Consider the following 121,896-nt stretch of genomic DNA (forward strand, 5'->3'; position numbering starts at 1 on the left):
TCCGCGGACGATCGTGGCGAGGTTACGTGTACCTTTGTCGAAGCCGCCTCCTCGGACGTATCCCTTATATTATTAGGACGTATAGCATCGAGAGAAAAACCAGTTCAGCGATGACCGGTGAAATATGACCGATTGTCAATTTACCACATTTTTCATGTAGATGGATAAATAGTATCAAATTACACACTCGATAGCAATATGGCTTAAACAGAATTAAGTAAAAAATGAAGAGATGTTAATTGCTCTTTCTTACAATTTTCTGGTCCAGAATTACACAAAATGCTGCGTTGTCATAACAGTTAACATACGATAACATTAGAACAATGGAATTGGCACAAAGCTCCGCGGATGCGTAGTCCACCAGCAGAATCCTGGTTTAGGCAGGAATACAAAATAATTAAGACGTATTGCGTAGAGAGAGAAATCCAAGGCAGCGATGACAGTTTGATGACTGGTAATTGGTCACATGTAACAATTGAAACACGGCCTCTTGTCAGTTTACCTCAGTCAGGGTATGATTCTGTTCATGTACATGCATAAATAGTAGCAAATTACAAGGCCTCTAGCACCTTGGCTTAAGCACAATTAGGGGAAAATGTAGAGACGTTAATTGCAATTTATTTTAACGTACAATAACATTAAAACAAGGCAAAGGGACTGGGTTTTGGCCTTGAGAGGTCCGAAGTTTAGAGTGAGTGAGAGCCTGGGGTTTACCGAAGTATACAGATAGGAGAAAAATATATATGAGAGCTAATAAGAAGATAGTTCTTTCAGCGCTTGAAAATTTGGCAAATAAATGGTCTAAGCGGGAAAAGGTGGAACCTTCAGTCTTTGACACTTGTCTTGAGCTAGTTAAGAAAAAGGTTGTGTATGCCGACTAATAATACTAATATACTCATGTCACAACCAAACAAGTTCTGAAGGTACTTGATTATCTTCAGAGAAAATACGTTATTGTATAATATTATATTTGTGTGCAAGAATTATTACTATCAGGTTCTTGTGGAGGAGCTTAATATCACAACAACTCCCGCAATATCAACGTCTTCCATTAAGACCTATACTTTGGAGGAACTAGATAAAAAAAACATCAGTCCTATCTCAACCAGAGGAGTATATCACTATCTTCCCATCGCATCGATTACTGGATTTCAAAAATGCATGAATCCGCATACAAAGCTCGCCTTAATGTAGGGTCAAAAAGCTGTACCACAAAACCTATATCCACTCTCTTCACGAAACCACTACAAGAAGTACAGTCATTTTGGAACAAGTACCGTTGTGCAATTCAAAAACATTCAGCCTTCAACTGTATGTAGATACTTAAAAACTGTAAACATCTCACTGGAGATCTAGACGCTCTAATATACGTACCGTATGACATATCTACCTGGTATTTCGCCACTCTCTACACTACTATTCGTCACACGGATTTAACAGATAGAATTTCATCACTAATTGTTTTGACGTTTAATAAAACCGATTACGGCTATATCAAAGTCAGAGGCAACACAGCCTTCTTCAGTTCCACTACATACACGCTACAAGGACTTTCCCTGTCAAGAATGGCAAGGTCAATTCCCAAGACAGTGCTATTCTAAAACGACTGTGGGCAACACCTGAATGTATCATATGATGGTTTGAGCGTTCCGTACGCCAGCGGGGATAGCAGTTACGCACGCGAAAAAAGTAAAGAACAGGCTTGCTGCTTAGAAAAAAGAATTAGACAGAAGAAAGGCTATTGGTAAAAATTGCCGAATTTCACTCCAGCGTTTGATGGAAATACCACCAAATGAAATCCAATACGCTATTTGTTCTCTTTTCAGTTTTCTGTTAAGTTCTGATTGCAATGTGTATAATTTCTGCTTAAATGGAGAAAAAGTTTCATTTTCGACGAACAGCTGTTTAATTTCTGTAATGAAGCTTCCATGGTTAGCGTGCTAACCCAGAACGAGCCTGAAGCCCCTCCCACATATGGTCGCTGTGAACCTACCTCATACTCGCTGGGGTTTTTTCTCAGAGATTGTTGTAGTCCCTTTGGTTGGTTTTGTACTGTTAAACTAAATGGAGAAGATCTATCCGCCGGTATTAGGTAAAGGTTGGTCATGTATAACGTACTTTGGGGAAGATTATGGAGTGTTGACGGACAAATGCATAAAATAGGCTTCCTTAACTGTCCACTTCGAGTACTATTTGTTTCGGACTTTGTGCCTTTTATGAAATTATATTGTCTCAGTGTGGCTATATACGCATGGCTATATAATTAGATATAAAGAATAGGGGAAAGTGGGGCAAAACGGACCTGGGGACAAAACGGACTTGTGTCTCTCAGCAAGTGCTACCGGTGCTGCCCTCTATGTTTTCGGTTTTTTTAGGGGAAGTCAGCATACCAAGATTCAAGCGATTTCACCAAATTTGCTTGGAGCACTCATGGATGCATATAATTTGATGCAATTTGATCTAAGGTAGACAATCTTTGTGTTATCCATCAAGTCGGAGAAGTGCGCAGCTTGCAGTTGCCGATATACGCAATATACAGGCTGTACTATCAAGTTGTCTGCTCAGATTAGACGAACTACATGTGGCCTACTTTTACTAGCAAAGCGCTCCAGTGAAAAATAAGCCTTCGGGGCAAAACGGACTGTGTAGGTGTGGGGCAAAATGGACCATTGGTCCGTTTTACCCCATCGGTATTCATCACGTCATGTAAAATAATTGCAAAATGCATGAATTATTGTGGATACAAGTTATGTGCACAGACATACGCCCCCACACACCGTTTTAATACGTAGAGATATTGAAATTTGAATACGTAACATAATGGAGTGAAGCACCGACAAATAGGCCCATTAATAGTTTTGGACAAATTGTCATATCAATAGAATGATATATTCTGGTTTCAGATTATTTGGAGACGGTATGAAAATATTCCAGGAAAACAGATCGACAGAAATGGGAGGAATCTGGGGTTTAATAAGGCCAGCATACAGTATTGAGTTCCCAAAAACAACGCTAATCAGACGGTCAAAGAACCAGAATCAGTATGCTTCTGGATCTTCAAAAGTGCTTGGAAGATGGAAGGTAAATAGGTCTGTTTTTTCTTTGTACCAAATATAATTAAAAACGTTATTCTTTTTTGCTTTAATCAGGAACAATAATGTGTCCTGTTTATAAACATTCTCAGACCCTTAATCTCATGGGTTATAGCAATATTGTACTATCACTAAATGCTGTATAAGATACCATATCACAGGGTTTATATAAACGGAAAATGGCATTTAAGTAGCATTCCATCGGGTTTAAAACTTTCTGAAGTATCAATTTTTTCTTCTTACATGTTAAAAGTGATAAATAGATAGATGAAATAAGTAAATAGGTAAATAAATAAATAAATTGAATTTTTGAATCTCTTAATATCAACAGGCCACATTTCCCGCATAGCTGGAAAAAGAACTGGTGGAGTACATCACACGTATGGAAGAGAGGATGTTTGGGCTTACTACTGCCAGTGTGAGAAGCTTAGCTTATCAGACAGCGGTCAGAAACAACCTTTCAGATCCTTTCAATCAGGAAACACAAAAAGCTGGCCGGGACTGGCTATATAACTTCATGAGACGCCAGCCTGAATTATCTCTTTGTCAGCCAGAAGCCACTTCTGCAGCACGAGCCAGATCTTTCAACAAGGTCAACGTTGGGATGTTCTTTGACTTGCTTGAAAAATTATTCGACAAATACTGGTACTTGCCCAACAATATCTACAACGTTGACGAAACGGGGACAATAACAGTACAGGGTAAACCATCAAGGATCGAGGCAAAGAATGGGAGGCGGCAGGTAGGAAGTGTGGTATCCGCTGAACGAGGACAATTGGTTACTGTCAAGATCTGTACGAGCGTGACAGGCTCTTTCATTCCCCCACTCTTTGTGAGTTGATGGCCGGGGCTTGACCTGCATCCATTGCTGCCTGCCACAAAAGTGGTTGGATGCCGCTTGATATCTTCACCACCTGGTTTCGCCATTTTATCAAAGCTTCTGGTGCATCTGAGCAATACCCTGTCTTACTCATCCTTGACGGTCACGCGACGCACACAAGAAACGTAGAGATGATTGATCTGGCAAGAGAGTTTACCGCCACATTGTTCGCACAAGCTTCAACCACTGGACGTAAGTTTTATGAACAGTTGGCCAACTTACGATGACCAGGAGCTTGAGAAACGGCTGCGTAACCACCCAGGCCGTGTGGTGTCGATCTTCCAGGTCGCAGAGCTATTTGGCAAGGCATACATGACGGCTGCTGATGCTGAAACTGCTGCTCAGGTTTCAGGAGAGCCGGAATATTTCCAATCAACAGGGATATATTCGAAGAACACGAATATGCACCAGTGGAGCCAACAGATCTTCCAAACCAGGACTCGGATGTACCAGTTGACATGCCTGACACACCGTCCCTTAATCCATCCAGGGAAGTCGTATTCACTAAGCCATCAGAAAACAGCAACACAGAACCTCGCCCTCCAACGTCAAACCAACAAGTCGGTCAACTGAATCCTTCGGCAGCAGTAACTCAGTATGCAGGCTATATGTCACCCTTTGATATCTCGCCTCACCCCAAAGCTTCCGACAGACCAAAGAGAAAGAGGAACACTTGTCGCGGAAAAACTGTCATGTTAACGAGCAGTCCAAATAAGGAAGAGTTACAGCTGAGAACCGAAACTCCAAAGCTACCTAAAGGAAAGCAGAACCAGAGCGGAAAATCTACTCTTTCTGAGAAAAAGAGTGCCACTGGGGCTGACTCAGACGACACCGCGTGTATTTACTATGCTGAATTATGGAGTGCCACAACAAGTGACACTGTGCTGGGATCGATGACAGCCTGAATAAATTTGTTTGTGGCCTATCTAATTAGTCATTACCATCAGACTGATATACATGTGTATGGCCCCAACACAAATCTATTTCATGAAGTGTGAATAAAATCAATTTTTCTTGTCGAGTCACAACGATATGCTTTTCTGTGTTTCTATGTCATTTCTCTTTTATTCGTTTGCAAATATTGATGTATACTTACGAGCCAGCGGGCAGTACCGCAGTGGTTAAGGTCGTGGACTCGGGAGCGAGGGTTCACGGGTACGCGCGCCGCCATGGACACGCTCAGAATTTCAGATTCCACCCCAGGCAGTTGAAGTGGTGATTTTCTCGGGGCCTTGGGGGCCTTAGTGGCGAGGTGGACGTAGTTTTGTAAAAACGGTATATTGAACTCCCCCCCCCCCCCCCCCCCACCCAATGAGTGTTCATGTAGGGAAGTTGTCAGTGACTTACCAATGGTCGGTGTTATACCTCGGTTTCCTAATGGGGTTTCCTCCACCTGGGTTGACCCACAACTACTGACCCGCTGTCATATAAGTGAAATACTCTTAAGTACGGCGTAAAACACCAATTCAACCAATCAATACTTACGCGAACTCAAATATATGTATTAATTCCAGATGAGGAATTTGGTGTATTGCTCTATGCGCCATATATTGCTGATGGGGTAAAACGGCACAGTTCATCCAGTTCAAGGTTAGGCGATTGTATGTGTCGTGTGAAATCAAACATGGTGACAGCAATGGTGAAATCTGAAATACCATTAAATAGATGGATTCCTAGCATATTTGCCAGGAAAAAGGGCACTATCACTTATCTGATAGTAAGTTGAAAAAATAGGTGTTTTTGTGCAAAATATACTCTTCAAAAAAAGAAACTTGACGCTGGCATTAAAAGTTTCATAAGTCTTACAAACGTGAAACAAGGCTATAGGACCATGACACTGAAGGTAGGGGCTTAAACAAGACATGTCCTAAACAGCACCGCCCTGAACTCACTGGAAGTGATCATTCGGATCCTGTATCATATGAATGAAATATTCCCTTTTGTCATGTGTTGATAAACTGATAACATGCTCTTTAAATATGTCAAGTTTCTTTTTCTCTTTTTAGAATATATAATAAGACGTCAGCATGAAGACTAAAATCAGAGCAGCGACGACAGTATGATAGCTGGTAAATGATCACACCTAACCGGGGAAGTACGGCCTCTTGTTTAATTTACCTCATTCTGAGTCCCAGTCTTATCGCTCAGGTAAATTCCGAACAAGAGGCAACTTACAAGTGGTTAGAACCACGACTTCGGTTAAACTGTGTAAAGAAATGTAGCGGTCTAATTAAAGTATGCAAGATGTCAGGGGTCTAGAATTACTCAAGATGGAAAATGTTATAATTGAATGAGTATGGCTAAACGCATACTGTGGAGAGAATACGTTTATTTCAGAAAGCAGTTTTTACTTTCCATGCGATAATGGAAACATCTAATATCAGAGTATTAGTATGATTTTATATCAACAGTAAATTTCTGCGGATATTCAATTTCGAACAGCCGGGCAGCGAGAATGGGAACAAAAAAACATCGAGATTACTTAAAATTCTTGCGAGATTCCCGAGAGGCACAATTCAGGAAAGCAAACTAATGCTGTTGGTTTCTGCTGCAAAGGAGGAAGACGCATCTTTATACACGTCAGTTTTTTTATATTTTTGTAGAACGTGATTTGTGCAGGACAATAATTAAGTTTTGACACAAAGGGGCACCCCGATAATTGAGATGGGAAACATGGGAATAGACTAATTTACCTAACACCGTAAGCCTCCTCTAATAATGAGAGGTCTATTCCGGTCTTAGAATGATTTGCCTGCATCTATGTCCGTTGAGTTACGAAACAACAGAAAAACGTATTTTCACGAGTCGATTACCATTTTTTCTTTTCCCCCGACGGACTGAGGCTGTTGAATCCAGGCTTCAAAACAAGCTCGTACCTGCACACCAGCCATCAACAACAACGGAAGTCAAAACTCGCCAAACCAATTTCCAAAGCCAAGTTAAACACAGACCACAAAAAGAGTTAATAAAATACATTAGAGTTATTCAAGACCAATGTTCAAGACCGTTGATGTCGGGCATTGGCTCGGCCATAATACACTGTTTTAATGTAATTGTAGGCCTATGTTAAATATAACACAACATTTTTGTTCTATACTAGCGACGCCTAATAAATTACATTAGCGTCTCTTCATTTTGTGCGTAATTCTGCTTGTCATGGTGCTTGAGAGCGTTTCATTTGCCGCTATTTAAGCATTTACATGAACAGTTTTTAAAAAACCCAACTTGGGTAAACACATAAGAGAATGTACATTCACCTGGTTATTTGTTGCCATAACACTGTCGTCGCTTTTCTGGTTTTACTCTCTGTGCTGTAAGTCTTTCATTATATTTACATGTAACTTATTTCTACAATAGGCATATACGTGTTCAAATACAAACGGCTATTTGACCATTGCAGTGGACATGTCATACGTTTTCTAAAAAAACATCAATGTTTTGAAGAAAAAGATGAAATTATTAACTAAAAACGTCAGTGTTATAAAAAGGAAGCCAGCCTGTTTTATTAAAAACATGCGTGTACAGTCCCATCATGTACATTTAACGCCTTTATGGATAAGACATCTGTGTTCAAACGAAAACAGCAAAGGCGTTTGCACATTAATGCTGGTGTTTTTTTATAGATACATGTCATGCGTCGATAGTATTTGCAGAGTATATTTCTTGCGTATAAGCTAATCAAACAGCACCTAGAGTATTAAGCATTTTATTCTCTTTGTACATCCACCTGAATTTTAGCCTGGCTAATTTTTAGCTGGAAAACTATTCCGCCTGGTTGGGATGGTTTGCCTTTGCCCTGTAGTTCTTAAATTCCCACCTGGCATGTAAGACATCGCGGTACTGTTGCAGACCGATATCTTTCAGATTTGAAGACGTCGACACCGTTTTTCCTCAACGTGTTCGTTGACTCTTAACTGGAAACTTTCAAGTCATACAGCTAGTACTAGGACTTGTTCGACTTACGAACAGTCTGAAAGAATTTCGCATACAAACGATATAACTCCGAGGGGCCGATTTCTTGTCACAGATTCGCATCTCGCCTGACCAGGAATAGTGCAAACAGTTTCAAGTCCGAGATGTGTGTACCACTTTTACACCTGTGCTGCCGTTACTGAAGTGTCATGTCGAAGACATCACACCCCAGCGAGAAAAATTATACTGACACCGGACCAACTGTCATGTTTGATAGTGGGAAAGTCTGTCAGGAACCTGCGGATGGTCATGGGTTTCCGCCAAGTACGTATAAATAGTAAATCAAGCTGATAATAGAAGACAGAAACAGTCAGGTCTGTAATTCTCGGGTCAAATAAAAATATAGGTATCACAGACCTATATTTTGGACAGATGCTATTAAGGCGCAACTGAGATTTGTGCCTTAATAGCATCTGTCCAAAAATGTATGTAGATGCAAAATTAGATAGTTATGGACTGCGCTTTCCGGATTTTTGATGATTTGTATTTGTTACGGAAGTGTCCGTTGTCAAGTGGGCAAGCACGCTAGGCGTTACGCAATTACCCAGGGGCCTCTCACCAATGTGGACGATGTGTGTTCAGGTCCAGCTCATGCTCGCTAAATCTCTGGCGATACGTGGGAAGGTCTGACAGCAACCTGCGGATGGTCGTAGGTTTCCCCCAGGCTGTGCCTTCTTTCCTCCCACCATAATGCTGGTTGCCGTCGTATAACTGAAATATTCGTACGGCGTAAAACTCCAATCAAATAAATAAATGTATTTGTCAACAAAGGTGTTCTTGACATGCTCAATGTAATAAGTTTTACAAAAGTCATAATGCTGAAGTTTTTCAAATTAATGGTACAACGTTTATATGTACTCTGAATGCTCCCCTATGTTTCGAATGTGACAGCCACCCCTAGAGGGTTAAAACACCAATCCATGGAATTTGCTTCAGAATCCTCTAACGCGGGAAAAACTCTGGTAGCAATGTGCCGGACTGTTTAAATGTGCATATCCCGCAAGCATTTAACTTCAGCAAGTGAGACTCGAATCACCGGTAAAATCGGCATATTCCAATATAATTAAGACGTACAGCTCAGAGAGAAAAACCAGAGCAGCGACGATTGCTGGTAAATGGTCACACGTAACATACATGATAGTGCAACTACTGGTTGACCCGTATCGGTATAATGGCTCGGGCGGAGCGGCTTGCTTGCCTTCGGTAAGTCGTCTCAGTATAATATTTCAGTCATATGACGACGAAGGAATCCTTAGAGTGCATGCAATGTGCCTCCTTGTTGCCCGATGGATTTCCACCGCTCTTTTATCTAGTGCTGCTTCACTGAGACGACTTAACGAAGGAAAGTAAGCCGCGCACCCGAGCCATTATGCTGACACGGTCAACACTGTCCCTTGACGCTGAACTCCAAGCAAGGAAGTTACAACTTCCTCTTTTAAAGTCTTAGGTGTGACTCGACCCTAGATTGGCCCTGGATATACCGCTCCAGAAGCGGACGCTCTGCCCATTGTGCTATCGGGGTCGGTTTGAAAGCGTGATAGACATACAGTATAGAGAGTAAAATCAAAGCAGTGACAACAGCGCGATAAACGTACAGCACAGAGAGTAACACCACAGCAGCGATGACAGTGTGATAGGTGGCAAATGGTCTCACGTAACCTGTGAAATACCACCTCTTGTTATTTTACCTCAGTTAGAATTTTATTCTCACTGTTCATGTAACAACATGTAGGCAACAAATTACCTACAAAAAGCACCCCCTTTATCAACGACTTAGTAGCTAAGATATCAATCACACCAAGCTATTCTCGATGTATGTAGAAGTTAACACTAGAACAGGAAAGTTAACCACTTTATATACTCAATAGGCCATGCACCCTCTCATTTTCGACCAGCTGTATAAAGACTCGACCTTCAAGATGCACAAAAAGCTTACAACATTTCTATAGCTCCATGCTATGTACATTTTTTCAAAAGATGTCTCGTGTCCCCGGAAATTTGCAGGGCTCTGATGATAGGTCAAAAATCAAAGGATTTGTAAGATATTTCGGGATTTTTCCATCGTATCTTTTCATCTGTGAAAATATGACAGAGCCAAATACAAACGGAAGCAATAGCTTTGGGTTTGGTGCACATTACGTTGTAGTACATGTAAACTAGAAAACAATGTTTATTTTTACAAGCAACTTAAAGGCAAAGACCATTTCTATATCAGATGAAAGACTATTCCAAACTGCCCGGGAAAATAGTGGGGTTTATTGTTTTTGGAATTTTTTAAAGAAAATTTGGAAATATATTTATTTTCAAGCTGTAAGAGCTGACAAAACATCAGGTACAAACTTTCGAGTAGAGCTAATGTCAAGTGCAGAGGCTTGTATCCTGTCCTGAACTCTCCCTGTTTGACAAAATGTTTGATTTTGAGGAAGAAGGATAACTACTGATTCCATATAACGACGGGTGAATGGACAATAGGCTATTTCTTTCAGCCAGTCACCTATATATTCAGCTGTCTGCAAGTAAAACCAGCCATTCTCACTAAGAAAATTGCCTTTCATTAGTGACACGTAACAACACATGCTCTACACAACATATATTGCACGTCTATATTGTTGCAAGAGAAATGCAGTCCACATAATTTATCTAATTTTTAATGTCAAACTGCATAATATCTCGACATATTTGAGGCATTTGTTTGATTGATTTATTCATTTGATTACTGGTTTACGCCGTACTCAAGAATATGTCACCTCTATGGCGGCCGCCAGCATTATGGTGGAAGGAAACCGGGAACAACTGGGTAGGGGAGGGGCATCTACGACCATAGGTTGCTGTCAGGCCTTTCCACGTACGTCCGGAGAGGAACCCAGAATGAGCATGACTTGAATTCAGTCACCGCCTTGGGGAGAGGCTCCTGGGTTCAGACATTTGTCACATTTCACTTTTCAGTATATGAGATCACAGGAACGTTCCAATTTTTCATGCCAGAACCACAACAAGACCTAGACAGTCAAGGCCATTGTGATTTTCAAAAGAATTGGGGCGAGGGTATAATTTTACCTGCGGATGGCCGTGGGTTTCCCCGGGCTCTGCCCGGTTTCCACCCACCATAATGCTGGCCGCCGTAGTATAAGTGAAATAACACCAATTATTAAGTGAAATAAGTGAAATAACACCAATCAAATAAATAAATAAATAAATCTTGTTGTGACAGGGCGAGTCCATTCCAACAAATCAGTGCTGAGCGCCAAGCCAGAGAGTAACGAATGAATGAATGATTATGGCTTAACGGCACATCGGCAATATTTCAGCCATATCGCGGCGAGAACAGGGTGAAAACACGAGACGGTTAAGGTTTTCGATATGATAGTGAGAAAATCCAAAATGAAACTAAAAAGTTCAGTCATGGTTAAAATCAGATAAAAGAAAAACAACAGTTATAACTCAAAACCAGAATGTTTTTAAAATAGTATATCTAGAAATCTATATAATTTTTAGTAGTGTACAGAGTGGGGGTTCTGGGCGAGCATCTCGTTCACGTACTTATCGGTTCACGTTCCGTGCGCGCAAGCTCTGAAGCTAAAACGGCTCCTAGCGCCAGGGGGAAATGTACAAGCGCCTCCATGGCGGGCCCCTCTCTCCAACCATGTTCAGTCTTCACGGCAAGTGCGTGCATAAACTTGGGGCAATATACGCCGGAGCGTGTCTACCTACGTTAACTCCATTAATGGAAAAATTTTTATCTATGCCACCCCCCGGCCTTCCATAGACTAGGACTTCTCTTGATATATCCGCCCCCCACATGAGGTCCTTCACGTAGATAGATAATCGGCTGAGACAGGCCTCCTTAGGCCGTCCAGATTATAACTGAGCTGGGTTATCTCACATGCCTGCTCACGTATTTCCTCTCTGGGTCGGGCTATTTCATATGTTTGCTCTTCTGCAGCGCTTACGGCGCAGGACAGCCTGTACATCATATACATAAATGCACCCCACTTGAATGCAATCGAGGCCACAACGAGCATCCGGGCATATCCAACCTCTGAGGTGAGTTGTCTAATTGACGGCCATTTTTTTTTCATGAAGGACGCTCGCGCTTCGTCCCGCCCCAGTTGAAGTAACTCTTCTTTCGTTTTTGGATCTAACGAAAGCGGGTGAGTTGCTGTACCTGTCCGAATCTGTTGCTTCATTTCTCGGTACTTCTCGACTTCGCCAAAGATCAGCTGAAACTCGGTGTCCGAAATGTTACCGTCAGTCAGCGCTGTAAAAACGTGGTCTGTTATGGTATTAAGCTTACTTTCAGCCAGTAAGCGGATCTGATTCAGTTTCTTGCCTTTGGTGGCCAGGCGCCGGCTGACAAACTTACCCACCCCACTGAATAGGCAACAACCCAAGGCCGCATCTTCCGTACCTATAGCTATGGGTGCGGCGATTATTGTGGACAACACCCCGACTTCCGCCACACCTAGGCCCATACTGGCCGCGAGTAGTGTGGTATCAATGCCATCAACCGCGTTGATTGCCCGGCGGTATTTCTTGTACAAACCGTCTCTGCCATCCCTGTCACTTTCTGTCTCCTTTTTCAGAGCTCTTATATGATGTAATCTATACTGGGGCAGAACGTCAGTCGGAGAGGGGGGGGGGGGGGGGGGGGGCAGTGTTGGATAAAGCTTCGCCATCTCCATGTGGACGCAAGAGCCGTGTTTAATTTTAGTTCTGACATGGGGCTAGTTCTTATTCTTACCCGTTTCAGCTGAATGCCATGCTCTAGACTTCTTCAGTTCATCTGCACCGGTTGTGCCACAGCGGCCTGGACATTGTCTACCGTCGTCTCAACTTGAATAGGTCCTCCCTTAAGCAGTTTTGCGACGACGGTCACGTCCTTACCGACATGCTCTTCCGATCATTCAATCATCAAGCTAGGAAGGACATGGAAGGGATCATGAACTGCGTTCGGGCCCAGTACAATACCCAGGCTGATTACGGGCCGCGCGGGTAACTGGGGAGGTGATGGAAATGATGAGTTGAGAATTAACCATGATTTTGAGTCAGGATCTCCTCCGCGCGATTATGTTTTTCAGGTGTTCAGTTAAGTCACATCTGCCTTTGTCATGTTCAAACAAGCTGAAGACATCTCTGTGCGTGTGGATCAGAGTCTCCAAGGTTCTACGCTGTGACTCTTCCAAGTGTGCGCCAATATTTATTCTCTACAGGAAATCGCTGGTCAACTTGGTCACCTCAGACATCCGTCCATCCAATCGCATTTCCACTTCATTGACACCAACCTGAACAAATTCTACACGCGGCTCCACATCTGTCACGCTCAGAAATTTGACAGGTGTTCTGGGACAGAAGTATGCGTCCCTATCAGAGAAGTTTGCTACCTGCACTAACACTTTACCAGTCTTGTCGTAGGTGACACAGGTTGGTCCGAATCCAACTCGCTGAGGTAAAACTAGATTTCTATTTTCTTCGATCAAAACTGGACGTGGACTTCCCGTGTTGACCTTCACATTGCATTCCACACTACCGACAGAGTTAGCAGGTATCAACACTGGATATCGCCCTGCAACCCTCACTGTATGTCGGAAATCTTTCTCTTGTCCGTGTTTCCTAATACAAAGACAACAATTGTTTCATTTCACCAGTCAGATTCTCAGCATCCTCAGCCCTACTAATGTCCCTAATTATGTTAGAGCCATTGACACTTGGAACGTCGACTTTCCTTCGACGCACCCCCGCATCACATGGGTCCTTTACAGCCAGAAAAGCCATGTCTTTGGAAATTTGTCCGCCCACCTCAAGGTCTAGTTGGATGTAGCCTACCACGGGTATGTCTTGTCCATAAGCTGCTAAAATCCGGACAAGAGGCCCGGTGTCGACCAGATCACATTTTTCACACAAGTGTTCTTTGTAGAAAGACACCACAAGTGTAGATACCTGGGCTCTTTGTCAAGTAAACACCTTACTCCTTGACCCGCCAACTTCACAAGGGTTTCAGGGCAATCCCCCAACAGATTTGTGTAACAGCGAGCCATTCTCTTTACTTAGACCCGCCATGTGGCCCTTCACAGCAGGTCTTAGTTGTTTAAAGATTGCTGTGATGTGGACTTGCCATTGCGCGGCTCTGGGCAATCACGCCTGAAGTGCTTCGGCGATTTACAATTCCAGCACCTCTTGATGGGTTTCTCCATGGACTCCGACAGACTCTTTGTGGTTTTCAGCAACTCATTGATCTGCAATTGCTGCTGTTTAATGGCCTCCTCCTGCCTTTTGACGATGGATTCCTGTTCGGCTGAAGTCTCGTTTATTCATGCAGACTTCACCACTGACGTCTTCCTTGAACGACCAATGGACAACCAACTGACGGCACGGTCTGGCAACTCAAAGAAGCTCAATCCAGGCATCTCGATATTGAGTCTGGAGTTCCCTTTGCAGACTCTCATCCTTCACACTTTCAGGTGCTATCATACAGTTGGACAAGGTTCAAAGAGCACGGAAGCACACCCTCACGCTGCTTGTACGAGTAGAACCTCTGCTGAAGGTTGTGGAGCTCATCGCCATCACCAAACACTCGCTGAATGATTTCTAACATCTGTTCAAAGTCTTCTTTCACCTCATATTCTCGACCCTGGATTTCCAACCGAGCCTGACCTGCTAGGTAACTTTAGCTAATTGTTCATCAGACATCATTAAAGTTACACACGGAATATAACTGAAAAGTACACAATGCACTATAGTGTTTTAAACATTCCGTTAAAAACTAATCTCATTGTGTAATTTATCCTCAGTCCATCTTCATACTCATCTGACTATCATGCCACACACGGGTAATCATCACCAGGGGGTATAATGTTGTCACCATTCCACCGCTGCCACCATGTAATCGAGGAAAGCACACTCTAAGGTTATGGGCTGAGGAAAGAACACAACTCATGCACTGAGCTTCCATGGGATCTTTATATGGTGAAATAATTTTTCAGATTTCGAACAATAAATGAATTACATATAAGAACATCTTTCCGTAGTTATTTCGTTTTTACCACTTGGATACTAGCAGGTAAATATATTACAACTGCTATACAAGCTACACATTCAATTATCTCTGGTGATGTGACATGAATGCACTAGAGGTAACATAGGGAAATGTCGCACCCTTTTTCAACTATAATCTTAGTTACATTTACATAACACCAACGTGTTAAATACCCTGGCTACGGGGTAACCCAATTTGCTCTTTCATTCTACAATGGAACTATGTAACTCCATGATAATTGAACAATTTTAAAATGCTTAATTTGAATAGCAACACAGCCAAATGAACAGGTGATTGAATACAAACGACAAATGAGTTGCATGAACGTACCCCCTGGTACTGCCGGGGTCGGTACTTTACCACACCAACTAAGGTTCACAGGGCTCACAGTGCGTCAAAGAATAGACCAAAACGTCGAAGGTCACTGTGTACATCAGTGATTCATGTCTACAACCTCATGAAATTACCCTAATACAACAATGTGACGCAGAAAGCACATTATATACTACTAATTATGAAAACAATGAAAATAGTGCTGACTTTAACATACCTGCAAAATACTGTTTTATCTAGTATCCTGCTACATGGAAATCATAATATCATATGATATGAAAGACGTTTTCATGCCACTAACTTTAACTTCACGCTTACGGGTAATTATGACATCAGACCCTGAGACAACAGTATTGGCCGGACAAAAAAAAAAACAGTGTATCGTGACTAGTGCGAACTCTCACCTAAATATCAGCTGGTGTTGCCAACTAAATATACTCTTCGTGCAACAAGGTGATCTCGTTATGAATCCGCAAAGAAAAAAAAAATAACCGTGCCGGTAACAACAATTTCTGTAGGCCAATTACAACAACAACTTTTAAATTATCGTCAAAATTTACTGTTGCAGGGCTAGTGTGCATCTAAATGCCACCATTTTACACAACGAGACATTCACAAAGATTTGTACATATGAAGACAAACTTCTTACTTACATGAAAAATCTGTAAACTTGACAAACAAAATTAGTTCGATCGCCGGTGACCTGACTGTCAGACACTGATTTCGCCGAGCACCACACTTCGGATAAATCCGGTTAACTTCGGGAATAACAACCTTGGGTACTGTTAAACTGTTCACACTACCACCATCCACAGGACCAACGGCTACAGATGTGGTACATGTATGTCTAAGCTTATGCGACTAACGCCGTTACAAGTAACTCTGTACGGCCAGACTGAGAACAAAAATTCAGTTCCATTATGAGTATGACGTAATTTAATTTGTGACGCTAGTTTAAACTAAAATGACGTGTGTAATGTGTTTATGGCTGTTGCTTTTCAAGGTTGTGAGGTTGCAGATCCAAGGTCTGAGATCATTTATTCAAGTCCACGACGCATTGAACCGACTGGGGCCATAGCTCAGGAGATTTGTCAGTTACCTGACGACCCTCTGCTTTTCCTCCTGGGCTCTTTTTGACTTCCATCATACATGTGCAAGTGAAATCTTCCTGAGGTTGTGTGAATTACTTGTATAACATACATACCTATGCGCTAACAGATGCTCTGTAGAGTAATATTTGTACAACACACTAATGTTAAGCCATCGTGTTGGATAATTGTTTTAGATAATTGTGTTGTTTTTCAGGACTTGTTCTAGGAATCTCTGGCAATAACAAGAGTTCGACAATGTCTTTATCCTGGCTTCTGGTTGCAGTTTTTACTCCCAGTGTCTTCCGCCATGTAGCCTTGATTTGGTTGTGTTTTAACGCAGTACATTGGCTAAGCAGAATGTGAGTGTTTGGCGAATAAAATTCATCTTTGATTACGACACCATTCTATCCTTTAAAAAAACATGTAGAAAAAATGAAGACATAAATCATAAGTATAATCAGATTGGTGTGATTACATACGGTATAGTTGGATGCCATAGACGGTATCTTCTGCGCGAGTATTTCCAAAATAATTAGACCTGTGTAAACAGCATAGAAAGTAAAATCAGATCAGCGAGAACAGTGTGATAGTGAATGATCACGCGCAACCGGTGAAATACGGCCGCTTGTCAATTTAGCGCAATTCGAGTTTAAGTCTAACTGTGAAATACCAGCTAAACGCAAGATACGTTAAGGCTACATAAAGCAACCCCTCACTAGAATAAAAATGATGTGTCTGATAACTAGGCTGACATGACTAATAAAAACATTGCGCGACTACTTGTAAGGGGTAGGTTACGTAATAGGAATACAGAGACCAAATTTTAATATACACAAAAAAAGCACCCTCTGTAATTTTCACAGTGACTTGCCCTATAAGGTTTGTTGTTGAAGCCATGTTAATATAACATCGAAAAAACAAATGTGGTTTGCACGAATACATCTCTGACAATAGGAAAACATAATAAGTTTATCCAGTTTTTAAGATTTTAGCCTTGAACACATTATGCGATGGTGTATTAGAGTTCCAAGAAGAGTCACAATATGGAAATGCAGTCAAAAAAACAATTCAGCATTATGACTGACGATGGAAAAAGCCATTTTGAGTCCAAAGATGAGATTCTTGACATAAGCCATCTACAACCGTACAACTACTGAATGGGCAACTGCTGCAATTCTCAATGAAAGGCTGCCTCCAACTGTGCCAAAGTCTGTGTAGGCATGTCCAGAGCCTGCGCTCGACGCTCCAAGATATCCCAAACATGCTCTAGCGGGACAAGAGGCCGATGACTGGTCAGTCATCGCAGACCAGGGTTAGGTCGTCACACTATCATTTTGAAGAAAAGATGTTACTGCTCGGGCGCGATGTTACTGCTCTTAGCGTTGTCATGCATGTACACAGGTCTGGTGGCGAGTGCATGGTTATCGCAGTGCGGCACAACTCTTTGCAGGACGTAAGCAATGTACTGATCACCAGTGAGGTGTCTTATATAATGACAAGATCAAGGCTGTAGTCATGTGACAGGCCCCCCCAAACCATTTCTCAGCCTCCACCATGGCGTCGTGGGTTTGATGTTCCTATATGTGTGCGCCGCATTTTATGCCTCCAATCTCTCCATCTGACATCTGTGACATGCAGGAAACGGCTTCCATGGAAATCTTTTCCCAGCTCCTTATATTCCAATTTCTCCGGGCCAAATACCACGCTAAACGGAATCCCCGATGATGATCAGCAAGAAAGGGACGGCTGATTACCGTTCTGGTCTGCAGTCCCGCCGATTTCCTACTGTTCTGGTTGACATCCGTTTATTGGGTAACCAATCACTCTTTAGAACCCAAGACCTTGCTAAGGGGACGACATATGAGCCGAAGCAGGGCTCTGTCCTCGCACCGTGACGTCATCCTTTACATCTTTGGAATGCACATGTTTTCGTACCAGTCTGCTGATTACGGTGTAATGGAACCATAGTTGACGCCCTGTACGCTACAAATCAGGCCTGTCGAATGCATACCAATAAAACGCCATATTTCTGCCACTGATAACCGTCGAGGTGCCAAAGTCAGCGACTAAACTTCAACAATGCAAGACAGACGTCAAATGACTGAAACTGCTTTGTAATGATGCCTCGTTTTGAGAAATGCGTGGGTGGCATGTTGCACGTGCATACATTGTTTTATCACTCCTGTGGACCACCAGTCTTGATATATTCATCGCGAAATTTGCGGTTTGTCTGAGTGAGGATATTTCACTACTAATTATATTCAGGGTTTCTTAGCTTTTTCCTTTCAGTATATGTACAAACTTACATCCATCTTATTATTGCTGAGTTTTAATGTGGTGTTTCTTTGTCATTTTAGTCCCAGAGTTCCCTCCCCTTCATTGTTTCCCAGTACGGGTAATGGAGATTCTCATCTTGCATTCACAAAACAGTCTCATCTTGCATTCACATAACAGTCTCATCTTGCATTCACAAAACAGTCTCATCTTGCATTCACAAAACAGTCTGAAACGGACCGGTTGCAGTTTCTGAGGTCCAAGGAGCTGAAGACAGATAAGTACTCACGTCTGCCACGTGGCGTCTGTCACCAGAGGCACAAGGGGTTTAATTTTTAGCTGTTCAAAAACTGAGTAGGCCTAACTGATATATTTCCTACTAGTACCATGGTCATGTTTTTCTACACAAAACATTTTCAGTTGTTACGGAATCCATTCAGACACCTTCCTGTGAGCCGATATTAACAGGCAACAGTTACAATATGACTGTAACGTATTTTCTCTCAATTTGGAGTCCCAGCTTGCACAAGCGCAGAACTTGGCACAGTGCCAGCACGCATATAGCGCCATATTATATGGTGCCTACTTGTCATATACTTTCTAGGCTAAAGAATAAAAATTTATTTGTTTCTTTGATTTCTGTTTTTCGACGTACTTACAAATATTCTTATTATGCCACGGCGGCCAGCATTGTGTTGGGAAAAAACTGACAGAACCCTGGGAAATCTACGACCCTACATCAAAGAATCAAAGGTGTGCCAGGATTGACACAGGATTGATTTTAACTTGCTGTTTGTTTGTTGTTTTAACCTTAACTGTCATCAATCTCATGACGGATATCCCTTTAACAGATCTGATTCCGTGCGTCGAAACAGATATTCGTACACCAGCCGTTAACCACTAAGGACTTTCCTGGTCAATACTGGCAAGGCCATTTCCCAAACAAGACGTATTACACAAATCACAAAGGAACTAAGAAAGTATATAAAGCACGAAAATAGGACGGAATCGTGCAAAGAGAGGCAGTGTGCAGTTTTCTAGTTGGGAGCTAGTGTTAAACGTTGTTTTGGAAATGGATCTTGCGATTATCGACTTGAAACGCCCTTTACGGACTACGAGTGGTATACGAGTGTCGGACTTGACGCTTATATTCAATGGTGTTTGAAACACGCAAGGTATATTCTAGGTTACTGAATGAAATCACTATTGAAGTCGTGTACCATGCTCGCATATCAGTTGTCCGTAAAAAAAATATGTAGCTCAGTGGCGCTTTTATTGCAGCTGTCCATATATCCAACGTGGCGATCTAATTCAACTCGATGGATATACGAATTAGAAATAATCATTAATCCGAGGGTCAGAGGTTCTGCACGCTCTGTCCATATTTATTTAGAAGAGAATTATACTCATTGTTAAACTCAAGAGACTTGGGATGAAAGCGCTTGATGGAATAACCTTGACACATCGGTTTATGCAGTAATAACTTGTAACGTTGATTGAAATCGTCACACAACATGATCCAACAAATGCTACAAGGCGAGATATGTACACACCATATGCAGAGCCCCTTGGGTATAATGCTGTCCAAGTAAGGATAATTTATGATGTCAAATCTAAAAGAACTTTTTAGAAGTTCCTCTACCAGACTCTTCGTTTGACGCAAGACAAAAGTGTACGCCAGTATTTCAGTCTGATCGTGAAGAGAACGCGTCTGAACCAGAAGGCAGTGAATACATGTTTGGAACCGAAAATATTCAAAATCAAACAACACAAACTGTCAAGTTCAAAAACAATTAAAGAAGAACGAAACCTACAACCCTCAATTAAAAGTCAAAAAGGAAAAATTGCAAAATTATTTATTCTGGAAAATTGTGTGCATGTGTATTTTTTTATGTAGAGGGACTACACTTAGTGATATGGGCACGAGTACGTGGGAAGGTCTGGCAGCAACTTGCGAATGATTGTGGGCTTCCTTCCATCAAAATTTTGGCCACCATAGTGAAATATTGAGCACGGCCGTAAAACACCAATCAATTAAATAAATAAAATAACGAATGACAGCATCGCTAGAAACGCTGTCGAACAAATCAAACAGAGAGTAGATCCTTTGCCGAAGTTACAAGAGACGACACCAGATGTACATTTTTCGACTGTTTAGGAGGCTATTTAATAGTCACTGGTCCGACGAGTTCCCCTGATGATGATCGTGTGGAACGGCCCAGCGCTGACGAGTATTGTACAGTAGCATGGAAATTTTTGTTTGAAGATGGATATATAAACAAGGTAAGTAACTTAAACTCATCAGCAGAATACTTGCTTCATGCTGACACACCGATGGTTTGTCAGATGGTGAGAACCTGTATTTGTCTGGTGAGTGGGATGAAGACGAAGGTTTTACATGGTGGCCTCCATGTCAGTTCTTTTAGAGAAACGCTGATTATGTAATTTAGATATTTAAGTCCGTTGGACTGAATGGAATATCCCACTGCGTAATTTTAACATAGCAATGTTCCTATCTAGCCGATCAAGCTCCTGAGGTTGTTGAATCGAATCAAATTCTAGCTAGTTTGGCTAAAAACAGAAAATCGTATGCAATAATGGACGTACCTGGCCAAGTATCACAAGTCCAATTTCAAAAACAACGTTAAACCTAAATCACCGAAGAGTAAAGTTAGACATTCGTGCACCGAAAAGTGGTTTCAACTCAACTATCATGCAAGTTGCTATGTTGTCGTTAATTAAAATATTAATTCCGTGTAGAAGAAATCGAACACACATAGGGTTCAAAGAAAAAGTCAGTACCGAATATGATGTGGTCTTTGATAAAAAGTGATACCGCCCCAAAACATCACGCCATCCCATTAATCAGTTTCACAACACAATCACCGTGATAACGTTCACCACACCGACACAAGACACGTGTCGAGGTAAAATCTGGAAATGTCAGAGTAGAGAATGCCCTTCCAGCGTCAAATTCTCAAAACGACGTGGAACACAAACCACTGAACTATTAGGATTGTAAATAAAGCAAGCAATTACGACGGGATCATGCAAAATGGTGCAGTGAACAGTTTTCAGTGATGTTGGAAAGATGCCAGCGATGTTCTTGGCGAATCGTACGTTATCGAAAATCACTTCAGTATTAAACTGTGTCTACTAGTCCAACTGATGATAGGTTTCACTGATTTTAGATCGGTCATTTATTATTCGACCATTGGCTCGATCGCCTACAGAATTTTCATTTCCGCCTGGGCAGAGTTTGTTTTCTTTAGGACCCGAGCCAATATACGGTTTAAATACTGCCGACAATAATATAGAAGACTACAGCACAGAGGGTAAAAGCAGAACGTGCTAGAGAACAAATGGTCATACATAACCAGTGTAATAATCATAACTGTGAAAGCCATAATCGTTCATTTCGTTTTGGTTGAGTTTGAAGACACACGCCTGCCTATCTATTTCCGGTCCCACGGAGAATTAGCGAAGCCTTTTAATGACAAAGATTCACCTGTAACAAGAGGTGGTCTTGTTTTGGTGACCATAGAGACAGAGTATATTGTCAGTTCATACCGAGTGAGAATGGAGAAGCTGAAGAGGAGCAATGGATTTAGTAAGTAGGTTAACAAAAACAGTTCAGGCAATATGAAAACATAAGCCCATTTGTCGAATGACGACAACCTGTTAACAAATATAACCATGCCTTCCTACATGGTATTACTTGCCTTAGGTAAGTCGTCTGCGTTAAGCAGCACTAGCTAAAAGAGCGGTAGAAATCCGGGTAAGTCGCCTGCGTTAAGCAGCTCTAGCTAAAAGAGAGGTAGAAATCCGTTCCTGTAACAAGGAGGCACATTACACGTACATCATCACTAAGGATTCGTTCGTCGTCATGTAACTGAAAAATTGTTTAATACGACGTTAAACGCCAATCATTCACTCCATTTCTTGAACAGAAGCGATATTTAGTAAAAAGGTACTTCTGGTAATCAAGAATTACTTTTGATGTGAATAACATGTCCTTGGCTGAGTGATATAAAATTTGTTGTTTTTAAAAAATTCAAATGGCTGCTCTAAATGAACACAGAGGTGTGCTACTTACTATAATTTCTATATACAGTGTATCGCAGATACAAATTTGCATGTTTGTTAAGGACGACGTAAATCAAATCAATAAAAAAATTTATTTCATTTTATTTTTAAAAAGTTTTAAAAAGTAAAAAAGTTTGTTTACAGTTTTAGCGTGTGGACTGGATTGAAATCATTACATACATGTATGAGAAAATCTGTAAATCTGTTGCCGAATAATAATCTTTTCAGTGTTAAATACTTAATCTTGCCCATTTCATCACCATGTTCTCCTTTCCAAGCCAATATGCACAAATATCGTACACCGAAGAACGGTAGACAGAGTAAAACGGCCTAATGACTTCTCCAATCTCTTTTATTCGAGGAAATGTAGTATGCCCCATTCGCCAGGTACATAAACGCACATATGACCTTCGGGTCACATTTCGCAAAACTTTTAGAGGTTATTAACTGATCTGCGAGTTAAACGGCAATGGAATATTACGGGTCTAAGCCTTAGTATAATAAAAGACTAACAGCATAGAGAGTTATTCATATGCCAATGAAAATCCACGGAGAGGCGTCACAAGTCGATATTCGTCCCATTTCCAAAACAGCCTAAAACACCAGTTCACGGAGGAATATACAGAAATCACGCACAGATATGCTCTGTAAGAACAGGTATTCTAACTCTGTAGGGACAGGTATTTTACATGGGACAAACATTTTATTTCTCCTGTAATGTAATTGTCAGAGAATTTCGGTCATGGCAGGAGAACTCACTTTATGAAGGATTGGAAGACCGCAGATCTGAGGCAGAGAAAAACAAGAAATTCTCAACCTGTTCTATGACCGATTAAATGAAGTGTTCGAAAAGGCTCCTGATAAACACTGCCCTAACCTGCTACAAATCTGTCTGGTTGCCAGGAAAGAAGGGGAAAATGCAATAGACCGTGATCACCGTGAGCGCAACGCTGCAACCCCAGTTCCCTATAATACCACGCCAAATAGCAAAAAGTGGTTCTGGTACATAATCCAAACATTTGCCAAATATTTATAGTTACTCAAATTCGCGAAGATTAGACGCAAGCCTCTTCACATCATTTCTGTGGCCTTGATACAATTGCATAAAAAATGGTTTCGTCAGTGTTTGAACAGTGTCGTTGTATCTTCATCGCCAGCACTTCACCCAGATATAAACTACCTCTGAGAGACTTGCATTAAAATAAATACATGAATCAACTAAATAGATGAAATTTGGGGGACACATTTATTTCTGTACAAACATTATGAAAAAGCAATAAATTAGGAATGACCCGGATGTGGTAAACAAATGAAATCTGAGAGAGACCTGAATATGTATTACTAGGGAATAGCGGTTTAAGTTTTTAAAAAAATGTTGTCAACTTGAATTTTAGGACCGAGTAATGTAGCCGTTCAATTACTGTATTTGTCTTATGTGCTTTCGTTTCTTATGATGTCTTCTCCTCAAGTATACAGGTACCTATGAGTGCGACACCATTCACTCATTTTAATCCTGTTCGATATTTATCGTGCGGACTGAAGCTTGTTAAATGAATAAACTAATCTGGATTCTCTCCCTTGAACTTGGAAACGTCGCTACTATTTGGATTCGATTTCATGACATTTCCTGACGATGAAGAAACCAGCATTTGACACAAGAACCAAACGGTTGAGTGTCGTATGGGACAGAGTCCAAATTAAACAGAACACATGGCACGGAAAGTCTCATGGGATTCTTGTCTGAGATTATGGTACCAAATTCCAGTTGATATATTCTGGCATATAGCCTCTGTTTTACATCTCAGATAATTTCCACTTGCATGAGGCTGTAGTTGGATTCTCGGGTTTTACAAGTCCCGGAATTTTGGGACTGGGAAAGATTCCCAGATTTTTTACACTGTATTCCCGGCTTCGTGCGATTGGTTCCCACCAAGTGTCAACCGTCTCTGAGTTGTTAAACTGGATCACAAATCACTATTTCAGACACTGGAATTGTTTTCCACTTCACCGTACAAGAATTTTCCCACTCTTAATAAAATATCTACTTACTTAGGATGCTTACCAGCAGCTTGCTGTTTACTTCTGGCAGATTCCAAGGCCATATACAGGCGCTGAAAAATCAGTCTATTTATAGATTTCCACATGGTCTGGGCGGAGCAGTGAACCAAAATAGAGACTCTGATTGGTCAGAAGGGCAATTTTTGACAGTTTGTAAGCACAGATGGCATGATGACGTCATCACGATCGCAACCAAGAACTCCAGAATAATGTCTTTCCTTTGAAGCCACAATCTAAATGCCAGTGCCTGAAAAGTCCATATTTTTATCCATATAATTCAAAAAAATTATAACCAATTTCCTCACATTAAATGATAAATTCCTTTTCAAACCGTTGTGGGAAAATCCTGGTCCGATTTCTAAAAGCCTATGTGCGGGTTCTACAGACACCCGAGTAACCAAATTATTACTAAATATACAAAAATGGGGGCAACACAAACTTCTGATTTCGAGGTTGAACTGAGGACAAGAAATGTCATTTTATTGTGTGAAACAAGAACGAAAATAGAAGGTAAAGGTTTTCCAGATAAGACAGTGACATAGAATTTCGTAATTTTACATTATTATCAGTACATTGCTGAAAAATACTGATAACTATCTCATATATGTAGGAACGCCGATACAACAACAACAGCATCTCTCGTCCATGGCAAAGATAAACGTAAGTTTAAAACTTCCTATGAGAAGAAATAAACACTATACTAGCAAATACTGACTTCATTATGGCCTCAGATGACGGTCTTTAATGAAACTTCATTAAAACATGAATATCTGAAAACGTTCCTATGTTAAATTTATTTCTCAAATCCTGCTTTCTTAAATCCCGCTACAGTAGGAAGTCATGTCACAGCCTTCTACAGATCCATTCTTATCCTCTGCCATTTTCAGAAGTTTGGCCACGTTGTTGAATTTTCTAAGCCGATTGTGCGAGTTGTCCACATGCTGGTAAAGAGATTATGTTTCCCTTTTGTAGGGTCTGGACATTTGTTTTTAGCCTCAACAGTTTTGCTCACAGTTAATTGGATGCGATAACATACGCAATGCCCCGAGACACAAACGGGATTGTCTCTGTCCAGGAGGTCTACAGTCCCATTCTGATCACTCCGCATGACGCTGGAATCAAGAGGTCTACAGTCCTATTCTGATCACTCCGCATAACGCTGGAATCAAGAGGTCTACAGTCCCATTCTGATCACTCCGCATAACGTTGGAATCAAGAGGTCTACAGTCCCATTCTGATCACTCCGCATAACGCTGGAATCAAGAGGTCTACAGTCCCATTCTGATCACTCCGCATAACGCTGGAATCAAGAGGTCTACAGTCCCATTCTGATCACTCCGCATAACGCTGGAATCAAGAGGTCTACAGTCCCATTCTGATCACTCCGCATAACGCTGGAATCAAGAGGTCTACAGTCCCATTCTGATCACTCCGCATAACGCTGGAATCAAGAGGTCTACAGTCCCATTCTGATCACTCCGCATAACGCTGGAATCAAGAGGTCTACAGTCCCATTCTGATCACTCCGCATAACGCTGGAATCAAGAGGTCTACCGTCCCATTCTGATCACTCCGCATAACGCTGGAATCAAGAGGTCTACAGTCCCATTCTGATCACTCCGCATAACGCTGGAATCAAGAGGTCTACAGTCCCATTCTGATCACTCCGCATAACGCTGGAATCAAGAGGTCTACAGTCCCATTCTGATCACTCCGCATAACGCTGGAATCAAGAGGTGTACAGTCCCATTCTGATCACTCCGCATAACGCTGGCACCATTCATCCCATCCTTGGACCTACAAAAGGAAAAAAAAAACATGTGTAAGCCCTTAATCAGTTGATAATTTTAGTGAAATATGGTTTACTATATAGTGTTCACATACCGTTCTTTTTGATCTACGATTGATCAGATTAAATGCTGACGACCATCCGGCCATCACTTTTATTATTGTGGCGTGTTTTGTCATCGTACTCTGGACGTATGATTTTGATTTGACTTGTCGGTACGTTCATCAAGGCCAATGCCAATCACAGGGTTTTTCTTGATGTCTGTTAAGTTGTCTTTTCTAATGACGAAAGCTAATTTCAACCAAGGCATTCCAACAAGATAATAATGAGTTAAATGAGTGGTAAAATTTTCGTTACCAGTCATGTAACTTGACAAGACTGTTCTTTGTCTTTATTAGAGTTCAAGCCCAGGTCGTACTGGCTTCCTCTCCGGTCGTACGTGGTAAGGTCTGGACACAACCTGCGGATGGTCGTGGTTTACACCTGGGTTCTGCCCGATTTTCCCCCACTACAATACTGGTTGCCGTCGTATAAGTGAAATATCCTTGAGTACAGCTGAAAAGCACCAATCGAATAAGTAAATATTACTATTACATATTAATAGTGATTTCTGATCCTTTCAGCTAGGTTAACAACTATTATAACGATGTCTGAAGAAGACGACATAAAATGAAGTATTTTTATGCAAATGTTGACCAACAGCATCATCCAGTGTTGCCAAGAGATCATGAAACGTTTCATAGAGGTATTGTCACCACATCTTAGCTTACCAACACGAGTTAGACCTTGCTCTCGCTGAAGGCTTAGAAATGGTGCGTATTTCCGATTAACAATACTCTCTGTCAGTCAGACAATTTATATTGTACGTCTTTCGTATACCAGTCGTCAAGCAAAATAAGGTTCTGGGTCAATAATTGCAAGGCCAATTCCCAAAACGACGTTTAACACAAATTACCAAAGAACTAAGAGTGAGTGAGTGCTTGGGGTTTAACGTCGTACTCAACAATTTTTCAGTCATATGACGACGAAGGAATCATTAGGGTGCATGTACGTGTAATGTGCCTCCTTGTTGCAGGACGGATTTCCACCGCTCTTTTATTTAGTGCTGCTTCACTGAGACTACTTGCCGAAGGCAAGAAAGCCGCCCCGCCCGAGCCATTATACTGATACGGGTCAACCAGTCGTTGCACTATCCCCTTCTTGCTGAACGCCAAGCGAGGAAGTTACAACTTCCTCTTTTAAAGTCTTAGGTGTGACTCGATCAAGGATTGATCCTGGATCTACCGGTCCCGAAGCGGACGCTCTACCAACTGTGCAAAGAACTAAGAAAGTATATAAAGTATGAAAGTAGAACGGCATCATACAAAGAGAAGCGGTCAACAGTTTTCACTGATGTAGGAAAAACGGAGCGTATGTTCTAGGCGACTGAGTGAAATCAGAACTCAAATCGTGTACCATGCTACAATATGTCGACTGCAAAATATGTATCTAATTCAACACAATGAATATCCTGCCCTAGGCCCGGGTCAAGCGGAATTAGACAAGAGGCAGGGCGCCAAAGATTATGCACGCCCTGTCCATATTTACTTACAAGAGATTATACTCACTGTAAACTCAAGAAACTTGGCGTAATAACATGACCTTGATTGAAATCGTCACACGACACGCAGGATGAAGCAAATGCTACAAGGCGAGATATGTACACGCCATATGCAGGACCCTTTACTATATTGCTGTCCAAGTAAGGATAATTTACAATGTCAAAATTGAAACTATCCCTCTTGTCGTAAAGTCATCGAGAGAGGAAACCGTTTTGGTCTTTAAACAAATGTAGGTTCGGACATGATATACCATCTGGAGAGTCTGTGGTTTCATTTAAATCCAAGAAAGGTGGATAAATGTCTTTCACAGCCTTTGCTATATATGCATTGTTTAAAGCCAACAGGTCATCATTATATCGTTTAGTGAATGCGAAAGACGGAGCTTAGTGAGTATTACCCCTTAATAGTTAGGGGCCTCCGTGGCTCAGTTAGTTAGCGCGCTAGCGCAGCGTAATGACCCTGGAGGCTCTCACCAATGAGGTTGCTGTGAGTTCAGGTCCAGCTCATGCTGGCTTCCTCGCCGGCCGAAAGTGGGAAGGTCCCCCAGCAACCTGCGGATCGTCGTGGGTTTTCCTCGGGCTCTGCCCAGTTTCCTCCGACTATAATGCTGGCCGCCGTCGTATAAGTGGAATATTTTTGAGTACGGCGTAAAACACCAATCAAATCAATAAATAAATCCTTAATAGTTTCTTCACATGAGAACAGGCATAGTTCGGTCAAAATGGGCGCACAATTTGTATCCATCAGAATACCCATACACTGTTAATATATAATTTCACATGGAATTAATTAATGAGAAATTCAACTCGGCGAACATGGAAATATACCACCTGATTGGGTCATGTCAAAGACTTCAAATATGGCACCTGCCAATGCCTCGCTCAGCGCTCAGCACTGAGAGGTTACTTCATTCTAACCATCCCATGAAGTCTTGTAGTGTGTATGTAGTGGAAGTGAAGAAGGCTGTGTTGCCTGTGACGTTGATAAAGCGGTGATCGGTTTTATTAAACATCAAAAGAATTAGTGATGAATCTGTTTAATCCGTGTGACGAATAGTAGTGTAGAGAGCGTGACACCCCCTTAAATCTCTGTCCAAGATGAACTTTACAGTCTTTGATACCTCTGTTGTACGTCGGTGCAAAAGAATTCATCGGAAATAGCTGTTCAACCTGCAGTGTAAAAAGGAGTTTTAGGGTGGGAATAAATCGGTATGGCCAGGCACTTTTATTTTTTAGCTGCCCGCGCCCGCCTGACTTGCCCTGACACTAGGTGGTCGGATCAAGCCCATTCGACCTTTTGGGGACTCACATGATTAGTAACTACGGATTTTGGAGATGCCCAAAATACGTCCTTGACAGGAGAACACACTTCATGGAGGGTTGGAAGACCACAGATCTAGGACAGAAGATGGAAATACTTTACTTGTTCTAAGAGAGATTAAGTGAGGAATCCAGCAAAGGAATGTTTTGACTTAACAAATAAATCATTAACAAACTACGCATGGTGTGCAAGACAAAGTTTATACTGGTCAGCCCTGCATCGGAATATGTTAAAAAGTTTCGTTTAAATTGACACTCCGGGGCGGGTGAAAATGAAGTTTTATTACATAATGTAACAGATAGATGAAAGGCACTTTCTAATATTATCAACGACAACCTCTGACCGACCTGCATCCAAGCTGAATGGCTTTGCTTTGAGACAGGACACAACAGGGAATAATCCTGTTGTCTTCAAAACAAGTCAAGGTCATCCCGGTCTTCGTGTCTCCTCGATCTGGCGTTCAGCCATAATCATTCATTTGTTTCTCTAGACAACTCATTTAACAGATCTCATGGTGTTATTCCGGACCGGAATATACTTATCTCTTAAGGTTTTACAGAAACATATTGCGTCCATCTATTCTCACTGGCCCTTACAGTGTCCGAGTGGACCTGTACATCCCAAACGTCAGTAAGTGTTTCACCTACCAAAAGTTTGGACATGGTGCGAAGCAAAGCAAATATCAATTGGTTTGCTTTAATTGCTCTAAGAAAGCTCGCCAGGGCTTCGGTTGTGCAAACACAATTAAGTGCTCGAATTGCAACGGAGACCAAATGGCTATATCGATAGTTGGTGAACTTAATATTAAGGAGAAGCAGGTTCTCACGCCTAAAGTTAAATATAACATCGCCTACAAGGAGGTCCGTAAATTGTTTTCTTCTCCTGTTATACCTTTGCAGTCCACCTACGCCAGTTTGTCCAATGAGGTCCCCGTGTCTACTACTGTGACCATTAACGTGAACAAATCAACATCATTACCTTTTTCCTCTGCTTTCAAGTCAGATGGCGTCCGTGGCCTAGACAGGTAACACGCCAGCGTGGTGCAATGACGCAGGGGTCTCTCGCCAATGCGGTGGCTGTGAGTTCCAATCCACCTCATGTTGGCTTCCTCTCCGTCTCTGAGGCAAGGTCTTGCAGCAACCAGCAGATGGTCGTGTGTTTCTCCCCGGTTCTGCCCTGTCTCCTCCTACCGTAATGCTGATCGCCGTCGTATAATGGAAATATGGCATATTAAAGGTCATTAATCACTATTTTTGTCTCAATTTTCAACTGATCGTCATTTCACATCTACGGGTGGGCTCCGCTCATTCTAACTCGTATGAACAGGAAATGGGTGTAGCTAGTACAGAATTCTTCGCGTATTTTGTTCAGCATAAAAATATATAGCTTCGCTAAAACCGTTACTTCTGTTACAAAGGGTTCTTTATTGTTAATGTTTTCCTTACATGCTACAAATATGAATAACATCGAAATACCGTTGCAGCTTTGTCTCAATAAGATCGAGAAATGGGCCACTAAAAACGGTGTAGATTCTTAAGCGTCGCTATGCATTTTTGTCATCAACGGAAATTTCATCCTGACACTGAGCTTTAACTTTATGTTGAACAGATTAAAATTGTTGGAGAAAATATTTTTTTAGGAATGATGTGATGAAAATGTATGAAAACAGGATGAAAGCATGCAAAGAGAAACAGTCTACAGTTTCCAATGAGTGAAATCAGCGTTCAAATCATGTACTTAGCTAGAATATAAATTGTATCTCAGTTGTGCTTTAGTGGACTCCATCAGTGTATGTTACACTTTAGTCTGACGTTGCCTTGACGTTATGTTTGGCAAAAATTTTCGTCGGTGAAGGATGGTCTCAATCAAACGTCTGTGGCGTAGCTTCCACGACAACGTATGACGAAGAGATAGGTTGCCATGCTTAATGCGTTTGACGCAACGTTGCGACAGCTTTGTAGAACGGGATCCAGCTCGCACAAAACATGATGTAGTTGTCACGGCGTTTTAGACAAAAGTTACCCATCAAATCCGTCTCGATGGCCTGAATGTTTCTTATCTTTTCATTTGTCGATGATCCGACTTATCTGTCTTGTCACAACATGCATTTATGAAACCTGAGAAAACTTATATTAACGAACATTGTTGCAAAGTTTAAGTGTGACTAAATTCGTAATTTGGCATATAAACGTTTTCGACTGTAAGTTCTTCAGTGGATTATGTTGAATGCTGGGTTGAAAATTGGTCTGTAACTATTCAATCTGAACGTTAATTATGCTTGACGATTTGTAGACGGATGCCTACAGGCAGTAGACCGCAACATAAGGAATCGAAAATCGTCTAAAAAACGCATGTCCCGCTATGTGAAAGGCCAGAACTTCCACAGCCTGGGCCGCTCTTGAATCCTGTTTCGTTTCCTTAAGGCCTCAAAATTATGTGACCTGCCCCCGAAAGACCTGTTTAAAACTCTTTTTAATTAACAAGAAATGCGGGGGAAATGGCAGTTGTATATAAAGTACTTGGCATAAAGTAAACACAAATCAAGTATTTTAATGTACCTTTCAGAAAAATCCTTCTTAAGGTAACCATACAAGATCTCAGTGGGAAACCGGTTTAGTCTTCTATCTCCCCCCCCCCCCTCCCCCACCACCCCCACCCGGAGTCTCGGGGTAAAAAGAATAGAGCCTCAGTCCTCTAGGCAAGCTTGTCGTAGAAGGCGACTAACATAGAGCTCTGTCGTATGGGCCCAACAATCAAAAAGTTTATTAGCTTTAAACAAAATAACTGATATTCCTGTTTTTGCATCCCTTCAGAATTCCCAAACAGCTGTCAGGGAATATTACGTGACAGGGATCAAGATATCATTGACTGAATGCATGCAGATTTAATTATTGTCCTACTGAGAATAATTTAAACCAGGTTCGTAATTTTAGAGCCTTGGTTCGGCGATTACTCAAATCCAAGAGACGATCTTGTTGGCGGATCTTTGTTTCGAGCATTGCGTCAAAAACACCTATCCGTAAGGCCTGAAACATGGTTCAGAAACTTAAGGGCAAAAATAATAAAGCGTAAGTCCAGCATTTGAAAGGAGGAGATAAAGTAATTAACTTCTTCATCCGATATAGCTAATAAATTAGCAGAGACAATTTCTAAGAAATCTTCTGAGTATTATACTTCAGAAATTCATCATATTAAAAGCCAGAGGGAGAGAGTCTAACTGCCCTTTCCTTCTAAAAATTGAGAACATTATAATCGTACTTTTAATATTGATGAGCTTAATACTGCATCAAAAAAAGGCAAACGAGACTGCTTGTGTTCCTGAGGACGTATATTATAAGTTTCTGAACCATTTACCACCTGAGCCACTTTCAAGGACTCTCTTTGACTTACTTAATGATATATGAAGAACTGGTAAATTTTCACCGTCATGGAGGGAGGCGAGTATTATCCCAGTTCCCAAACCGGGCAAGGATCATGCTGATCCGTCTAATTACCGTTCCATAACTCTTTCCAGTTGTGTCTGTAAGACTATGGAACGGATGATTAATGACAGACTGCTTTGGTTTCTTGAATCCAACAAGCTGCTTTGTAGTATACGATGTGGTTTTCGTCCAGGTAAATATACTATCGATTCGACCTCTTGGTGATGGTTTCATCAATAATAGGCATGTGGTGTCGATATTTTTCAACCTTGAAAAGGCCTACGACAAGGCCTACGACACCACATGAAAATATGGTATTTTAAAAAACCTCACGTATATGGGTCTTAAAGACCGATTACCAATATTTATATCATAATTTTTCTAATCGTCAGTTTAAGATACGGATGAGGTCCACTCTTTCTGACGGTCATGAGCAGGAAATGGATGTATCCAGGGCAGCATTCTCTCACCTACTTTGTGCAGCACAAAAAAATACTTTGGCTAAATCCGTAACATCTTGTACAGAGGGTTCTTTATTGGTTGCTGATTTCCTGATATGCTACCTTGCTAAAATATGAATAACATTGAAAACTAGTTGCAGCTTTGTCTCAGTAAGATCGAGAAATCGGCAACTGAAAACGGTTTTAGATTTTCAACGCCTAAGACGTTTTTACGGTGAACAGATTAAAATTGCTGGAGAAGCAAACTTTTTAGGTATAGGCCTAATATTTGATAGTAAGCTATCTTTTATATCTTCTTAAAGCGAAATGTACAAAGGTTTTAGATGTTATTAAGGTCTTGTTTAACACGGATTGGGAGCTGACTGATCAGTTTTGCTCAATCTTCATCGTTCTAAGGTGAGGTCTAAATTGGACTATGGGTCCATCATTTACGCTTCCACAGGGAAGTCGTATATTTAAATATTGGATCCTGTCCATCACAAAGGTTGGAGACTCAGCCTTGGTGCTTTTAGAACCTCACCAGCAGTGAGTTTATGCGTGGAGGCTAATGAGCCTTCTTTATATAACCGACGTATTAAACTCAGCCTTCAATATGCTACAAAGCTTAAAACTAATCCGACAAATCCTGCCTACGACTGTGTTTTCAATCCATCATATACAAATAACTCTAATAAATGTCCTAACAAGATCCCTCCGTTTGGTCTTCGTATACGGGACCATATTGTGGTAGCTAACACCAAGCTGGAGGATATAGCTCGGGTGTCTTTTCCAGGGGCCCATGTGTGCCTTTTTCCACAACCTAAACTAATATTTGATTTATGTAAACATAATAAATCCAATTCAAAGCCTCTTATAATTCAGCAAGGTTTTGCTGAAGTTAAGGGTAACGATGCGGATTATGAATTTATATATACTGATGGGTCAAAGGATAGAGAAAGGGTTGCGTCTGCGACTGTTTTAGAACAGCGGGTCTCTCCGTATTCCATCTTCTTCAGTCTTCTCTGCTGAGGCCAGGGCTATACTGCTGGCCTTGTGATATGTTTCTTCTAGGCGTGCTCAGAAGGCAATGAGACGTGACTCGCTCTCCTCCCTTTTGGCAATACGACATAATAAGTTTAAACCGGCCCCGATAGCACAGTTGGTAGACCGTCCGCTTCGGGAGGCGGTAGACTCAGGGTCAACTCTGGGTCGAGTCACACCTACGGCTTGAAAAGAGAAAGTTGTAACTTCCTCCCGGTGGAAATCCGTCCTTCAACAAGGAGGCACATTACATGCACTCTAAGGATTCCTTCGTCGTCATATGACAGATAAATTGTTAATTACGACGTTAAACTCTAAGCACTCACTCACTCACTCAATTTCCCGTCTTATATAATCACTGGGTAGGAGGCCATGGTTTGACAGGTGATCCCAGAAAATCCCGGCACGGATTATGACATCAGAATCTTTAGGGTTAGTAGCAAATCCATGTTAAAACCCACAGCGTAACACCTGTTTTTCTTTATCTGTGATTATTACATCAGTTAAGCTTAGGAGGATCGCATTAGGGTTGTCTTGGAGGCCCAGAGATATGGAAAGTTCTTTCAGAGGGTGTTCAAACTTACATTCGTGTCGTTCAACGTGGGCAGGATTGTTTGTACACTGTTTTTCTGGCTATGTGTTTGATTGTAGTGGCTTTCATCCAAGTAGTGCCGTTCATCAACTCTGCCTCCAAGGGAGCGGCTTTCTGTTTAGGTCGTCACACGGTGATGGCTTTTTCGTGGATGGCTTCCTTCAGCAGTCGCCGATGAAGCTTCTTATGCAGCTTGGGAGTCTTGGAGTCAAGCTTTGGCCATCCAATGAACTTTGGCCTTAGGGTGTTGTAACGGCAATCGTTCATATATTTAAGGTCGGAGTCAGCCATTGTGAAACTTCTGTAACTTTTCTGGAATCCTATCGTGTGATGATAAAGAATGGAGTCGGTGGCTCGGAGGCTTGATTCACCAATAAGCTTAGCAAAATGCAAAAGCATAGATACTCCGATCAAACAACTGTACTGTTGTCTGTGATGTCACACATGCAAACGCGAGTTACTTGTAGGCACAATCTACAACCAACCGCTTCAGAAGCAGGAAACAAAAGAATCCAGCTTCAGACTTTTACCATCTTTTATATCATCCTTAGGTCACATGACCTTGGGGGCATGCATTCTGGCAGCCCATTTGGTAAAACCAGTGAGGCTCCATTGAGGATATTCGAGGGGTTTACGCTTGCTTCCTTTCCAGTCTTATGTGGGACGGTCTTCCAGCAACCTGAGGATGGTTGTGGGCTTCCCCAGGGTTCTGCCCCGTTTCCTACCTATCATAATGCTGGTCGCCATTGTTTGTACGAGTGAAATATTCTTGAGCATGACATAAAAGTCCAGGCAAATAGATTAATTCCGGACCAACATAAACTATCATGTTAAGTATATTTATTTCTTCATTTGATTTGTGTTTTCGCCGCACTCAAGAATATTTCAGATCTATGTGACAGCGGTCAGCATTATGGTGGGAGGAAATGGGCAGAGGGCGGGAAAAACCCACGACCATCCACAGGTTGCTGACAGACCTTCCCACGTACGGTCAGAGTGGACCCCAGTATGAGCTGGGCTTGAACTCGCAGCGCTCCTGGGTCTTCTCGCCATGCTGGCACACTAACCACAGAGATCTCTAATGTTCAGTATAACACGAATTCCCAAGTCATCCAGGTTTAAAAAAGACAGGTCAACCCTCAAAGACCAATTCAGCCAAGGGAACTTTAGAATCGAGAAATCCATTAGATATCGGCCATGTTTCGTTTCTTACTCGAACCTCAGGCATGATTTGTGCTGGAAGTGTGACAATTTAAATTGTAATGTATATATTACCAAAAAAAAGATTCATTTTCAATAGACCAGCTGTAATTGCAATTGTTATTTGTACTTTATTTCTTACTCGGTTGAAAATTTATATGATTTACAAATATGAACATGTATGCGAGTACAAAAATAGTTCACAAAGTGTCTGGTGGTATTAGGAGAGACACACCCACTACAACTGAATCAAAAAAATTTAACATCAACTGCAGATGAACTCTACCCATGAAATATCCAAATTAAAAAAATAATAATAAATGCACAGATCGGTGTGGAACCAATGAACAAATAATGAAAAATCTAAATCATGTTCTAAAATAAAACATGAAATTCACCCCCATGCCCAAACCCCCAAGCAACTAACCCACCACCGGCTACCCTCAAAATAACCACACATCTGCATGACTATACATGTGTCTCATTTTCACTGATGTAATAAAACCAGTACGAGCACAACAAGTACCGGTTTGCTGACATCTATATGCACTGAAATGTATTCAACATCAGCATTACAAACAAACATGGTTAGTGTAATTCTGAAACCTATTCGCATATTTACAAGGTGTTTTATTTAATGCATATTCTGAATGCGTTAATCTCTGTAGACTGATAAAATTATACCTTTTGTCAAACCTTGAAACTGACTAACCCAACTAGTGCAGTTTTGTCTTCAAAATCAAATACAAATAAGATAATACAAACACTGCAGATAACTTATTAACAATAACAAAAAAAAATCCTCAGTGAACGCTCAGTGAAACAGGGGAGATAACAACATTGCTTAGTGTGGCATGCTTCTCGAAACAAGTGTTACTTGCATACAATCGTTTTCTTAACAACGTTACTCTATTTCACCTGAAGTGTAGCATTTTTCAAGTGACACATTTTGTTTGATTCTGATAGGGCCGCTAAAAGAGTTTTTTGTGAAGCTTAATTAATTTCTTATTCTTAAAAAAAACACTGTGTTGGTATCCAAAGTATAATTCCAATGCCTTTTCTTACTTCTGAAAGTGCCTTTTTACATAGGGGTAGTAAACTTTTGGTGAAATGCAGTATTTGAAAAAAAAAGGGTTTGCAACAAAAAACATGATCACCGTTTACAAAATGTCGTCAAAATCAGCTATATACGTGGTGGTACCTAACATTAAATTTGAATTACAAACAGTAACTGATTCAACGTTCTAATTATTACCTCCCAACGTCAAAACATGTATTCAAATTTTAAAACTTTTAAGAGCACAAACATAATTTGTAGCAAGATAATTGTACTGCATGGACAACTACAATCACGGACAAAAACTTTCACAACCTCCTTCATAACTGCATGTACTTGTACTATTTCTTGTACAGATGCACGTGTATCAAAAACATTGCACACAAACCCTGGAATGCGCATGTTCTCTATCACATGACACTATTTCAACAATGTGACGTCACATATATGTGTGTAGATGTAGTTATCACATGGCTTGACAGTTAAACGCCCTCTGCCTCATGAAGGCAGTAACCTGTAACGATCATATCGCATAACTATTACATATATCATGTTAACTTCACATTTATATGTGATATTTAACCCTAGTAGAGCAGGTATCATACCAATCCCTCTCGCCCTTTTCCCCTGCCCCCTCCTAACGTCTATCCATGTCAACTCATAATAATTTGACACTAACTTTCAAAAGTTGGTAGACATGGCCAGGGGCCCGTTCGGTCGAACCAGTCGCAAACTGTGCCTGGCACAATTTCCATGACAACATACAACGAAGAGGTACGTCATTAAGGTAATTACGCTTAGGGCAGCGTTGCGACAGCTTTGTAGAACGGGCCTCTCATATCTAAGCCATTGTATGGATGACAACTTCAAAGCAATTGCATAAACAAGGTATAGTTGCTCACACAAAGCCAACAACCCTGCAGGAAAAAAAAGAAAACCAAGAAACGGCATGAGAGTCAGGAAATGTGACAGGGCCTATGCTCTTACATGTTTGTAGCTTTTTTTCACTTAGCTTAATACATTACACACATACGTGTGTGTGTGTGTGTGTGTGTATATATATATATATATATATATATATATATACACACACATGTTTATACATATTGCTGTCTGTTGGGTTTCTTTGTTTAGAAGGGCTTCAGGTAATAAACCATTTGTGCGGTTGTTCGCAAACAAACATGAAAAATTTGGAATATATTTTGTGGTGCTTATAAAAAGTGATTTGTTTCTACAGAGATGTCTAATTGCTCATCACCTATACCTAGCCTACAGTGTTTATATACAATGTCATAAAACTGAATTACAGTGAGTTTGGCAACTCACACAAAGCAATGCGACTAGTATCACAGTTTGTAATTTGTTTTAAAAACATTGGAAATCTTAAAAAGTTTAAAAAACTCAGCGCAACTTAGCCTGGTTAAAGCATGATGCTCAAAATTCTTTATACACTCGTTCAGATCAGGGACTGAAATACTGTAAATGAAACAATGGTTGCCCTTAACCTGGATAAGCATCAGTACCAAGGGATAACCTTTCCTGCCTAAACTAATTTGAGCCAAAGCTGTATGATCTATTGTTTATTTCTGCCTTTGTGTTGACGATTTGTGTATTACATAAACCACCGCTGGACAACAATAGTCAGCTTTGCTCAGCCTGGACCAGAGTTGCCATGGCATCTGGAAAGGCACTCCAGTGTGCCAAGTAACTAACATGACCCTACTGTATTTCTCATCATATATGGCTGTGGCACAGAGACAAGATTTCCGTGCTTGTGTCTAAATAGACCATCAACTGAAAACCACCCTCTCTCATTTGTAAACAAGAGTTGAGGTGAACACAACATACGCCCCAACAAATGCATTTGTTTGAAATGTACACGTACAAAAGAATACCAGCAGCACTGTGGTGAGCGTAACCCCTGAGGGAAATCTTCATGGGTGTTGATGATACATGTAGATATATGGTTACCATGACAAATTCATGACGAAAACTGTTGGGTTGTAGTCTGGACACGAAATCATATCTATCTATCTATATAGTATATATGAGGAAAATAGCTATCTGCTTACCATGACAACAGCGAAAGTGGACAAATCTGAGTTGTGATACACCGTCATCTGTGTATGTATATGTATGTATCCACCAAAAAGTAAAAGCCTATGCAGAAAACAGCTTGAGTTATACACTAGTTATACACGAATACAGACGAACAAAATCGCTATAACAAATGCCGGGGGTGTATACAAAGCAGACCGTTTTATAAAATGCTAGAGTGAACTGAATTTGATGGTGTTCTCATAACTCACAAATTTGTGGATTCTGTTTTTTTACTCAAAATCAGGAAAAAGTATGGGGTCAAGACTGATACAACATCTCTGTCAATATAAAATGGCTGCTCTACGGTAGTGTAGATCTGTACACTGGAAAAGGTGCATACATTGTACTAGATAAGAGGACTATATTCATGTACTGTGTACCGGTAAAGATGCAGGGAATATCTCATAACAAAGTTAAAATACGGAATATTACAAACTTCGAATGTTGTGTCAGCAGATGAAGCGTTACAACATTATCCCAGTGTTTGAAAACTTGAACACTTTGTTTGAAAAAGGAAAAAAAAAAAAAAAAAAAACAGATGTTGGCCCGTACAGTCAAGAATATGTAAAAATTTTATCTACAAATGCTTTATATTGTAACATTTAAAGTGCAAAACAAATAGAAAGATATATACATACATGTGTATTTATTTTATTTGCAGGTTGTATGAACAACTATCTGGCTTTACCGCTATATATTTTACTGAAATCATCTATTTTTTCTGGATAAGGCCACAGCAATGTAAAATTGTTGTTTAGAGGGCAGAATAAATCTTGCTTTCAACTAATTCGTTGAAAATCATAAAACAACAATATGGGAAAAAAAAATAAGAAAAGGTGGAATTTGTAGTTTTATCTTTAATCTATTCTTGGATAAACATTGAGAGAGACAAAAAAAAACAAAATCCCTATCAAAATTTAGTGTAGGACCCTTTTGGGGATGGTTATCGAGGCTACACCCAACCACAATATTTTTTATGATGGCCTGGTCTTTTATGTTTTAAGGATTACTGACTTTGGCTGCCTTTTTGCTTGGAATACATCTATATTGGCCTGTTTACTCTCTATCAGCTTTCTTGGTGTCATTGCCTCAGTAATAAATCCTAAATTATTTTTATTTTTGGAGTTTTCACCCCAAACTTACCAGCTGAAGTTTAACATTTTACAAGAGACACCATTTGCCTAATTCTGAATGATTCACTCACCTACAGATCCACTTAGGACTTCTTGTCAAGTTTGATTCATTTCTTATCAGACAAACATATGAGTTATTTATTTATCTGATTGGCGTTTTACGCTGTACTCAAGAATATTTCACTAAAACGACATCCGCCAACATTATGGTTGAAATGGAGGAAATCGGGCAGAGCCTGGGGGGTACCCACGACCATCCACAGGTTGATGCCAGGCCACTCAATTTACCAGAAACCGGCTGTGCTTCTGCTTCAGCTTATGCTGGCTTCCTGATACTGATAATACAAAGGTTTACTCTTTGTCTCTCCAACAATCACTTGTCTTCAGCGACTCGATAAAATCCTATACAAATCGTCCAATAATCACTCCAAGAGTCACAAACACGAAGAAAATTCCTATCTCCTCTCTTGTGCACATCTGAAAAAACGTCAGTTCCTTTTTTCTGGCATGTTGATGTAGGACGTACACAGGAATGATGATGTGTAGCAGGTCAGGCACCATGAGTCCTATATCACGCGTACTCTGAAAATTCTTCCCCAGGCCCAGGAAAACGTGGACCAAGAATTGATCCATACTCGCCACCAGGATGTGAACGGCGTTAATAGTGACGATGAAGAGGATCTTCCACGAGTTAATCTCGTTACGGAGGTCGCACAGGTTGAGCACCATGCAGGTTGCGGCAATCTCTGTCAGCGTGAAGAACATGTGATGGTAGTAGTAGTTGAAGAACTCCTCGTTGTAGTAGTTGAAGTAGGACCACCACGAGTAGTATTGTGGGTAGAGGTTGACCAGGTACAGCGCAAGCATGCTGCGACGAACCACTCCCCTCCGCACGAGCGGCACTAAGTACTTAACGCTCTCGTATCCCATCAGTACAAAGAACACGGTGAAGATCCACACCTTCAGGGAGGTTTTCGTGGAGTTGAAGTAGATGTGCTTGTATGGAGTTTTCCCGGGGTTCTCATAGCGACCTGCAAATGGGCAGATAACTCTGTTATTATTTGATATGTGCAAAAAAAAACGCCTTTTGTACCCCAGAACATCTTACTTAATATACAACGGTTGTCATTTCATCACATAGGTGGAGGAAACTGGAGATGAACAATTTTCTCATTCTAGACGGAGACTTTTTATTTAATTCATTGGCGCTTAACGCCGTACTCAAGAATATTTCACTTATATGACGAAGGCCAGAATTATGATAGGAGGACACCGGGTAAAACCCACGATCGTCTACAGGTTGCTGACAGACCTTCCTACACAAAGCCGGAGAGGAAGCCAGCATACGCTGGACTTGAATTCACAGCGACCCCATTGGCGGAACGCTCCTGGGTCATTGCACAGTGCTGGCTTGCTAATCCCCTCAGCCACAGAGGCGCCTGAGAGGCTTGTGTAACTGTACTGCAGTGATGTAAAGTATCACCATTGACGAAATCATTTTACTTAATTTCTGGACTAACTCCTGTCATAAGAAAACCGTGGAAACACTAACAAACCTGAGAGAACTTTTTGGTACTTTTTTTTATATTTTAGGCCACATCATAATTTCCATATTAAGAAATAAAGAGCAAACTTTTCATGCTTCAGACCATGACACCAAGTGTCACATGTACACCATCAGAGAGTGACACCAAGTGTCACATGTACACCATCAGACAATGACACCAAGTGTCATGTACACCATCAGAGACACCAAGTGTCAAATGTACCCCATCAGGCAGTGACACCAAGTGTCACATGTATACCATCAGACAATGACACCAACTGTCACATGCACACCATCAGGCAGTGACACCAAGTGCCACATGCACACCATCAGACGGTGACACCAAGTGTCATATGTACACCATCAGTCTGTGACACCAACTGTCACATGCACATCATCAGACAGTGACACCATGTGTCACATGCACACCATCAGAGAGTGACACCATCAGACAGTGACACCATGTGTCACATGCACACCATCAAACAGTGACACCAACTGTCACATGCACACCATCAGACAGTGACACCAAGTGTCACATGCACACCATCAGACAGTGACACCAAGTGTCACATGCACACTATCAGTCAGTGACACCAAGTGTCACATGCACACCATCAGACAGTCACACCATGTGTCACATGCACACCATCAGGCAGTGACACCATGTGTCACATGCACACCATCAGGCAGTGACACCATCACACAGTGATACCATGTGTCACATGCACACCATCAGGCAGTGACACCAAATGTCACATGCACACCATCAGACAGTGACACCAAGTGTCACATGCACACCATCAGACAGTGACACCAACTGTCACATGTATACCATCAGAAATAGCATCAGACGACTCCTACATGATTATTTGGCCTTCTTTGTCAACATTAGTTCAGCCATACCAATCAGTGTATCCTTGAAGCACGTCAGTATTGATGCAGACATGGGAACGGTACAGATGCAGACATGGGAACCGTACAGCTGCAGACATGGGAACAGTATTGATGCAGACATGGGAACAGTACAGATGCAGACATGGGAAAGGTGCTGATGCAGACATGGGAACGGTACTGATGCAGACATGGGAACAGTATTGATGCAGACATGGGAACAGCATTGATGCAGACATGGGAACAGCATTGATGCAGACATGGGAAAAGTACAGAGGCAGATATGTGAACAGTATTGATGTAGACATGGGAATAGTGTTGATAAACCATGGGAACAGTACAGATGCAGACAATGAAACGGTATTGATGCAGACATGGGAAGAGTATGGACGTACACATGGGAACAGTACTGATGCACACATGGGAACAGTAGTGATGCAGACATGGGAACGGTACTGATGCAGACAAGGGAAGAGTATTGATGCAGACATGGGAACAGTATTGATGCAGACAATGAAAAGGTATTGATCAAACAAAGGAACGGTATTGATGTACACATGGGAGCAGTTTTGATGCAGACATGGGAACATAGTCAACTGATCTCAGATCTAACGGCAAATGTGCATTTTAAAGGAGAATATAAAGGACAAGAGTTAGAAGGCTCATACACAGTTATACAGACCTCTGAAGACTGTGTCGAAGCAGTTACAGCTGCAACTTTTCCTGTCTATCTCAGGTTTGTCCGGCACCCATATCATCAGGTAAAACACTCCTACAGAAAACAGACCATCAGGTAAAACACCCATAAAGAGAATACAAATACAGTGTGAACATTTTCACTCAACCTGCAGATGGCTGAGGGTTTCCCCCAGGCTCTGCCCAGTTTTCTCCCACCATAATGCTGGCCGCAGTTGTAGAAGTGAAATATTCTTGAGTACGGCACAAAGCACCACTTAAATTTTAAAAAATAAATGCCTGGTGTTGGTATACTGTGACTGGGCAGAACATCATGTCAGGTGTTAGAAAACTGGGCAGAGCCTGTGGGAAACCCTCAACCATCTGCAGAACTTCCCGTGTGTGACCAGATAGAAAGCCTGCATCAGCTGGACTTGAACTCACGCCACTGGTGAGAGGCTTCTGGGTTTGCTTTGCTATCACACTGACCACTACATGTAGGTCCCCGGAAGAATACCGATTGAGTGTATGAAGTTAGCTGTCATAGCGGATAATTACATTCAGTTTTGAGTGATATTTGCCTTTTAAGAGCTCCTGTCAATGATGTGCTTTACAGAGAAGCAAATCTTACAACTCTTGGAACAGAGGTGTTCTCTACCTACAGTTAATACAATTACCAGCTGTAATAATTCCTTATCACTTGTATTCTCAGTGAAATCCCTAGTAATCTTAATCAAGCAAGTAGAGGGCAATGCTGTTACAAGATTGACTTGTCTTCATACAATATATTTATTAATTTGATTGGTGTTTTACGGCACACTCAAGAACATTTCACTTACACGACAGCTGCCAGCATTACGCTAGGAGGAAACCCACTACCATTGGTAGGTTGTTGGATGACCTTCCCATGTACAGGCAGAGAGGAAGCCAGTATGAGCTGGACTTGAACTCACAGTAACCACATTGGGTCATTGTCGTCTTCATACAAGGCTTCTCGCCCCATTCAACTTCTACCCACCGAGATGTAGATATGGCAGAATTACGACGAGGAACACTCCCATGAAGAAAGCCAAGACTTTGTCTTTAACAGTTTTGACAGAGTCGACACTGGCATAGTGAAGATCCGTCAGTCTCTTCTCCATGTAGCTCTGCACGCCAGTGTCTCCGTAACCAGACATCTTCTTAGAATAGTAATCACCCAGCATTGTGAAACTGATATCTTCATCCACATTAATCTAAAATAGAATATTTATAATTATGACATAATATCTCCACAGATGGATTGTTCCACAAAGGAAGCAGGTTTACAGACTAAAGCAAATCCATTTGCGATACAACTACTGAAGTGTCCCTAGGATAAAAAAAAAGACAGGGTGTGAACAGAAAAAGGAAACAAAACAATAACTGAGGAATTTCTTGTCAGATTTATCCGGTGGTAAGTACTCAAATACAATGTAAAAATTACCAGTGATATTTGTAGATGAAGGTATCGCTTGTATCTGAACAAATCGCCAGTAAAATCATCTCTCTGCAGGGACTACATGCTCCTGCATACTGATTCTTGTTTCATATTGATTCTTCTTTCGCGTTGTAAATTAATCTCCTGGCAGTCCTACTCGAAATAATACACTCGCAACAATACCAACAAGGTTTTTATAAACTCAAAAGAAATGGGGTTACTTTTTTGGGATGAGAAAGCCTAATGCGGATATGGGTGGGCAGATTTTACTTTCTTTTTTTTTTCTCTACTTAATTTGGGCAGATGAAAGGTTTTCGATTTTGTCACGTGAACGGTGAAGATTTTGGCAGGTTTAGGTAACATTAGGTCACCTTGGACACATTCCCTTTTATTAATTATACCCGGATAATTTCTTACTGAGACTGACTTATTCATACTATACCGGTACTGAAATAATGTTGTGTGTCGAAAAGTGGACCCGCAATACTCCACGTTCACTTCCATTACTGCCTTTGTAGTGCACTTTTAGGAGTTTTGTAACATGCAAACAATTTCGACAACATTTCTGAACATTCATTTACGTTTCCAATTTGTAAATTTATCCATCGTCATTAAATTCTTACCATGCAAAAGCTCAAAACAACTTACAACGGCGAAGTGTTAAGCGTGAACGTGCGAACAGCACGCCAAAATCTGTTTATGGAGAGTTACCTCCCTTTGGCCGATTTGTTGGGCTCACACAGAAGGGGTATGGCTGGCTCAGTTTTACGGTGGCTCGCAGAAACATTGCCCGCTACTAACAGGTCTACTGGAACAAATTCCCCCCAACGAAACATTCGTGGTTGGGTGTGTTGTATCCTAACGCATTGCCTAGTCGAGTCATTACGCTTACATGTCTTAAATTTCACAGAAAGCGGAGAAAGTCTAAACATGTGTAGACCAAAGCTAAGCTGGACGTTCCCACCGTAACGTAAAATTTTTTTTTTTTTTTTTATGTTTGGGCAGGGTGATGGGCCGCGAAAATTTTATCCCACCCAACAGTCTGTTTACACAGAGCATACAATTCTTGAAGAGAATGTTGGGTTAGATAAAATTTTCGCGGCCCATCAACTTGCCCGAAGTTTAAAAAAAAATCCAAACATGGCAGACATTCATTTGAGTTGTCCATTTCGAAAGTTTAAAGGGCTGGATTACTGTTGAAAGATGGTTTACCATTGCTCGCTTTGACATATTACATTTCGGGCGTTTTAGGAAATCGGTAGATAGCAACAATAAGAGGGTTCGAGCTGGGTTTTTTTTTAGTGAAATTGTCTGCGTGGAAGTCTATATAACCGAAGCTGGGCGTTTCGTGCAGGAGACAAAATAACGTACCCTTTGTTATAGTTCAATTAAATTAAACGTTGAGGCCTGTTTCCTGATATTTACTTGCTTGAAGGCATGCATATCAAAAATTGTGGCTTTACTATACAGTAACCCGTTTGTCCATCATATATATTTTCTACTCCGGGAATATTACTTTTTTCCAAATTATCCAAAACCATCTATAGAGTGAAATGTACCTTTGTTATTCAGGTTATCCATTATTTGTAGAAATATACAGGCTGCAGAGGTGTAGGAAGCGGGGGGCCAAGGGGGCCTCCCCCCCCCCCGCCAACTTTTCAGGTTCCGGAAATTATATATACTTGTAAGACAAACAGGCTCCTTCGCCAAATGAAAATCATCACACTATTGCAAATATATTTTCTTGATAAACTAAACGTGATTAACTGCAATTTTCCCAGTGCACATTACTATTAGTATAGGGCCTACATCTTTTTTCCGTTCTTGGACCTACATATTTATATATGTTCATGAGTTAGCTCCCTTAGATGGGACTCGTCAGTCGATTGAAATGGAGCCGCCTGACAAACTTCGTCGAGTTCAACGGTCGATAGATTCCTTTTTTTACAACATCTGCAAATCGAACTTTGTCCTCTAGTAATGCAAGCCCCTCCACAAGCGAACAAAGTCAGGTAGTGAAGTACGCCGTCAACCGTAAATCAAGAAGTAAACAATAACAAAATAAACAACAACAGCAACTACTATAGCGTGATACATTTATAAACAAATATTAGGCCTAAGAACTGCTGACAACTTTGTCATATGCCTGGGTATAATTTAAGAAAAAATATTTTATGGGATCTAACTTTGTACTTTTGAAAACTGATCTACTCACAGTTATAAGCTAGGGTTAAAACGCCTAAAGTGTGTTGAATTATTTAATATACAAAATCCCAACTTTTCTGAATACTAGCTTCTAAAGTATTATCATATGTGAAGTTTAGGACTAAATATTCGACAAGATTAGCGTATAATAACAAATAATAATGGGTAAAAGCGTAGACCCGTACATAGGGCGTGCAATCTCTCCTATAGCCCGATTTTTTTTTTTTTTTTTGTACTGTTATTATTGTTTTGAATCAAACACAAACGGCAGTTAAAACATAAAAAAAAACATGCATACAGATACAATCTCAAAATATAGGGCCCATTAGGCCTATATTCCACAAAGTTATTCTGGTAATATGCCTATATTTATTGACGAGAAAAAAAAAGTATTGACCGAGAATCGAAAGCAATCCAGCGCGAATAGGCCGGCAAGTTTACCACTAAGGCCCGGTAAAAACATGGATGTTTCTTTCCACCGATTGTCCTCCATAGGGGTTAAATGCTTGTACCGGTATTAGTCCATCTATACCAACCTTTCTCCGGCATGCATAAATTTAATGTTGAATTCTGGATAAATTGTTACAATGTTTTTTGTTGACTGGTGGTTCTCCAGGCAAAAGCGTCAACGATTGAGCTAAACGTATATTTCCATTTTTTTGCAGGGAGGCTTAAATAGTCAATTACACCTCAATTGGCATATTGCCTGGAGAACCAGGCAACCCTAGATACGACAAATCGTCTCTAAGGCGATATAGCTCCTTCAGAGCTTCCGAGGCCTTGGCGGCCCCTGGACCCTCGCTTTTTTTGCTGGGATTCTTGGCCAGTTTCCCCCCGCCCCCTCCTTTGGAATTGCTCCCTACGCTCCTGTACTGGTGACACGAAAGTTCTGTGAAGGCACCACTGATCACTGAATATGGTCTGCAGAGTAGTCTCCCATAAATGCAAAGCTGTTCATGTTCAACACGAAGTAGCCTCCCCTTGTACACGAAATAACAGTAACTCGCATGCTAACATTTATGTGTGACACGAGGCCATTGTGGGAGATGGAAATCAATGTGTACAATGTGTACGGGTACTCTGTACATCCCATACCGTACACATCATCAGCTGTTATGAGTTTAATATTTTTATTCCATAAAAATAAATCAATTTTCTGACTATGTACGATTACGTGTGCGTGTGTGCTACGTGCTATTTCTTCGTTTAGGTCTACCGTCGTTGTATGTAATCGTATCACCTGTTTTGTGGATGAAGACACATATTCTTATTGAGGAAAATATTTCACAATACCGGAAATGCAGCTTGAACAATATATACATACGTGAAAACTACATATTACTTTTTCTACCTCTTCCTTCAGGTACATATTATAATCCATCCTTTGTACATACATGTAAACATATAAATACACGTAGGCCCTACATATAAATACATGCACGTAAACGTAAAAATACATGCGTGTAAACATATTAGTACATGTGCATATAAATACTAAGAACTATCGGGTACATATTTTGATGCTTAATTCACCATTGTTATATTGCATGTTTAATATGTATGCACAAATCTACTGTATGTAGGCCTATACACGTTGTACATACTTTGCTTAATTGTGTTGTACTACTGTGGGTGAAGCATGAAGACCTCGCCGTCAAATGCATTTGATCTAGTTTCACTCTCGTGTGTTTTCTCAGCTGTGCAGTCCCCCGACATAAATCCTGTGCAGTTATACCAGAAACGATATAGGTGTATCTTAAAAGTACCGTAACAAAAATATTACTACGGTACTAAAAACAAATTATAAATGACGTTCTCTTAATTATTAATCTAGCTATGAATTAAATTATAAATATTAGTGCCCGTAAATAAAACCCGGTTGTCGATGATGATTTGAATACGGACCTTTAAAAGCATCTTCAAAAAGAATTGGAGGCGTGTATGTGTATGGGCATGCATGTATAGGCGATACACACGTGCGATCTTGTGCTTAGATCTCAAATTACTTCCTGATTATACAGTTTATATAAATATGATGTTTGAAATCTACGGGATTTTTTTTCTATTAATTTATTTTTTATACATTCATTCATTATTTTTTTTTCTAATTATTTATTTATTATTTGCATTATTATTATACTTCGTCGTGTCATGAGCCTATTAGCCTACATGTAGGGCCCTATATAGGCGTACATCTCATGATCTCTTTGACTTCTGGTGCGTTACTGTAGTCATATCAGTGTATGTATTTAAAAGAACAAGCCTAATCTTCACCTTCTTAAAAAATAAACAATTTATAAACAGACAAATTAATTATTCGTGAAAAGACTTAGAAGTTCCTGGCTTATATCTGCATTCTGTATGAAGTTACTGATCTGTCACCTTGTGGGTCAAAGGTTAAGAATGTGGCCAGGTCATAACCTGTACAGGTATTCATGTTACTACGCTGTTTCGATGCTGTAGCCCAGTGTGTAAACGATTCTGGTGCTTATACATGGGGATTGTTTGATGATCTCGCGTATTTCAACATACTTTACTATTTTTCTGCGTTATACATGTATTAAATAGAATTTTCTGGGTTTATTCACACCGCACTATATTTTATGGCCCAGGAATACAAACCGAAATACGGTCACACCCTTGAGACAACATGGCGGAGGTCTTGGGAGGCAGGACGACAAGTGGCAGGCAAGACATGAAGCAAAGTGACAAACATGCAGAATTTTTATTGATTTAGACAACAGATTTAAGTAAACTGTCTGGGAATGCTCAGATAAGCAACTTGGACTAATCTGGCCTCGCCTGAAAAGGACGAAAACACACTGGAATACCGGAACTAAGTGACCAAACCCGACTTGTGGCTTTTGATTGAATAAGTTGTCAGCGTATATCGAATCAGTGGTGGGGAGCCGTTTAGTTGTGCCTGGCGAAGAGTTTACTTTTCTAGAGAAACAAACATCATGGCAGGGACAAACTCACAGGTGAGTGTGTCAGATAATGGCCAACATAAGCCGATCAGTGAATATTGAGGTATACAGGGCGGCTGCGTGAAAACAACACTGGTGTAGTTAATATCCAGTTCGTGTAAATGATATGGCCCCATTCTTATGATCTAAACACGGAACTGTAGCGTGGCTTTGAAGGATTTGTTTCAGTGTATTTGACAGCCTTAATTGCAATATGATCAGCAGGTGTGTTGCCTAATGCCTTTATATGTAACCCTCCTGGGAGAACACTCCATACCCAGAGTACGTTGCGTTGATCGAGCCTTCAGGCGCATACAGTTAGTTCAAAGTGTAGGTGTGTGTTGTTTGTAATACGTGTAAATGTATGTCATACACTAACCACTGTAGTTATGGGAGGTAACCATGAACTAAAAATAGACACTGACATAGTCCATTTTTTGCTGTTTTCTATTCTTACCAGATTCAGATGTTATTAATTCTGATTTAGTATTTCGCAAGTAATATAGTATGGTGTGAATAGCAAGAAATTTTTTGCTGATTGATACCAGTAAAAGTATTGTATTGTGTTTGCTGTAAGAGAATGAGGCAATCCACACTTATTATAAATACACATTTGAAATTCAGTCTGGATGGGTCAGGATTTCAGTAGTATGGCAGCAACCTGCAGATTATCGTGGTTTTCCCCCACAGGCTCTGTCCGGTTGACACCCACTGTAATGCTGTCTGTTGTTGTAAAATTCTTGAGTACAGCGTAAAACATCAATAAAATATATAAATCTTTCAATCGTTAGGTGTAGGTTCACTCCCAGCCTAGAAGAGTTGAAAAGAGAATCCTCAGGATTCCTCTCCCTCCCTACCCACACTCCCTATTCCCATTGGGACCTTGCTGGCAACAGTGCTCTTAAGTTGGTCTCACAATACATCAAGTTTGTGTGCAGTGACTGTCCGGTTAGCAAATGGCAGTGTCCATACGCATCAAAAAAGTATCCCACATATTTATAAAACATACATTTTTGAGATGTTGCACAATCCAGGTAGTAAGTAAAATGGCAAGTGTACATTGTGAATGTACTTGCAACTGTTTTGCCTTTTAACGATAAGTCTGTGAGGTACAAGTGATTCGACATCGTGTTTCCAGTTACTCTAACATGACACACTGACATCCCACGGTCTTGCTAGAATTTCTGATAAAAAGTTGATTCATAGGGTTACCAAGCATGGCTGAAAAAAATGACTCTCCCCATAATTGTGTGCTAAGGATGTAGTAGGCTCTATCTTCTCTTTTAAATTTAATGAATATGTAAGGCTGTAAAGTTAAACAGCTGTCCATAAATACAAGTAGTCTATCAGGGATTTTCTCCTGTAGTGTAGACCAAGACAGATTTCTTCATGGTTCACTGTACAAAGTGTATATCATCTGTGAAAGTTGCCATGACAGAATCAGCAGTTTTCAATAATAAATGCATGTACTTCTATAGCATTTATATGTAGCCTTATTCCTCTACCTTTTCCCATATGAATCCCAGTTCAGTTTATGGACATTTGTAATTTAATTTTGGAGACAAAACTTCATTGGTTGGATTGGCCAATTTCAGGGCTTCGCAAAAGTATAATTTTATTAGTCTACCCAGAATATGTGTGCTTGAATAAACATTTTGCAAACATGCGAAATGGTTGAAGTACAGTAGTTCTTTTAATATATTGTTGTTAATACCATTTGAAATGAAGACATTCTGTACTTAATGAGTAGTGCAATGCTGTACATCTGCATGTACAGTGAGTAATCACATGTGCAGAATCTGTTTACTTTTATTCCAGTTGTCTTTATGTATACATGTAGGTTTGAAAAGTTAGCGTGTTTACTTTAGATTTACTTACCCTTAACTGCTTTTATTAGGGTCAAGTTTAGCCTGATACACTTGAATATGCAGTTACTTGTTCTTCAGTCATACCAAGGTTGGTAGGAAACAGTCAGATGTTAAATGTGTAAGTCATGAGAAAGATTCGGCCCCGTTATTCATTGACATAGATTAGCTTGCTTTTCAGTGACAAACATGCCAATTTCTTTTATAGGGTCTCGTTTTCATGCTTTATTCTTTCATCTGATTACATGCGATTAGAAATTGCAGCATATGCAAGTAAGTTGTTCAAGGGGGTGTGCAGCTGAGAAATGAATAATAAATTTCCCTTTACCTGATGATAAAACATTAATAATGCAGACAGCCAAGTTTGTCTTAAAAGAAAGGGTTATGTGTCATGAAAAAGAAAGTTACCACACCAGCGTGTAATTCATGCAGATTGCTGTAAATCCCCAACCTTTTCAACATCTAAATCACTGTTTTCAGTGGAATTTACATGTATGCGTACAATTATTATGAAAATGGCACTAAAAATGGCTTTGTTTTTGTCACTAAAGGTGGAAATTTCATAAAACAGTGCAAAATATTTTTTGACACCTCGTAGTTTTCTGAGAATGTTTGAAAATATAAGAAGCAGAGGTGGTTGAAAAGGTTGAAGAATAACCTGTAGGTGTTGATATCAGTCAGCAGCAGGACAGACCCCAGGATTGCAAAGCTTTCTTAGACTGAAGGCAGACTTTAGTCTTAATTTGTGGTAACACATGTATTTCTGAACTTTGACTTGAACTTTAACACTAATTTTTCATTTTGTTTTGAAGAACTAAACCAACTCTTGGTATTGAAGTGAAAAGTCCTAGGGTGAAAAAAACAATTTTAGCTCTGTACACTAATTTGAAGTTAGGACTAGTTTTGACTTAAGTCTGATAACTAATTTTCAGTTTTTTATTTTTTTATTTTAGTTAAAAATGAAATAATTTGGCGGTCAATTAGCAGCTGAAAGTAACCACAACCATGCTTTGTTTTATGCATTTTGTAAATATAGTTTCAAAATGTCTGAAATTTCAGTTATTGAACATGTTTAATTGATGACAAATTAAAGTTTTTGACTGTTAGATAACTTTTTTCAAATGGGTCAGCCACATTCACCATTGATATGTTGAGCTATCAACAACGCCTGTTAGATGCTGTACACCCAGGTCTACTGGTATTTCATTTAAGTTGTCCCATTTACATGAACATGCAGTTCCCCTTTTTGTTTGCATGTTAATTTCAGCAGAATAGCTTAGGCGTCAAACTCATCCAGCTCCTACCCCCAGGTCTCTAAAGCCCTGTGATAAGATTGTGCACCTTTGATCCTTTTGAAGATGTGCACTCAGCCTGTTTTTGCTTGACACGCATTTAACCAGACAGTGTGGAAACTCAGCCCACCATGTTATTCACAGTTCAACATGTGCACACACACTTTTTTGATCCAGAGCCAGGCTTTCTGCGAAAAAGTACATGGAGAATGATTCTTCATTGCCATGCCAAAGAGGTAATTTTGGCAGTTTGTATTAGCCAGGCCATCTCTCGGGTATAAAACAATAGCTGTAGCATCAGAATCTATTAATATTAATGTACTGCTGTTGTGTTAATATCACTGAGATAAAGTTAGTATAAACACGGGGAACATAGAGGATAAACCCATTATCCCCTATTTCTCACTGTGCATATAGATCTTAAATGGTATTCAGTCTCCCTGTTTCTCACTACATGTAGATCTGAAATAGTACAAAAAACATCCACAGTTTCTCACTGTGCATTTAGATCTAAAATGATACAAACAGTGTCCCCGGTTTCTCACTATATGTAGATCTAAAATGGTACAAACAGTGTCCCCGGTTTCTCACTATATGTAGATCTAAAATGGTACTTGAACAGTATCTCCTGTTTCTCACTGTACATGTAGATTTTAAATAGCACTGACAGTATCCCCCGTTTCTCACAGCACATGTAGATCTAAAATGGTAGTAACAGTATCCCCAGTTTCTCACTGTACATGCACACGTAAAATGATACTTGAACAGCATCCCTGGGATTTCACTGTACACGTAGCTCTAGAATGGTACTGACAGTGTCGCCGGTTTCTCACTGTACATGTAGCTCTAGAATGGTACTGACAGTGTCTGTGGTGTTTCACTGTACATGCAGCTCTAGAATGGTACTGACAGTGTCTCCGGTTTCTCACTGTACATGTATCTCTAAAATGGTACTGACAGTGTCCCTGGTTTCTCACTGTACATGTAGCTCTAGAATGGTACTGACAGTGTCCCCGGTTTCTCACTGTACATGTAGCTCTAGAATGGTACATGTAGCTCTAGAATGGTACTGACAGTGTTCCCGGTTTCTCGCTGTACATGCACATCTAAAATGGTACTTGAGAAGTACCATTAAATATTCACAGGTTTAAAATATTCTCTTTTACTTAATGCCCTAATTCCTCTGGCATTTTGCATATGTGAAAGAGCAACTTTCATTGTGATTTATGCAACTTTTTAAATTTGATTTTGGAGACAAAACTATTCAAAAAGTATATTAAAATTATTCTGCACAGAATATTGCCCTCAGAATATGTGTTTAAATAAACACCCTGCAAACCTACACTGTATGAAAAGGTTGGAGAATTACAGTAATACATATAAAAGGCATGAGATTTGTCCTCTTTTTGGAGGAATTCCTCTTTATTTATACAAAAAATACATCAGAAAAATGTTCAGAATTTTATTCAGAAATGCTAAAAATGACAAAATTATTTCCTCTCTTTCATCCCAGTGTCTTTCTTATCTCTGATAGAATGAGTCACTGATTTTACTAACATTGTTTCCTCCATATAACCTTTTTATACCGTCAAGTTTGTGGTGTATTTTGTCGGGAACTTTGATAGCAGTTAATGTCTGTATAGGTGTATGTTTGCAACATAATATAGCAAGTACATGTACACGTAGGTACAGCCACTGAAAAGCCCTTTGAAGTCAGCCGCCTAGTCAATTTAGGTCATCCCCGAAATGCAAATTGTTCTGATTGAACAAATTCAGCTCATAGATATTTCTGGCGTTATGAAAAGGTTTGATAATTAGAGTATGGGTGAGTTTGGACCTGTGTGTAAGTATGTCTACACATGTTTACATGTACTGTAGTACGTACCTGTATACCACAGGACTTACATGAAACTTACCTGTGTATGTAAAGGAGTGTTTGATGAGCACTGATCATTGGCTGACTGGCACTGTAAAACATTGACACACAATATTACTGGAATGGACAGAGTGAGAGGTGTACATGTGTAAACTGTACAACTCACTTTACTATGGGAAAACCCACTTGTGTGTGGATTCCGGACTTTATTATGGGAAAACCCACATGTGTGTGGATTCCTGACTTTACTGTGGGAAAACCCACTTGTGTGTGGATTCCTGACTTTACTATGGGAAAACCCACTGGTGTGTGGATTCTTGACTTTACTGTGGGAAAACCCACATGTGTGTGGATTACTGACTTTACTATGGGAAAACCCACTTTTGTGTGGGTTCCTGACTTTACTCTGGGAAAGCCCACTTGTGTGTGGATTCCTGACTTTACTATGGGAAAACCCACTGGTGTGTGGATTCTTGACTTTACTATGGGAAACAGGGATTACACTTTCTGAATATAGCACAGATTCTAGTGCTGAAATTTGGCTGAGACCACTGCGGGTTTCGAGCCAGCGACCTCAGAGTCAGGCACCTAACCACCAGCAATACATGTCAACCGTCTAGACCACTCGACCAACAGGCCTTCCACAAAAATGGAAGGTAGTTGACCAGTAGACTTTGCAGCGAACATGCATTACCCCTCTGATGATCACAAACAACATCACTCCCTTACGTGAATATATCAGATAGGTATAGATGTTATTTAGAAAGTGGATTAAGTAACAGTATTATCGTTAATACGGATTACACTTTCTGAATATATGTGAAAACCCACTTATGTGTGGATTCCTGACTTTACTATTGGAAAACCCACTGGTGCGTGGATTCTTGACTTTACTGTGGGAAAGCCCACTTGTGTGTGGATTCCTGACTTTACTGTGGGAAAACCCACTTGTGTATGGATTCCGGACTTTACTCTGGGAAAGCCCACTTGTGTGTGGATTCCTGACTTTACTATGGGAAAACGCACTTGTGTGTGGACTCCTGATATTACTATGGGAAAACCCACTTGTGTGTGGACTCCTGATATTACTATGTGAAAACCCACTTGTGTGTGGATTCCTGACTTTACTATTGGAAAACCCACTGGTGCGTGGATTCTTGACTTTACTATGGGAAAACCCACATGTGTGTGGATTCTTGACTTTACTATGGGAAAACCCACTTGTGTGTGGACTCCTGATATTACTATGGGAAAACCCACTTGTGTGTAGACTCCTGATATTATTATGGTAAAACGCACTTGTGTGTGGACTCCTGATATTACTATGAGAAAACCCACTTGTGTGTGGACTCCTGACTTTACTATGGGAAAACCCACTTGTGTGTGGATTTCTGGGCATTTCTACATATAGGCGATGGTCATTTGCTTAGTAGAAAACACTGATTCACTGAGATTGCCAGTGAAATTGACTGAATGAAACAAGTATGACCACGTACGACAGTGTACAGTGTAGCTGTGTTAAATGACGTACATGTAAACAAAGCCAAAAGGAATCGTTCAGTGTTCATTAATAACAACAGGTCTTGAGATTGTTAAAGTCTGTCAAATGTTATTGTGCCTTGGCTGTAGATTATGTCTTTTCCAGGTCTCACTGTTACTAAGGGTTGTTCACAAAACACAAATCACTGGAGGTGCAACATTTTCTGTTGCAATGAATGCAAAAGGCAAAAAAAAATATTTATTTCACTACACAAATGTGGTGAGTTTTATTAATGACCAGATTAATTCAGAGTATCCAGTGAATGTCTTCTAAGTAAAAATGTGGCTTTAAATTTTATATTCGCCAGAATTAAGGCTGAATAATACAATGCAGCGTGTGCCCAAATTAACTACATCTGTGTGCATAGAATATAAACAGAGGATGGTTACAAACTCACAAGCACTTGTGAAAACACATTAAGCGAGATCATATCAAATTGCTAATGCAATTCTTGGAAAGTTAAAATCTATTTGGGATGATTGTGTTTGTGGCTTATTGGTGATTAGTTATAGTTATCTGAGTTTCATGACATACTTTGTATGCTCCGGGAAAACCACATCAGGGTGGCCCACACAGGAAGCGGAAGAACAGATGGCTATCAGCTATTGTTTTTCAGAAGACTAAACATTAGAGCAAAATGATCAGTGTAAAATAATTTACCAACAGGCGGGGCAATCTACAGACAAATGCAGATTATTTTTCTCATGTTGAAAAGTGAAGGTATTTTAATGTTGGTGACATGAAAATCCTATTTTTGATTAGCAATGAATAGTTAGTAGGAAATTATTAAAATTCTTTTGGTATACAATGTATATACTGATAGTGTGCGTGTATCTCTTCTTCAATAGATTCCTTTTGTTTACAATTCATACACAAAATTTAATTATCGTTCCTCTTATTGTCTACAGGAGTCTAAATGTTTGGTCATTTACATGTACTATTTTTTGAGAGCTCAAATAAAAATGATAACTTCAAATTGAACTCAGGGTCCCGGTCAGTCTGAAGTGAATTAAGGTTTAGTTTGTGGATTGGAAATGCATGTAAATGCGGTACATCTTGATGAGGTGAGTTAAAATGCCAACTCATTTCATTGGGAGCCTTGATACTGGTATTTGTGGTTAGGTATTTGAAATTGTATCACATCACCGTAGCAACAGATTGATTATCACAGTTACTTTCATTTTTTACATCAAACTGGTGCATTCAGGTCATCTTCAGGGAAAAAAAAGGAAAAGAAATACAACCTGGATTGCTAGAAAGCCATAAATTCTATGCGTACATGTATAGTATGCTCAACACAGACATGGAGAACATTGTATGTTATTCCAGTCCTTGAGACATGAATTGCAGATTTCTTGCTGAAAACTCCAGCCATTGAAATAATTTGCGAAAATAGAATTTCTAAATTTTGAATTTGAAGTACATATTATGCTGGTTTAGAATTCTTTTGTGATGAAGAAGGAAACTACTATTTGTCTGACAGGTGAATGGACACCATTGAGGTATAAATGTCTGTTTCATTGTAGTTGGCCTTCATGATTTATTCATGGTGAACATATTTGAAACTTGTAAATGTATGCACATATTCTGTATACGGTGTTATGTACATGTTTGAGCAACCCATCAACTCACCCAGTTTTCTCCAAATTTTTACGCTGCGATGTTCTGTTTTTGTGTTTTACACCCTAAACTGGTTGCACCAGAATTAACCCCTGTTAAGGGGTCTTTATGTTGTTATGTTCCTGTTAGACCTGCAGTTTTACAGGTACAGGTGTCAGGTATGTAATCACCTAAATGGCCAGCTGCCTCGCACACAGTATTTTGATAAGAGTCTCACAGATATACTTGTTAAATGTTGGCAACATATTAAAGCACAAGGTGCGGGCGCAAACCAAGCGTCTGACGGGGTATTCGTAGATTCTCCCGATCTCACTTTTGATGGGCCCCGTGGGGCCTTAGGTTAATAAGCCGTCAGCAACATTCGTGTTGCCGTTTGCTCAGTCTTGTCATTTGTTACCTTCTTATTTGGTGAGCGTATCTGTGTCCCATGCATCGAAATGTTTTAGGAAGCATATTTTACTGAAATTGACAACAAACTCGTCTGTATGTACGTTTGGAAAGCTTTGTAAAACGGAAATGTCGTAAAATTGTGAAGATCAGGCAAAATATTTAGTTGTATATACAAATTTATTTCATTTTGTATTTTTTATTGTCTGCTGGACAGTAAAACGTAATAAAATTGGTGTTGCCTTAGATAGAAATAAACTTGGCTTGTACACATCCAGTACACATTCAGTGCACATGCAGTACACATACAATACGGCTACCATTCTGCCGTGTTTTGACACCACATGTACGTGTAACTTACTGACACGACTGAGTAAATTTGTCATGTTTATATGCGCTGTAGGTAATGTGTGTGTACTTGACAGATACATGGCTGTAGCTTGAAATGGTTACATACCTACACCACATGGCTTCTCTCCTTTCACTGCAGATTGGTCTAGACACTGATAGCGTATCAGTACCAGCATGTTGGCTTACTTCCTTGTTTTTGCCGGTTAACTGGGATAGTATCACCTGTGTGTTGTTTTATTCTCTGTACTCTAGTGGCACTGATCGCTATCAATCATGCTAATAGATGTAATTTACATATGTATTTACTTGTACATGTATCTGCATGTGACCAGTCCCCATTTTTTAAACTTTGCCTAAGATGTACATGTGTTCTGTGCTGCATATTTCAATAATGATAATTTTAATAGTAAGTGTTATATGAAGTCATTAATGATAACACCTCTCTAGGTATCAGGCAGTCTTCTTGTCTTATAAGGGCAGTCAGGGCAAAAAAAAGAAGTTTGAGCTGGATTTGAACCTTACAACCTTGTCCATTCGTTTGGAACTGACTTATTATAGTATTACACTGTCGTCTGGAAGCTGTGAACATCATAACCCACATGTTTGTAAAGTTTGACACAAACAGTGGAAATTTTGTCTGCATTTTATTTTGCATGACCAACAGTTGTGCCAAATGTGTCTTATTGTGATTTAGTTTCATGGGAATTTATGCAAATAGAGTTACACTGCAGGGAACAAAACCTGATCGGCTGCCCTGATACCCTGCACAGCATTGAGACTGAGGAAAGACAGTATCACCTGGACAGGAAGGACTGGATTAAGTGGTGTTAGTATAGCCCCTGGAACCCAGGGTTCATAGCTTACCTCTCTGACCCAGATACAGAAACTGAACACCTCTTTCCCCACTCCCCATGACCCTCTTACCTGTAAACACATGTACATGCTGCTTGCACAACAATATGGTCAGTATAAATATGTACATATAACAGTGTCTAGCAGTGTGGCCTGGTGAGGTACACACCTGTACAGGTAGTTGTAACAATGTACAGAAGTAAGGCCTAGTAAGATACATGCCTGTACACGTAGTTGTAACAATGTACAGGAGTAAGGCCTGGTAAGATACACACCTGTACTCATAGCTGTAACAATGTACAAGGGTATGGCCTGGTAAGATACACACCTGTACAGGTAGTTGTAACAATGTACAACAGTATGGCCTGATGAGGTACACACCTGTATAGGTAGTTGTAACAATGTACAACAAAATGGCCTGGTAAGATACACATCTCTACAAGTAGTTGTAACAACGTACAGCCACATGGCTTTGTAAGATACACACCTGTACAGATAGTTATAACACTGTAAGGCAGTATGGCTTTGCAAGATACACATGTATAGATAGATATAACAATGCACGGCAGTATTGGCTGGTAAGATATACACCTGTACAAGTAGTTGTAACAATGTGCAGCCGTATGGCCTGGTAAGATACACACCTGTACAGGTAGTTGTAACAATGTACAGCGGTATTGCCTGATAAGATACACACCTGTACAGGTAGTTGTAACACTGTACAGCAGTATGGCCTGGTAAGATATACACCTGCACAGTTAGATGTAACAATGTAAAACAAAGTGCTCTGCCTGGATTTCTCCCACCATAATGCTGGCAGCCATCTTGCGTTAAAGTGAAATACATGTTTTCTGGATGTAGTGTAAAACTCCAGTCAAAATGCATTGTAAATAAATACTGTAATTGCCTTTTTATTCGTGGGTATTAACTTTTGTGGATTTGGTAAGAAGACACATTCGCAGGAATCAACTTTCGCTGATCTTGGCAGAATGTTTGGACAACTGATAAACGAAAATCAAACTTCAGTACAGAAATGTCGAGTAATAAAACAACTCATTCAAGTAACAATGTTATCATTTAAACTTGTTTGTACCTGTAAGATGTGAAAAAAATTCTGTACAATACAGTAACCTGATCAGACAAAGGAAGTTAATCCTCCTAAGCTTTTAATCTTTTGAAGACTGTTAATCCTTATGAGACAAAGCCCTTACCTCCTGTGTGAGCAAATATTCATGTCACTCACCCCGGGAGATGACAAAGGATTAAATGTGAAATAAATAAATCTCACTGTTTAATTCTCTTGCATCAGCAGTGTGAGTGAAACATTTGGTGAACTGTGACAGATTTTAGTAAATTTCTCAGAAATCATCGTTATGAAAAAGAAGTTTTAAGTGCGGAAACCCCTGAGCAATATATCGGGCGCATCGGAAAGGTGATCTGACTGGAAGGCAAGTACAGTTGATAAAAAAACAGCCTCTCTCGTCATATCACGTCCAGACGCCCAGTGCAAATTATCGATTTGTATGTCTCTAACCACGGCAATGAATCAACAACAACAATGTCGCAATGTGGCGATTTTTAGACGGAGTTAAACCTCCTTAAAAGAATGCATGGTTAACTGATGATCAATTAAGCTTGATTTGTGAAAGCCGAAATACATTCTAATTAGGTATTTCTAATTAACGTCTTTAAAAAAGTATTAGAAGTGTAGTGCTTGTTAACGAATTTATATCTGTAACGCATGCTACAGTAATAAATTACTAACATGGGTTTTATATTCGATGGCACTTATTTTTGCGGAAATGTGTTTGCCGTGAAATCCGCTATCACGCGAATAAAAAAGGCATTTACAGTAAACAACATGTAGCAAATCAAAGTGGTGAGGTTAAATACCAGTGTTGGCAGGTGTTATAACCTACAGTATTATAGTCTGTCATCAAGATGCACTTACCATTGTACCTGTAGTTTTTTTAACTCTTAATTTCTAAAAGAAGTCCTTATATAAACATATATGGGACCTAAAATGTTAGTTTTCTCAGTTTGAGGTAAAAATTATTTTATTTATTTATAGATTTATTAAGGCATTGAAAAATAAGCTGCACGGCGACCAGGCAATTTATCCCCCTCCTCTCTGGCTGTAAGTGGGAAGGTCTGCAGCAACCTGCGGATGGTCATGGGTTCCCCCCAGACTGTGCTCGGTTTTCTCCCACCATAATGCTGGCTGCCATCGTATAAGTGAAATATTCTTGAGTGGAGACTACTTGAATTTGGTGATTAACACCAGTCAAATAATAGTAAACATAGATGTATGTGCATAGCTCTCCCGAAAATCAGACTTCGTATTCAATCATCCAGTACTTAAAACTTTAATAAACCTCGCAAAACTTTGCGAGCAACTGTAACTTGCTCAGGTAGGTGTAGCTTGTCATTTTAGGACAGGCATGTCAGTCATTTATGTTTTTACATGTTCAGTGTCCGGGTATTCTTGTAAGCCAGGTCACAATTTTTATTGTGGGCAGGAAGATGAATGTAATTAACTGTTACATTTACCTACGCGTTTACCTGTACGTTTACCTGAAAACATGTGATGTTTAGCTGGTTTCAGGTTGGAGTGTGGTTTTACCTGAGACATCTTCCGATGTGTGTGAGCCTGACACTAATGCTGCACAGGCAGATTAATTACCTGGTCGGCTACAGGAAACTTACCTGTAATTAAGCGTGTCATTATCAGCAGGTAACCTTTCATCCATGCACAAACTCAGGTGTAACTGTGGAACTAACAGATGGCCTCGTCACCTTGACTAATCAGAACTGTTTGTGCATGTACATGTATTTGTAGCAGCATTTCCCTCTGGGCTAAATGTACATGTACATACGGTGTAGGTGTTCTAATAGAAATACACTGTGTACTCCAGGATATGCCTGTGGTCATTTTGGACAAGGCATCCCATTAGGACATGGAGCTCATGGACTAATTCATCGACTTCAGTCAGAATTTGAAACCTCAAGATAATACACAGTTTATGGCCCTAGGTCTAGCTTACACAAAATTCTGTAAATCAGTTTTTCCTATTTTTTCTCATAATTGAGCCTGGCTAATGCCTTTACAAAACTTATGAGAAATATGACTTTAATAGTTTTGTGAAAATGGACATAGAAGTCCAATTTTCAATTTATTTATCTGCACATACAAGTAATACTTTTCATATGTTCCTAATTCTAACTTTTACAATTCAAAACATTTGAATCATGATTAAAGCTTGACTTTTGTAAGTCAATTGTAACTTTAAGCCGTCAGCCCTGTTGTTTTCTGGTAACTACATGTAGAGAGGGTTAAGCATCCATCTAAATTTTAGCAGATGTGTGTAAATCTTTATTCTGATTAATCCTGAGAATTTAGAAAGGTAAAAAAGCATCCGTTTGTAAAATTATGTGAAATCGGGTCATTTCTGGCATTTCTAAAAAGGGTAGTTCCTGCAGACTGCTGTGTGAAGTTCTTCTCTTGGTGTTTGGTTGGTGGCATTCAATCTGGCCAAGTAAATCTGTAAAAATTGCGCTAAATTCGTAATCTGTATGCTTTAACACAACATTTAAACTGTTGACATACATGTGGATTACTAGATTTTGCAGACATTGAAATCCAGGTGTCCCATATTTTCCCAGAATATTTTACATCAAAATACCTGTATTAGAACCTCAAGCACATAGGGAAGCATGATTTCCATGTATATAGATACTCTTGCTAAAGGATGTATTGCCTGAAAATTTCTTACATTTTCGGATTTTCAAAAATATCACACAGAAAATGTCTTCTTTTTTTTTTTTTCATGTAGAAAACCAGAATAACCTCTTTTCCCTAGTTGAATGTGGGGTTGAGTATGTGCAGAGTTGATGATCTGCAAAGCCAGGCAGGACAATGACATCATGTTGTCATTACACTGTTTACCCATATATCTCAGGTGTCTATGGTTAAACTGCTGCATTTGTGGGCTATGTGACCTTGTTCTACTACAGCTGGTGTTAATTGTTGTCTGACGTGGGTGGATTTCGTAATGAAATCCACTGCACTTATCTGAGTGTGTTTAACCTTCTGTTCACCTGGCCCTTGAGCTCCTATTGTCAGCGTTGTACAGTATACATCAGGCTGTTTAAATGCTCATTACAGACAGATTTTCTTCTGTGATAGAGAACAGACTTAATTGTTCCCATTGTGTTTTCAATATTAAAAATAATCATTATTTAAGCATAAACATTTTCAGAAGGAGAAACAGAGCAGCTTTGGCACAAAATAATTTGTGCATAAAATTTTTTTAGACATCGTTTTAGACATGTTATAAAGGGCAAAGGTATAAAATTTTATGTTTTGAATGTTTAAATGATGGTTTCTGATACTGACGTAGACTGGTGCTGAGAGGGTCCAAGTACAGGTACAGGTACATGTACAGGTGTATCTGCAATTTGAACATAACCTCATGCTGTTACACAGGGCACTCCAGGTTCCTTTATGTTAGTGACAAATTCTTGGGCACAGCAGCAAACACCGATGAAATGAACACATTAATCACGGTAACATGCTGTGGGTAGATTTTCTTGACGATTGCCTTCATGTACATTGTCCTTAATGTATTGATGATGTATAATGTAATTATATGAATTCAGTTGCCTGCTGTCCAGTTTTGACCATGTCCAATCTGTAATGAATACTTCTGTACAAACCACTTGTGTACAAGGTCATTCTGTTGTGTATTGGTCTGATGAGTTATGTTAATATTGAATATTGTAACTGTATTCCATGTATTTTGACCTTTCTTGGTTTAGGCCTTTGTTGGTTTGTGGTGTCCAAGGCTTTATGTGCTGAAAGTTGCTGCCCAGGGAGATCAGCTTTACATCGTGCTTGTTGTCCTGTTTGTATTAGATTTCATCTGAATTTCATGAATGCTCTGAATGGGTTGCTGTGAGCTACATATACATGTACATGTATGTACAGTACACTAAATAACTTGAAATTTCACCGCTAAAAAAGTGTATTTTTAGAGACAGGTATTAAAGTCAGGCAAAGTATTACTGCAATTCTTCAACCGTTTCGCATGTTTACAAGGTGTTTGTTCAAGTATATTCTAAAGGCATTATTCTGTGTTGGCTGATAAAATTATACTTTTTGTGAAGCTCTGAAATTGGTCGATCCAACCAGTGTACAGGTAGTTTTGTCCATAACATCAAATTACAAATGTTGTATATATTGTTATACATTAGTATACGAAAAGTTTCAGGAATTCAACAACTCATTGTGCTGAAACTTGCCCTTTTCCAGTGAGATTGGACATTTGGAGCAGCCCTTAAAGCACCATTCTTTGAGCGCTAGATCCATCAGAGTCTCATAGAGGATATTTTTAAGTCATTTAGCTTATCTGTAATTTATAGCTCTGCACTTGACTGTTACAGCAGTCTCCTAAAGCATAGCATGTTGTAAAACCTTTGTCAAATAATTAGGTAACTAAATCAGCATCTGTGAAATTGTGTCTGTCGTCAGAAATGAAATTCTTTGTTATATGTGGTGCTAAAGTAATAATTGGATTATACATGTATTTCACAGTGAAGAAATGCCTTTGGCCAATTTTCATTTGTGAAAACATCAAAATCTAAGATTGCAGACATTTTATTTTCTGTCAGGATATGCGTCAGGCCTGACCCCAGGTTTCGTGCACGTGTACAAACAAATTAAACGTGAACAGCTAATTAATACTGGTAACTAATATGACTGACTGCACTACTTAGCCCCTAGGTTATGTTACTAGTTAAGTTTTTTCTCCCAGACAATTGGAAGTACTGACTTCCCTCTGTCATAGATATGGTGTACATATACATGTGTGGAATACTAGATAACCACAAGATATGTAAAACATTTGGCTTAATTTCAGTCAAGGAAATATTGTCAGTCCATCGCTGCACGTCATTGGCAGGGAATGGAAAGGTTCGTTACTCAATCGCATTCTCACAAAAACTCGGATAGACAAGAATAACACAGTTCTTGCACATGCCATTGCCTTGGCGGGTGAATGTTCTCTTCGCGAAAATGGGACATCATTTGTGTAATGTTGTCAGTAAGAGTTTACAATACTGGCTTCCAATTACCCACACAATTGCACGTGAAACAAAAGTGAACAATGTACATGTAAATGGGAAGGAAAACATAACTTATTTACATGCTCATAAAAAAAATGTCCTAGCATCATGGGGTGCCCAGTTGTTGAACAGTGACAACATAGCTAATTCTGAATAACATCATGCTTGCATGTGATCGAGTGACTTTGCTGGTTGACCTCTGAGAGAAGGACCTTAGAATCATGTATGTATCTTAGAGTTGATATCTGAACATAAGCTTTAGTTCTATTTTGGCATGGTTCCTTACTAAATCATACAGTGGATAAACCATTTCTGGTCATATCAGTAGATATTGCATATAGGTTTGTACAGATGTGTAAAGATCTTGGAGCCAAATGTTGGTTATGGGATGGTGATTTAATATTCCGATAGTTTGAATTCGCAGTGTGTGTCAAGTTTATGGTACATGTACAAGAATTGCAGTATATACTGTACATTATTTTATTTATTTATTTATTTGATTTGATTTGATTGGTGGGTCTCACAGCAACTTGCGGATGGTCGTGGGTTTCCCCCGGGCTCTGCCCTGTTTACACCCATCGTAATGCTGGCCGCCGTCCTGTAAGTGAAATTTTCTTGAGTATGGCGTAAAACACCAATCAGTATTTCACTTATACGACGGCGGCCAGCATTACGGTGGGTGGAAACATGGCAGAGCCCGGGGGGAAACCGACGACCATCCGCAGGTGGTGATAGGCTCTTGAGTCGCTACGTTGCGCTAGCAGGCTAACACGCTAACTGTACACTATATAAGTACATATGAATGTATATTATCATAAAACTTGTTCAAGTTCAGATTTTTAATGCATCCTGTAACCAATCAGTGTCTTGTGTCTGGAGTTATTTTTAGGGTCGTACTTTGTACTTTTTTCTGCCTACAGGTAGAGGAAGTTTTTGGGAGGGTGTGGGTACCTTAGTTGTGCTGGCCAGACTCTGGCTGTATACATACAGTTGCTTGATGTGGTGTTCAGCAGGCAGCAGGGACTCCTCATCTCCTCTGACCTGAGGAAATTAACCATGCATGTAAATTAGCCACTGGGCTAATTGTTATGAATAAATTAGTAAAGTGGCCCTGAGTGAAGACCATGTTTGCTGCCTAGGATATACCCTCTCTCTATTTCTGGATGTTTATGCTTGACAGAACATCTCCTCCCACCCTTCCCCAGGGTTTAACCACCTCACTCTCCTTTCACCCTATCCAACAGATTGTTTTTTATTTAGAGGATTTATGAAGAAATTTAAATAATTTTGTGATTCATTTTTCGACTGTTGTATGTAATTTCATCAGGGGAGCAAAGTCATTGACATCGGTACTGTACATCTGTGATAAGTCTTACTGTTTGGTTGCCCATTTGCCGTGAACTCCAAAAATATTACTCTGGCATCTTTACGTGCACAACTTGGTCCATGGATGAAGGAAAGTACACATTGGCAGAGTGTTAAAATAAAATATCTTTAAATCTCTTGCCAGTTGTCAAAATATTGGTCTCAGCAAAAGGCACATACATGTAGGTTTGTGCCTAAAAGAAAAACAACCCTTTCAAGAATTTCCCTTAAAAACTTTTTTTCGTTTGTTTCAATTTGTTTTCTGTTGTTAAATCCGCATCAGTGGTGTTACCCGTGCAAATCACATGTTACCATTGTGATGTTATCGGCTTCCTATTTGTTTTCTGTTGTTAAATCCGCATCAGTGGTGTTACCCGTGCAAATCACATGCTACCATTGTGATGTTATCGGCTTCCTATTTGTTTTCTGTTGTTAAATCTGCATCAGTGGTGTTACCCGTGCAAATCACATGTTACCATTGTGATGTTATCGGCTTCCTATGGTAACTTGCTGTTAATTATACGACTGTAGCCTTTCCTCTTGGTGTATTTATAAGTATGTGAAGATAAAAAAAAATGAACAATTCAAATTTGAAAAAGTTCTGTGTCAGTGATATGCGGAGATGCCCGGTTGAGATAAACATATAGCAGGAGAAGTTGTGTATGAACATGTACTGGTATGTAAATTCAGTCGCTGTAGATAGGGAGCGATAATTTGAGGCTCTATCAGATGAGAATTAAAGTGCGTTTATCTTTAATTAAGATAATTAAAGTGATTTGTCTTCACAAGAAGTACAGGTTTGGTGCAGGTATTTGTGACAAACTCTATCGCATGAGAAAACGTTAAGGCCTGTCTTTAATATAGTCCTGTTTCAAGTTTGCGCAAATCTTATTTCATATTTACATGTGCCGCTACTGTTCATGTTGAATGTACCAGACAGACATGCACCTGTGCATGAAGTATTGTACTGTTTGTGAACATGACCTGCGCGCAGTGTCTGACTGACCATGGTTAAATTGTACATATACAGTATCACTCAGCACATTCCTGCTCATCATTGCACTCAACATACTGTCTTTCACCTTAAGTTCGAGACACATGTATCTAAAACTGATCTTTGAGAAGCATACAGTATAAAGGCCTTAAAATGATGCTTTTGATAACAATACGTTGGTTTTTCTGATCAGAAATTTATGAAGCTTTGCCAAAAAATTTTGAGGTCACCATATATTAAAGGCGGATAAATCAGTCAGAATCAAGCAAAATGTGTCAGTTGAAGAAAGCTAAACATTGAAATACAGTATTGTGATTGTTCTAACTCTAGGTTCAAATCCAGCTTGGAGCATTTACCTTGATTTATTCTTCTGACTATAATTGTTTGTCATCGTTGTGACAATATTAAAGTTGTCTGAAGTGGTGATGGAGTTATTTATGGAGATCGTGGTTTGAAAATAGCATGCCTGTACCATTTCCTGATTTTTATACACACACATATAAAGCCCTCTGCATCTAAGGGGTACATATATACAGGTAGGGCTTTATATATAATTAGTTTACTGAGATCTGCATACAGGTACATATTTATTTATACATTACCAAAAATTTCATTAATCTGAATGGCCTTGTGGTAGAAGCCTGGGGTAGTTGTGCTGTTAGTTGGGCTACGGTTGAGTTCACTCCCTTCTCGTCAGTTGAGACTAGGTGGTTTTACTGTAAAGGACAGTTACGTGTCTGTGGTGATCAGTTGTCAGTTTGTACTTACCTGTGCTGTAGGATACGTCCACACTCTGTCAGGTTGTCATTATCGTGCGTTAACGAGGGATTTCCTCCCACCTGTGAAGGGACTTACCTTTTGCTGTAGTCGGTTTGCAGCATCACCTTATCAGCACAATGCGAATGGTAAGATTTGTTCAGTGTATTTCACCTGAAGTTTAGCTTTTCTTCAGGTGTTACATTTTGCTTGATTCCGACTGATCACTTAAGAATTGTTTGTGAAGTGTGATACCATACTTAAGGTTCTATACAGTGGTCATATATACTACGAAGATACTTTAACATTGTGTACATTCTGTGGCAGCCTTTCGTAAGTAATTAAAAATCAGTAAATTTACATCTAAGCTGTTCTCCGTTGAAATTTCAGAATATAATACTACAATCTTCATCCATGAGTGAGTTGTTTAATTAGCTTCTCTGTATGTTTTAATTTAATATGGCCAAAACATGTATTACTATTGGTGAATTTTTTGGATGGGGTGGGGTGGGGGTAGGAATTCACCCTATCTGAGGTTAAAAAAACAAAAAAAGAGGATTTTAACTTTGATTAGCCAAGAGCTGTGACACTCATAGAAGTTATTAAAAGCTGTCTTTGAACCTTCTTGGGGAGGAATTTAGATGAGTGTCTTTACAGTGAACATGTGTAGATGGATATTTTTTGAACAGTAATCATTTATGTCATTGACTTTGATACAAGTGACCATTTGTAGCTAAATGTGCATCTACACATCTAGCTGTCTTCCGTTCCTGTGCCCTTTTGAAGTACATACAAATACTAGTTAGTATGTATTGATACACAGACTGTAAGTGTACTAATTTTATGTGCAGGATATTTAACAGTCATAACCATATATATAATCTGGCTTAGTCATATGCCCAATCTGTACTTTGTCTTGGTTTTATTTTTAATGGCATGAAGGCTGGGTTTGTTTTTTCCGGGTGGTCTGACGGACCCTAGTCTAGTTAAACTTGTGTGGTGACGGTTCAGTGAATGGGTTTAATTGCCGACCCTCTGGCCTTGTGAAACATAATACCTTTGTGCCCAGAGAAGCCTGAGCCCATTTTCACAAAGATGTTATCGCACATATATGGCAGTCGTACCTTAATTGTGACATATGAAATATCGTGCGACAAATGTAGGATAAAAAGTCGTATGCCGCTTTGTTAAGCTGGAACCAGACTTCTAAAGCTCCGGCTATATAAACACTATATGACAGGTGTAATGCTTTCCAGTGACATATTTGGTGAACAAGTTTGTGTTATTTTTACCTTATCTTACGATATTTGCATACATATACAAGGCGGTGTTTCAAAAGATGCTTCCAGTATGATGTGATAACGCACATATATGTCATTGGTGAATTTTTAGAAATTTCCCTTAACCATTATTTTCCTGTTTTTCCCTAATTACATTTATATTTAATTTCACAAGAATAGATTCATGTCTCAGAGACAAATCTTTCCTACATCCTGGCTATAACCTTACATGTAGATGTATGCACCAAATGGAAATTGTGCTTGAACTACGACTGCATGCTGATTACTGTACTATACACCTGTAGACAAACAATGTTCCACTCTAACTGGTGTGTTTTGTGTACATACACATACATTTTCATGCATACTGTAATTTTGAGCCCACCGATCTGTGTACATACACGTATGTTTACAGTTTAGCTCAAGGTGAATTAATTAATGTAGAGAGCTGTTAATGGGGGTATTAAAACGTGGAACACCTCCCCTTCAGCCTGCTGTTTTCTGGTACATGCTGAAGCTTGTGTGTAGAAGGGTTTTTAGGAGGATTTCAGAGCAAGTACATGTAGCGGAGAGTGAGTTTGTATACAAGTGCATGCTATTATTCTTCGCAATCATCCTGCTACTATTCCGCTCGAGGAAAATATTTGGTAAGCGTTAAATAAGCCATAAAAAACGACCTATTGAAGGCCTGGATGAAGGGTGAATTTGAATTGTAATATAAATTGTTAACTCAGGACAGTTTTTCATGCATTTCTACTTTGCAGTATGTAATAATTAAATATCACAAATGAAAAAAATGTTCAGTTCTGGTATATGCTGAAGCTTGTGTGTAGAACTTTTTTTAGGAGTATTTTCAATTTTTCAGAGGTGGGGGGGGAGGTGTGCTCATGATCAGAAGTTTAGTACTGTGATTAGTAATCAAGTACAAGTAGAAAACAAAACTATGATATAGTTTCATAGTTTAAAATTTTGTAACTATTTCTGAATTATGTGTGTCGTATATATTTATTTATTTATTTGATTAGTGTTTTATGCTGTACTGAAGAATATTTCACTTATACGACGGCAGAGCCCGGGGGAAATCCACAACCATCCACAGGTTGCTGACAGACCTTCCCACATACAGCCGGAGAGGAAGCCAGCATGAGCTGAACTTGAACTCACAGCGACCGCGTTGGTGAGAGACTCCTGGGTCATTACGCTGCGCTAGCGCGCTAACCGACTTGAGCTATGGAGGCCCCTGTCGTGTATAGGACCCACTTTCTAAGGGATCATCACTGATTCAAAACATGGTATTAAGTGTAAATCAGGCTACAAGGCTATGCATGCATATGAAATTAGCATGAATACATTTCTAAAGTTGAAATTATTAAATTCATAAACCGTTCAGTAGGTTGCACATAGAATTTTCAGTTTGCCGACTCAGACAAAACTTTGTGAATCCGTTTTTTTTTTTCATGCAAGATTATATGTTAGTGAGAATGTGTGGACACAGACGGCAATACATGGTTAAAGAAAAAGAAAGGATGGAAAAAAAAATGAAAAAACTTCATTTGAGAAAAGTGTTACCATGACCCTGGTAATGATGACAGATAGTACTAGCCTTGCCCTGTCAGGTAAGGATTTGTGTAGAGTTTGGGAGGGAGAGGGAGGGGGGGGGGATGCAGATTAGCACGACTGTACTATGCATGAAGCAGGGGTGTGGCTTACCCTGTGTCAGTTTACGACGACAACGTGTAGCTGTGGTTAAGTTGTAGATGAGCCATGCCCATGCCATGGGCTACTAACAGCTAATAATAGGTGATCATATACATCCCAAAGTGTGTAATGCACTCACGCATGTATGTACACATGTAGGTTTGGTCATGTATGGCATATGAACAGGATGTTCAGTTTGTACATGTAATTTATTCTCAGTTCTAAGTTTCTCAGTTTTTATTAAATTACCTGTTGTACTTTGTGACTAACTTAAAGTTGTATCATTTTATATTCAAGGTAAATGTACTTGTAGAGACACATACAGAATTTGGAATTTTTTTCGTTTTTGTAACTTATACACAATGACATGTTATATTATGGGATAGGTTGAGTTAAATTTGAGTTTATAAGAGATACATGTTTTAAACGTGTACAGGTATATATCAGGTGTCAACGGGTGGGGGGGGGAGGGGGAAGATTATTATTATTTTTGATTTTTATTTACCCTTGATGAGGCTTGAGTTAGGTGAAAGGGAGTGAAATATGTGTACATGTATAGATAGAAAGAAACAGTACAATAGATTCATTAAGAATGTATGAAATATCACAGATGGCAGTGACAGGAAATCATACAAAAAAAAAAAAACACATGATCAAGCGTGATGTCAAGCATAGGGGGAATTTGATATGAAGTTGTATTACATATATGTATGTAAATCCTTACAAAGGTATTACAGTGTTGCTCTTTGTCATGTATATGTATGTGGAAAGGGAAATGCTGTATTTGTATAGGGAAGTGCTTTATTTGTACAGGGAAATGCTGTATTTGTATAGGGTTAGAGCTTTCTGAATGAATTTTCTTAACTATTGTCATAGATCACCTTACATGAAGTACAAACAAACCAACAAAGTGAACATGAAAGACATTGATACAAATTAAACCAGTACATGTCCATATGAGTACATGTAGAGTTACTTCAAAGCCTTTATCAGTCAACTCATTTGATTCTGATTTATTGCTGTACTCCAAAATATTTTACGTACATGACTGCATTTTGGTTTATCAGTGGAGGTGTAGCCTGGGCAGAGTCTGGATGAAAAACCATCATCCTTCACCCAGTATTTGACGACACTTGAACTCTTGAAATGGCAGTTAAGGCTGCAGAGGAAAAATAAAAATTAAAAGCGAGATCTGCAACCTCATCAGTCAAGAGTCCATCACTGGTACAGTGGCGATAATGGCGCTTTTACAGAAAGCACCAATATATAGGCCCTCTCCAACTCATACAAATGTAATGACCATAGATATGTACACGTCAGGGATTTGTCAGATAAGTTCTTGTGTAAGATGACATCAACATGTTCATGCGGACGACACGTCCCTCAGATCTGATGTTGGGCCTAGTAAGTCATGAGTAACTCATTAGCCATTTGTCAGAGTATTTGAAGTAGCTTTATTACCATGCTGTTCTATGTTTAAACATCAACAGTTTTGTATGTCACGTCATACATGTGTACACACACACACACACACACATTTACACACACACACACACACATTTACACACACACATTTATACACACACATTTACACACACATTTACACACACACACATTTACACACACACACACCTACATGTAGTAATTGACAGTTATGGAAATGCTAAGTCCTGTGAGACAGAACAAGATTGAGATCACTGCGAATATGGAGTGATACATGACTCAGGTGTGGTATATTCTATGAAAGGCGTTCTCATTTTTGGCACTGACACTTCCTGATTGTGCGCTGGCCACGTGTTGAGATAAGAAAAGTAAACAGGGTGTGGCTGGAAAACTCGAAATATGATGTCTGCCTAATCGCTTTTTACAGGATTTCCTTTGACAGTTCAAACAGTGTACATGTATATATTTCGCAAACACTTCAGACATTTGCCACATACACATGTACTGTAGGCAGTCTGACTTACATTCCACGTATACTGAATGTGTCAATCATGTAATTAACGGTTTTGTAATAAGAGAACATAACATGCATGTATAAGCTACATTGTACATGTAACACAGGTATTATATTTGAGGGTGATTACAGTGTTAGTTAATTACACTAAGTTTGAATTAGTCATTGTTACATATTTTCCCCCTTTCGCTATAATTTTCTGCGTTCATTTGTTAAAGTTCCTCCTCCTTATTTGAAGGAAAGCAAAACTGTTCATCATATGGGAAATACATGCCCATTCCCAACAGCCTACTGCAAATAGGTAGATTTTTACTTCAAATACCTGGACACATAAGGTGCAAGTTCAAACCCAGCTTTGGATAGGGGTTTCGGTTGATGTGATAACATTAAGCGATTGGCAGTGCTTGTGTGTGTATGTTTGCTCACCCTGTTTTCAATTGAAGATCACTTTGTCCTCCGATATTATGGTGTGTAAGTCACATGGACTTAGAAGTTTGTCAGTAACTGGACAAAGGTTGGTGGTTTACCCCAGGTACTTATTTTCCCTCCATGCACCCATAAAACTATTGGCCATTGTATAATTAAGTGAGAATAAAAATCTTTGGTATGGCCTCAACAATGATGTACGAAGAGGAAAGTGTGGTCTAATTGATGTAGTGTTAATTGTTGAAGAGCTGTCATTTACTGTGTGTCTGTATATTACATTGTATCTGCAACCCTATAGACTGATGTGTAATACAGAGATTAAGCCTGCCCTCACTGTGGTTCATGTTATATGGGAGTTGCCTAAAATCACAGGTGGTATTAGATCGCTGTGATAAGGGGCTCAGGTATTTCAGACTGTGTCACCGCATTGCACACAAGTATGTGCACGCATTGCTTGTACAAGGTTAGTGTACCTTCACTACTGCTACGTGAATTGAGCTGTGTAATTCTAGGTCAGAGGTAGCTTTGGCCTACCTGTGGATTTACCTGTCTCACTCACCTAGTCGTAGGTAAAAGCAGGTGTGTTGATTCTACGCCCTGTTTTCATTAAGACCTACTGTAGTTATAAACCCTCTCAGGCTTTGTGGTCACACAGCATGGGGGTTGAAAGGGAAGATCCCTCCAAAACGATTATAAATGACATTGCTTAGAAGCCTTTAGATGTACATGTATATGCATGGTACATGTAGATGAAGAACGCAGAAAATCTAACATTTGCTTTAGGAAATGCGAAGCTGAGCATTCAACAGATTTACAATGGATGTCATATGTCAGATTATAAAAGCTGAAGTACTTCTAATTCCTCATTGTGCCTTGAACATTTAGTTTGTGTCAGATCTGATCAATTCTCAATTCCAGCACGCATTTTGCAAATTTTATATGCATGTATATTGCACATGTTTGTATATGGACCTGCGTCAAGGTTTTTACACTTATTGCATGTGTATGGGTCTATTGGTGAGAATTGCCAGAGGCCCATTATAGAGGCCTGAAAAATTGTGAAGAAATTACTGGAAGTAGTTTCACCCAAGTACGACGTGTCATTGCGCTTAACAAAGTAAACTATGTGTTATGGTCAAATATTAGCTTCCTTTCGTGGTGTTTTCTTCATCGTTTTGTTGGGATTGCCGTGAAGAAGATTCTGTTGGACGAATCGGAAGCTAGAGGACATGTGATCTCCTTAGTAACAAGAAAAAGGGTTCTTGGTGAAGAAAAGGGTTCTCTGAGTGTTATTGTATAGGAAAGTGCCTATTATTGAATCGCTGTCAGCGATCTTGTATCTGTTGTATTTGTATAATTGTCAGCTTTCTGCACTACATTAAATCTTCCTACTGTGGCTCCCAGTGTGTGGTTAGAAATTCTACACGGATTTGTGCTATGTTACAGTGTCGAGCGTCCAGTTTCCAACGTGTATCGTGTATCGGTGATTTCTGAGGAGAGAAGCTAATGAAATGAAATACAGCAACCATGAGAACAGCTAGTGTTCAGAAAAACTTTTTAATTTAACTGTATACTCCCAGTAAATACAGCACAAATAATAAATTTTTGTCCTCTGGTGTAGGCGTACATTTTGGATTTAGCATAACAAGCGAGTCATGTTTTGATCCCAAAACGGCAGTTGTTCGTGTATGCAGAAATGTTTCGAAAGGTGAAAAAATATTACCAGTTCGATTAGGCAAGTTACCATAGAATGAAGTAATACTGCGACCCCTGCTCTCACAACAAACGTAAAGCTGTCGGTGAGTGAATTATTGGAATGAACCCAGTAGGCCTACAGGTTGAGGTGTAATAAATAAATGTAGCGTCGTTCAGATTCATTCTGAAATAATTTAGTTGAGAACGTTATGACAAGTTGTAATTCTGGGCAGTCAGCATGTACATATATATACTTGTAGTCCTATATGTAACTACAAGAATCTCTGTACCAGTAGGTCTGTGTAGGCCTGTACATGTATGCACATGTATGTCTTTCCATTTTCACAACGCTTTTCACTACGTCAACTTCCTACTTTCCCTGCATGACTTAAAGCCCCCAGCACTCACTCACTTCCACTTTCCAGGTGTATTGATAGAGACACAAAATAGTGAAGTGTTGGGTATTGTCAAAAAATGTGTACTGCAGTAGGCTTACCTCGTACTCCCTCTCTTGGAAAAGTAGGGAGTACCGCACCACCTCTGAAAATCATCTGTAGCACTGCTTGACCCGTTGGGTTAGTGCCCAATAGTTGATCTTCCTAGTTTCCTGAATGCCAACAAACTTATAATACGAAGTTTTTCATGGTCGGTTGAAGAGATTTTTTGTTAAATTTTGGAATGAGCTGTTAGTAATTGTTTGCTATATGTGATGAACATTTGGATATAATCCTGCAAAGATTGAAAAAAAGGTTGACAGATTGTACATGCATTTTATGTGTCCATGCCATATGTGTATTGTTGAGGACTAATACATGTACAGGTATTTTATGTCCTTGCCATATGTGTATTGTTGAGGACTAATACATGTACAGGTATTTTATGTGTCCTTGCCATATGTGTATTGTTGAGGACTAATACATGTACATGTATTTTATGTGTCCATGCCATATGTGTATTGTTGAGGACTAATACATGTACAGGTATTTTATGTGTCCTTGCCATATGTGTATTGTTGAGGACTAATACATGTACAGGTATTTTATGTGTCCTTGCCATATGTGTATTGTTGAGGACTAATACATGTACAGGTATTTTATGTGTCCTTGCCATATGTGTATTGTTGAGGACTAATACATGTACAGGTATTTTATGTGTCCTTGCCATATGTGTATTGTTGAGGACTAATGCATGTACATATATTTTATGTGTCCTTGCCATATATGTATTGTTGAGGACTAATACATGTACAGGTATTTTATGTGTCCTTGCCATATGTGTATTGTTGACTAATACATTTACATGTATTTTGTGTATCCTTGCCATATGTGTTTTGTTGAGGACTAATACATGTACAGGTATTTTATGTGTCCTTGCCATATGTGTATTGTTGAGGACTGATACATGTACAGGTATTTTGTGTCCTTGCCATATGTGTATTGAGGATTAATACAAGTACATGTATTTCGAGGTGTTGCCTTGTTATGTTGCCGTGATCTGTTGCTTATGACAGTGGTACAAATAATGAAGATTTTCATGCTTACACGAACTGAACAAATAGAAATGGTAACAACTTCATTGCAACCAAAAATTTGGGGAAAATTCCTACAATCTTACAGTGTATCATAATATGATGTTCTGGTGTAATGAATTCTCTGTTCAATTTGCTCCCGTTACATTTGATTGGAAAATCTGAGTTGTCCGTTATTTTGGTTTTAGCTGTTAATGGAATCTTCAAGCAAAAAATTCACCTTTGAATAATTTATTTTTCATTCCCAGGGACGAATAGACCCAGAAGCCAAATTTACTAAATTGGAAAAGATCGGAAAAGGATCATTCGGTGAAGTGTTCAAAGGGACGGACAATGACACGCAGCAAGTGGTCGCGATTAAGATCATCGATCTGGAAGAGGCGGAAGATGAAATAGAGGATATACAACAGGAAATCATGGTTCTGTCACAATGTGACAGTCCTTACGTCACCAAATATTACGGTTCATATCTGAAGGTGAGAGGAAATCATATTTCTGTCATAGCGTGACTATTCTTAGGTTACCAAATATTACGGTTCATATCTGAAGGTGAGAGCAAATCATATTTCTGTCATAGCGTGACTATTCTTAGGTTACCAAATATTACGGTTCATATCTGAAGGTGAGAGCAAATCATATTTCTGTCATAGCGTGACTATTCTTAGGTTACAAAATATTACGGTTCATATCTGAAGGTGAGAGCAAATCATATTTCTGTCATAGCGTGACTATTCTTAGGTTACAAAATATTACGGTTCATATCTGAAGGTGAGAGCAAATCATATTTCTGTCATAGCGTGACTATTCTTACGTTACCAAATATTATGGTTCATATCTGAAGGTGAGAGCAAATCATATTTCTGTCATAGCGTGACTATTCTTAGGTTACAAAATATTACGGTTCTTATGTGAAGGTGAGAGGAAATCAAGGTTCATTCACTGTGCGACAATTCTTACGTTACCAAATAATAAGGTTCATATCTCAAGGTGAATACTAAGTTGACATTGACATGGAGTGTGGTAGGAAAATTGATCATGTTTTTGTGGATGTTTTAGATAGCAAAGTTAATACCAATGGTCTTGAAATGTTCAGATTTAAATTGTTGCCTGTAATGCTGGTAGTAACAGTGAAACCGTTTTGGATAATGCATTGTATAAATGAAATATTCTGAGCCTGACATAACACACCAATCAAATCAATAAATAAATGTAAAAAAAATGTTTTAAATTTTGCAGGGAACAAAGTTATGGATCATCATGGAGTATTTAGGGGGCGGCTCAGCGCTGGACTTGATGAGGGCGGGCCCTTTTGAGGAACAATACATTGCCATAATACTGCGGGAAATATTAAAAGGCTTAGATTATTTACATTCAGAGAAAAAATTACACAGAGATATCAAAGGTGAGTTACTAATAGGACATAAAGTTCCTGTGTCAGACTTAAGTGCTTTATCGTTATTGTCTTTCAGTTTAGCGATTTCTGACTTGACTAAAATCCAGTCCTTGGTGATGAAGTCAGTTAATATAATATATAGAATGGAAGTAGGTGGGAAAGTTTTCCCAGCTACCTGCGGATCGATTTACCGTGAATTCCGTATTGATGAGATGGTGTGGTGTCCCCCATTTTTTTTTTTTTTTTTTTTTTGTATCAGTATCAAAATGTTCACAGGGAAAAAGGGCAAAATTGTTGTTACAAGTATGTCTTTAGGCATCATTTTAGACCAGATTTGAATGTGTATCAAGTTTTTATTAATCTAAATTTGCAATATAACAAATAAAAACTGTGCTGAGAATCATAATTCTGCTGTACCTGGGTAAACAATGAGACATGCTCGATCGAGAGTCTAGGAACACATGTGATTTCAGCTGAATTGCTTCCCTTCTCGAGAGTTCGTCAGCGCAGAAAAAATACTGCGAATCTCTCTCACAGGTTATGTTTCTTTCAAATCACAGTGAGGCTTGCCTGCCTGAGCAGTGGGAATTTGGTTGCAGAACATTATCAATCTGTTCAGCTGTTATGTAAATAAAAATGGAAATATATGTATTGTGGAGTGATCTTTACTCGACCTAAAATGACTTGACAAAATTTGTTGTCTTCTTGTCCAGTCATACATGGTAAGGTCCAAAACTTACTGATGTTTTTATCTGCTTTCAGCGGCGAACGTTTTACTATCAGAGTCAGGCAATGTGAAACTAGCAGATTTTGGTGTAGCAGGTCAACTAACAAACACAACAAATTATCGTAACACATTTGTAGGGACGCCATTTTGGATGGCACCTGAAGTTATTAAGCAATCCTCATACGACACAAAGGTAAGAAAACTTCAGTTTTGACACATTATTGTACAAGAGGTGAAGGGGGCCAAGGTGGTTAGCATGGCAGCGCATAACAATGACTCAGGAGCCTCTCATGAATGTGATCATTGTGAGTTCAAGTCCAGTTCGTGCTAGCTTCTTCTCGAAAGGTCTGACTGCCAATTGCAGATGGTCGTTAGTTTCCCCCCGGGTCTGCCTAGTTTCCTCCCAAGATGCTAGCCACAGTAGTATAGATAAAATACCCTGGAGTACACCATAAAAGCACCATCAAATAAATAAGTAAATTCAAGAGATGAAAAAGAGCTTTCTCTGAAACATGAGTAGTGGGAGAAATCAAGATGGGAAATGTAGCAAAAAAAGTAAGAAATTTGGTAAAAACTAAAATTTCTTGGATTAGAAAATGAAAGTTGTTACCTGGACAAAAGTTATCTGCTGTCTTGAATGGTACATTGTGTGTACAGGAATGTTATGGCAAATCAAAAGCAAAATTTGGCTCTTCCATAGACTACACCTTAGTATATGGAATATGGTCTGGGTGGGATGTAACAAGACAGAAAATTTAGCCAAAATAAAGGATAATTTGAATGAAGAGGGTAAAAAAACATGGTGATTATAGTCTAGTCATTAGAATACATCCAAACTTACATATGAAGTTTTTCTGGTTTAGAGGCTACTGAAATTCTTAAAAATGTTTGCTTACCATTGTGTTAAATAAAACCTGTGTATTTTGAGGATTTCTTTCTTTGTAATGCAAAACCTGCTTTGTTAAAAAATTTTGATTATTCTTTTCTTACACAGGCAGATATATGGAGTTTAGGAATCACAGCTATCGAGTTGGCCAAAGGAGAGCCGCCCAATTCTGATCTCCATCCTATGAGAGTTCTGTTCCTCATTCCTAAAAATAACCCTCCTCAGCTTACAGGGAATTACAGTCGGAATTTTAAAGAGTTCGTTGAAGCCTGCCTAAACAAAGATCCCGATAATGTGAGTTTGTTTTAATTATATGCTTTTCTTGAATCTGCAAGCCATTAAAGGTGCATCTGAAGACTGGCAAAGTGAGTTTTTGAGTTCTTGAACAGTTTTATGATTTGATTTCTTCTTTACTTTTTTTTTAAATGCTTTTAGACATCAGCCAATTTAACATTGTTATATGCAACAGGCCATTTTTTTCTCAAGCTTACATGTATGTACCATAATATCTAATATGGTACAAGGCAGTCTTTACTGATCCTGACAGTACTTGGGTATGCAAAGTATTCTCTTTCGTACCACACCCATTGAGTGTTTGTGTTAAAACATGAGCTTATTTTATCTTTCAGAGGCCAACGGCTAAAGAATTACTGAGGTATAATTTCATCCGGCGAGCGAAACGATCTGTATTTTTAGTAGAACTCATAGAAAAATACCGCAAGTGGAAGCAGAATGGTGGTGCAGAGTCCGACACGGACTCAGAGTCTGAGTGAGTAAAGCTTACTGCCGAGTTCTCCATTTGTATACGGGAGATTGCGCAGAAAGAAAATTAAATGCTGTACCAAAAATCCATACTCCATGCTTGTAATCAGGGTATTCCGCCAGTTCTTGTGTGTTTTCTGGACTGCTGATGCTAAGGCCTGTGCCGCTAGAAAAACACTAGAAGGTTCTGATTGCAAGTGTTAAAGGTGACATTGTGACTGTGCATAAAGAAGTGTTGTGAAATACAACTCAAAATGAGGCTTTCTGAGAGGTTTCAAATGTGTTAACTAAAGAAAACACTGAAGTTTTTATTGGTAAACCATTATTTCCAACAGTTTGGGAGCTGAAAAGTTCTCGGGAACTAAAATGGTTCTAGACATGGCCCTGCATACTTCACTGCTGGTCATCCTTGATCATTGGACATTAGCCTAGAAGCCTTGGTCTTGTTAAAGAGAAAAATTCAACATCCATTATCACACAGAGTGACAAACGAGTGCAGGGTGAAAATCATGGCCATGACACACAGTATTTTGCTCATGTTTTTGTTGCCCAGTATTTTATTGTTTTGACACAGTATTTTGGGGGCTAATGTCCTACTGTTGTGTACAGTAATAGTCACATGTATTTAATGTTAACATGTATCACACATAATTTTGGCACCTTGCAGAGATTCTGATGATGAAAATGGTGACCGCAAAGTTGACCCATGGGTCTACCCTCCAACAGTTCGACCCAAATCTGTGCGTAAAATCGACGCCCTCTATAGGGAACAGATGGAGAAGATGGAGAAGATGAGCAGCGAACAGGAGATGAATGGCCATAGCAGTAACAATGGCAGCCAGGATGCTGATCGGTCAAAGGTAAGCAGCGGTACCTGTGTATATCGCCTTGCTGTTGTTGTTGTACAAAATATGCTTAGATGAGTAGTGTAAAACCTTCTAAGTCCAAATCCACAAAAGCAAGGGTTTAATGAACTAAAAAATTAGTTTGAGTGGATTTGTGAAAATGGTTTTGATATTCTTTAGTATGGTATTAGTATGATATTATTTACTGTGAAATGTTCAGAGTAAAAAATTTGAAAACCCAACATGTAAGTACTGCCACTAATAAAAAGAAGAAAGGAAGGCAAAGTTACATTTGTTATGCATTTCCATTCTTTCAGAACTTCTCTTAGATTTTCTAAATGCTGGGATGCTGTAAGGCAGCCCACATATGGATTTCTACTGCCCCAATGCCACCTGCCTGCCTGCCCCCTTCCCTTGACCCCTGACCCTTGTTTTTCCTAATTCTGCATGATTTGACCTTTTAGTCTGGAATGATTATGGTACATGTACCGGGATTGTTATAATGATCAATGATTGGGCTCTTGAATGTTTGTAATATTAATTCTTTGTTGGCGGAGATATTAAGCTTGATTGAGAATTTAGTAAATTAGTGCATGTTTCATTTTTTTTTTCTTTCGTCAGTGTACATGTGAACAAAGGTATCGTGCATGAATAACAAATCATGACTTTTAATATAGTTGAATCACTACACCTATGATTTGAGACAACATGTACATACACCATGTCCCTACTGAGGATTATGAATTCTTAAAACCAAAACTGAATGAACTTTGAAAAGTTCACATTGACTTCATTTACAAATTCTGAAAAAAACATATCACAGTTCTTGCTGAGCAGAATTAGTTTTGATCTTGTGTTAAAAAAACCAGCCCTGGAAGTTTTTTGGACTGAACCAGTAGCCAAAAGATATTATTTCCAATACCATTAAAGCAAATATACTGGCTCAAGTGAGGCTTGAGCCCCACTCTATCAACTGAGCTATCCAGCTGGATCTGTGATAAAGACACACAACATTTATACCACAATGGACTAAATGTTTCAAAGCAAATTTCAGTTGTTATCTTCGAATACATTAAATTAAGTAGATATAAATTAGATTGTGTGGATATTCAATCTGATACTGAAAATTTCCAATGCTAGTTTTCCTGTTAGTTATAGCAGTTGGCACTGGAGCTGATTTGTTATTCAGCCTAACTCTCTGTTGTGTGTAAACCTCCAGTCAGGTGACCTTCCTCCAGCTGCCGGTTACCATGACGACAACCAACCGAGTCTCGAACCCTCAGACCCGGTCTACGACCCACAGCCTCCGTCTGACGGCTTCGTAAGTTTGTGTTGGATTGAAATCGGCCTTAGGTGCTACTGTAGATTTGGCGTAGAAAGTCTGCCTGTGTGTTTTGCAACCTTGTATTGTGTGCCATTTTGTTGTCGTTGTATTGAGATGTAGCTCTTCCTTCACTTCAAAACACTATCCATGTTTCAAATAGACATCTTGTGATGGACTCTTCTTTCTGAAGGTAAAAAAAGACAAGACAAAAAATTTAGATGAAGTATTCATTTAACTGTATGATTTTTCCAAGAAGAAAACATTTTGGAGATTCTGTTGATCAAAATGTGTTGCCACTTTTACTAAACTTTGTTGATCAAATTTTTAGAAAATGACATGGGTTATCAGCTTATGGTGCCATAAAGTGACATGATTTAAGAGGAACATTACAAAAATGATTTATAAAGATTCATGACATTGTGCACTCTGCTCCTGTCATCTTGTCTACTGTAAATTTACCTCCAGCTGTAGAAGAGTTACTTTCAGGGGACATAACCATGAGCCCAGTTTTACATATTTTCCTGATCTGTCCAGTAAAGTCACTTTAATATGTCATTTGTCTCCTCCACCTCTTCCAATCAATAACTGTTAACATCTTTATGGCGAAGTTCAACCCCACCCCCACAGAATTAACTCTAACTATATATCTAAATACATGAAGCTCTTGTCCATTTTCAAACATTTCCCTGAGGAGCCATGAATAAGTTCTCGCCTTTACTGAGCCTGTTAACATTTATTAAGTTTGCTTAAAAGCTGTTCTTTCAATCCCAAGTACAAGTAGCCTTAAATATGTTTACAATTGCACTGCTTTGAAAAGCTTCAAGTCCTAAATTAAATCAGACATCTCTTCAGAGCTGCTGTCCTGCAACAAGGAGGTATTTTACGTAAACTCTACGGACTCCTTCGTCGTTATATGACTGAAAAATAGTTAAGTACGACGTTAAGCCCCCAAGCACTCATCACTCACATTCTCTCTCACTCTTCAGAAGTACGTGCACTTTCTGTACACGTTACCCTATGCCTTCAGATCTGTCTTAAAAGTTTAGAATTGAATTGTTTAGTACACTTAGATGTATTATTGGATACATGTAGGAAAGAGTAGTGCATTAAGTGAGAATATAGTTGGATGGTTGTAAAATTTGTCATGGTGTAGAAATGGTAGTGTTGCTCTGGAAAGTCTGCTACAGTGTTCCTCAAGGGGAAATATATGAATACAGTACTGTTTGTGATAACGTGTGGGAGCTGGAAAGAAATAAGAAGTAACTGTATTGCTTTTGTAGGTAATTGTAATAAAGAGTACGTCTACATTGTTGTTGTATGATAGCATTATTCTGTGGATAATGAATTCTGTGGATAATGATATATTTTTTTTTAATTTATAATTTGTTAACCATAGTGTGAGCTATTACAAATATGAAGTATTATAAAATAGTGTATTATAGCCTTCCGAATAGTCTTACAGATTTACCAGGCCTGACATGGGTACATTTGCTTCTTAAGGGCCATTTTCCCAGTACAGATAACTACGAAAGGTTTTAGTTGAGTTACATGAGCTACATGTAGTGAAAATATACATTGATATAGACACAAACAAGCTCTTAATAATTTCCTAACTTACGGTACAATGATGTCACTGTTACAGTTTGAGCAATAGTCAAGTGTCAGACAGATTTTTGGGGAGAAAATACAAGTACAGTGTACCTTCCAGTGTCAGCATATTTGAAACAAGTTCGTTTCATTCTTCCTTAACTTTTAGGGAGGAAAGCCAATGGATTGATGGTTTTGAGAGTATTTGGAAAATGGCCCATACATGCTCAGAGATATCGATGTGTGAAAGCAAATGAAACATAATGTGCTACCAACTAACAGCTCTCTCAGCTCTTGGCTAACTAACAGACAACTCCAGGTGTAACCTTAACATCTGATTGACCTGGCTTTATACAGAAATACACTTGTTTCAAGACTTCAACTTCAACTCTTCTCTGTATAATATGCACCCATGTAAACAGGATGCGTTCTTCGAAATCAGTCAAAATTTACACGTACACACACCAGCACCATGTTTAAGTTGAAGTAGGTTGAGAAGGTTGGGTTTGCGGAATACAATGCTGGGTTTGTGTTGGAGTTAAGGGCAGACAATCTATGTCAGATAGGCGCGATAGTTGTAACCCTTTGGCCTGAGGCGTAGACTGTAAAGATTGACTTGTTGACACAGGCAGATAACCAGGTGCAGTCCTGTTGCTGCTGCAGGATTTTGTTGCTTTTTTACATAATAAATCTGTCATCATAAAGACCTCAAGTTCAAACCCAGCTCTTAATGTTTGTTTCATTCTTGATGTGCAGGCTTTTTTTTTTTTTTTTTTTTTTCTTTTGGTAAGTATTATAAGTTTGTGATGTTAATAACAAAAAGTTACCAGTTTCTGAACCTGCATATTTTGTGCACTATGCTCATCTGCTGATGATGTATTAGATGAAATAATTTGTAGTCACCTAATTAAATGTGGCCAAGAAAAATATTAGAGAAAAATATCACAGTGAGTAGTATGCATGAAACAATGCGTGGCCATTTTACATGTAAGTGGTTATTTAGATTTCTGAGGTTGTGCGACTCAAGGTGCGTTAGAAAGACTTCTTTAGTATAAAGTTGACTTGCTTTTTAAAGATCTAAGTGTAATTATGGGCCCAAATTGATTTCTTTTTCATTTTATTTTCTAAAATTGTAACTTCTTGTGTCCCTTAAAATAGAATTGGCATGATGTATGTGTATACCATGAACCATTCATTACAAAGCGCAAAACTTCCACACTGACAAAGTTTGGGCATTTGTGATTTTATCTAGTAGAAAGGAAAATTTGTTCATGGGTCACGGGCTGTTAAATTTAGAAAACAAACAGGCCTGCTGTGTTATCTATCAGTTAACACCCATAGCTGTATTCATCGTCTAGCTAAGATACAGTATAGGATCCTGGGGCCATGTGGCTTTCTTTTGTCATGATTTGTTCGGGATTTTTAAAACTGGCACTGTCTGTAGGGCATGAAGTCGCAGTCTGATTATAAAGGGACTGCAAAAAACTGCATTCTTTTGTCCTGTTTTAGGGCAAACTGGATCTAAAAATTTAATTTAATAACTTGGATTAAAATGCAGCTTTTGATTAAATTCCTTTGTTTTTGTCCATTTTTGTTGCGCTGAGAGGGTATATTTCTCCTCGGCTTTGGGAAGGTGACAGAAATTTATTCAGAAGAGTGTACATGTACATGATTCTGGCAAATAATAGAGCTTGAGAGGCAGATATTTTACTTGTGACATATTAATATTAAAATTTTTATAAAAAGTTGGATAATTTTTGGATGATTCACATGTTGTTGTTGTAGTGCTACCTTAACAACACATGTACATGTAGGTGACACCTGGAAGCATTATTTCCCTGTGACATGTATCTTCTCTGGATACAATCTATATTATAATGAGTCATTGTCGCTAAGGATAATTTCTCGGGTGTTTTTAGTTATTTTTTTACATGTTTGGGCTTAACTCTGATGGACATCCACATTGAACCCAAAAGTGTATATGTACAGGACCTCAACTTTTCTGATTTTCAAACTCTGTCTGACTTTGTACTTCTGGTTGTCAGATTCTGAGAGTCCTGTCTATTTTTACAAAGACTCTTTGAGGTTTGTATGGAAAGTAACATCAAAAAGAATGTGTTGTTTACCCCTAAAGGTGCAATACCGAGGAAACATAGTACACGTACGTCGATTTCTTAAGAGCCTAATGCTTCTGGTGCTTTATCTCCTTGAACTTTGATATTCAATACCAAGGCATTATTCCATTCTTACATGTCCACCGGTAACCGTTATCCCCTCCCCATCTGCAGCTGAATCCGGCCTCTCAGACTCGGACCACATGATTTTATATCTCTCCCAGCCTCCTGGTTAATGCCCTGACATTTATTTCTTCCCGTCATATATATATTTCCTTGTCATCATAGCATATACATATACAGGTGCCACATTGCTTTGCTAACTACAGATATTCTGTGATTTGTTGTGGAAGGAGTTGCAGGGTGTATTCTGCGACATATTTAAACTCTGCTTATTTAAACTTAAGTGGTGGTGGCGCAGTGTTCATTATTGTAGACAAACTTTTGCAGTCAGGTAGAAATGTCTCTGGGGATTCAGGGAAGAGTTCCATCTCGTTCATGGTGAAAGATGACTCGTATCATTATGTTGTGTAAAAAAACCCGTAGTGAGACATAATCATAATTTGAATATATGTTATATCTGTATCTATAAAGCTTGTATGTTTCAGATATGTTGCACAGGAGAGAAATTAGGGTGTGAGAATGTGGAGGGAATAACACAGTTCTATGGGGCTTTGTTCATTAATGTGAAGGTTGCCAAAATTACCATCTTCAAATTGAAAATTTGACTTCAAATTCACTATGGAAAATGTTTGTCCAAGCCATACATGAATAGGTCTCTGACCAATGAGATCATAGCTTTGTTTGGCTGCTGCTTCAGGTCAGGGGGTTTGTCATGTGCAAGGGTTGTGGTTTATTCTGGGACCACTTCCGCCAAAAAAAACCCCTAAAAGACGTTGTCCAGATTATAGTGCCATAAAGCAACGTCATTTATGACAAAAGTTACCAAAAATTGATTTACAATTTGAAGTCTTGCGAAAGTGGCTTGGGGGTCTGGTTTCCCCCCCCCCCCCCCCCCCCCAAACCATTATGACAGTGACATTAGTCTAGTACATACATAAATTTAATCAAATTTCAATTAGAGCTTAAACTAGACATGTGGGAAGATGTGGCAGGAAATGGTGCTGGAACTTTTGTCTGAGTTTTCAAACCATGTCAATCAGATCTTTTTCATTCACATTTTGTTTTTGTTCTTTTGATGACATTATTCAGAGCCAAGACTATTCTTCTGACAGACTGCAATCATCAGATCTTCAGCGTGGTTACAATAATTACGACAATCGTACGCCTCCTAAAACTTCACCCAAACCTCAGTACACTGTAAGTTTGTCTTTAATGCCAAAAATCAAATTATTTTACCGGAATATATTGGTTACATCAGAATGTCTAAATTTTAGTCAGACACATTGGACAAGTCCAAGCCATTTAGTTTTTTTAAAGCTATGAAAAATGTCCAGGTAGCTGGCAGTGGAAAGGCAAATTACAAATACAAGTAGTTGTAGTTATGTGTGCGTAACACAAAGTAAATTTCATTATAGTTACATGTACATTATGAATAATTGGCTAGTCCTAGATAATAACATCAACATTATGATTATCATTACTGCGCAGTATTGATGTAGTTACATTTGCAGTATCATTAATGCGCAGTATTGATGTAGTTACATGTGCAGTATCATTAATAGACAATTTCCTCGCAGTTGTATGTAAATGATGATAAATTAGGAGCTTGAAGCAGTTACTTCAGAAAGTCAGAACAGCATGATCAAATACGTCAGAACAGCGTGATCAAATATGTCAGCACAGTGTGATCAGATACGTCAGAACAGCATGATCAAAAGGCCGTTTCCCAGTACTTGTTTATATAAATGTGGTTACTTAGCAACATTATAGCGACAAATGGGCCATTCCAAGCTCTTGCTGTAAAACTGTGCACATTCCAGGTAATTACATGTACATGACAACTAAGTGAACCATTTCAAAGGACATACATGAACATAGTTACAATGGTTTACTTTTTCATTTCACATGTATGGTTTGCTTTGTAATATATTGTTTTAAAAGCATGTAATAACCTGTAATATGAGATGACTTGAGAACAAAACCATGCCGAGGCTTCCAAGGATTCGCGGTACAGGGTACTGATTACGTAATAGCATCATGGTATACATGTATATTACAGCCTGGTGGTGGTTACTATGTCAACCATGCGAGGTCAGGCTCCACCCCCGTGCTATCCCATACGCAGCAGGACTTTGTAAGTGAAACGCCTTGTTTACCTTTACAGGCCATACCAATTTTATTTCTTGTTTTATGGGCAGGATAAATCTTTTTTTTCAATGCTGCAGGAGGGTACAAAAATAAAACTTCAGAGTCGTCTAATTGTTGGAAAATGTAGACTATCGCCGTAATTTTTTTTTGTCAAAGACATTACATGATCTGAGAGAACAAAATTTTTTTAAAAATTAGCATTTTGTTTTAGCATGTTCAATCTTGACCTGCCCGTACAACACAAAATAAAATTGGCAGTGCCTTAATGCCATATCTCACCATCCTTTGGAGCTTTTGGGCGAACTTCCTCACGACACATGTTCTATCCATCTGCAGCTCCACATATTATATGTATATTATTTTCATTATTTAATCAATATGTATTTCTTACTATTTTCACAGGTTGAAATTGGGTTTATCTAGCACCAGTACTTTATACATTATGTTGTGTAATTCTACAAAGTTATACCCTGTTATTATTCCGTGTACCCATAAGCAATGTGTGTTAATTTTACAGTAATTATGTGCTTCTGGCAACATTTCTTGAGCGTACACGACATATATATATATATATATATGTACATGTACTATGTACACAGCAGTGTTTCTGGATACTTCACATACTATAGCATGGCTGATATTCGTCATTATACAAATGTACGCTTCATTGCATTTTCAGTGACACATGTGCTGATGTAGCCATTATGAATATACTGTATGGAGCAAATTTGCATATTCATGGACATGAACTTTGACTTAACTTAACCATGCAGTTCTCATGTATAGAGCTGCGTAGATTTAGTTGTGCCTGTGTATCAAAGGCACATAATACTCCATTCCCTTGTTTTATATATGTAAATTCATCTTTTCATTTTTATCATAGCTGGCTGGCACTAGAGCTCTAGGCTGTATTTAACCAGGGTGAAGATTGTGTAGTATTACATGTAGCTGTTCTGTTTTAACTGCTATGGTGGTACATACATGTACTTCACTTGGGCTAAAATTGGATCTCGGTTTGTCTTAAAATTTCAGGAGAAGTTAAATATGTATTTTCTGTAAAAATAAATAAAAAAGCCTGTGACTTTATACTGAAACAGTGCATAAAATTAATGGTGGTCAGGAGAGTTCAGTTTGCCACAACATTGCTCCAAAGTCTTTTCCTGAAGTCTTTTCGATCTCCTGTCATGCATCTTCTGATAACATGTTAAACAACAAATTGCAAAGAAGTGGCAGTGTTAAATTCAAATATATTCAAACAAGTGATTTTCATGCTCACATGGGATTGAAGTTTCTTGTAGAAATTTGCCTTAAGGAATAATTAAATAAATGAATAAATTATGTATATCTGTGAAGGTAAATTTGTAGTAGTATGTGGCTTTTGGTGTGCATGGATGAAGTTGAAAAGAGCCAAGAATACCACATCACATGTATTTAGCCGAGAAAAAAATCTCTATCTACCAGGTGCTTGCACTTTTTAAAGTAGTAGACAATTCTTTTTTAATTATGTCCATGAAGATAGTATAAAAAGTTCTCTATTTATTGTTTGAAAAATACACTTATGTATCAGCAACCTTGTGGAGAGGAAGAGACGAAAAAAGGCACAAGAAAGAAAACGACTATTCGTATCTATTTTGTGAAAAGGGATAGACTATAGTGTTTCCATTTTGTAGTAGATAGCAGATAGATAACCCACTTTGATACGATCAGTTGTATTGGCAGAGAATATATGGTTGCCCTTGAGATGCTGATTGTTCCTTGGCATTCGCCAAGGTAATGCAAGAAAGAAAGAAATTCACACTTTGTATAGAAGCATTGTTACGAATAGGTTTAAATATGGATTGGTTATAAATTTATTTATTGGTTATGAATCACCTCCGTACATTGTTACCATTTCCGATGTGATAAAAATATCACACCTACAACCATGCTACTCCTCTAAAGATAGAACAGATAGTATTGTCGTTGGTTTGTTGTTTTTTGGGGTTTTTTTTTTTTTTTCTTCACTGCTGTCTAAACCAGTTAGTGGATCTTGTTTTTCATTCAAGGGATGTAACTATTATGAGTTTCCTACATGTGAACTGTATCAATAGTAGTCTCCCTTGAACCTGTTTTTTTTTAACTTTTCTTAAATGTTAAGAGCCAATCAGCCAAATGGGAGGAGAGGTAATAACAGAATTTGGAATGTTAATTAAATTTTATACATGTATGATCCATAGGCAAATATCAAAATAATTACAATGGATATAGATAGATTTCTTACCTTCATGCTGTTTTAAAACAAGCACCCCATGTGTAGGCCTACCACAGCTTTTCCTTCGGCCTAGCTGTTAACCTTTGCTTATGATATATGTATTGTTTATGATTTCCCATTTATTATGTCAATTAACCTGGTAGTGGGCTATGAATGAAGAACATCTTCTAGTAATAGAGCTCACCCATGTGAGTTGTAACTATAATAAATCATTAAAGGCTTTATTATGAAGAATCACACTGTACTGCCATAATGGCATGACCACAGTCCTGCGCAGACTATTTATAGTATTTTGTTGTTGTTGTTGTCAAAACCTGTGTAGGACTAATGCATTTCTACTGAGCCACTTTTTGTTTTGTTGTTGTTGTTTTTTGTTTGTTTTTTTTTACTGTACAGATTAATGAAGTTGAACAAATGTTCCTTTAAGCATTCGTAGACTTCTAACATGTCCCGATGGTTAGAGTGTAGTAGAGAGAGTTACATATATAACTCACTATGGCTTAAAGATGGTTACATTGTAACCTTTAATCCACATGGCGGCATCTATGGGCAAGGGGAGACAAATTCATCTATGAACGGTAACATTTGTGACTGATAAAGGTCAAGCATATGCAATATACATTGTTTCTGGTGAGGGATCCTCTCAAGCTGTTTCACCATTGCATGTACTTGGCTGTTTTGTCCTGCTTTATGTAAAGATTTATATTTATCTGCATGTCCACTCCGATATACTCAACTATTAGCAGCAGTCGTTTGCTCCAGACAAGCAGTTGTAAATGGCATTCATTTTGCTGAACACTGACATCGAGAATGTAAAAATAAGAGTCTTGAAGCCAGAATTTTGCTTGTTTTAATGTCCGTTTGGCCTGAATTATATTGAGAGTGAAACAAACAAAAAATGTTGCGAAAAAGAAAAAAAACAACAACAGAATTTTAATTTGTTTTAAGAACATGTGTAGGCCTGCACAGAATTTCAAATTATGAAGGTGTAATGACTGTCTGGCTGTTTTAAGGTCATTTTCAGTCTGTCACTTATTTAATACTTACCTGGTTTCTACTCCAGCGATTGCCTTGTGACTGTCACTATGAAACAGACTAATGACCTTTGCCCTTGGCCTGTCCTCATTGCCCCATTGCTCTCAGACAGCCTTTAGCCCTCTGGGCTTCTCATTGTCAAGAACAATTCTTCGGCATCCAGATACATTTACAGCCATTTCTTATTTACCACCCCTAGTATTTTGTCTTGAATTCACTACTTGTATTCGTTTAAGCAATCTGCTTCCCATTTGCTGCTTCAGCGCTTGCCAGTCACCGCATTTACATGTACAAGCACCTTGCTTGCCAATTGCTTCGTAGTGCTTACCAGACACATCTCCATCCATAAGTCACTGGCTGAATTATTTTTGGTTTTGTTGTAAAGAATTTTATTTCAGGTTTTTGTCTGATTTATGTTTAACAAGATGTAAAAACAGTTATTTTTCTTTTCCGTCCTGTTCCAACAATGTGGCATGTATATGTACCAGAATAACCTGGCAACCTCTGCCTCCTCTCTTCCCTGTATACATCAGGTGTAAATATGTAACCCATTCCTTCCTAACCTGCTAATCTTGAATAGGTTATTTCATTTTTCAGAAGAAAATAAATGAGTTTAGCATTGTTTGGATGGCTATCTATTTGTAGCCACGTTTGCGTGTGCCTGAAAATATGCAAAAAATCAGAAATTGTTAAGTCACTACTTGTTTGCCTAGAACCATGTTTTTCTGCATATATGTCTCTAGATTTAGGCTATGTATACTGTAAATGACGTAAAATCTCCTATTCTTTCAAGAAAATGCATTTTTGGGGGAAATAAATCTCATAAAGTGTTACTTTTGGTGCTGAAACTGACATTTTCCAGTGGGATGTCATCCCACATTCCAAGCAAACCTCAGTAGAGCTCTTACAATCGAGAAAAATGAGCAGTTTATCCATGGTAATTTACAGTGAACAAATGTCAGAAATTGTTAGTCGCTACTAGATTGCTTAAAACCATATGTTCTGCATATTTATGTGTAGATATAGGCTATTTTGCGTTAGATTAGTCTGCTTTGCTCTTTTGTACATGTTTGTCTGCCTGTGCTGACGTTTCAGAGGGATCAAGTGATGCATCCCCGCAGTATGTCTGAACTCGCGCCAGGAGCCGTCCCTTACCAGCCCAATGGTGCAGCCAATCGTGTAAGTCTTCTGGCATTCATTTACATGCATGTATGTATTTCATGTAGCATCACATGAATTAGGTTTATCTTTTAGAATTAGCTACCAGACTAAGAAAGAAAAAAGTCAATTAAAGTGAGTTCAACTGGTGCATCATACATATATCTTTTTGTTGTCATGCAGGCTTACATGAAGGATATTTTGTGCTGTAGGCAAAGAAATGTTACTCAGTGGAGAATCTTAAATAAAACAAAGAAAGAAACAAGTGATGCCAGAATATATGTGATGTCTCATGTATATATTAAACAGTTAGAGTTTGACAAACCTTCTCTTGGACACTGCCTACTGCATCAATGTTTCTTGTTGTTGTTGTTGTCGCTGATTACATGTGAAGCTACGCCTAGTTTAGTGCGCTGTTCCTCTGCTCCATCTTCACAGAAGTTACTGATTTATTGCTGTTAAATTGAGGTCTTAGATTCGTATTGGATCAAGAGCTTCTCCAGCGCCTGTTTTTGTTGTTGTATTAAAAATGTTAAATGATATTACCAATTTAATCTAGATTGCTTTCCAAAATTTTTACCTGTTTGAAGGGTATCATTGGTTTTTGTGCCAAATGTCCAGAAGCGTGGAAATTTACCTGAACTATGGCTATGGTCTGTATCTTAAAGCATAAATCATAGAATTCAAAAAACCAGTAGACGTTCTTGGGAATGTCCTAGGTTTATTTCCACCATTACGATGTTCACCATTCCAAATTCCATAAACTGCGTTATATGTATTGTCACTTGGACCTGGAGTCTCTCTTTAACCTTAGATGCCTTTCAGATGATTTCCCTGTTTTGCAGCTACATGTACATTTGTTGAGTTGATATAGCAATGTTGCGGTTGTAGTTTTTACTCCTTTCTGTTCATATTTGTAGATAAAGCTCTAATGGTAGTCTTCAGTGTTTATTTGCTACCTAAAAAAAAAAATTATAAAGTGTCTAGATTTCAAGAAGCGCTAGTTTCTATAGAGTGTGTACATAATGCGTGTATAAACGCATTATGTGTTTGTTTTTTAGGCCGCTTCCTTTTGGATAATGATTTGACAATGTCTGTAATCAGTTTTGACATGTTGAGTCTTTCTCACGTACTAAACCTAAAGGTACAAATTTATTTACACCTGAGTTTTCATTGCGTGTGTTATATTTGATGGTTCCTAGTTTGATTAGTAGAGAAAGTACAAAGTTTTACAAGACAAAAGAAACTTAGTTCACGTACAGTCTCAGTGTGAAGTCTAGTCTCCATCAGAATGGGACACGCTTTTGTGCATAACTTAGGTTTTCATCAGTCTCTGCTCGTTGTGAAAATCTGGTTTAATCCAAGATCATACGGCTGTCAGCGAGTGGAACTAAGTGAGTTGAGTAGGTTCCTCTCTCATGCATACCAAGCGTAAAAGTTTCCTTTCAGTCACTCAGTGAGAATAACAGAATTGTCAGATTTGTATGATGAGCTTAACCAGTGATTATATACATTAGATCAAACTGCTGTAGATTAACATCGCTGTTGTCATCTATATGAGTATATATTCCATATCTGGATATATTGTAGCTGCTGAAGTAGTGTTGATGATGGTGATGATGACAACATATGTACATGTATATATTGTAGCCTCTCATATCCCGGCCAAAGTCGCAGTTTGACATGCCGACTGATTACACACCTGTTCGGCATCCTGTTTCCCCGCCTCCTTACGAGTCACTTCTTGTCACCAAATCCCCACAACCCCGCCCATCCCATCCAAACAGCCGTGTAAGTACTTGGCCAATCAGAACTCTTCATAGTCTCAGGCTTACACCCATCTCAGTATGTGAAAGAACGCTCACAAATAAGACCAAATAATTCAAAATTTTGTATGTAAATCTTGTGTACTTTTGTCCCCATATGTTTCATACAAGATAGAAATATCATACATTTCTTATGTAAACTGGCTCTCTAAAACAGAATTCCTAATGTTAGGAGTGTCGAGAAAAATATTGAAATAAGTAAAACTAACAGTCTTTCAATCTGTTAACTCCCATTACTTTAACGGTTTTTTCATTCTACAATCAAACAATCAAATGAAGCTGTCTTTGCATTAAGCTATCTACTTCTCACCCGCTCATGTCAACCCAGTGAAACCAAACGCGCCGTCTCATTAACTATCTTGTTCTTCTATACCAGCACTCACCAGTACAGTTACGACGATCTAGCATGGATCCGCGGATGGATCGGCCAGCCTCGGCCAACATGGCGAATTACACGCCGAGGTCACTGGCCAATTCCCAGCCGATGCTTAATGATTTGCATATTTATGTAAGTCGTCCCGTGTCCATGGGGCTGTCTGCGAGGCATGTCTGTATAACCACAGGGAAGACAGCTTACTTTCATATTCACCTGTGGGAGATTTTCTCTGGGTTATCTGCCCTTTTTTGTACCCAGCTTTGTGATTGGGGCTTCTCTGACCCACCCTCTAAACATGCATGGGATCTGCTGGCCATACCACAGTATACACCTCTTCATTTGAAAATAGGGATATGGCAGAAGGAAATCACAATTAACTATGGGGCTCCTTCAAAGACCTGAATATGAAGGGAAAAATCTGTCTGCATGCAGAGTATGTTCATCTGTACAAGGGGAGATCACTGTGCATTCATACTAACCGTTTGACCTTGATCCTTGTGTTCTATCCCTCTCCATGGTTACACCAATGGTACCTCTACTAACCTAACTTACTAAAGCATGTTAAATGTACAGATATATACATGTACATACATATCACGCTTATCTATTGGAAAATACCAGTATTATCTATAGGTGTATTCTTTGGCAGTGTTTTAGAAAGAAATCAATAAATTGGGCGCATATTTCTGATTGACCCATGATGGTAATGGTAATAAAAGGATAGTCACAAGACAAAAGCAAATTGCCCCAAAACCAAACTGGTGTGTGCATTCAGGAAAAAGTAGGTCATATAAAGTAGACAGGCTGTTATATTTCAGAAGACAACTCACCATTAGTAAAGGATAAAATTCACATTCAGCGTGAAAGTTTCATTTCATTTGTTTTTAGTCCCAAGTTGTAACGCATCCATAACTTTTAAACCTTATAAATACAGATTAGTGTACATGTACATATAGGTTTATATGTGTGGAAGGTGTAGTTGTCAATCTACATAACACTTCTGTGATGAATTGTCTGAAACCATGGCAGTAAATTTGCTATTTTATTTATCTTTATTTCAAGATGCTTTTTTTCTGTTCATTTATTAGATAGGTTTATTATTTTGCTTCCTTTGTCCAATCGGGATGGTGATCTAAATGCCTGTGTAAGACAATTCACATTGAACCAGACTGTTGTTATATGTGTACATTGTAGTTGCATGTAACACATTTTATGTTGGGAGTGGGTCATGGAAGATCAAGACGGAGGATATTTGTCTTTCAGTCATTACAATGTGCAAGGGATGAGTTCAACCCCAAACTGTCAATCCTTGAGGGTGCAATTGTTGGGACAGTGGTCTAATGGGTTTTCCCCATGATGATTACATGTAGATCTTGACAGACACGGTCAGGTGTTGGCACCTACCGCGGGACAGTTTCGGATTTAGGTTCCCAGGTACCCTGGTCAGGTACAGTGCGTTGATTTCCACCAGGCTCTGCCTCTTTTCCTGCACCAACATTACTAATAAACCTGGCTGCCTCCATGCCAGTGAAAAATTCAATTTTTCATTACAAACGGATGAAAAACCAGTCAGATAAAAGAAGATGCATTAAACCTTGACTAATGAGAATTTAACACTGAGTCCAAGTATCACCTCAGATATATTTATTAACAAATTAGAGTTACATCTCCACTGAGGAACTACTCATGAATAAAGAAATAAATTGATAAAACGAACAGGGCAATCGACTATCAGCTACTTTATGGAGCCAGACTTGGTTAGTCTGAAGACAGTGATTTTCAAGGTTAAGTAACAGATGCAAACATCAAGGAAATGAGGAGGACCTGCTAGCCACAAAACCACAACCTTTGCTGACATTTGAGACCCGAGGTCATGGGTTCAAATCCAACCTCTGATGCTTTGTTGGCATTTTTGTTTCTTTTACTGAGAAAGTTAATTGGAAATTAACAAAATTTTTATCCATTTACCAGCAATTTGGCATGGATTCCGACTTTTATGGAATTACATGTATAGAGCCATAAGGAACTATATCAATATATTTATATAATGTTTTATAATTATTTAGTCATACAGAAGTCGATATGAAGCATGTAAAGGCGAATATGTATTCTGTTCTGCTGATATGATGTATTGAAGTATTGTGTGGTGTATTCTAACCCTTTTCTACATACAACCCAGTTGTAGGCTGGTCTCTGCCTCTGCTGCCCACGTTTTCTGACTGTTATATTTTAATACATGTACATCAATTACAGACGTTGAACTATGTGTCAGACTGATTGTTTTTTTTTTTTTGTTTTTTTTTAGAATTACATCAATGTTGAAAGTAAGGTGTTGGTGTGAAATGAGTTGAATTGTGATATTCCTAAAATATGTGATCAACTCAGTCAAAAACTTTTGATAGATCTTGTTTAAATGACATTGTTATATTTTTAAAAAAGCTGTGTTTAATAAATACAGTTTGGTGAAGGTTTGAATAAATGAACTTTTCGAAAACTACATGAAGCCAGTTTATTTGTAAACTTTATTTTAGCATGTCCAGGCTTTTTTAGGGGGTGGATTTTGCAGGAATTCTTGTTGCATGGCTGCATGGATCCGTTACAATTGTATAGTTATCATCCGCTTGGATATGACACACTTCAGCTTTCAGGTTTCTCTCCAGCGTGAATTTGTGTCTAGGAGAAAATATTTGATTCATTTTAAATTTGCTGTAATTTTTGTCTGCTGAATTATGTGTCTACAATTTTCAGAATTTCATCACGTAAAATCTATTTGTCCTTGTGTAGAATCTGTTTGTCCTTCTCTTTAGCTACATGTACATGTTGTTAACAGTTGTCTGTAAATTTAGTTTTATTTTTGTGCGTAATTTTGTGTTGAGATTTCAAATTGTAACACAACAGAGTAAAATACCTGTATTTGCCGAAAATTTAAAAGATTTCATGTTCCCTATTTTTAATTTCACATTGTTGCTAGACAAAAATGACAGAAGGCAGATTTGTCAGAATTGTATCTGTGCCGATTGCACTGATGGACTGATACCCGGTTCCATGTCCTGACCTTCTTTTGTCTTCTCTCCCCCACAGCCTCAGATACGTCAGCAGAACCACGGCCCCCGCCCACCATCTCCGCCCCCTCCAACCCTAGATCGCGACCTCCCCCTCAACATGCGCTCCTCAGCCACACTGTCCTCAACTGTGTTTCCAGTTATCCACACGGTAAGCTGGTCTCCTCCCTTCAAAGGAAATGCATCATTCTTACTCGGGTGGTAATAGTTAGCGAGCTGGAACTGTACAATGACCCAGGAGCCTCACACCAATGTTCTGTCTGTGAGTTCAAGTCCATTTCATGCTGGCTTTTTCTCCAGTCGTTCATAGGAAGGCCTGTTTATGGCGATGGTTTTCTCAAGGGCTTTGCCCAGTTTCCTACCACTGTAACATCTGTGTTGTCGTGCAAGTGAAATATTTCTCAGTATGTCGTAAAACACCAGTCTGATAAATGATTAAATGCTCCAGCTCATTGGATCTGTGGACCTGAGCCGTTTTCCTCCAACTATTGACCAGGGAGACATCAACCCATAATCCTAGCCATCTTGATACAAGTGAAATATTCTTTACAAATGCAATATTTGACACCTGACTAAGGTATAATAAACAGTGTACCTAATCCCTAATTCGTCTTCTTCAACCACCTCTGCAAGCAATAATTTGAAAGATTCTGAGAAAACTATGAGATGAAGAGAAATGATTTGCACAGTTTTATAAAACTTTCATCTTCAATGACAAACGAATCATGCGTAAATTCTACTGAAAAAAGTGCTTCAGAAGTTGAAAAGGCTGAAGATTTGTAAATGGTATTTGTGGAGTTCATTCTTTAATATTCATGGATTCATTTCAAAATTGTCAGTGTGGGTGTTCTCTTTCTAGGTGATTTGCCAAGTACTTGTCACTCTCACTTCCAGTATAAAAAGGATGTTGGATGTCCTTGTTTGTTTTTAATGAGATCGCAATAACTGCCTCGTTCCACAAAATTTACGTGCACCACCACGTTAATTCATTGGCCCACGTTAGATAATACGATATCAAAACTTTGATCAGCCTATCGACACATGGAGCCTCTTTCATGGGTGATCTGACAAATACCTGCAGATCTGTGTTTCCCCTCGGGCCCTGCCTGGTTTCTCTCTCCAAATGCTAGCCATCACTATATAAGTGAAATATTGTGGAGTAAGGCGTAAAACCCCAGTCAGATATATTAAGAAATAAATCTTTCAGATCTTCTTCTCACAACTAAGTTTGAAGATTTGCATGAGACTTTGAGTAATTGTTATTTCAGTTGCGAGAGAAGTACACATCTGGGTCCTCCCTGCGCACGGATGCAATAGACGGGTTACGGAACGCTTTCACGATGGTGGAGAACGCCTGCCCTGGGATCATAGACGACCTGGTCGGGGAGGTGGTGTCACGTCTTGGCAAACAGTCCTCGGTCAGTGACAGCACCATCCACAGAGCACTGGACAAACTAAAGAGGTGAGACGGGTAGGTAGGCAGGGCCCAGGCTCTTCATACACGCGTTCAGTCTTGGATGATCTTGAATGTCCTTGAGCTGATATATGGCCAGTACTTGAGACGGGTAGGTAGGCAGGGCCCAGGCTCTTCATACTGGAAGCACACACATTCAGCCTTGGATGACCTTGAATGTCCTTGAGCTGATATATGGCCAGTACTTGAGACGGGTAGGTAGGCATGGCCCAGGCTGTTCATACTTGAAGCACACACATTCAGCCTTGAATGACCTTGAATGTCCTTGAGCTGATATATGGCCAGTACTTTAGATGGGTAGGTAGGCTCTTCATACTGGATAGCACACACATTCAGCCTTGGATGGCCTTGAATGTCCTTGGGCTGATATATGGCCAGTACTCGAGACGGGTAGGTAGGCAGGGCCCAGGCTCTTCATACTGGATAGCACACACATTCAGCCTTGGATGGCCTTGAATGTCCTTGGGCTGATATATGACCAGTACTTTAGACGGGTAGGTAGGCAAGGCCCAGGCTCTTCATACTGGATAGCACACACATTCAGCCTTGGGTGACCTTGAATGTCCTTGAGCTGATATATGGCCAGTACTTAAGACGGGTAGGTAGGCAGGGCCCAGGCTCTTCATACTGGAAGCACACACATTCAGCCTTGGATGACCTTGAATGTCCTTGAGCTGATATATGGCCAGTACTTGAGACGGGTAGGTAGGCAGGGCCCAGGCTCTTCATACTGGAAGCACACACATTCAGCCTTGGATGATCTTGAATGTCCTTGAGCTGATATATGGCCAGTACTTTAGACGGGTAGGTAGGCAGGGCCCAGGCTCTTCATACTGGATAGCACACACATTCAGCTTTGGATGACCTTGAATGTCCTTGGGCTGATATATGGCCAGTATTTGAGACGGGTAGGTAGGCAGGGCCCAGGCTCTTCATACTGGATAGCACACACATTCAGCCTTGGATGATCTTGAATGTCCTTGAGCTGATATATGGCCAGTACTTTAGACGGGTAGGTTGGCACAGGTCCAGCTAATCATGCCATAAGCATATACATTCAGCCTTGGATGGCCTTGAATGTCCTTGAGCTGATATATGGCCAGTATTTGAGACGGGTAGGTAGGCAGGGCCCAGGCTCTTCATACTGGATAGCACACACATTCAGCCTTGGATGACCTTGAAATGTCCTTGAGCTGATATATGGCCAGTATTTGAGACGGGTAGGTAGGCAGGGCCCAGGCTCTTCATACTGGATAGCACACACATTCAGCCTTGGATGACCTTGAAATGTCCTTGAGCTGATATATGGCCAGCATTTGAGACGGGTAGGTAGGCAGGGCCCAGGCTCTTCATACTGGATAGCACACACATTCAGCCTTGGATGACCTTGAATGTCCTTGAGCTGATATATGGCCAGTACTTGAGACGGGTAGGTAGGCAGGGCCCAGGCTCTTCATACTGGAAGCACACACATTCAGCCTTGGATGACCTTGAATGTCCTTGAGCTGATATATGGCCAGTACTTGAGACGGGTAGGTTGGCAGGGTCCAGGCTCTTCATACTGGATAGCACACACATTCAGCCTTGAATGACCTTGAATGTCCTTGAGCTGATATATGGCCAGTACTTGAGATGGGTAGGTAGGCAGGGTCCAGGCTCTTCATACTGGATAGCACACACATTCAGCCTTGGATGACCTTGAAATGTCCTTGAGCTGATATATGGCCAGCATTTGAGACGGGTAGGTAGGCAGGGCCCAGGCTCATCATACTGGAAAGCACACACATTCAGCCTTGGATGACCTTGAAATGTCCTTGAGCTGATATATGGCCAGTATTTGAGACGGGTAGGTTGGCAGGGCCCAGGCTCATCATACTGGAAAGCACACACATTCAGCCTTGGATGGCCTTGAATGTCCTGTGAAAATGAAGGCTGGCCCTTGAGCTGGTATAAGGCCCGTACTTGGGACAGGTAGGTTGACAAAGCTCCGGCTGTTTATACTGGAAAGCACAAACATGCAGCCATGAATGTCTGTGAAAGTGAAGATTGGCCCTTAACCTGTCCAGATATGAGCCATGCCTTTGGACAAGTGTCTTAGTGTACAAGGAAATATGGCAGCATTTGACATGCTGAACTTAAAAAGAAATACGTGTCCGTAAAAGAAACTCCAAGAAAGTATCAATGGGAAACACCAAAATTGTGTATCAGCAGGGAACTGCAAATTTATATACTGGTAGGAAACCCCAAATATATATGTCAGTGGGAAAGTGAAAATTTGTGTAAAAATCATGTCAGTGGGAAACCACATTCACAGTATACTGAGGGAGAACTTGCATCTCAGACTTACATACCAATGAAAGGTGTATACTACTGGTAGCTCCCCCTTTAGGTTATACAGTCTCAACTTGCTGATTACCTAGTTTGCTATTAATCGATTAACGTCAGTATGTGATGTCTGAAGTGATGGTGGAAATTCACTTTTTGAAACTGTATATACTCTCATTCTTCAATCTGTTTGTACGATGGCAAGATGTTTACTTCAGCATGTTTTGAAGCCTATTCTGTTCAAACTCGTAAAACTGTACTTCTTGAAGCCCTGAAATTGGCCAACCCAACCAGTGTACTTTTGTTTCCAAACTCAAATTATCAAGGTGCATGTATCGTGGTGAAAGTTGCTCTTTCATTTGCAAAAAGGTTGAGGAATTGAGGGTGTTTTTATGATGGTTTTTATGCTGGAAGAACTCAAAAACATTTTGCATATCAAGTACCGATGCAGACTTTTTATTTTATGAAATGAACATGCCTTAATTTTGAATGATTTCTGTTTGCCACCTTCCAGAGCCTCGTAGTTGTGTGAATGGATCCCAGTGACTGTGTTATAGACTACTTGTAAAGAAGACATATCTGGAGTATTAGTGCATCATGACTTTCCCTGTACATTTGCCCTGTGCTGTCTGAGTGTGGGAGATGGCTGACGAGGGTGTACAGGGTGTACATCATCTGTCGCGGCAAACCCTGTACATTTGCCCTGTGCTATCTGAGTGTGTGAGAAGGCTGACGAGGGTGTACAGGGTGTACTTCATCCGTCGCGACAAACCCTGTACGATCACAACTATAGCAATCACCATATTTGTATATATATACTTCCCTGTTCCTTCAGGTGATAAACCTTGTGACTAAAGGGTCTGGCAGATTACGATGATTTTGCGCCAGCAGGGCAGGGAGGATTACGGCTAATTTGGTACATCCTGGAAAAGGACAATGTTTGGTCTGTTTCTCTTATATATTGACAATTGATGTATGGATTCAAGGCGTTTACAAACGACAGCTCTATTGCAAAGTTTTTAGGTGTGGTCTTCAGATCAAAGAGCCTGGAAGTTATGGATGAAAGGTATGGAGACTTTGGAACTAAATGGACACAGTCTTAGTTCTGTGCCATGGAAAAAATACAGGTTGTTCCCGACCAGGAACTATGTTGGTGATGTATAATGTGTTCCAGTAGCCTAGGTGACGACCTGGATGTGCTCTTTGACCTTGAGGGTGCCTAGCTGACTTCCAAGGAAATGTCCAGTCTGATCATAGGACAGGACACGAGGGAGCTACTACAGCCGCCCTGTAGCCATTGGACCAGGACTGGAGAAGTGTGCAGCATTTAAATAACAATGTGGGTTTTGTGACCAGATTTTCACTGCTTCTGACCCTGTCTCTTATATACCTGTCACAATCTTTTTTAACAGTGCTATGCTGTTTGCTGTAATTCTTTAGCTGGTCAAACTGTTCCCGATCACCTGAAAGCTAGATACGCCCATGACAACACGTGTACATATAAGCACCATACAACTGAAAAAAACTGCCCGATGGACAATTATACTACATGTAGTTAGTTATGGAGTCCTTAAGAGGTCTTACTTTATGCTGTGTTTTATTGATTATAATTGATGTGTGCTATTGGAACTGTATGTACATGTCTGTATATGTGTATACATGTATGGAAAGGTGTAAAGAGTCATTGGCACATATGGATGTGATCATCGATGTCCTTTGTGGCAGCTGACACGAATTATGCGAAAAAAACATCAGCGTGTCAATTATTATCAGAACCCGCTTACTGGTTGTGTGTTTGGCATGGAGCATGTTGAAATGGAGATGAGAAAGAAAAAAAAATGTTTATCTTAAGTCATGAAAAGCAGCAGCAACTGTTGTTTTTGCTGTTGTGTGTTGCGTACTCATGAGAAGATTTGCTGTGCTTCTCCCTTGTTTAATCAGAAGCTGGTATTCTGAAATTATAGCTTAGGCTTTGTAAATAGATATTTTTGTGGAAAAAGAAAGAAAAACATGCTAATGATGAAAAATGACCTACAGCAAATTCTTAAAGCTTGAGACTCTGGAGAGCTACCACCTGGAGGCTTGTTTTAAGTACACAGCCCTTTCCATCCTGCAGTTTCCCTGAGCTCAGTGTCTTCTAAGTCGTTCATGGGAAATATCTCTTCAGCACGTGTACATGTACTATACAGGTTTTTATGTTCTGTCATTGAAGTCGGTAATGTGGCTTATACACTTGAGTAGATCAAGTCATTGGCAAGATCTGAACAGTGTCCTTCCATGAAAATGTTGGCTGCCATTGTGTAAGTGAAATATTCTTAGGCGCTGCTTAAAACACTAATCAAATAAATATTTTAGCAAGGTCGTTGAAGGTCAACTGGCTGCCATTGTTCAGTTGGAACCTACTTAGCCTGCATTGAACCCCACAATCTCTTTCTATTTGTCCATGTAACCTTTTCAAAACAGTTCTCAGTGCATTGTGTAGAAAGTAACATGTAACAGGAAACTGCCTTAAAAATGCTGAACCAACAAATACAGAACATACTGTGAAGTAAAGAGGTGCCTTGATATGAAGATAGCCTGTGAAATGCTGAGATTTTCAAGACAAATCTTAATGTGAAAATAAGAAGGCCCTTTACATTACCAGAGTCAGTGGATTGTGGAATGTTGCTGAATAGGAAAATTCTGCCTTTTAATTGTCTGTCCAGCACCTGGACGGTACAAAACTTCAGTTGAAAGTCTTCTAGGGTGTATTTCATTTTCTGACTAAATGAGTCTGACTGCTGACCCCTGATCCCCTGAGTGGATTTCCAGGTTTTCCACATAGCTAATTTGAGATGTCTTTAGTAAAAATGAAACAGAAACATACATATATACATGTCTGTGTGTATATCTTCCTTCATCTGTTACTGAACTGCTTACAGTTTGGTGCAATTAATGCGTTAGATATTTGATGATGGTGAAATTGATCAGAATATGGCAAAGGAAATCCTTTCAGGGTGATAGGATCGTTATGATATGACTGAAGTATTGCCAGTGTGGTGTTCAGCGCTAATCATTTATTCTCTGTAGTATGATTCTGAAATACCAGATCTACTGAAAGACGGCTAAGTATTTTAAGATTCTGAAAAAAGATTCTTAAAGTTTTTTTTTTTTTTTGTATTGCTCATCTGACTACTTCACTTATTTGCGTCTTTGTGCCGGCTGTCAGTTTCTGGTGTGTGGATCTTCTGTAGAGTCTTTGTTTATGGTAGATGGCAAGTGATGTACATTTACTTTGCCACGAGTTTAACGGAAATATTGTTTTTAATGTTACCTTCACATTGAAGTGATGATCTTGTGGATATCTGGATAAAATGCACGCCCTATTGTTTTTTTTTGTTTTTTTTTTTTTTTGTAAATACAGAAACAATACATAAAGGTTGTGTTTTGGAGCGGGCACAATGGCATGATTAAGGTGCATGTGTGAAAATGTCAAAAGTGCGTCATATATAAATGATATATACAAGAAATATAATATACATACGAACGTATATATATATATATTTTATCTAGGAGCCTAAAACCAAAGGCATTAGTTTGTTCCTCAAGTCAGTTGTACATGTACATGCCAGGCCAACTAACCCCACCCAACCCCACAAATTTCCCCTCACAATATGACATCATTCCATGCACATAATCCTGTGTGATTCCAGTTGTTGACCTAATTTTGGCACATTTATGCACTTTCTCCAACTAGATCAATTTTCCTTATACTTAACCTGCATATATTTCTGTTATGTGACAAAGTCTACCATGTTTGGGGTCTCTTTTTTTTCCAATTTTGTTTTTGGACAGGTACATGTATCAGTCAGAAAGATAGTTCATGTTTCAGTAATCTTCTACTTCAGTCTGCTATTTGCCCATATTTCAGTGTAGTTGTTTTTTGTTCTTTTTGTTCTTTATTATTTTCTTTTTTGGCTGGAGCAAAAAGAAACACTTAACCTTTCCCGTGAAAATGTCTCATGTAATTGTTACTTGTAGTATTATATACAAACAGGAGTGTACAAATTGTTAACTTTTCCATATTACAGAATAGTTTATTTTCCTGGTGAGTAGCGAAATTTACAAATGAAGAGTCCTAGAGTCCTGTCTGACTTGAAGCAGGCAGATGTGTGGATGAAACAAAAAAACAAGCGTAGGCGTGGAAATAAGATAGGTGTTGAGATGCCCCCGTCACCTCAGCGTTTTATGCGATCTCGAAACACTTTGTAAATACACAGACATTGTACATATGCTTGACCAGGGGTGATTATGTGGAGGGTTGACTTCGGGGCAGAATGTCTGTAAGCTTGATGTCTGTCTGTGTGTCTGTCTAGCACTCGTATGATCAGAGGGGCTTGTTCATCGTTTGTTCCCCTATTTTCTGTATCATGCTTCTCTTTTTGTCTGTAGGTAGACCTCCATGAGTTCCCACAGTTCCAAAACGACTGGAATTTGTGCACTCCAGTTAAAGTTTATAAAGAATTTTATTAAGCTTGATTGTCCATATTCTATTTTGTATCATTTTGTGTGTGTTATGTATATATTTTGCAAAACAAAGTTTTCCCTGAAAATTCCAGATGTGAGAATGGAGGCTGATAAAAGAGGTCATGGGATGTTTTCTAAAGTCTTTAAAACAGTATATCACATTTACAAGTAACTAGAAATGTTGAATCTGGTCTGCGTATTGACAGGAGACATCAGTGACGTAATACAGGACTCGTAAGGACACAAAAATCAGTTCATTTTCGCCTTTAAGTGCGAAATTTGCTGTGGATTAATGTTCTTTTTTATAACTTAGTCATTTACATTACGTATTTTCCATAAATGGTACAGTCAGCCTTTTCATTTACTTCTATCGTATCTGGCATCATCTGTTAAATGCTAATTTAACAGGTTAATTGCTGAACACTGATAAACCTGTTAGAAGAATGGATCTTTGTATTACTCCTTGCAATACTTGGATATCCATGGATTTGCAAAGTTTCTGATGTCTTATTTAAACCCTTTACTGTAAAATCCATGGATGGGAAACTTATCCGTCATGGAAAATCACATGTATCCACAAATTATTCAGGATCCCGAAGATAACTGTGTGCAACTCTGAGTCTGTTATTTAAAGATTTACACGTAACCATCTGCATCCATCTCGTACTTTTATTACGAGTATGTGTTGGTTGGAAACCAACCGCCTGATCTTAAACAAAATGGCACACACACACACACACAGAGACATATATATATATATATATATATCTCATGTGAAACTCGTCAAACCAGAGTGGTGTCAGAAGTGGTTTGGTTTGGTCGGAGGATGTGGACTTTCCACACCTGAGACTTGAAGAATTGAACTGATTATTCCTGTCATATGCCCTCTCTGTATTGTACATATTATCTCCCATCATAGCAAGTATTCACATCTATAGACGGTAACCCCCCTTTTTGACATTTAAATTGAAATTAACGCAAATAACCAGCCTATTTTTCATGTATCACGAATTATGAAACCAAATAAAATGCTATGGGGAGTGACATAGGACTTTGTGTTAGTTTATATATAGTGCTTCATGTACTTTTGAGAAGAGATTACTCAAAAGCAGTTACTGCCAACATCGGTACCCAATGGATCCACACGGTGATACAGTACATCTGCGTTCGCTGGCTAGTATTAAAGTTAAATATTATTGTTTGATTGGTGTTTTTACGCCCTACTCAACAATATTTCACTTATGTGACGGCGGTCAGCGTTATGGTGGAAGGAACCCACCACCGTCTGCAGGTTGCTGGAGACCTTCCCACGCACGACTGTAGAGGAAGCCGGCATGAACTCAAAGCTATCGTCGCATTGGTGAGTAGCCCCTCCGAGTCATTGTGCTGCGCTAGCAGCGCTAACCACTAGGTCACCCAGGTACCGTGTGTTAAGTAGGATGCCTATGTGCTGCTTTGTCACGCTCATAAAAAATAACCGTAATAGTTGTGAAAGAATGTCCCAACAGCTAGAATTTTAGATTCGTGAAAACGTGGAATTTCCGTTGACCTGAAGAAGTACTTCTGAGCTGGACATCATTCAGTTGCGCAGAACTGAAGAAATAGTCGACTTTGAATAATGAAAGAAAAATAGAACATGGGGTATTTCAAGGGACTGTAGCATTGGGCATACAGATGTGATGGCGTGAACTCGGCCTTAGCTACATGTAGTGTGATCTTCGTCAGGTCAGTGATGTGTGTAGTGGTTGATTACAAGGGTAATTTGACTCTTGTCCAAACCTGCAATAAACATAGAGCCAAACACAGGCCTGAGTAATCTTAGACAAGTGATGTTTGTTGCCTGAGTGTTGCTTGAGTGTATTCTGTTATTATAAAATAATACTGTGTTATTTTCAACATGTAATATCCTGTTCGTGTATCCTTCTATCATCACTATAACAACAGACTTTCTGTTGAATTTAACAGACTGTTCGGAATAATTCACCGTAAGCTATGGAGCGAGGTTCCGATTACTTCTGAGCATTTACATGAACAGTTAGAATATAGCCCTATGTGAGGCCGTATTTCACCGGCCTGTAAGGTGACCAAATAGACCAAGTGTAGGTAAAAGATTTCCTAGAATCGGCACAGATTTGAGGTCGTTTGTCACAGACCGCTACATCCGTTGGTTTTCGGTTTAAATGCAAAGATAAATCAGTTCAATTTGATCCGACCGTGTCCATGTTATTGAGGAGGGAGGTCTATACCTTGTCTCACTTCTGTCTTCAGGTGGAAACTAATCTGTTCGGTGCATGTGGTTTAAATCCATGATACATAGAGTATAATCGCATTAGTAGACTTGCAACACTTAATATAGACATTTGTTCACACCTATAACATGTACATAACTAATGTGCAGAAGACAGTAAAATAAGAACGTATACGTACAATCCAAAGAAAAGAGCGACGTTCACATAAACTAAAACCAAGAGAAAGTCAATGGCGATGTATATTTACGAGCAGATGTATTGGATTATCTCACGTGTACACGTGAATGTATATATGCATGCATTTACTGGGACAGGTTTCATGAAGCTTACTTAGTGTTTAGTTGCCCTTAACTAAGTGCAACATATGTTGCCATTGTAGTTGAATGCTTAGCCAAGTGAGCTTCGTGAAAAGGGTCCCAGGACACAAAATATGTGAAACTGAGAATTGAAATTCAAGTGACAGTGACATCAGAGTTTCATAAGTGAAGGGGACATCAATATTTCACATCCGACAGCGACATCAGTGTTTCACAAGTGGCAGGGACATCAGTGTTTCGTAAGTGACGGGGACATCAGCGTTTCACTAGTGACAGGGACATGAGTGTTTCACAAGTGACGGGGACATCAGTGTTTCACAAGCGGCAAGGACATCATTGTTTCACATGTGACAGGGGCGTCGGTGTTTCACATGTGACAGGGACATCAGTGTTTCACAAGTGGCAGGGACATCATTGTTTCACATGTGACAGGGACGTCAGTGTTTCATAAGTGACAGGGACATCAGTATTTAACATGTGACAGGGACGTCAGTGTTTCATAAGGAACAGGGACATTAGTGTTTCACATGTGACAGGGACGTCAGTGTTTCATAAGTGACAGGAACCTAAGTGTTTCACATGTGACGGGGACATCAGTATTTCACATGTGACGGGGACATCCGTATTTCACATGTGACGGGGACATCCGTATTTCACATGTGACGGGGAAATCAGTTACAGACTGACATATCCTTGTACATATATATATTTTATTCACGTGTCAATTAATGAAAGTAAATGAACAGAATAAATATAGTGTTTTTTTCATTCTATCCATCGATCCAAGTGTGGAATAACTCGGGCCATTTTATATCAAAGGTGGAAAATGGATAATATTGGTGAATCCAGTAGACCGGAAGATCAAAGGAGAAAAGGGGGTTGGGTGTGGAGGGCATGTTACGAAAATGTTGCTTAATAAAGTGCAACTATCCATCTTATAATTAGGGAATATGTCCTGAAATGATCAATTATGTGCGATACAGGTTAACGAAGGGAGGTTTAGGGTATATCGTATGTAAGGGAGGCCCAACAGTCTTCTGTTCTCGCACGTGACATACATAATGGTTGAGTCTGGTGGGTAGATGGGCGACGCGAAGCTTGATAAGGACGTGTATAGGGCTTAATCGAGTGCACAAGCGCGGTCTCGGACAAAGCATTGTGTGATTTGAAATTTGAACTGCCAAGGTATGAGAGAAATTATACTAAAACGTCCCCGTGGTAAATCCCACAGAAAAACACATGGAAATTGTCCTACGGTTTTTGTAGAAAAGATTTCTACCCCAAATTAAATCCCGTAATGAACTGCGCGAAAATAATAATGGCGCCATCACGGAATCGGCCTATGATCTCATGCGGTAACTACATGTATCGTGATAGGGTGGGTAGGTCTGCTTAACAACTAAACGTTCTCTTTTAAGAGCTTTACAATAGCTTCATTCGCCCGCCGGCCCGATTTCGTGCCTAAAAGCCCTCCTGTTGCACAAATACAGCCGTGAAATGTGTCCGGTATATCAACCCACGTGGCTTTTACACCCGCCTCCTTCAGCCGATACGCAAACATCACCCCTTCGTCTCGGAGAGCGTCGGATCCGACCGTCAAGACAAACGCTTCGGGGAGGTTCTTTAGATCATCGGCTAACAACGGCGAGACGTAAATGTCCGTCGCTGTCAGACCCAGATCCTTGGGAACGGTTTTATCCCACTGGAGGTTAACATCCGTCGGTTTGTAGTCTGGTAACACGAACCCGTCAGGAAGGACCTCTGTCTTCAGGTAGGGAGCGTACCTTTTGCGAAGTTCCGGTGAGATGTGAAGGTTGTTGGCGATGGAAGCGTGATGTTTTTTCGGTGCCCCGAGGTAATACCCAACAATCATTCCCATGACACTGTTGTCACTCTGGTATTTGAACGCCCTGAAGTAGGACGGAGTGTTGAAGTCCAGAAGCTGCAGAACGGGATAGATCAGGACTTGAGCTTTAGGCATTGGCCGGAACCCAGTATCTCGTAACTTAAGAGAAACGGCGGCAGCGAGATTCCCACCAGCGCTGTCACCTGGAGTGGAAGAAATCATCAGAATATTAAGAACATTCCACCAAATATAGAAAAACAGCATCTACACCAAAAAAAAATGAGTAGCGACTATACTGACACCGGGCCAACCAGTCCTGTTTCCTTACTCTAACCTCTCAGTGATGAGCGCCTAGCGAGGCAGCAACAAGTGCAATTTGGTATCACCCGACCCAGGTTTAGTCCAGGCTCTCCCGACTACGAGGCGGACGCACAAACCATTAGGCCACCAAAGCTGTCTATGAGTGCATATGGACCAAACGTCCAAAATCTCAGGCGCTCTGCTCCACAGCTGTGCCTAAGTCCCGGGGTTAGAGGCTGTGTGTATGCATCGTGTTGAATAAAATCACCATTTTGGATATAAGAACAGTTGTAATCAGACCGCCACAGATACATATGTTTGACTAACGCCAAATTATAAACGGTATAACACAGTCGTTTTGGATGCTGAATAAGTTTTATACGTGTCTAAAAGATTCCCTGGATCTTTCTGACACCACTAATAACCGCTTTGCGATAAACGATCCCCTGCTAATATGGACTTTCTTACTTGATATAGCTTCTTTGGTAGTTTGGGCCAAACCGTTTCTTGCTTTTACGCTTATTGACCTAGAATGTCGGTTATAGTTGGTAATGGGTATATGAAAATCTATAGCGATTTTCCACTAGCAATGAGTACTCCAGATCCACTATTCAGACGGTAGTGAGTGTCACTGACCAAAATTCTATGTTCCAGGGAGATAGTTATAATAGATGAGATAAGATAACAGGTGTTTAATTACTTGTTTGGTTAGTGCTCTTTACTGATATGACGGCGAAGTAAACCTGAAAGTGTGGAGTTGACAAAATATTAACGTCACGTCCGACATTGGTATATCACCCGTAAATCGTGAAGACGCGTTTCTAGTCATTGATCGCAAGATCCATTTCCAAAACAACCTAAAACACTACTTCCCCAAAGGAAAATGTATGAAATAATATTTTCAGTGATCTAGGGAAGACAGTCGATATTCTAGGCATGATATCAAATCCAGTTCCATCCGTGCAAATTTCAACGCTAATCAGGGATCCGAGCCTGTGACCTCATCGTGGGGGCTCGTTTGGTTTTCTAATTAAGGCTTAGAGGAATTTACACCCTTTTTTCATTTCTTTGCCTCTTGGTTTTAGATACCTTAATCTTTAGCCAAACATGTTCCAGATTCCTCGATCATAAATTCAGATAACATTAAAATGTCCAGTACGTGAGAAGGTCTGCAACCTGCGGATGGTTGTGCCCCCCCCCCCCCCCCCCCCGGGTTGTGTCGAGTTCCCTCCCACCATCATGCTGGTCGCCGTCGTATAAGTGAAATATTCTTGAGTATGGCGTAAAACACCAATCAAATAAGTAATTAAATAAATAAAATCTCCAAACTCGCACTTTACCTCCAATGGCTACTCTGTTGGGATCGACGTTAAATTTGGCAGCGTGTTGGATGAAGTACTTGGTGGCTGTGACACAGTCGTCCAGGGGTACAGGGTACGGGAATTCCGGGGCCATACGGTATCTAAAAGACAACATTGCAGGAGTTTGCAGGAATAAAGAAGCACAGTTTACAAGAACTAAAATATGATTTTTCGAAAACAACATAGATTTTATTTTGAATTCTAAAGCAAGCTTTAAGAATCATATTGCTAGACACTTGGATCTATGCTGTTAAAAGATATTAAATGCTCTGAACCATGAGAGTGGTAGTTCTTCAAATGTGTATTAATATATACCACAATTTTGTGATAACTCACACGTGAAAGTATAAATCAATGTCCATGTATCGATGCAGATGCCCAACAATATAAACTACCAGGCAAAAGAAAGGTTTCACCGTATTTTTTGTCATAAAAAAAAAATAAAGCGCGGTTCCGGATTTGATTCTAAGCAGGACATGGTGTATGACTGCATCGTTTCCTCTACCAGAACGCATCGTCACGAACGCAGCAATTGGAATTGTGAAATTGCGATAACATGCAAAACGTCCTTTTGAGGCATGGCTCGTGATGCACGTGCGGTAATGTTGCATAAATACTCTTGCTCGAAAGATCAGACATTCAGTGACCGAAAAAACACCAACAGTATGCCAAGACTTACGCAAGCGCAACGAGACCAGGCCATCGGTATGTCCACCATGGGAGTCTCGCAACGTCACATTGCAAGAACGTTCAACTGCAGCCAAACCACCATCAGGAGGTTATTGATACGCTATCAGTAGACAGGCCAGACCCAAGGCAGACCAAGATCGGGAAGACCGAGGGTAACAACTGCGGCTGAAGATCGCTACATCCGGCAGATCCACCTCCAAAACCGATTCGTCACGGCGACGTCAACAGCGGGGACGGCACTAGGCCATGTCATCAGCCCCAGGACAACACTGCGTCGTCTTCGTTCAGCTGGTTTACGACCTTACCGCCCCTTCCGTAGGATGGCCTTGACCCTTTTACACCGTCAACGCAGATTGCGATGGGCACGTATTGTACGTCGGTGGCAGCGACGTGACTGGGCGAGAGTGCTGTTTACAGACGAGAGCAGGTTCTGTCTATTCAGGAACGATGGCAGAGTTCGAGTTATCCGACGAAGAGGCGAGCGTCTCGCGCCAAACTGCGTAAGAGAGGTTTATCCGTTTGGAGGCGGAGGCGTCATGGTTTGGGGAGGGGTTTGTGACCAAATGAAGGCGCAGCTGGTTATTGTGCGAGGTAATCTGACTGGCCAGCGATACCTTGATGAGGTACTGAGACCTGTCGTCGTTCCTTTCCTTTAATGACAGCCAAAAGGATCGATCTTGCAACACGACAACGCAAGACCTCACACTGCCCGCATTTTTACAGACTACCTCGAGACCGCAAACGTCATCGTGTTGCCCTGGCCAGCCAACTCACCAGACATGAACCCCATTGACCATCTCTGGGATCACCTTGACCACCGTTTGAGACAGTTGGTGCCTCCTCCAACTAACCAACAGGAACTTGAGCAAGCTCTGTTAAACCTATGGAACGTTACCCCAGCTGACGTCATCCGGCGACGGACGACGTCAATACGGAGGCGTGTGCTTGCATGCATTGATGCCCAGGGTGGCCACACTCGCTACTGATGACTGTAGTCCTTCATTTCTGTGGATACTGTGACTTTACATGCACTTGCCAGTCAACTTTACATTTGTGTAATTTTTTCTTCTGACCCCTTGTCTCTTTCATTGTGTTTTGTGGCCAATTGAATGCCAATATTTTAAAGCCTTTTTGAGAGAATATTTCACAATGATTCCTGTTTATAAACCAATCTTCTTAATTCTTATATCTGACTTTGTTTTTGTTTTATGGGCTCAAGAAGTGGGTGAAACCTTTCTTTTGCCTGGTAGTTTATATAGATGTCATCCACAAAGCTCACCTTAGATTTCAGATATACTTAAACGTATTTAGTTGTGTTCAGGAAAATCTTTGAAAAAAAAATGCCAGCGTCAACCAAAATAGACGTTCCAGGTCAATAATCGCGAGATGAATTCCCAATGGTCCGGTGGTGACGATATGGCAATTCAATTCAGAGCTTGAAATTAACATAGGAGTTTTCAGTCTAATTATTAGATTTATCCATCTATTTATTTACTTATTTCATACTCTAGAATGTTTTCACAATGGGTGTCTTATTTATGGGCGGAGGAAACCGGAGCGCCCGGAATAAACCACCGATCTTTGAAACTTACATTTTTGCCGAACTTTCCTACATAGGACATGCGTGATATTGGTGGATAGCAAGCAAACGTCATGCTAGACCACACGAAAGTGCACAATCGATCATTCGTTGCCACTGTTATAATTAAAGACGTGCAGCACATAGAGTAAGACCAGAGCAGCGACGACAGTGTGATAGCTGGCAAATGGTCACACGCAACCGGTCAAAAAGCCACCAGAACAAGGGAGGCAGGGAAAGGTACAAAACGGTTGAACGAAATGTTGAACGCCACTCTCATGAATTTTTCACTTATATGATAACAGTCAGCATTTTTATTGGTGGAGAAAACCGAAGTGCACGGCGTAAGCCATCTACCTTTAGCAGGTCACTGACGAAACTTCCGCACGTGCATGTCGGGTACGGCTATGCTAACTGTATGCTGGTGGAATACTGGTCTGCAGTGAATGTAAAGACTGCGTAAACCGCCACACGAGTGGACCCACAAGTACATAGAACGGCACGCAATCATTTGAAGGTACTGACAAAAATTAACGTATGCTTTACACCTTGCAATACAGTTTATATCTTAGCTACTATTAAACCATTTAACCTATATATATATATATATATATATATATATATATATGTGACGGGTTGTGATATGTGACTTACTCCACAGATACGACTACCATGTTTGCCTCCACGGCGAAATGGGCAGCCACCGGGTCGTGGGACGCTGTAGGAAAACAAGTCCATCAATAAAAGTTTGAAAATAGTATGCGTAAAAATGAAGTATACGCTCACAAAAGAAATCCTGCGAAGAAAAACAGTTCCACGGGTGATTGCTCAGAACATTGTCGTCGATCTAAAGGATTGATTCGTTCCTGATTTTGGATTAGTTTGTAATCAGGAACGGATCAATTTGTTATCAGGAACGTATTAATTTATCAGGAACAGATTAATCCGTTAGATCGACGAAATGCAACCTGCCATCACACGGGGAAGGGAAGTAAGGGTAAGATTTTTTGAGGGAACATCCAAAAAGCCCATCAAAAACGGTCAAAGGAAAAAAATTATATATATATTTTTTATAAATCAGTTATGATGATTCCGTGGTTGCAACAGTCAACAGAAATTCTCTTGCTTGCATGGTTTTTACCTCTTTTATGTAAAATCATTTTTATGCATAATATTCTTTTAATTTTTTCCGCCAGTTCTGACATACATATATTAGCGTCAAGTCCGATGTTCTTATATACCACACACAAACCACTGGCGTTTCAATCAAATAATCGTAAGGCCCACTTCATAAAAACATCTTCGAAATTGGGCCAATTCCACGAGCCATTTCCGACACAAGTTAAAATTAGAAATCTCGAAACACTGCTTACATTTTTATACTGAAAGTTTTAATTTTGACACTTTCGTCTTAAGGTAACATTAATGATACGGTAAAAGTTTTAAAATTTTAAACTTTTTAGAGCCAAAATCGAGCTCTAAAATCCATCTCAAATACTGATTTAAGTCATTAACGGCCTTGTGAAATTGGTCCTAGTTTCCATGAGATTATGCTTAGAACACATTGTGTATGTGTAAGTCCTGGCGTGGTGCTAAGAAATATCTTGTCCATTGTATACTTCTCCAACAACTCCTAAATGACACTAAATAACACGCAAAAAGCAATGTAAAAGAGAAGTAAGCCAAAAAATACACGGTGCTTTCTCGCCGTTTAGTGTTTGAAGAACGCGTCTCCCTTGCATGGAGCAGAAAGCTGATAGAAACTCTGACTTACCCACAGATCCCAACACCCAGCCTCCTCCGTGATAAAACACCATGCCGGCCCTTGGGGAGCTGGTTTTGGCTTTGGTGGGGCGGTATATCCGTACTGCGATGGAATCAAACAACGTGTCCTCTCTCTTGAAAAAAAAAACAAGGAAAAAAGAAATGGATTGCAGTAGATTGTTTCATCAGCTGTGTCCATTGACTCCGTGAATCATTTTCTGTTTTCATGAAGTACTGTTCTCTGAGAGATTCACAGAATGGTTTACTGACTCTGTTAATGCTACATGAGTATTTTGATGAGTGGTTCATTGATTGCATTATTGCTGCGCGATAGGTTTGATGAATGGTTCATTGATTGCATTATTGCTGCGCGATAGGTTTGATGAATGGTTTACTGATTCCATTATTGCTGCACGATAGGTTTGATGAATGGTTTACTGATTCCATTATTGTTGCACGATAGGTTTGATGAATGGTTTACTGATTCCATTATTGCTGCGCGATAGGTTTGATCAATGGTTAATTGATTCAAATATTGCTGCGCGATAGGTTTGATGAATGGTTAACTGATTCCATTACTGCTGCGCGATAGGTTTGATGAATTGTTTACTGATTCTATTATTGCTGCGCGATAGGTTTGATGAATGGTTAACTGATTCAATTATTGCTGCACGATAGGTTTGATGAATGGTTAACTGATTCCATTACTGCTGCGCGATAGGTTTGATGAATGGTTAACTGATTCCATTATTGCTGCGCGATAGGTTTGATGAATGGTTCATTGATTCCATTATTGCTACGCCAAAGGTTTGATGAATGGTTAACTGATTTCATTATTGCTGCGCGATAGGTTTGATGAATGGTTAACTGATTCCATTATTGCTGCGCGATAGGTTTGATGAATGGTTCATTGATTCCATTATTGCTACGTCAAAGGTCTGATGAATGGTTTACTGATTCCATTACTGCTGCGCGATAGGTTTGATGAATGGTTAACTGATTCTATTATTGCTGCGCGATAGGTTTGATGAATGGTTAACTGATTCCATTACTGCTGCACGATAGGTTTGATGAATGGTTAACTGATTCCATTATTGCTGTGCGATAGGTTTGATGAATGGTTAACTGATTTCATTATTGCTGCGCGATAGGTTTGATGAATGGTTCATTGATTCCATTATTGCTACGCCAAAGGTTTGATGAATGATTTACTGATTCCATTATTGCTGCGCGAAAGGTTTGATGAATGGTTCATTGATTGCGTTATTGCTGCGCGATAGGTTTGATGAATGGTTCATTGATTCCATTATTCCTGCGCGATAGGTTTGATGAAAGGTTTACTCATTCCATTACTGCTGCGCGATAGATTTCATGAATGATCTACTAATTCCATTATTGCTACGCGATAGAGCTGATGAATGTAGATTCGCTGATTCCTCAATGTTTTCTGATGGGTTTGGCTCCTTTAGAACGTCCTATTTGGTTTTATAAATAATTCAATGATCCCATTATTCCTTTAAAATTTACAATCAATAATTCTGAATAATGAATATGTGTGTGGTTTTACACAATATCCAGGCTACTAATAGCTCAATTATTCGCGTAATCGGCTGATAAATTATAACCAATGTATAACTGATTATAACTAATCAACCAGCCAGCTTGTCAGTTATATATGCTTACATACTTAACTAACTACAAGTACCTAACCAGCCTGCTAGCGACTCGGAATGCCACTTAACCGGTTACCATAATTAACAAATCCTGTCTGATTATACTGATAAAATCGGTTATTTATAAAACAAGCTAACTAGCCAGTTGTGGCTCAGTTGTTTAGTCTTTCAGACAATTATCTTCTCAGTCACGTGTCAGTCAGTTATCTTAAGCGGCGCAGCCGGTTATGGTCAGAACTATGTTCAGACAGACAGCCAACCAATAAATTATCATGTCAGCCAAATAAGTCACTCAGTGTTGTCTCTTATCCAATCAAATGAAGCGTATACGTAAGCCAGTCAGTCATACAATCAGACAGTTACACAGTCGTCCATTTAATCACCCTTGTCATTATCAGCCAGACGGGCACTCATTCAATCACCATGCCATTAGACATTCAGACGAGCACTCATTCAATCATCATGCCATTAGCCAGTCAAACGGGCGCTCATTCAGTCACCATGTCATTAGCCAGTCAGACGGGCACTCATTCCATCACCGTGCATGTCATTAGCCAGTCAGACGGGCACTCATTCAATCACCATGCCATTAGCCATTCAGACGAGCACTCATTCAATCATCATGCCATTAGCCAGTCAAACGGGCGCTCATTCAGTCACCATGCCATTAGCCAATCAGATGGGCACTCATTCCATCACCGTGCATGTCATTAGCCAGTCAGACGGGCACTCATTCAATCACCATGCCATTAGCCATTCAGACGAGCACTCATTCAATCATCATGCCATTAGCCAGTCAAACGGGCACTCATTCAAGCACACACTCAGTCACATTTAGTCAGTCAGTCAGTTATGCTGATACTTACCTGTACGAGCTGAGGGTCAACAGTGGAGGATGTGAACACCAGCAAACGGTCGAAAAAGTACCGTGTAATGTTCATCTGCGTGCCTAATCCCAGTTTCTCTCCTAAGACGCCCTGAAGATTATAATATAGATGTAACAAATTCTTTTGTTGTAATACTGAAGAGTTTATGTTGAATGTATTTTTTCATATTTAACAATTTCAAACATTCGTTGTTTTTATTTATTTATGTAATGCCTGGCTTATCATAACCGCTATACGCAAGCACAAATTATATTAATGTATAAAACCGCAAACTTACCGCCAAAAAAGTGATGCCGTATAAACTACCTACGGTCCGTACTTTCCACGGCTCTGACACGGCAGGGTTCATTGGTCTGGAGAGCATGTATGCCACTCCTGCCACGAGAACCGCGCCTACCACCAGTAACACCTTGAAGGCCATTGGCACGATAAAGAGATGTGACCAGGCGTCCGTGTCCGCTTACTGCAAGAAAATAGATCAATCAGTTGATTATTACATGGTCAAAAGAGGACGTACCGCTCATACAGAGTGAAGGGTTCGCGGCGTCCGTCGCACAATGTGTCGTTGTCGCTTCTTCTGCTGTATAAAACGGCTCCCTGGTCTTTCTTGCCGTATAAAGTTTCGTTTTCACCGTGGAAAATGACGCTACAGCAGTGTAAAGTGTCGCTTCGGCAGTGTAAAGTGTCGCTTCGGCAGTGCAAAGTGTCGTTTCAGGCATATAAAGGGTCGCTTCCGCTGTGTAAAGTGTGGCTTCAGACTTGTAAAGTGGCGTTTCAGCGGTGTGCAATGTCGATTTAGCCGTATTAAGCTTCGCTTCCGCTGTGAAAAGTGTCGCTTCAGCCGTGTAAAGTGTGGTTATAGCCGTGTAACGTGTCGCTTTAGCCGTTTCGGCCGTACATGTGAAGTGTTGCTCAATCTCTCCGCGTCAGCCGTACAAAGTGACGCTATCGCCGCATCAGCCGTGTAAGATATCACTCTCGCCGCATCAACCGTGTAATGTATCACTCTCGACGCATCAACTGTACAAAGTGTCGCCCTCGCCGCGTCAGCCGTACAAAGTGACGCTCTCGCCGCATCAGCCGTGTAAGGTATCACTCTCGCTGTATCAACCGTGTAAGGTATCACTCTTGGCGTATCAACTGTACAAAGTGTCGCCCTCGCGCCATCAACTGTACAAAGTGTCGCACTCGCCGCGTCAGCCGTATAAAGTGACGCTTTCGCCGCATCAACCGTGTAAGATATCACTTTCGCTGCATCAACCGTGTAAGGTATCACTCTCGACGCATCAACTGTACAAAGTGTCGCGCTCGCCGCGTCAGCCGCACAAAGTGACGCTCTCGCAGCATCAACCGTGTGAGGTATCACCCTCGGCGCATCAACTGTACAAAGTGTCGCCCTCGGCGCATCAACTGTACAAAGTGTCGCCCTCGCCGCATCAACTGT

At 39.7% G+C, this 121,896-nt stretch overlaps 3 protein-coding genes across 11 annotated transcripts; 1 reads left to right on the forward strand and 2 right to left on the reverse strand.

Moving 5' to 3' along the window:
- Positions 1 to 40,292: 40,292 nt before the first annotated feature.
- On the reverse strand, positions 40,293 to 44,836 carry LOC135479576 (uncharacterized). Its single transcript, XM_064759462.1, has 3 exons — positions 44,648 to 44,836; positions 43,637 to 43,726; positions 40,293 to 41,545 (listed from the first exon to the last, which is right to left on the reverse strand). The coding sequence occupies exons 1-3, from the start codon at positions 44,832 to 44,834 to the stop codon at positions 40,917 to 40,919; spliced, it is 906 nt and encodes a 301-aa protein (XP_064615532.1). The 5' UTR covers positions 44,835 to 44,836; the 3' UTR covers positions 40,293 to 40,916.
- Positions 44,837 to 49,945: 5,109 nt separating this feature from the next.
- Positions 49,946 to 108,532, forward strand: LOC135479457 (serine/threonine-protein kinase 26-like). 9 transcript variants are annotated; one of them, XM_064759290.1, is made up of 16 exons: positions 49,946 to 50,274; positions 78,113 to 78,340; positions 79,101 to 79,266; positions 80,020 to 80,177; positions 80,979 to 81,164; positions 81,500 to 81,639; positions 82,300 to 82,492; positions 83,697 to 83,798; positions 88,715 to 88,822; positions 89,685 to 89,759; positions 94,155 to 94,238; positions 95,868 to 96,008; positions 96,420 to 96,551; positions 99,501 to 99,632; positions 100,750 to 100,952; positions 103,795 to 108,532. In XM_064759290.1, the coding sequence occupies exons 1-15, from the start codon at positions 50,254 to 50,256 to the stop codon at positions 100,945 to 100,947; spliced, it is 2,064 nt and encodes a 687-aa protein (XP_064615360.1). In that variant the 5' UTR covers positions 49,946 to 50,253; the 3' UTR covers positions 100,948 to 100,952; positions 103,795 to 108,532. The 9 variants fall into 9 exon arrangements, with proteins under 9 accessions (XP_064615360.1, XP_064615359.1, XP_064615362.1 ...); XM_064759289.1 differs by having other exon boundaries at positions 100,750 to 100,943; XM_064759291.1 differs by lacking the exon at positions 49,946 to 50,274 and adding an exon at positions 69,300 to 69,429 and having other exon boundaries at positions 100,750 to 100,943.
- A 1,741-nt stretch (positions 108,533 to 110,273) lies between these two features.
- On the reverse strand, positions 110,274 to 120,911 carry LOC135479163 (arylacetamide deacetylase-like 3). The gene is made up of 6 exons (XM_064758927.1): positions 120,730 to 120,911; positions 120,432 to 120,542; positions 117,903 to 118,026; positions 116,783 to 116,846; positions 113,839 to 113,960; positions 110,274 to 112,401 (listed from the first exon to the last, which is right to left on the reverse strand). The coding sequence occupies exons 1-6, from the start codon at positions 120,871 to 120,873 to the stop codon at positions 111,752 to 111,754; spliced, it is 1,215 nt and encodes a 404-aa protein (XP_064614997.1). The 5' UTR covers positions 120,874 to 120,911; the 3' UTR covers positions 110,274 to 111,751.
- Positions 120,912 to 121,896: the final 985 nt, after the last annotated feature.

The sequence above is a fragment of the Liolophura sinensis genome, chromosome 12, assembly GCF_032854445.1.
Source record: "Liolophura sinensis isolate JHLJ2023 chromosome 12, CUHK_Ljap_v2, whole genome shotgun sequence".
NCBI lineage: Eukaryota > Metazoa > Mollusca > Polyplacophora > Chitonida > Chitonidae > Liolophura > Liolophura sinensis.

Coding starts and splice junctions, on each gene's coding strand:
- LOC135479576 (XM_064759462.1), bottom strand. CDS start 44,834: ATGCTGGGTGATTACTATTCTAAGAAGATGTCTGGTTACGGAGACACT. Junction 43,727..44,647: donor TCTGCCATATCTACATCTCG/GTGGGTAGAAGT, acceptor TGTTTTCTGTAG/GAGTGTTTTACCTGATGATA. Junction 41,546..43,636: donor CTTCGACACAGTCTTCAGAG/GTCTGTATAACT, acceptor GCCCATTTGCAG/GTCGCTATGAGAACCCCGGG.
- LOC135479457 (XM_064759289.1), top strand. CDS start 50,254: ATGGCAGGGACAAACTCACAG. Junction 82,493..83,696: donor AGGATGCTGATCGGTCAAAG/GTAAGCAGCGGT, acceptor GTAAACCTCCAG/TCAGGTGACCTTCCTCCAGC. Junction 96,552..99,500: donor TTAATGATTTGCATATTTAT/GTAAGTCGTCCC, acceptor TCTCCCCCACAG/CCTCAGATACGTCAGCAGAA.
- LOC135479163 (XM_064758927.1), bottom strand. CDS start 120,873: ATGGCCTTCAAGGTGTTACTGGTGGTAGGCGCGGTTCTCGTGGCAGGA. Junction 120,543..120,729: donor ACGGCATCACTTTTTTGGCG/GTAAGTTTGCGG, acceptor TATAATCTTCAG/GGCGTCTTAGGAGAGAAACT. Junction 118,027..120,431: donor TTGACCCTCAGCTCGTACAG/GTAAGTATCAGC, acceptor TTTTTTTTCAAG/AGAGAGGACACGTTGTTTGA.